Source organism: Sturnira hondurensis, unplaced genomic scaffold (assembly GCF_014824575.4).
Source record: "Sturnira hondurensis isolate 20B ecotype Veracruz unplaced genomic scaffold, ASM1482457v3 Scaffold0017436, whole genome shotgun sequence".
NCBI lineage: Eukaryota > Metazoa > Chordata > Mammalia > Chiroptera > Phyllostomidae > Sturnira > Sturnira hondurensis.
Window position 1 is genome coordinate 1,063,907 of NW_028090067.1, and position 143,664 is coordinate 1,207,570.

Consider the following 143,664-nt stretch of genomic DNA (forward strand, 5'->3'; position numbering starts at 1 on the left):
TCTCCTCACAATAAAAGGAATGGCAACTGTAATGACAGAGCACACAAATGCGTAAAGACTGGCTCAGACACCGCAGGTAGCGGCTGAAGAGCTCAGTCTGGAGAACGCTGCCTACCAGCTCCAACCCCGCACTGAGCACTCTGAAGAGGGGGACCAAAGTCTAGGTCACCACTTCTCACTGGTGAGGGTGGACAGTAAAATCTTACTGAGGTGCTTTCACTTGAACACCTTCCCCCTGGAAGAAGCTTTTCAAACTTGGGTGCAATTCTTATATTTTGTGTATTCATGGACAACGTGTGTGTGTGTGTGTGTGTGTGTGTGTGTGTGTGTGTGTGTGTGAGTGTGTGTAGAACAGCATAGAGGTATAAACAAGAACTTAACTTTTGACCTCTAGAGAAGGTGTGAACTAAAGAAGTTAGGTGTTAAGTGACTGTAGAGTTTGTAACATTTGGTTATATTGTAGAAGGGAAAAAATGAAAAACCTAAACCTAAATGCAAGATGAAGACAGAACCCAAACATGTAAAACTGGATACATTTATCTGTCCTTTTTCTTTTTTTTAGGTCAATATTTATACCTTAAACACACATACACACTTTTGCAGATAATATTTTTAAATTATAGTTAATGTATCTTAATTCACAGAATATATTCCTTAAACATCCAAAATTAATGTGATTTATGGAGTACACCTATATTTTCAACCCATAAAGAGGTAAACTACCAATATATCAAAGCTACTAAGTTGGCCGTATCATTTTGACTAGCTAACTTAATTTCAGGGACCATATCCTAAAGAAATGACCTCAAGGAAAATAATTTATATAAACATGCTTATAGCTGCATAAAAATTGAAAATAAAAATTTTGCCTTAGAATATAAAAATAGACAAGCAAAATAATACAGAATTTTAAAAAATAAACACCTAGAATAACATATCACTTGAAAACAAGAAGGAAACAATACTACGTGATTTTTAAAAAAGCAGAACATAATTACAGGGTGACCAAAATGCCTAGAAACATAGGATAAACATATTTTCAAACAATATATATGATATATTTCTAAATAATAGTATTAATATGCTTTTCTTCAATCTCCAGACCCTTTCCAGGTAAAGTAGTTAAAGCAATGAACATAGTTAAGAATTTTAAAATAGTACAATACAGAGCACCCATAAAGTCTAAATTCAGTTTAATCTGTTGCTTAAATATAGAGTTATTTCAGCTGAAAATGTGTCTGGAGGTTGAATAAAAACACACTAAGCATATTACTTGTTCATGTAACTAACATATTATTTTTAAATAAGTTTTTCCTGTTTCCAGACTTTTTAGATATCCTTTAGTAAGTAAACATGAATTACTTACTAGTAATTCATGGATTATTAGTAATAAATAATTTATTACTTACTAATAAAACATGGAATACTCATATCAAAATATACAGAAAATTATGCTCGGTGAAATAAGCCCATCAAAGAAAGACAAATAACATATGATTTCACTCCTATGTGGGATCTAATGAACAAACTGCACTAACATGGAAAATGGGCTCAAACTCATAGATGGAGAGCAGGATGACAGCTGGGGTTGGGGGGAGTTTAGGGGGTAGAAGGATGGAGCCAAAAAGGAAAAAGGACTCATGGACATGGACAGCAATGTGGTGATTGCTGGGGGGCAAGGGGTTTACAGGGACTAAATGGTAACAGAAAAAATACAATAAAAATATTTTTGAAATTGAAATGTGCAGATACATTAAGAGATTTCAAAAAATTGACAGGCTACCAATTATGAGTTTCGTATTGATAAGCACTTTCCCTATACAGGTGTGCATGTGCACAATACTGAAATAAGCCTTGTTCTATGAACCAGAGCACTTTAAAAGATCGCACAAAAAATTGCCATCAACAGACAAATGGGTAAACAAAATGTGATATATTCATATAATGAAATATTATTCAGCCCTACAAGGGAATGAAACCCTGGTAAATGCTACCACGTGAATGAACCTTGAAACAATCCATGTATAAAGGGTATAATAGCAAACTCAGAGAGACAAGAGGTAGAAAGGTGGACACCAGGGGCTGGGGAAGGAGAAAATATGAAGTTACTGTTTCACGGGGACCAAGTCTCTGTTGGGGACAACGAAAACAGTCTGGAGCTAAACTGCGGTGGCGGCTGCACGACAAAGGAGATGTACTTAAGGTCACTTAACTGTACACTTGAAAACGGCTAAAGGTTACATTTTATAGTATGCATTTTTGTAAGTTTAAAAAGAAAAGATAGAAAGAGATATCTTAACCTATCTACTGCACCTATGCTTGGTGTAAAACTCACGCTGGTTGCTTGATCTGTTTGTAAAGAGAGGATGACAGAGGACACCCACGCGACCAGACCAGGAAGACCTGGACAGTGGGACAGTTCCTTTATCATCCGCCCTGTGTTTCCAGTCACTTCTTTCAACCTCCCGACACACCATTTCAGGTTTCCTCATAAGGGACATATTCAATGAACAAGCCATGGTTTACTCGGTGATGCATATTTTACAATTTCATGTCTTAAGAAATAGAAGAGAAAAACAAAAGTTATTCTGGCTCTGGGGTTTATCTTGGGTGACAAGGAGCATTAAAGTAGAAAAGAAATAATATAATTAATTCCTACTGTGTTAAAGAAATTTCCATATAGATTTTTCTCACTTAATATTTATAACAATTCGCCCCGGCTGGTGTAGCTCAGTGGATTGAGCGCAGGCCTGTGAAGCAAAGGGTCACCGGTTCGATTCCCAGTCAGGGCACATGCCTGGGTTGTGGGCCAGGTTCCCAGTGGGAGACCCATGAGAGGCAACCACACATTAATGTTTCTCTCCCACTCTTTCTCCTTCCTGTCCCCTCTCTCTAAAAATAAATAAAAAAAATATTTTTAAAATGTATATTTATGGCCCTGGCTGGCGTAGCTCAGTGGATTGAGCGCGGGCCTGCGAACCAGACAATCGCGGTTCGATTCCCAGTCAGGGCACATGCCTGGGTTGCAGGCTGGTTCCTTGCAGGCTAAGTACCAGCAGGGGATGCACAAAAGGCAACCGTACATTGATGTTTCTCTCCCTCTCTCCTTCCCCTATAAATATAAATAATAAATAAAATCTTTAAAAAAAAAAAAAAAAAAAAAATGTATATTTATAACAATTCCTGAAAATTCTGTCTTCACTGGGTACATGAGGAAATGGAAAGTTAAAGAGGTTAAGAAAATTGCTTGAGTTCACATAGTAAGTAATGTAGTAAACACAGACTCATAACTGTCTGAAAGAAACTAAGCTCTTCCCATTACCTGATTCGACTTTAAAATATGGGGAAAGGTGATCAATTTGCCATAGTGTTTGTATTGCAATCTCCAAAGAAAGAAAACATGCATATGATTAGATGTAAACCCTAAATACAAGAAAAGCCAGGGAGAAGACAAAGACAGTCTCAAAGTCACAAATTCTAATGGGAAAGATAGTTGAAGTGACTAGGTTGTTAGAACAGTAAACTCTGATTATATCATCTCAGGTTACGGTGATGGAGGAGGATACCGTGAGGTGGCGAGCATCAGGACAAATTTTAAGAAACAAAAAAATTTCCACAAGGAACTCTCTACCAAATGTGTACTTTTTGAATAATTCTTCAACAACTCTAAGGAAAAAAATGCTACCAACCAAAATAAACTGAGCTTTGTGGGGGTAAAATGACAACAAAAATCAAGGATTTGAATAAATCTAAAACCTAAAGATAAATTCAAAAAGCAAGAAGAACAACAAAGGCCAGATACCATATGTGAACAGAAACCTGAGGACATACCACACCAATTCCAAATTCAGTTTCGTTTTATTTTCTTAAAAAATAAAATAAATCTTTATCTATGTTATTATATGTCTGATATATTTTTAAATAATAGCATTAATACGTTTTTCTTCAATCTCCAGGCCCTTTTCAGGTAAAGTAATTAAAGCAATGACTTTACTTTATTTTAAAGTAGAATGAACTTTATTTATTTTGATTTTTCCACTACCATTTACCCCCCTTTTTACTCTCTTTCACTTCCACCCAAATCTTCAAGCCCAAGAGAGAAGACAGAGATAAGTAAGTACTTGACCATTTTAAAAACATTTAAATCCCAGGGACCATATCATGTACATTTCAGGTTTCAAGTTCAAATATTTTTTAATGTATAGGAAAGAAAAGGCAACAGAAGGTAATTAATAAATTTTATCTCATTTTTCAGCATATACAAGATAGATTCTAGAAGCTGTCTAATACAATGTTTCTGGAAGGGACTTTAAAGAGTGGGCTAAAGTGGAGTTTAAAATCTGCCTCTGGAAGAGAAGAAAGAGAAGGAGGAGAAGAAAATGAAGAGGAGAAGGTAGAGGAGGGGGAGAAGGTGGAGAGGAACTGGCTTTGTCAGATTTGTGACCTTGGATTTGTACTCATCAGTGAAATGGAGGTGTTGAATTCTACTTTTCTGTGAAGATTAAGAATAATACACATAAAATACCTGGTGTATAGCAAGTGCTCAATACAAGTCAGTTTCTATTATTGTTTTTATACTCTTCTACAGCTGAGTATTAAAGTGGTGGGGTATATGTCCTATAGTGTCCAGCACATAGCAATGTAATTCCCTAGCAGTACTCTCCACCAGGGGAAGGCCAATTGGAAAAACTTCCATTTTAATACACCCATGTGCTCTTTTGGTTGCTGTTCAGACCTAAATATGGTACTAGGTAAATCTTGCCTTTGAAACAAAATAATAACACTAGTACAAGAGGCTTATCAAATCAAATATAAGTCAAGTTGGTTCTACAGAATCTGACAAAAGCTGAGGAAGAGACAAAGAATTAGGCCAGAGAACCAAAGGAATATCAGAAGCAAAACTTATCTGTGGTTGCTATTAAAACCCTTAGGGACACTCTACCTTCTGCAGTACCCATTTGAACCCAGGGGCCTTAGGAGAAAATAAGCCAGTTTTGGAAATGCAGCCAGTCTAACTCTGTTCCACTTACACAACAGCAGAGACAAGATCCAGGGAAAGCAAAGAAAGAAAAGAAATACGAAACTCCTCTAATAGCTACTCCATTCCACCGGGGGACCTTGGGGAAACCAAAATATCCGCAGCTCCCGGACACTGTCTGTGCCTCAGCCCTTTCCCTCTGCATCTCACTCTCACGTGGTATAATCTACAGCAGCTGCCGCACCACGATGTTCTGTGGCAGTGCCTCGCATTATGACTTGTATTCTGTTTACCAGCCCAGCAATGTTTCAAGCTCTTTGCTCACTTCTGCTATTGATTTCAGTCAGTTCAAGTCCTCAGAAGCAGCTTCATCAGACTGAGAATAAAAGTTACTGCAAAAAGTCCAGAAAGCAAGGTTACTGTTACCAGGTGCCACAAAATAAAATTTTATAGCCCAAATACATTCTGCCACCTAGTTTAGAAAAAGTATAAAAAAAGAATGTAAGTCACAGGGGTGGACTGCCTTGGAGTTAGATTCTATGTAAAATTTTGGAGAAATGAGCATTTGTTTGATAGAAAACAAGAGTGTACATGCTTTAATCTTTTTTTAATGGGGCATTATAAAATCTAGGAACTATATGTTCTCTCTTAGAGTAATTATCTCTCTAAATTTCCCCTAGGGAGGTTAATATAATTGAATTTTTAATAAGCTGTTTTCTGTATCTTGATTCTATCCCCCCCAAAATATAGAAAGCAATGGTAATACACAAAAATCATGTGTATGATTTTGCACTAAAAGCCATGCTAGGATTTCTTTTCTTTGTATATGTTATTTACATTAAGTTGGAATTTGATTGAGTTTTTTTTTTAATTTTATTTATTTATTTTTTAGAGGGGAAGGAGAGAGGGAGAGAAACATCAGTGTATGGTTGCCTTTTGTGCCTCCCATGCTGGTAGTTAGCCTGCAAGGCACCGGCCTGCAACCCAGGCATGTGCCCTGACTGGGAATCGAACCGCGATTGTCTGGTTCGCAGGCCCGCGCTCAATCCACTGAGCTATGCCAGCCAGGGCCGGAATTTGATTGAGTTTTTGTACCAGGTTTCCACAGGATGTCACTCCTTATATTATCTTGAGATGCTGTAGGATTAATAAAGAGCTCTCCTCCAGCACGCCAGGCAGAAAGAATCCGAGAGCCCTGGAAGAAGATCTCTCTCTCTCTCTCTCTCTCTCTCTCTCTCTCACACACACACACACACACGTTTCCTTCCTTCTTACCCAACTTTCTGTAACTGCTTTCTCTGTATATACCCTAACCCACCCCCAACTGTTTCCTAGCCTGGAACTCACTAGATTCCAATGAATAAAGGAAAAATATTAAAAGGAAGGCATTTAAGCCCTTGTCATAGTTTCTTAGTCCCCATGTTTCTCTTCTTCTCACCTCCAAGTCCCACAAGCTCTCACATAGGAACCTGCTGCCTCCTTGTTGTTGGACCCATATGTTTCTGGATCTGATGAGTCTTTTTAGACCTGTACTTCAGGTCTAATTTCTCTCTATAACATACCCAGCATTTTTCCACCTTCAACGTGCACATATGCCTGCCTATGCACACATCTAGGTTTCTATAACTGAGGGTTGTTGGGTCAGGCCAAAGAAAGGATAAGGAGTGAAGGAGGAGGGGGCAGGAGAAAGGGGGAAAGGAGGAGGGAAGAAGGGAAAGAAAGAGGAGAAAGAAAGATAATCCTTTTGTTCATCAAAAGAGGATACATAAGTTTAAACAGCCTTCACCAAGAAAACAACCTACATTCACTAAATGTTTGCATTTACCATTTCCTGGATGTCTGTAAACATAAGGAGTTGTGAGCCTTTGGCTAGGCAAAATTCCAGACTAGAATTCCAGTCCTTTCTCTCCATTGAGAAGTAATAACAATGGTCACCATACCCCATCCAGAAGTCTGGGCAGCAAGGACAGCTGGCACAAGTGGTGTGCTTGGAACCTAGAAAGGAAGAGGACCTGGTTCACAATCTTGATGCGCCAAGAGTGGTGCATAGCGTGGTGCATTCTTGGAAATGAAATGGGAGAGAAGATGGAATGTGACAGTCACAAGTGTCTTCCCTGCCCCACCACCTTCCAGATTAAGGTTTAGAGAGACGCACAAGAACGTGTTAGGTAGGACAGATAGTAAACCAAGGCAGGGAGGAGGAGGGAGACATGTCTCACCCACTAACTCAGCAGTCCTGAGCCTGATCCAATAATATTGCCAGGTGTTCCAACATCACAAGAAACACTATGTTAGTGGGAGGAAGGAAGCCCTTGAAATTCTATGTATCATTACCATTATCTGGGAAAGAAAGCCTTGAAATTGTGTATTCATTCCAAGGCCTGCCCACAGAGCTCAAAGAAGAAGCCCATAACACTACTTCGGTTAATTGCCTACCTCTGGCTACTATCTCCTTTACAAGGGAGTCCCTAAAGCTTACAGAAAGAGCCCATAAATAACTTTGGGTAACTGCCCCAACTTTAATTAACTGCCTCCAGTTACATACCTGTTTTACAAGATGAACAAATAGAGCCTGGAGCAAGATAAGGATTCGGGCTAACAGACCCCTACACATAGCTAAGTTTGGATAGTCAAGTCCCCCCGCAGGAAAGCTGGCGCCACTTTTACCCATCAATCAATATGTAACTTCGTCCCTCCGTCCCACCAACTATGTAAGTCCTCAGAACAAAGGACCTGCAGCTCTTGCCACCCTCACTCTGACTACCCTTGCCCTTGCCTAATGCCACCCTTACCTTGCCATGCCCTGAACCTGTCTTTCACCTTCACCTCAGCAAGGCCTAGTCTCTTCCAGGAGAACACATCACTGATAACCCTGCTTGCACACTAAAAGACTTGCTGATCTGCCCTGGCTGGTGTAGCTTCAGTGGATTGAGCATGGGCCTGTAAAGCAAAGGGTCGCCTGTTCAATTCCCAGTCAAGGCACATGCCTGGGTTGCAGGCCAGGTCCCCAGTAGGGGACACAGGAGAGGCAACCACACATTGATGTTTCTCTCCCACTCTTTCTCCTTCCCTTCCCCTCTCTCTAAAAAATAAATACATAAAATATTTTTTTAAAAAAAGACTTGCTGATCTGTAATTCTTTACTATGTCTGCAAGTTTCTGCAAGAATAAGCAAGTTTCTCCTGTAACAAATGCACGGTCTCAAGTTAAATGCCTCACTATGTCCAGCTCCACCACTACTATCATACATTCCTCTAAGCAAGGATGAGACTGCACTGAAAGGGCGGGGCAGGAAATGGGAACAATCTGGCCCAGGACTGGGAAGAGAGTAGCTACTTGTGCTAGAGCTATTTCTGCACAGGTGATAAACCCACCAGATAAGATTACTGCATCGCATGTGTGTCAGTGTACTATCTACATAGGCTCAGCGTATACACTATGTAACTGTATAACACACATTGTAACTGTATAACACCCTTAGAATCCTAATGAATAGTCTGTGAAACATGTCACTAACAATCATCCCCAGAGAACATAAATCTAAATTAACACTCTGGATTGTGAAACAATAAATGTAGGGCCCTCTGGATTATCATACTTAAGGGCCTACAAAAACTAAATCTAGAAAAGTTCATTTTATAAAATGTAAATGCTCTCTAGTTGGAAATATATATATGTTTAATTAAATTATGAGATATTTATAATGTGAAAAGTTAAACAATATTGACTATTATAATAAATATGACAGTAGGTAGGAAAATGTTTATGACAACATAGAATTATAAAGCAATATGTAAAGTTTTAAGCATACTTTGATTATAACTATAACCAGCCTTACTTAAAAAAAATAAAAAGAAGGGGGGGAGACTTTAGAGAACTTGATTGAAATTCTATGAAGAGAATAAACACTTACATGAAAACACGTAGTCAAACACTAGGAAGCTATACCCAGAAAATGTTGTTTACAAGAGGTGATCTATTTTGTTGAAATTATTTTTCATTATTCAAATTTTCTGCTATGTTATACGCTTTTATAACCCACAAGGGATACATGGATACAATGAAAGATTGACTTTGGATTAAATTAACACTTACTCCGGCACAGAGTCCAGATGCACAGCAGCACACTCATAAGAACAGCACTCAGAAGCCCCAAAGCTATGGTCATACGGCGGCGGCGGCGGCGGCGAGAGAAAGAGCACCTGGAAGAAGAAGCTTCGAGAACAGAATCCCAAGGAAAATCCTCAGTCATAACAAAAAATGAAGGAAAAGAAAAGTTCAGGGAAGGATATCTGGGGTCTTGAAGCAATTTGGCCCAGTAGGAACTGAGACTCATGCCCTAAAGATCTTGGATCTGTCAAGAACTTATTCTAAAGTCCAGAGTAACCATCTTTATCGAGTTACATGCTATATTTATCAAGTTAAGAACACTTTTTTTCTGTCTGACCAGTGTGGCTCAGTTGGTTGGGCGTTGTCCCGCAAAGCAAAAGGTTACCAGTTTGATTCCCTTGATTTCCTGTCAGGGGAGAGGCAACCAATGTTTCTCTCCTTCCTTCTTTCTCCCTCCCTTCTCCTCTCTACAAAAATAATTTTTTAATCTAAAAAAAAGTTTAGAAACTTTTGTTCAGGATTACTTTTTTTAAAAAAGTGAGTACCTTTTCCTTTTAAATTTTGGCTTACAGAGACTCCTGTTTCAATGGTGAGCATATAAATTGGTGCAAACCATTTGGTTGGACAATTTGGCAATGTCCACCAAAACTGCAAAGGCATTTATCCTTTACTTAACAATTTCTTGTTGAGAAATTTTTCATACAGATACTCACCAATGTGCAAAATGTTGTATTTGTGAGGTTATTCATGGCAACAATATTCATAGGAGAAAAAGATTGAATTCAATTTCAATGTCTATAAGACATCAAATACATTTTAATATATTCATAACATAAATATGCAGCTTCTAACAAAGGAATAAAGATATGTTTTTAATGGATTTGTGATGACTGTCAAGATATATAATTGAGCCCTGGCCTGTGTGACTAAGTTGGTTGGAGCGTTGTCTTGTACATCAGTAGGTTGTGCATTCAATTCCAAGTCAGGGCACATTACCTATCTTTTGGGTTCAACCAATTGATGTTTCTCTCTCACATCAATATATAAATTTATATTCTCTTACTTAATATGTGAATCAGTTTCTTTTCTGCCAAAGTCTTCTTATTAGTCAGTGGCAAAATTATTGATATACTTCTCATCTCACAGAAAACAGAACTATCTGGAATTTAAACAGCTGGTTTACTCAAAACTTTACTAAAGAGATAAGTACCCACCACACACACACACACACACACACACACACACACACACACAGTTCTTGCTTTAGTTCAAGAGCAATAAAGAATAACAGAACTGTCCTAGCTGGGGTTTCATATATGAGATCATAGAAGTGCACAGTTAGAAAAGAAAAAGAAAAAAGAAAACTTTACCTGAGATCTAAGATCTCATCCTTGACCATATACCAAATTTTCGCATTCCAATTCTGGACTTCAAACTGAAACTAACATATGCCCTCAAATTATCCTCAATTTTTCTGCATCCTCTACTCAAAAATTGTTCTACCTCCCATTCCTCCCTTAGCCTATGTTAACTACGCACAGTTTTCCAGACTAACTTGATTTACTTACCATTTTGCTGTGGTCTGTAGTCATTCTGGGCTTGGGGTGCAGCAGACAACTCTAGTGCAGAATAAAGAGCATTGTCAATCATCTCCATCTAGTACCTTTCACTTCAGCTGAGAAAGTCACATTAGAGGAGTATGAGGAGATGTGCGCCAATGAGGAAATGGCCCGATCTGTAAACTGCTAGCAGGAAACTTGCAGGGTTTTTTTACAAGGTATAGGTGACAAAAAAAGTAATTTTTCAGGAAATGACCAAATTCTGGGGCTGCCTATAGAAATGAATATTGTAAACTGTGATGATCTTGGGGCCTTGCCCTACTCTCTAGATGCTTATTAAATATAAAGGTTTAGAAAAAGAAGGCTTATAGTTGTCATTATGCGAGAGTTCATTCTTTTATTATTACTTATTCATTATTGTATTGCTTTCCATACAAACAACTGTAAACCTACTTTTTCTCCACCCTGTATATTAAATTGACTGCCCAAACTCATCTAATTCTATGGAGCAAGAACAAGTTGCTCTTCAGCCAGCAATTTCAACTATGGAAACTGAAATAAAAAGGAGAGTGGTTCCCAGCTATGAGTTTATCCCAGATTTTGTACTTGCTTTTTTCCCTTTTGAGAAAATACATGCATGCTAAATGGGACTGATTCATGGGGTCTTGGAGCATTTGGGTAGTTATGTGTGATGGAGAAGTGGACTATTGGCTAAGTGTGCCCGGAATTATGGAAAAAATGGACTATTGCCCAATTGTATTTTGTGAATATTCTGCTCCCCTATATTCCCCAAATCAGTCTCCCAAGTGTATGCTAATCTTTACCCTTCACGGTCTCAGAAATTCCATTAAATTTGTCTTTCATTCTCTTGTTTTTGTACGCAAAGACAACTATAAAAGGAAACATATTAAATAATACATACCAAAGTGGTTTATTTTAAATATATGAATGGTCAGTAAAAAGTTAACATAAGAAAAACAGAAAGGAAATTGAAACTCTAAGAACAGATAAGGTCACCAAGACAGAATATATTGACATAAATGTAGAAAAGAGGAGAAACAGTAAGAGCATATTAACAAAAACTACTATAGTTCTGTTTCCTGCCACAACAGAGTGCTACTAGACTTGACTTCCAACCAAAAAACTATACATGATAAAATACAGGAGGCAACTGTTTCCAGGTAAAGAACACAGGCAGGACTGTGGTCACTGATAGAAGAGAATTGTATGATCACCCTAGGACTCCACCAAGGCCACTTCCTGGCATAAGGCAGAAAATACATTCTAAACAGAGCAGCAGTCTCACCAAGCTGAGGAGATGGAGATTAAGCTTTGAGCTGCTTCTATGGCTGGAATTTGAAGGGCAGGGTAACGAATGAGAGAGACCTGCATAAAGAAAGATGTGCAGAAGACTGCCTGGGTGCTCAGTATAGGTTCTTGGCTAGGAGCTAGGCTGCACAGATTCTGCGAGTCCTAGCTGAGAGGGCCTCCTGAAGGGCTGGCACCTAAATAAGTGAGACCAGAGGTGGTGCAGTGATAACCAGAATGAACAAACAAAACAAAGCTTGACAACCCAAAAGATCCACCAGCAGTTTAACTATCTGTAAGAACAAGTTTTGAGAGCATTTGTGATCTTACTTCTTGGTATATGTCATCAGTTTGGTTCAAATAAACTCATACAAAATTTCTCAAAAAAAAACAAGTTTTGATGCTCTTAAAAGGAAGACAACAAAAACAAAATGTGAGCTACACATACAATGGGATATTTATTATTTGGCCTTAAAGAGGGAAAAGATCCTGTCATATCCTACAACATGGATTAACCCCGAAGGCATTATGATAAATGAAATAGGCCAATCACAAAAAGATAAATTATCTCTGATTCCACCTATATGAGGTATGGAAAGTAGTCAAATTCATAAAAACAGAAGATAGGATGGTGGTTGTCAGGGGCTGGAGAAAAAGAGAAATGGGGAGTTGTTTAAAGGTTATTGAGTTTCAGATTCGCAAGATGTGCAAACTTCTGGAGGTCTGTTGCACAACAGTGTGAATACACTTGTCTTAGTCTGCTTAGGCTGCCATAACAAAGCGCATTAGACTGAGTGGATTAAACAACATTAATCTATTCTCACAGTCTTGACCTGGAATCCTGAGATTAAAGTGACTGGTGAGAACTTCCTCCCGCAGCAGCTACCTCCTCACTATGGTCTCACTCAGTCTTTCTGCAGCACGTGTGCACATGAAGAGGGAGTGAGCTCTCTGGTATCTCTTACAAGACCACCAATCCTATCAGATCAGGAGCCACCATAACGAGCTCATTCAACTTTAATTATTTCCTTAAAGGCCCCATCTCTAAACACAGCCACACTGTAGGTTAAATGTACATGTAGGTTTTCGACATATTAATTTGGAGGTGGAAAGGGACACAAATTTTCAGTCCACAACACTTGAAGTGTTTAATATGGTTTTAAAAAAAAAGGAAGACAACACAGGAACAGGGCTCCTTGAGGAAATGACTAATTCTAGGGTCAGGGCAGGAAAAATACAAGATGAGCCTGGAGCATCTATTAGTCTTTTGAATACTAGAAAATAAGAAAGTATTCAAAACCATAAATAAGAAAGAGAAGGGCACCCCGGCTACTGTGGCTCAGTGAATTGAGTGCCAGGCTGCGAACCACAGGCTCACCAGCTTGATTCCCAGTCAGGGCACATGCCTGGGTTGTGGGCCAGGTTCCCAGTAGGGGGCACACAAGGGGAAACCACACGTAGATGTTCCTCTCTTTCTCCCTCTCTTCCCCTCTCTAAAAATAAATAAACAAAAAAATCTTTAAAAAAAAGATAAGGACATATCAGAAGGGCCCAGAAACCAAACCAAAAAGGTCCCAGTGGCCAAATATGAAATAATTAGAGCAAAAAACACAATGTTGTATTATAAACCAGGAATTTAAAAATCTGATTCCATACTGACTTGTACTTATTTTTGATACACAAAAATTGTACAGATAATCCCTAACCTACAATGGTTTGACTTTTTTTTCTACATTGCAAAAATAATATACATTCAGCAGAAACTTACCTCAAATTTTGATCTTTACCCTGGAAGGCAATGTGCACTATGATACTCTCCCGTCATGCTGGATGGTAGTAGCACTGAGCCTCAGACCCCAGCCAGGCATGCAATCAGGAGGGTAAGCAATCAATACTCTACAATGTATTCATTGTGTGAAATGATTTTATCCAACTGCAGGCTAATGTAAGTGTTCTCAGCACGTTTAAATTTGTATTGGGTTTATTTCACTTAGATCAGAGGTCCCACCCCCCAAGCCACCGACTGGTACTGTTCCTGACCCAGGATCTAAGCTCCCCTGAACTCTGTCTCCTGTCCCTCTCCCCCACCCCATCTTACAGGAAACCAGTCCCTGCTACCAAAAAGGATGGGGACCACTAACCTAGATAATGTCCCCCAGGTTTATATATATATTGTTCTAAATGGCAGGATTTCCTTTGGGGGGGGCGGAATAATTTTCTATTTTATATAGGCACATATTTTTCACATTTTATTTTTTTATTATTGTTCAGTGCAGTTGTCTCCATTTTCCCAACACATTCCCCCTGCCCCACCCATCCCCACCTTCCACTATCAATTCTACCCCCCTTTGGCTTTGTCCATGTGTCCTTTAAACATGTTCCTTGATGACCCTTCCCTTTTTTCCCCCCAATTATTCCCATCCCCACTTCCCTCTGGTTACTGTCAGATTGTTCTTTATTTCAGTGTCTCTGGTTATATTTTGCTTGCTTGTTTTGTTGATAGAGTTCCATTTATAGGTGAGAGCATATGGTATTTGTCTTTCATCACCTGGCTTATTTCACTTAGCATAATGCTCTCCAGTTCCATCCATACTGTCATGAGGGGTAGGAGTTTCTTTTTTCTTTCTGCTGTGTAGTATTCCATTGTGTAAGTGTACCACAGTTTATTGATCTACTCACTTACTAATGGGCACTTTGGTTGCTTCTAGCACTTAGTTTTTGTAAATTGTGCTATGAACATTGGGGTGCATAGGTTCTCTTGAATTGGTGTTTCAGGTTTCTTAAGGTATAATTCCAGCAGTGGAAATGCCAGGTCAAAAAGCAGTTCCATTTTTAGTTTTCTGAGGAAATTCCATACTGTTTTCTGCAGTGGCTGCAGCAGTCTGCATTCCCATCAACAGTGCACTAGGGTTCCCTTTTCTCCACAAATTTACCAGCACTTGTTCTTTGTTGATTTGTTTATGATGGCCATTCTGACAGGTGTGAAGTAGTATCTCACTGCTGTTTTAATTTGCATCTCTCTGATGGCTGGTGATACTGAGGATCCTTTCATAGTCCCTGAGCCCTCCTTACGTCCTTCTTGGAGAAGTATCTGTTCAGGTCTTTGCCCATTTTTTAATTGGATTGTCTGTCTTCCTGGAGTGGAGTCATGCGAGTTCTTGATAAATTTTGGAGATCTAACCCTTGTCCATGATATCATTGGAAAATATGTTTTCCCATATGGTTGGTTCCCTTTTTATTTTGCTAGTGTTTTCTTTAGCTTTGCAGAAGCTTTTTACTTTGATGAGGTCCCATTTGTTTATTTTCTCCTTTATGCCCCTTGCTCTAGGGGACATATTGGTGAAAATATTGCTATGTGTAATATCTGAGATTTCCCTGCCTATGTTCTCCTCTAGGACTTTCATGGTGTTGCAACTTATATCTAAGTCTTTTACACTGATAAAAAAATCATACATGTGTGACATTTCCTTTAATCATTTATCTTCTGATGGACACTGAGGTCGTTTCCATATTATGGTTACCACCAATAATGCCACAGTGAACATGGCAGTGCAGATATCTCTTTGAAATAGTAATTTTATTTCCTTTGAATATATGCCCAAAAGTGGAATTGCTATATGGTTATTCTATTTTCAATATTTTGAGGGCATCCATACTGTCCTCCATACAGGCTGTACCAATTTACAGTAGCACTTATTTTATTGACTGGTTTCTTTCGCTGTACAGAAATAATTAATTATAGTACCTCTTGTTTATTTTTGCTTTCATTGTCTGTGCTTTGGGTGGACATTCCAAAAATCATTGACAAGACTAATGTCAGGGAGCTTTCCCCTTATATTTTCTAATAGGGCTTTTATGTTTACAGGTCTTTTAAGTTTTTAATCCATTTTGAGTTGTTTCTGTATGTGGTATATTAAAAGGGACCCATTTTGTTCTTTTTCATATGGATATCTAGTTTTCCCAAAATCATTTACTTGAGATCATCTTTTCCCCATTGTATTATGTGTGATGCTTTTGTCAGAAATTAGTTTACTGTATATAGGTGGGGAATGGGATGATGCAGGCAAAATGAAACTGTTCTTCCTATCTTTTTATGGGGTTATTCTCAGGTTTTTTGCTCCACTGCATTGCTAATGCTTCTTAACCAGACTCCTGAGATCTCCTAGAATTGTTTTCACTAGTGGACAGTTGTCTATACATTGTTCTTTGTGGAAGGACAGACCTGGGGTCTCCTACTCTGCCATCATGAGAATGTTACTCCCCTGAATTCATGCTGACTGAAATAAATGATTGATCCCTGGCTGGTATAGCTCTGTGGATTGAGTGCGGGCTGTGATCCAGAGGGACATTGGTTCAATTTCCAGTCAGGACATATGCCTGGGTTGTGGGCCAGGTCCCCAGTAGGGGCCATGTGAGAGACAACCACACTGATGTTTCTCTTCTTCTCTTCCTCCCTCCCTTCCCCTCTCTCTAGAAATAAATAAATAAAATCTTTTTTAAAAAAAGAAAGAAATGATTGAATAAATAAGTGGGGGAGAAGTGATAAATCTTCCTTACAGAGATTTCAAATAATATATGCAGGTACTCACCCCATGTGATGAGCAATTTAATTCTCCTCCCCTTGAGTGTTGGTAAGACTTAGCAACTTACTATCAAATAATGTATAGACGGGGAAAGACAAACTTTGCAGCAGAGATACCTGGCCAACACAACCACAACCACCTAAACAGGGTTAACCATGTGAACCACCAGCGATATTTTGTTGATACCATCCACCTCCAATATCGTGCCATGAGAAAGGCAGCTAACCACTATGGTATGTTTTGCCAAACCCGATAACCTCAAACTAAATGTGAATAAAAATTAGGCCCTGGCTGGAGTAGCTCAGTGGAATGAGTGTGGGCTGCGAACTGAAGTGTTGCAGGTTCAATTTCCAGTCAGGGTACATGCCTGGGTTGTGGGCCAGGTCCCTAGTGGGGGCCACGTGAGAGGCAATCACACATTGATATTTCTCCCTCCCTTCCCCTCTCTCTAAAAATAAAATATTTTAAAAACATATAAATAAATAAATGTGAATAAAAATTAGATAATTTCAAATTGAGAGATATTCTACTAATATCTAGTTCTTCCAATATATCAAGGTCATGAAAAATAAGGATATATTGAGGAACTATAACAGACCAGAGAACACTAATATGAAGATTAAATGCAACACTGTATCCTGGATTAGACTTGGGAACAGAAAAAGAACATTAGTAAAAATCTGGTGAAATAAAAAAAAACCTGGAGTCAGTTGATAATAATGTAGTAGTGTTTATTTCTTAGTTTTGACAAATGTATCAGGACTATTTAAGACTTTAACATTAGGGTAAATGGGGTGAATGATATAAAGGAATGTTCTGTGATCTTTAAAACTTTTAAAATTATTCCCAAATAAAATTATATTTAAAAAAAACAACATAATGCAGACTCTCTATGATGTAACATATTAATGTCCATTACGAAATAAAAAGTTATTACAATGCAAAGAAACAAGAAAATGTGCGTCACGATCCAGGGAAGAATTAGCAAGTATAAAAGAAATTTAAGATGACATAGACATTGGAGTTAGCAAACAAGGACTTTATATATAATTATATGTAATAGTTATGTAGATATGTTCAAAGATATAGAGGAAAATGTGGACATAATGAATAAAAAGGTGAAGAATCTGTGCAGGGAAACAGAAACTATTTTAAAAACACAACTGAATATTCTAAAGCAAAAAAGAACAACATTCATAATTTTTTTAAATAACTGAATGGGAGCCCTGGCTGGGTAGTTCAGTTGTTTAGAGTGTTGTCCTTAAACACTAAGGTTGAAGGTTCAATTCCCAGTAAGGGCACATACAAGAATCAACCAATGAATGCATAAATAAGTAAAACAATAAAGTGATATTTCTTATCTCCTCTCCTCTCCTCTCTTCTCTTCTCTTCTCTCTTTCCCTATCTCCCCCTTCCTCTCTATCTCTAAAATCAATTAATAAATAACTGAATATAATTAACAGCAAACTGGAGGAGAAAAACTAAAAGGTCAATAAATGTGAAGATAGATTGCTAGAAAATATCTGATATGAAGAACATGAAAAAAAGAACAGAGCCTCAGTGATCTGTAAGACAACATCAAGCAGTATAACATAAGTGCTATTGAAATCCCAGAAATATAATGGAGCAGAAAAAGATTTGAAAAAGTAATGGTTGAATATTTCCCAAATTTAGTATAAAGCTTATACATATGAAAATAAATAAATGAAAGTACATCAAACTAAAAATCTTTTGCACAGCAAAGAAAACCACCAACAAAATAAAAAGACAACCTACCTAATGGGAGAAGGTATTTATAAATGATTTCTATGAAAAGGGGTCAATATCCAAAATATATAAGGAACTCCTAAAATTCAACATAAAAAAAAACCCTCAAATAATTCCATTTTTAAAAAGGAGAGAGGACCTGAACAGACATTTCTTTAAAAAAAATAGCCAATAGACACATCACTAATAATTAGGAAAATGCAAATCAAAATCACAGTGAAATATACCTCATACCTCTTTTTGATTATTATCATTTGGAACATATGATGTATATTGATAATAGCTGACTATTATCAAAAAGACAAGAACTCTGTTGGCAAGAATGTGGAGAAAAGAGAATCCTTAAGCACTGTGGGTGGGATTGTAAATTGGTGCAACCACTGTGGAAAACAGTATGGAGATTCCTCAAAAAATTAAAAAGTGAACTACCATATGACCCAGCATTCCCACTTCTGGGTATCAATCAGAAAAAAACTTCAACACTAATTTAAAAGATATATGCACCCCTGTGTTCACTGAAGGATTACTAACAAAAATCAACATTTGTAAATAGCCCAGGTGTCATTTGCAGCATCATGGATGGACCCAGAGAACACTGTGCTAAGTGAAAGTCAAAGACAAATACCATATTATTTCTCTTATATGAATCTTTTTTAAAAAGCAAACACACTTGTGCTACTATATATTTTCTTCTTCTGGCTACTTTTAAAATGTTCTTTTTCTTTTAATCATCACCTGAGGAAATGCTTACTGATTTCAGAGAGGGGAAGGAAGAGAAGGAATGAGAGTAAAAAAGAGAGAGAGAGAAACATTGACATGAGAGAGAAAAACATCAGTTGCCTCTCATCTGTGTCCTAACTGGGGATCATACCTGCAACTTAGGTATGAGCCCTGTCTAGGAATCAAACCCACAACCTGTTGGTTTACAGGATGATGCTGCAACCAAGTGAGCCATACTTACCAGGGCAAGATATTCTCTTTATCACTTCTTTTCAGTAGCTTAATGATCATGTATCTTGGTGTACTTTTCTTCATGTTTCTCCTGATTCATGTCTATTGAGCATCTTTGATGTGTGAATTTATATTTTCATCAAATCTAAAAAAATTTTGAACATATTTTGTCCACTTTCTGAAATCTTAATCATAAATATATTATATTGTTTGATATTGTACCCTATGTAACACGTTCTGGGGTTTCTTGGGGGCAAGAAGGGCATCTTTGTGTTTGTTTTGGATATTTTCTAATGATATGCCTTCAAGTAAATTGATCTTTCCTTTGGAAGTTTATCATCTACTATTGATTCCATCCAATGTATTTTCATTGCATCATTTCAGTTACTGTTATTTCTCATTCCAAGAGCATGATTTTGGTTATATTTAAAATAGCCTGCATTATTCTCCTCATCATGTTCAATTTCCTTCTATCTTTGGAACATATGATGTATATTGATAATAGCTGTTTTAACATCCTTCCTGTGAATTTTCTCATTTTTGTCATTTCTGGGTCATTTGTAAAACAAATTTTTCACAATGATTTTACTTATAAAAGCATTGAAACATATAAGTACTTGGGAGTAAATGTAAAAATGGCATGTAAGATCTCTTATTGAAAACTATAAAACAGACTTCCAGCCAAGATGGAGGCGTAGGTAGACACACTGTGCCTCCTCGCACAACCAAAATTAAGGACAACAAAAATTTAGAAACACAACACGATTGCAGTTTGATTCCCAGTCAGGGCACATGCCTGGGTTGTAGGCCAGTTCCCAGCAGGGGACCCAAGAGAGGCAAGCATACATTGATATTTCTCTCCTTCTTTCTTTCCCTTCTTCTCTAAAGATAAATAAATAAGTAATTTTTTTTTTAATTTAGAAACAAAAAACAACCAGATCTGACAGAAAATTGAACTGTACGGAAGTCCAACAACCATTCATCCAGACCGGTAAGAGGGGCAGAGTCGTGGCAGGAAAAAGTGGTAGTTGGCATCCCGGGTGCACAGGCAGCAGCTGGCAGACCCCAGGTGCACAGGTGGCAGCTGGGAGACCCCAGGCACAGGGTGGCAACAAACAGACCCAGTGAGGCATGCAAGGCAGCTGACTGACCACAGTCACACATTCATATTCAGATAAACCAAGCAAAAATGGACAGCGAAACAGACTGCGCAACCCAGGGCCCCAGCACTGGGAAATAAAGCCTAAAAGCACCTATTGAAAACATTTCTGGGGGTTGAGGTGCAGGGAGAGACTCCCAGCCTTACAGGAGAGTTCGTTGGAGAGACCCACAGGGTCCTAGAACATACACAAGTCCACCCACCCAAGAAGTAGCACTAGAAGGCCCAGTTTGCTTGTGGGAAGCGGCAAAGGGGACCGAAATACAAGAGCAGAGCAAGCACCATTGTTCCTTCTCTGACTCCACCCCCATATACAGTGTCACACCCCAGTGACTGGGTTGCCCCACCCAGATAAACACCTAAAGCTCTCATATGTTAACAGGCACTACCAAATCCCCACCCCCCAAAAAGTGGTTCAAACAAAAGAACAGATCAAAGCCCCAGAGCCAATACATCTAAGCAAGAGATAGCCAACCTATCAGATGCACAGTTCAAAGCACTAGTGATCAGAATGCTCAGAGAATTGGTTGATTTTGGTCACAAATTAGATGAAAAAATGAAGGCTACACTAAGTGAAATGAAGAAAAATGCACAGGGAACCAATAGTAATGGGAAGAACACTGGGACTCAAATCAATGGAGTGAATCAGAAGGAAGAAAGAAACAACCAAACAGAAAAGAATGAAGAAACAAGAATTCAAAAAAAATGAGGAGAGGCTTTGGAACCTCCAGGACATTTTTAAATGTTCCAACATCCAAATTATAGGGATACCAGAAGGGGAAGAGGAAGAGCAACAAGTGGAAAACTTATTTGAACAAATAATAAAGGAGAACTTCCCCAATCTGGCAAAGGAAATAGACTTCCAGGAAATCCAGGAAGCTCAGAGAGCCTCAAAGAAGTTGGACTCAAGGAGGAACATACCAAGGCACATCAGAATTACATTAGCCAAGATTAAAATGAAGGAGAGAGTTCTAGAAGCAGCGAGAGTTAAGGGGACAGTCACCTACAAAGGAGTTCCCATAAGACTGTCAGTTGATTTCTCAAGAGACCTTACAGTCAAGAAGGGGCTGAAAAGACGTATTCCAAGTCATGAAAGGCAAGAACCTACATCCAAGGTTGCTCTATGCAGCAAAGCTTTCATTTAGAATGGAAAGGCAGATAAAGTGCTTCTCAAATTAGGTCGAGTTCAAGGAGTTCATCATCACCAAGCCCTTATTATATGAAATGTTAAAGGGACTTATCCAAGAAAAAGATGATCAAAACTGTGAACAGTAAAATGACAACTCACAAATACCAACGACCAAACCTAAAAAACAAAAACAAACTAAGCAAACAACTAGAACAGGAACAGAACTAGAACCACAGAAATAGAGATCACATGGAGGGTTAGCAACAGGGGAGTGGGAGGAGGAGAGAGAGGAAAAGGTACAGAGAATAAGTAGCATAGATGGTAGGTAGAAAATAGACAGGGGGAGGGCAAAAATAGTATGGGAAATGTAGAAGCTAAAGAACTTATGACTTATGACGCATGGACATGAACTAAAGGTGGGGAATGTGGGTGGGAGAGGATGTGCAGGGTGGAGGGGAATGAAGGGGGGAAATGGGACAACTGTAATGGCATAATCAATAAAATATATTAAAAAAAGAAAACTATAAAACATGGCTGAAAAAAATTAGATAAGATCTAAATAGAGAGTTATATCTTGTCCATGGATTATAAACCTCAACATTGTTAAAACGTCAGCTTTCCTCAAATTTATGTTTACATTCACATTAATCTGGATTACAATTGCAGCAAGATTTTTGAACAGAAATTGACAGGCTTATTCTAAATATATGTGAACTGCAAAGGACTTAGAATAGCCAAAACAACCCTGAAGAAAACAAGAAAGACTTATATTGCCTTAATTGAAGATTTACTATAAAACTACAGGAATCAAAACAGTGTGTTATTGGTATCATAATTAACAAAGAGATCAATGAAACAGAATTAAGTCCAGAAATAGAGCCATATTTATGCAGTCAACTGATTTTCCACAAACCTGCAAACAATTGAAAAGAGAAGTCAACAACTGTTACTGAAAGACCATATTCATGTAGAAAAAAAAAACTGACATCAACCCCACCTTTCTTAATCATATACAAAAATTAACTCAATATTGATTATAGATAAAAGCACAAAAGCTAAAACTATAAAGCTTCTTATAAGATGGACACACAACCCAAATGCCCATCAAAAGAACATGTAAACAAGTTGTGAAAGTCATACAATATAATATTATTCAGCCGAAAAGAAACCTGCTGATATGCCACAGATAATCTCACATATATTATATCAAGTGAAAGAGACAAAACATAGTATATGCGTAAATTTTATATAAAATTCCAGAATAGGCAAAACTAATCTATGGTGAAACTTTCAGAGCCACAGTTACCTCTACGGCTAGGTGATGTGACTTGAAATAGGCATGAGGAAGTTTTCTTGGGTGATGAAAATCTACTAAATCTTGATTACAGTGTGGTCACAGTTATAACACATTTGTCAAGATTCACTGAACTGTATACTTAAGATTTGTACACTTTATGATTTATAAATTTTACTTCAACAACAAAAAAATGGAACTTTAAATACTGAACTTTAATTAAGTAGGCTTGCTTTTACACAATGGTATGACTTAGTTATAAAATTACTTCCTGTGTTTTCTTATGTGGGAACAAATGTGTGAGTAGATTGAGCATAATGGGAGCCTGGTTACTCACTCTGAGAAAAATTTATAGATTTCCTAAGTCTACTGATAAGGACTTAAGTGATGATACGCAATCAGCAATAAATACACTTTGTAATCAGATCTTGGTTTCCCAACACCATTCTCTACTAAAAGAACCTGTGCCCCTTCGAGAAATACTGATTCTAGGGTAAGAAAAGTACAAGATAAACAAGGAACACTTATGTGTCCAAAAGTAAAGAATTAGTCAAAAAATAATAGGGAAATATCCAAAGGAGCCACCATAACTGTCTTCACACTGGTAGTTCAACCCACACCCTCCAGTCGTTTTCCTGTTAACTCATTAGTAGACTGCATGTTCCTGTGACAGGAACCACACCCTCTTCAAAGGTCTGAATTGCTACCCTGTGGTTTGGAGAGTAGGCTTTCAAGTTACTTTCTTGTTATCACTTCTTCAGTCCTGGAGATCATCACTACATTCTGTAGTTGCTACTGCTGTATAACTTCCACATACCTTAGAGTTCTCTCTTACCCCTTTTAGTAGGAATCAAATGCTGAGGATGCCTCCTGTGGCATCCTCATTTGACTCCTTTTTACTAAAACATAATTCTTTCTATTAAGTTTTTTCTTAAAATCACTGGTGTGGTATCTGTTTTCTGATTGAATCCTGGCACAAAACACATCACTTGTTTCTTAAGCCCATCAAGATATACACACCTGCCCTGCCCAGGTAGCTCGGTTGGAGCATCGTCCCATGCACCAGAAAGTTGTGGGATTGATACCCTGTCAGGGCACATACCTAGGGCTGCAGGTTCAATCCCCAGTTGCAGGGCATAAGAGGGGAGACCAATCGGTGTTTTTCTCTCACATCAATGTTTCTCTTTCCCTCTCTCCCTTTCTCTCTTTTCCTCCCTCTCCCTGCTTCCTCTCTCTCAAATCAACAAAACATTCTTGGGTGAGGATTAAAATAAAAATAAAATAATGCGTACCTAAATGTGATCATGAAGAAACATCAGACAAACCCCAAATAAGAGACATCCCACAAAATAAGTGACCCGTTTTCAAAACTCCAAGGTCAAATAATATTTTCCTAAATGACAACTAATTGCAATGTGTAACTCTGACTTGGCCTCTGTGGTTGCGAGTGAGAAGTCATTGTAAAGCGCGTTTGCCCTGACCAGGGTGGCTCAGTTGGTTGGATGCCCAGCACAGCAAAAGGTCTCTCGGGTCCATTCTGGTCAGGGCACATGCTTGAGTGGCAGGTTCAGTCCTGGTCAAAGCGTCCAAGAAGCAACAGATCGATGTTTCTCCCCCTCTTTCTCCCCTCTCCCCCCATCCCTTCTCTCTAAATATAAATAAATATTTTTTTAATTGTGAATATGTATTGGGACAATTGAAGAAATTTTGAATATGGACTATGGTTTAGATAATGATATTGTATCAATGTTAAAGTTCTTAACTTTCATAATTATACTGTGGTAATGTAAGAGAATGTCCTTATTCTTAGGAAATATACACTGATATATTTAGCAGAAATATAGAACTTACTCTCAAATTGTTCAAAATAATTGTGTGTATGGGTGTGTGCAGGGAGGAGAGAAAGAGAGAGACTAATAAAGCGAATGGACAACATGTGAGCAACTGGTGGATCTAGATAAAGTGTATGTGAAAGTTCTCTGTTCTATGCTTGCACCTTTTCTAAATATGTTATATTATATTAAGATTGAAAATATCAAAAATGAAAATATATCCATTCCTTGAAATACACTAAAAATGATTTCATTTTATTTTAATGTGATCGCTTTAAAAGGAAGACAACAATAAAAGTTCAAAATTGAAATCTGATTCAAGAGCTCAAATTAAATATATGAATAACAGGACAGAGAAACTAATTTAAGAGAGGATCAAATTTTCCTTCTACCCTTCTAGCTTCTTTTACTGGTCTAATAATTAGGTTGGCCTAATGTTACAAAACAGAGATCCAAGCAGGGGGCAATATTTGACCCACCCAGGGATGTTAAAAACTGCTACAAAACAACAGGAGCCCCTCCCAAGGGTGGTATACTAATACCTACTGGGCTTGTCTGCCCGCCGCCAGTTGAAAAGACATCTCTCAAAGCCAGAGATTTGTGGAAAGGAAAGGAAAGGTTTATTTAAAGCTATACGGACTTAATGCCCCCATAAAAATATCAAAGTCCTTTAGGATAACCATAGATGCCCACAGTGCTTCCTTCTCCCCCTGCCCTAATTCGGGGTACTGTATCCCAGGATAAGAGGCACACATCTTTGTTTCATGCTGCTGGCACCATCAGCTGTGTCACCATCCAATTAATCCAAAGCCATGTGGCACCTTCTCATGGTCCGCTGGCAAAAAGTCTCACCCTTCTTCTAGGCAAAGTCTCTCCTGCTTCCCAGGCCACACAGCACCCCAAAGCTGTGTGGGCCTCTCCTACCAAAGCTTCAGGGGTCAGCACTCTGACCAAAAATGCATGGTTCTTTCCTGACCTGGCTGCAGAGAGGGTAGGGTTACCACTCTGGCAAAGCCGAGTGATACTCCTTCTCACATGGCTGTGGAGGTCCTCACTCTGCCAAAACCGTGTTGTTCTCCCCTTCACCTGGGCAAGAGGGATTCTGCACTCTGCCAAAACCACATGGCTCTCCCCTCAATGGCTGCCACATCTGTGTTTAAATCCCCACACCAGTCCTCCTTTGCAGCCCCATTTCCAACTCCTCCCACAATCAGTTACACCTACCAGGACTCCCATATCCTCCCAGCTGCCATAGTGAGTCTGGGCAGGTGTGGCCCCATGGTGTGGAGCCAATCAACTCCAAGCTCTCACGCAGGCGCTGTAACTCGGGGGACCAGCCCCCAGTTACATCCTGGGTGGAAGTCACTCCCTTCTCCCTGGCTCAAAGCATGGCCACAGCTATTTAACATATCTATGAAACCAGTTAAAGGTTATAGATATGTTAAATGACCATTCCAGAGGTTAGCTGCGAAACTGTTGCTATGCAAAACAGCTCTCAATGGTCCTCTCCATTTGTCCCTTCCCCCAACTGACACCTGTGGGGGGTCGGGTAAGAGGTGAGGACATCTTAGTATTTCCTGGACACCTTGAGTTCTGGACCCCATTCCAAATCCTTTTGTAGGGCCCCCCTCCTGACTGCACCCTGTTACACTAAGACGGATTAAAAGGAACAAATCATATAACACAAAACTCATACAAAATAAAGCTCCCAACAAAGCTCCAGCTCAGAGTCCACAAAACAACAACAAAAACAGATCCAGAACAATTACCAAAGAATTCATTGAAGAAAGAATTCAGAATACCCAGCTCAGTCAAGCATCTTCCCCTGCACCTTCCCCTCTCCCGCTTATACTACACAGAAGGCACCCTCAGCATTTAACTCTAGGACGAAACTCTTAGCATTGTTTTCTAAATGAAGTGAACGATTTATCTTGTGTGGAGGAGAAGGGTGTGGGCATAGGTGTGAGGTGTGGGGGGGGGGGTGCGGTATCCTTGTTAATGAGGCTAGAGAGAAGCAAAGCAGAAAAGCAAAAAAGAACTGCTCAACAAGAACCTTGAGGTTGGTTCTGACACAGAGAGCTCCCAGAACGGACACTGAAGCCTGAAAAGCAGGGAGTAAACTCAAGTTATTTGCAACTGGATGGAGAAGGGAGCTCTCCCTTGCTCCTGATACAGGGTGCAGCCAAGGGGGGCCCAGAAAAGATTTGGAATGGTGTCCAGAACTCAAAGTGTACAGGAATATTGGAGGAAATATTAAGATATCCTCACCGCCCCCCCCAAGGTGTCAGGTGGGGGAAGGGACGAATGGAGCAGGGCCATTGAGAGCTGTTTTGCATAGCAACAGTTTTGCAGCTAACCTCTGGAATGGTCATTTAACATATCTATAACCTTTAACTGGTTTCATAGATATGTTAAAGAGTTGTGGCCAAGTTTTGGGCCAGGGAGAAGGGAGTGGCGGCTACCCAGGCTGGAATTGGGAACTGGGGCTGCTTCTCTGAGGGAGGGCCTGCGAGAGAGGCATGTGGCTTTAGCAGAGTGAAGACCCCCCTCTTGGCCAGGTGAGGGGGAGAGCTACGCTGGTTTGGAAAGATGTAGACCCCTGTAGCCATTAGGAGGGAGAGCCCAGCGGTTTCAGCAGAGTGCAGACCCCCTCTTGGCCAGGTGAAAGGGAAGACCACGCAGCTTTGCCAGAATGGAGATCCCTGCGGCCAGGTGAAGAAGAAAGACGCGCCTTTGGTGGAGTGCGGCTTTGGTAGAAGAGGCCCATGCGGCTTTGGCGTGCTCCCTTTGGCTGAGTGGCCTGGAAACCAGGAGAGACTTTGACTAGGACTTGGTACAAAGAACTCTTGCCAGTGAAAGGTGCCACATGACTTTGGATTACTTGGAGATCCTGCCTGGACAGGCAGGCGACACAGCTCACGTGCCAGCGACCTGAAAAACGGACGTGTGCTCTTTTCCTGATTTACGGTACCCGGAGTTGGGACAGTGGGAGAAGGGAGCGCTGTGTGTGTGTGTGTGTGTGTGTGTGTGTGTGTGTGTGTAGGTGTATACCCTTAAAGACTTTAATATTTTAAGGAAGGCATTAGGCCTGAATAGCATTAAATAAACATTTTGTTTCCTTTCCACAAATCTCTGGCATTGAGAGATGTCTTTCCAATTGGCGGCGGACAGAAGAGCCCTATAGATATTAGTATACCGTCCTTGGGAGGGGCCCGTTTTCTGTAGCAGTTTTTGGCATCCCTGGGTGGGCCAAGTATTGCCCCCCCCCTCGGACCCTTGTTCGGTAACACTCCCACTCCCTCACAAGGCAGGTTATTCCACTCAATTGCATTTTTGGAAATTTCCCCACTTCTATTATGCACACTTTCCTCCCTCCGGCCCTGTGGTGTTTCAACCGGTGAATGAAAGGCAAGATCTCTAAAGTCAAAACTAAATTCAAGTTGATAAATTAAGATCCATCCTAGAATAAAAGCTCATTGCAAATGAGTTGTCTTTTTTTCTCTGCTGTATCCCCCAAACCTGTCACAGCATAATAGCACAGTAAATATCTGTTCAATGAATTCATAAAGACAAGTCAATAGAAATCATTTAAATGCCCAACACTAATGGAATTGCTTAAGTACAAATCCATACATATAAATATTACTCAGCCATTAAAAAGTATACTTGTAGGCCATTTCTTGGACTCTGGGCAGGACACAGCATCTGCAGGAGCCAGGCGGAGGGCCGGGGAAGAGCTGTCCAAAGAATTGCATTAGAATTCCTGTCCCTTGGATTGTAGGGTTTATGTAGGCAATCTTGGAAACAACAGCAACAAGACTGAATTGGAATGAGCTTTTGGAAATTATGGACCACTCCAAAGTGTGTGGGTTGCTAGAAACCCAGTTTTACTCTTGTTGAATTTGAAGATCCCCAAGATGCATCCGATGCTCTCCAAGGGCTAGAAGACTGAACACCATGTGGCTGTCAAGTAAGAATGGGCCTGTCGAATGGTGAAAAGAGAAGTCGAAATCACGGCCCACCTCTCTCTTGGAATCATCCCCCTCGAGGTGATTATCCGAGTTCTCTACCTTGTCACATATCTCTGGCATGGAGAACGTCTGCCCATAGTCACAGCAGGTCCCTTTCTAGAGATAGAAGAGAGAGGGCACTGTTTCAGAGAGAAATCCCAAGTGGTGCAATCTTTCTCTAGGTCTTGGAGCCGATCTAGGTCAACTGAAAGAAAACAGACCAGTTTGCAAGAGGAGTGGGGTGCAGGACATATCTTCCTTTGACAGGACTGTGTACAGAAAATCAGTTTTGTTTGAGACTTCATAAGCTTGGTGCACGTTTAAGATGTTTTAGCTGTTCACCTTTGTCTTGGAATAGTGACATAAAGATGTAATTCTCTACTGTTTGAAATAGATCACATGAGGCATACAATATCAAGAATCATTACTTTACAATGTTCCGGTAAGCAAAACTGGTTTTGCTTTGAACTTTAATAGACTGAGAATAAACCTCTTAATGCCTCCCAGCTAAAGTGTGATGTTTAGTTTTACGAAAACTAAAATGGCAAAAATTGAATTTAAGATTTTCCATAGCTGGGCTATGATATGCAGCTGTAAGTTGAACAAGCAGCCTTCAAAAGCTGCTGTGAACAAAAGCCAGCAGGTGAAAACTAGACCTGCACCATTAAACTAGATTAGAGGTTTAAAAGAATCCAACTTGTCTTAACACTGGGCAGAGGTTGTCCAGTTAGTGTAGCATCTAAGAAGTTTCAAGAAAGTTATTTTACTTTTGATTTAGGTCATAAATTTCTTGCATGATTGCTGTATATGAATACATAGCTCTTTGTAACATTATTCATTTGGAAATTTGAGACTCCAAGATCCAGGTGTCCTTCCAGTTTAAGGGAACATTGTAGAGCTGAACTTTGAGTTACTGGACAAAAGTTTTTTTTTAAGCTGTCACCTGTAATATGTTTTATGAGAAACCTTGGGATTATAGTTTTGGTTACAAATTGTTTTTTAAAAGTTTATTTGTAAAGTTAGTGATATGGAGAAATATTTGATATTAACTTTTTAAGAAAGGAATTAACACTCATGAAGGAAATATATAACCTCTTGGTTGGTTTATGGACTTTTACTTTGTTCTCTGTTTCTGGTTACAAATTACTATGAGAAACTCATCCTTTAATTTTTTTTTTTTTGAGGAAACATCCAAACCCACCTAGCCTGATTTGAATGTACGAATTAATAAATGCAGGATCGTACACAGCCAGTATAATGTAATGTGTATGCTAAAATTCTAGAGCCTAAATACTGACTCCATAACTTAATAGTTGTAGGACCCAGGGTAAGTTACTGACCCTCTATCAGCTTTAATTGACTCATTTCTAAAACTGTGGTAAGATACTTCACTAAGATTATTTTGAAGATTAAGTTAATTAACAACTTTTAAAGCTCTTACAATATTGGTGGTCACCACAGAGCTATGCAAGTCTTGGCTTTTTTTTTTTAATATTTTATTTATTTATCTTTAGAGAGGAACGGAAGGAAGGAGAAATATCAATGTATGGTTGCCTCTCATGAGTCTGCTGCTGGGAACTGGCCTGCAACCCAGGCATGTGCCCTGACTGGGAATCGAACCTCAATCGTGTAGTTCCCAGGCCCGCGCTCCATCCACTGAGCTGCACCAGCCAGGGCAAGTCTTGGCTTTTATTATTGGATTCAAAACACTCTACTAGCTCTGGTGAGAATGAAGAATCAAAATCCATAGCAATGTTGTGGAGAGAAGGGAACCCTAGTACACTGTTGGTGAGAATGCAGACTGGGGCAGCCATGGTGGAAAATAATATGGAAGCTCCTCTAAAAACTAAAAACGGAGCTGCCTTTTGAGCCAGCAATTCCACTGCTGGGGTTATACCCTAAGAACCCTGAAACACCAATTTAAAAGAACCTATGCACCCCAATGTTCATAGCAGCACAATTTACAATAGCCAAATGCTAGAAACAACCTAAGTACCCATCAATAAATGAGTGGATCATTTATTTAGTAAAACTATGGAACATTTACACAATGGAATACTATGCAGCAGAAAGAAAGGCGCTCCTACCCTTCAAGACAGCATGGATGGCTCTGGAGAGCATCATGCTAAGTGAAATAAGCCAGGCAGTGAAAGCCAAATACCATTATGATCTCACCTATAAGTGGAACCTAATCAGCAAAAACAAACAAGCAAGCAAAATACAACCAGAGACATTGAAATAAAGAACAAACTGACAGTAACCAGCAGGGCGGGAGAAGGGTAAGCGTCATCAAGAACCCCATATAAAGGACCCATGGACAAAGCCAAAGGTGGGTAGGGTTGAGGGTAGGAGGTGGGGGTGGGTGGAGCAGGGGAGAGTGGAGAAGGTGGAGGAAAGGAAACAAATGTACTTGAACAATTTTTTTAAGAAAAATCAAAATCCAGACCCTATCCTCCAAGAGAGAGGAGACACACTCAAAAACAACGTCTTAGTTAACCCAGGGTGAAATCAGCTTACAGCCAACTAAGTACAAGCCGCCAGCGGGCATTCGGGAATGAAGGATTCTGAACAGAGTAAATCCAGGAAATCACAGGAGCCATAGCACTTCAACTGAGCTCTAAAAATCAGTGGGACTTCAACAGGCAGCTAATAAGGGATACCGCAAAGGCACTAACACTGAAATTGCGTTGCTCCTTCTCCAGGACAATGGAAACGCGCAAAGGATGGACAAATCACAGCACATCCCAAGGTACTCAAATGTAGAAGGGAAAGAACAAAGGTGTCGTTAAGAAATCAGATGACCAGGATCCAGTCACTAGCCACTATCGTCTGGGCGCAAACGTCGGTCACAGGGAGACTCCAGGCTGGCACACGGCGAAACAGCGCCTCTCTCAGGTACTGAACTACCTCAGGCAGGAGAACCACCGCGAGCAGGAGACCGCGCATGAGAACTACAACTCCGCTGAGGCCTGGAGTACAGACCCCCAGCCCGTATTTCCGCTTCCGCCGCCTGCCCTCACTCGCCCTCTTCAATACTACCTACCGAAGAGCCGGCCGGGCGAGTGACCGCGCGTGACCTCGCGTGACGGGCGCCCCCTAGCCAGCAAGCCCGGAAGCAGGACTCTGGGACCCATTGGTAGAAAGGCTAGTCAAAAAGGTGGAACTAAACTTGAAAATCTCGATAGTGATTGGAGTTGATAGGACAAGGACGCCCACAATACTGCCCAATCAGCGTCCAGGATGACCCGGAAACCAGGAATGGAAAGCGGGTGAAATGGTTAGTGGTCACATGCCGCAGGATCTAGTGGGAGGAGCAGTTGTCCAGCGGCCGCCTGGCGCTTCCTGTTTCCGGTTGCCGGAGTGGAGCAGTGCAAGGCGAAGGAGGGAACGCTGGCTGTGACACGAGCTCTGGGACCGGGGTCTGCGGCTGGCCCCTCGCTGGCCCTGTCTCCCGGGCCCAGACAGGTACTCACCCGGGGAGTCTGAACTTTGGCTGCTTCCTTTGCCCACGACACGTGAGTATGAGGGGCTGGAGCACTCACACCTTGGCCACTGTGACAGGGGCCGGATCGTGAAGTCTCCCTTATCCAGGGTTCTAGCCAAAACCAAGCTAAGGAGCCCTAGAGCAGAATGGAGGCATAGGCGTAAGGGTAGGAGCTACAGAATCCGAAGGGAGTTGAGAAGAAAGGACCCCCGAGACCAGAGGGAACTTACATGTATTTGGAAGGCAGGGGAAGGAAGGTCCCTTGGTATAGAGTGCGTTTGATGTGTTACTGGATGCCTTAGAAGGAATTTTGGCCTGTATCGTGGAGGGAGGTAAAGTAGCATCATTTGGATAAGGTCTAAATAGTTGGAAAGTTAGATTAGAATTTCGAGAACCCCGGGAGAAGTTTGAGGGGGGGATGAGTGTGTGGCGTGGAGAAGAGCAGCCAGTAGAGGGATTCTTGTCTTCCTCTTTGTAGGGAGCTGCTGTCCTTGACAGGGACCTACTCCTCTGAAGCTTTTCGACACTGAGCCTTTTAGCTAACTAGGGATGCTATTCTAAAAGTGTAGGTTGCTGGAGGGAGGAAAGAAGGGCGGCTATAGCAGAAACGGTCAGAGGGGAAACAGTGGAATTTCCATTGAAAAATGGAAAGTGCTCATGGCTGCTCTTGAGGAGTGGGGAAGAGAGTGATAAAGAGACAGTGATATAAACTGCTTCCCACTTCCTGGAGTAATTATTGGGCATCCCCCCGAAGAAGAATTTTGTAGCATTATCAAATAGCTCTGTCATACAAAGAGAAAATCGAAAGGTATTTCTCAAAGTCTATAGCCCTCCCCTGTATTTCCAAAGTATCTAGACGAACTCTTGCACCTTGAGAATCTAACTGTAGCACTTTAAAAAGGGACTACCCAGCCCTTGGATTTCATACTCTTCCTAATACACTATTGCACCCTTGTATTTATGAGAAAATTTCGAGCAACTATCTTTATGCCATGAGTCATCCAAGTTACCCCAGTCCTTTAGTCCGTATTTAATAATTGTATAATGTAAGGCCAGGAACTTAACCTCTGTGAGCATGAGTTTCTTCATTTATAAAATGGGAGAAATTACATCTACTTTTCTGGGCTTTGACGGTTAAGGAACATATTCTAGATAAAGCACTCCAAGCAATGCCACGGAATCAGAAGTGCTCAGCATATAGTTAAACCTTAAGCAAGAAAGAGAGAAGAATATGAATTGGTTCTCATCCTCTGCTCTTTGAACCAGTAAGCTAAATAAAAGCTAGTGCAGTTCAACCAGTGCTGACTGTAAGGTGTTACCTTTCGGTTTTTTCCCCAGTTTTGGAGATTCTTTGTTTTAATTTGGCAAAAGAAGTCATCAACTGTTAACAGATAAGGGACTGACTTTGAGGCCAAAAATACACAAATTTGTGTTTGAATATCCCTGTAGAAAAACTGGTCCTGGGAAAAATATCTGGAAAGCCTAGAATGGTGAAATTTTAAATTAGGTTCTTAGAGAATGTAAGGAAAATGTCATGATAAATAGATCTAATAAAAGGAATCTCTTACTTCTCTTTAGTAACTCAGCTGGTCACATTGTGTGTTGAGCAATGAGTTAATTTAGGGAAGGTTGAAGTTGGAGGTCTGAGTTCTTTATTCCACCTCCTACTCAGTGAATTGTGTGAGGCATTGCTTCCCCTTCTTTGTCAAAAAGAAAGCAAAGCTTTGGCTGCCAACTCTGATCCCACAAAAACCCATGTGACAGGAAGTAGATATCATGCAGTTGTTGAGTACAGGCCATGAGCTCTGAAGCCAGGCTGACCTTGTTCACTCTAGTAGCTCTGTCTCAGTTTTCTCATCTATAAAATAGGGACAATGATTGTGACATTGTCCCTATTGTTGTTAATCCTACAACAACAATTGAGTTGTTGTAGGATTAACAGTGCTTCTAACAGTGCCTGAAAAGATAGGCACTCAAGAGTGTTTTCTTTTGGTGTTTTAAATGTGTTTATGGGGGCCTCAGACTTTCTGGCTGACTGTAAGTATTCTGTGGAAACAGCTTCTTAATATTACCATAGCGAATTAATGTTTGGAATACAGAAAGTCAGGGAGACAACTTTCCAAGCATTTGTGGTTCTAATGGAGTGTGGAAAACAGCAGGTCAGATTATAAGTGAGAAAAATTGGAAACAATTAAGTCTTTGTATCAGAAAAATTAGTGATACTGACATGAAATTAACAAGCAGCAGTGGCCTGGAGAGTCATTAATGATCCCAGGGTGAAGTCTTTGGGAAGGGCAACTCAGTGTGTCCCGTGTGTGAGGATGGATTAGAGAAAAGAAAATGAGTTTGGGAGCTAGGGCCCTGTGTTTTTGCTCCTGGAGCAACACAAGCTGCAGGTCAGTTGGATTTACTAGATTGTAAAGTGACTTGGTGACTAACCCCCAAGGGTTGTCAGCAGTTTGGGGTGTAGACAGACAACTGTACTCACTGGAAATCTGGAAACTCTTGAGACTTGTTGCTTGTGGAGCCGGTGGTGGGTTGTGGAGGACTTCTTCAAACTGCTGGTTTTGGCCTAGTGAATTTCCTTCTCCCTCTAACTTAAATGGGTGAGTGATTTTTCAGAGATGAGACGTGAAACAATGGCAAGCTTTAGGTACTGTGGCTGTGTTTGTCTCCCTCCATTGTTCTCCGGGTAAATACGAATGAAGACTGTAGGATGCTTCTGAATGTCGGATTAAGTCAGAGCCCAACGTATTCGTCTCTCTCTCTCTTTTTTTTATTGTACATCTTTCTTAATAACTTCCAGAGAGATCCCGTCAAGTATCAGATTTGAGCGTTGTTGCGGGGAGGGCCACCGGTTTAAGTGGTATTTATGAACTCCAGCCCCTGCACACACTTCTCAGTTGTTCATCTCCTGTGTTATGGCAAGTCCACGCAAAGCCCCCAGCCCTCTGGCCTCAGCTTCTTTTCTATAGGTACAAGATCTGCAAAGTAAGAAAAACAAGCACAAAGACTTGGTTGGTCCTTCCAGTAGCATGTGCATGTGTCAGAGATTAAACCATGCATGTCTAAGTACACACGGCTTTAACTAGTGAGATACCGCCATCTTTCTTCTCACCGAACAGTAAAGAGGCAAGGCTCTCTCCACTCAGGCTGTCATAATTAATTCTTCTTTATTCTTTCGCTTTTCTCACCCCCATGGTATGTTCTGAAGGACTCAACTAGGAATTAGACTGAAGGTTATATATATGTATGAGTTTCCTGACACAGGTGATTTGGGGACAGAGATATTAAAATGTACTGTTTACTGCATATGCTGAAGAATCTTATACTTTCTACATAATCAAAATACCATTTATTGGTAGTATCTATGTATCCCTACATCAGTTGGTCCTTCTGACAGTTTCTAGAGAGAAAAAAAATGTGTCTTTCTTCCAGTAGAGCTGTGGAGTTGGTAAACTGCTTTGGAAGTCGAGATAGTCTTTTTTTAAGCACACTTCACAGAAATCACCAACAGCCTATAGACACCAACTCTTCACCAAGGCCAGAGCCATCCTCTTGTCAAATACACATTGGGCCCCAAACTGAGGGGCCCAGGAGGGACAGCAGCTTCACAGTGGTGTTGGGCAATGGAGTCAGCTAGGAGGAGGCTTTCAAAATAAGTTTGAAAGAGAAAAAGAGAGACCTAAGAATCCAATTCAGAATATTAAGGGACAGGGAAAAAAGAACTTGGAGGAAAGCTAAAAGCTTGAAGTAGACAAATACAAGAAACAAAAACCAGCTTCATAATGAAGAAAACTGGTTAGTGTAAAATAAGAGGTGATTGCTGGATGATAAAAAGCTTGTTGTTGTTGTTGTTTTTAAGATTTTATTTATTTATTTTTAGAGAAGGAGGGGAGAGAGAGGGGAAAACATCAATGTGTGGTTGCCTCACATGTATCCCTTACTGGGGACCTGGCCCACAACCCAGGCATGGGCCCTGACTGGGAATCGAACCGGTGACTCTTTGCTTTGCAGGCTCGTGCTCAATCCATTGAACCACACCAGCCAGGGGTAAAAAGTTTGTTTTAAAAAACTTTTTTTTATTACACATTCACATTCTTTATCTCTTTCCCTTCTCTTCTGACCCTCCCTCCACCCCCAACACACACACTTCCTCCCAGAAGGATGGTCCCCTTCCACAGCTGCTGGAGGGCTGGGCTGCTGCTGCTGCTCCTGGCCATCACAGCGAGAGAATCCTGGCAGGCAGAAGAAAAAACCTGCGACCTGGTGGGAGAAAAGGGTAGAGAATCAGAGAGAGAGTTGGCTGTACTGAAGAGGCTGGCACCACTGTTTAACAAAAGGTAAAAATGTGGAGAACCTTAAAGGGCTAGAGAAGAAGAACTTTTTTTTCACTCAGCCTCTCCAGACAACCTCTGGCACTCCCCCCACCCCCACAAACCCCTGATTTCATGACATTCTTGGCCCCCAGTATCACCCAGACTTCCAGAACCACTGGTCTCCACAGACTCTGACCCCACCCAGTATCTCTGGTGCTCCACAGACTCCGGAACCCCTAGGACCCCTTGCCCTGGGAGCCTCATGGAGGGGGAGATGGTTGCGGGTGATGCTTACTAGAGAACAGCTTTTTTTAGGAAGATCTTTTACAACTGTTACTGATTTTATTTTGATACTACTATTGAATATGGAAGGGGTACATACGTAATAACCTCCTCCCTCTCTTTACCTGGAATAGCTGGTACTATCATGCTTTATGATGCAAAGCAAATTCTCAGCAAGTTTTTAGTGGCAATGTGTGGTTCTCTAATGCAGAAGAGGAACTGTTGCTAAGACTGGATCCAAGAGGCCAGCTTATAGGAATTTGAAAAGCATTAGATACTCTCATATAATAGGTCTTTAGAAGTTTCAGATTAGCGTATTTAGGCCTATACATGTCATCAGAAGTGTCAAGAATCTTCAGATACAGAAATAAGAAAGTGATCTTCAAGGAACAAGGGAGTATCTTGTGAACACAGACCCTTATTTACAGGGCAATAATAGCTAGCACTTGAGCATAGTCTAGAGCAGATATTTGAGGAGTATTAGCCGCAGGGTGGTGTATTTTAGTCAGTCATCATCAACAGTTAGGATGGTCTGTCGGGGTCACGGATATCTCATGATTCAGCAAATGATTATTCACTGTTACATTCAGCCGTGACACCATATTAGTAAATTGCGCCTTTCTTGGAGTCGGAGGTTGGGGGGTAAGAGGAAGAAAGGCTGCTCTTCCTAAGGCTGCTGGCCACTAACTCTCCTCCCCTCTCCTCCCTCCCCGACAGCTTCGAGAGCACGGTGGGCCAGGGCTCAGAAATGTACATGTACATATTCAGGGTGTGCCGGGAAGCTGGCAACCATTCCTCGGGGGCAGGCCTGGTGCAGATCAACAAGAGTAACGGGAAGGAGACAGTGGTGGGGAGAATCAATGAGACTCACATCTTCAACGGAAGTAAGACCCTCTCTGATGACTAATTCATTGATCCCAAGTCATTCCCTTGGACAGTCCTCTCTGCCTTTCCCAGTCTACTCAGGGTATCGTATGTGTAGTTCAGCACACGTGAGACTGTAAGCCACCGGATACTTAGTTCTACAGCTGCTCTGGGGCCAAGGCTCAGGACATGGGTGTTTTCCGGAGTTAGTGAAAAGCTCGTGCAGGAAAAGAAGAATGTAGCTGGAATTGTGTGGACTGGAGTCCTTGTAATACTTAAATCAGTTTTTCATGCTAGGCTTGAAAATATCAACCATGACTATTTCCCATCATATTCATCAAACTTTGCCAGTTACGTAATAAGAGATCAAGTTTTGCGAACCAGTCTACAAAAATTTCTCTACCAAATTGTGATAATGATGGTGATAATGTTTCTCAGAAGTCATAATGCTGGAAAAGACTACATGAGCACCTGTAATCCAATTCCTTCCCTTAGGCAGCTAAAAAAATTATACTCCCAGTGTTATTTGCTTCTATAAATAATATAATAAAAGTAACATAAAGAATTTGGGACTATGGGTCAAAAGACTGGATTTTTGATCCATGTTATATTCCCCTTGTCCTGTAGTTTTGAAAAGTCATTTCACCTTTTTACGTTGACATGTGTAAAATTGGAAGCAGAGTCCGTCCTTATTGCCCTCACATGTCTGTTGAGTAAAATATTTTGCAGAAGTTTGAACACACTAAATACTAATGAAAGAGAAATGCCTCCCAATCTTAAAAGTCATCCACTTTGAACTTATCTGTGGCTAATTTAAATCTAGGCTTTTCCCTGCTACCTAGTAACTAATTATATGGAACCTCCTCTTTTGATTTTAGCAGGTGTTGGGCGAATGTGAACCGTTCTGACAGTGTGGCCCATGATTGGTCGTTTGGCACTATCGGCTGCCTGCCTTTAATGTGGGAAATCAAGATTCTCATGAGTATTTGATCCTTAACAAGGGAACATAAAGCTGTGGTAAAAAAGTTTTAGGTTGGCATTTCCAGTATACAGAACTCATACTGATGAGGCTTATGTTAATTAAAACCAATTTGTCCGAACTTCCCAATTCCACTCCCCCCACTCCAAAACTCATTTTCCTTTCCTTCAGGTAATTGGATCATGCTGATCTATAAAGGGGGTGATGAGTATGACAACCACTGTGGCAGGGAGCAGCGACGTGCAGTGGTGATGATCTCCTGCAATAGACACACCATAGCGGTGAGGCGCCCGGGGGCCGAGAGTCTGAAGGGGAGTGGGATAAAGGGACTGGCCTGAGGCTAGAGAAACTTCCCGAGAGACACAGGAAACCTTGGGGGGGATTAGAGAGAAATAGAAGTGATTTTTTTTTTCCTGTGTAATAGACACCCATCTTCCAATGTACATAAACAAATAGGTTATTGAACCAGGAAAAAAACAAATGGTTTTGGGGTTTTGTGGAGAGGTTTTTTTAAGATGCAGTCCAAAGATGTTTTAAATATGTGTTCTGTCCTTTCATCATCAGGACAATTTTAACCCTGTGTCTGAGGAGCGAGGCAAAGTCCAGGACTGTTTCTACCTCTTCGAGATGGATAGTAGCCTGGCCTGTTCCCCAGAGGTCTCGCACCTCAGTGTGGGTTCTGTCTTACTTATCACGTGAGTCTTCTTTTTCCCTTATCATTCCAAGCCTTCCCTGGTTTTTTTTTAACTTGTAAAATTCTTGGATGTACGTGGGCATAAATTGTGTGTGTGGAATAATTGGAGGGAGAAGAACTTTGTGTGAAAAATCTTCATTAAACTCTTGACTATGTAAGTTTTGAAGAATGAGATTCGTTTTGTCCTCAGTAAATACATTTGAAGGCGCTTTTCACCCCTACTGGAGGGTTGGATAGTTCTTAATTCTGTCCTGTTAGAGCAGTGATTTTTAACTGGTGTGCTGTCACACAAGAATTTCTGAAACATGCAATACCTGACTGTATAGACAGAGGCACTGACCAACCTCTTTTCCCTTAGATTGTCAAATTTTAAAAAATGACAACAGCCAGTACAACAGTAGCCATCTGGTATGAATGAATCAAGTACCTGTTTTTTGTCAGATAGGCAGAAATATTTTTTGGTGTGCTGCAGAATTTTAGTAGTTAGTTTATTTATATATGCCATGATATGAAAATGGTTGAAAATCGATTCATTAGATTATTAGAACTTTTGGACAAACAGAACTGTGTCTAATGGTGACTGTTGGCAGAAGGCAGTCTTATTTCTTTTCTGAGCACTTTGCTTTTCGCAGACCGACAGTGCTCTCATTGGCTTTCTAAGGGAGTTACCTGCTCCCCCGTTTTGTTTAGTATCACTCCCCTTTTACCCCCAGCTTTACAGAACACACCTTACAAAACATCTGACAATGAGTGTAGAGACTGTCCTCGTTGTCTGAGTTTTACTCTTCCTGGTTTTGAAGTGTAGCTCTCTCTTCGGCAGGTCTGCGTCACTGATTGCTGTGTACATCATCGGGGGATTCCTGTACCAGCGACTGGTGGTGGGAGCCAAGGGGATAGAGCAGTTTCCCCACTTAGCCTTCTGGCAGGATGTCGGCAACCTGATAGCAGTAAGTGACAGGGCAGCTGGCCGGGCCTGTAGCCTGCATACAAGCTTGAGTGACCAACCACCCTGGTTTGCCCAGACTGAGGTTTCCTGAGAAACAGAAGGGCCAGCAAAAAGCAATACAGTTGGTTGCCCTCATGCTAGGTATGATAGCATCTTACCTGAGCATCTTGCTAAGACTTGGCTGGAAGAACACTGATGCTTAGATTTAGGAATCTAATACAGCTATTCAGAGGCCTATGTAGGAAGGTGAGACCTAATGATTAGACTTTTCCTCCTAAAGTCAATTTAGGCTGATCCTTGGAGCTTTAGGGGTTTTTCTTATTTCTGGAGAAACTAGTTCTTGCCACATTCTCAGACTGCATATATACTTTGCCATATTCTAAACTGGCTATTCCAAATTATCATTTCTTTCCTTTGTTTCTTTCCCTGCAGGATGGTTGTGACTTTGTGTGCCGTTCTAAACCCCGAAATGTGCCTGCTACATACCGTGGTGTGGGGGATGATCAGCTGGGGGAGGATTCAGAAGAAAGGGATGATCATTTACTACCAATGTGAATGCACTTTATATGCCCTGGCTTCTCCAGTCCCTAAACCAAAGCGTACTCAGCCAGATTTCTTAAGCAGCCTCTCTCCAGTCTCTCACCTCACCTTCAATGTTGCTCCTGCTCTCCAGTTTGCATTCTCTTCTCTCCAGTAAGAATGCCTCCCCATTGTTACCTATTTTGGTTTTTTTCTCTAGAGAGGTCAAGTTGTAGGTCAGAGAGAATATGATAAGGCCTGTGACAAAAGGCACCATCTCCATATAGGAAGGTACAAGTGGGCTAGTTTTGAGCAAACGCATATGGCAGCTAGCTGACCTTTTTAAACACACTTTCACCACTTTTTGAGACACTGGGATTCTTTAATTAAAAAAAAACATTATTTATGCAAGATTTGATTGCTTTCATGCTTACTCTGCCCTACAGTCATCTCCACAAGAAGCTGCATGTAACTTCTTGCTGCTTTGAACTACTTTGCAGTGATTACTTGGTTGCACACCAAGTACTGCTATTTGGTCTGAGCCTGGAAATGACATAGACCTGTTTCTTCCAGCTCTGGGGTTAGGACGGGGAAAAAATGTGACGTTTCCTAACTAGAGGATTGTCAGGTGCCATCGTGTCATTCGTTGGCATTGGGATACCTTTGCAGCTGGAATCGGGCCCTGGATTGTGGTCTTGAAGTTATCAGTCCATATGCAGACACAATGCCTCATCCAGTTCCGGGCTATCAGGAAGGGAAGCTGAAAGGGACCGCTGTTTACCTTGTCATGGGATCCCTCTGATGGCTTTTTTTCCTCCCACTTGTACATGTTGGCATAGCTTCTTTTACCAGTGTTTCTAAACGTGTCGTACTTTCTTCACAGACATGTTATTTTGACTTTTTCCCCCCAGTCCTCTGGAAAGGGAACGGAGGCAGAAGTGGGCCATCGAGGGCTCTGCCATCCTCCACTCTGGGTGTGGGATTCCCCTCCACCTGCCCCTGCTTCTGGCTTAGGGAACTACCTTCTTGCCCACGTTTCTGTGTAGAGGTTTTTAATGTTCTGATGCGTCCACCTTTCTTTGTAAGCCACGTGCCCAGAAATGTGGCCCGATCTTTAATAGTGAAGCTGTGCCGTTGAAGAGGAACATGGCTCCACTGAACACAAGAGGATGGAGTAGATGGGTCCTTTTATAGCCTTAGAGGAGAAAATGAAATTATTTCATCCTTGGACTTTTCAATATTATTGGAATGATTTTTTTTCTTTCTAAACAGGGAAAATAATGTTTCAAAAACATCCTTTTGTTACTTGTTTGCATCTCTTCCCCACTGGTGTTTTAAAAAAAAGGGAAAAAAAACTATATCATTTTTTGTACAAAAAACACTTGAAAGATTAAAAAAAGAAAAAACATGTTGGCCTAGTCATTTCTGTAAAAGGGTAGATACTGGCTTGGAGTAAGAAACAGACAGACCAATTTTTATCTTTTTACTGAGGAGAAAAAAATATTTAATATTTTTGTTGTATAAGGAATAGCACCTAAGGCAGGCATTTATACCCCTGACCTCAGCCCCAGGCACCCCCGTTTTACAATGCTGCACGACACAGCAGAGTTGGAATTGAAAGGGTAGCAGACAACAGACTGGAGGGGAACAGGGGGATGCAGAAAGAATGACAACAGTCACGTGTGTGCCAAACACTTTTAGTCCCTGTAGCAAACATGATGATGCCAACCAAGTCGCTACACCGGCTGGTGAGCCTGCCATGGGTGCAGGAGAAAATGTTCAATAGGAAGGGAGAGAGCGACAGTGAAGAAAACTGGCCGCGGCTACAGGCATACAATCCACAGGGTGCACTGGATTTTGCTACTGTGTCACACCCTAGAAGAACCTGACCTCTCTCACTGGGGAGGCACACGGACACACCACCCATTTCCTCGCCTTACCATCCTGTGTATCCCTCTGGGAGAACTGAGACTGTGGCTAGACATTCCGCTCCAGGACAAGGCTGAGCAGTGCTAGTTCTCTAGACAACTTCTTTTATAAAGATTGGTTTAGGGAAGGTGAAAATTTTAAAGTTGTTAAAAATAAAGTAGAACCCAGAGAAAAATGTCAAAGCTCCACCACGGAGCGCCAGCACCCAATTCCTGCGCTTTCTTTCCCTGTTTCAATAACCCCCTCCACAGATTTACATAACTTAACAGTTCAGTCCCTGTCAAGTCTGCTGGTACCGGGTTATAACCCGGGCAGTGGGGAGTGTCTGTCTGCCTTAGGCTGCTTTGTGCAAGATGGCCACCTTAGGTCTCCTTGAGGACGTTAATCTTGGCGCAGATCTTGAGGGCTGGGCCCAGCTTGATGTTCATGGCACTCATAAGATGTTCCTCTTTAAGCAATAAAAGGGCCTGTCCATCAATCTCCTGGGAACGAAACTCCTCTGCAATCTCTTGACAGCCTAAAAGGAAATGATGGGAATATGCATGAAAAAGTTCACAGCGGCACCAGAGGACAGCAGGGGAAACCCTAAAGAAAAAAGTGGAGACCCGGCAATGGATAATCCCAAAGTACATGTCCTAAATTCAGAAATGAAGGTTTGAGATGACAAGCTTTGGAAGCAGAAGGAAATCACAGAGCAACCAGCTACTTAAAAGAGCCAGGAGAATGAAAGAACTAAGTTGTTCACAGAAATAACCTCATTCAAACAGCTTGAGGAGGGGAAAGGGTAGGGGCAAAGATACGTGCATGTTTTCTTTCACATTGGTCAGAAAAGTTACGGCTTTGTGACACTTGTTTAAGAGCACGGAATTCAGACAAATAGCAAAAAGGGGTGACTTTCTTTCCTGGAGAAAACAATCCCTGTCCCTTTGTGAAGAATAGTTCATGAACATTCTTGCTTTGAAGAATGTGGGGCAACAATGTGCCCTTATTTTCTAATCCCCTCTCCATTGAAAAAAGTCTATCCACAGTGGCTATTACAGTCACACATAAAAATATACTTTATCCAAAAATTATTAAGAAATATAGCTGAACCATTAAGAGATGAAAATCAAAAACTGAAATGACTGGCAACAGAGGGTGGCAACCCAGAAGTAAATTAGTAAGTAATCCAGGCTGTGGGCAAGTAACAAAAAAATATCGAAGAGTATAGACTTTGAGCCTTGGCCAGGTAGCTCAGTTGACTAGAGCTCTGTCCCAATACACAGAGGTTGGGGGTTCAATCCCCAGTCAAGACACCATAAGAGTCAGCCAATGAATGCACAAATAAGTGAAACAAATCAATGTTTCTCTCCTTTCCTCTCTAAAACTCAGAGTCAACCAATGAATGTATAAGTGAAATGGATGTTTCTCTCCTCTCTAAAACTCAATGAAAAAATTTTATTTTTATAGAGTGCAGCCTTCAAGCCTCTATTGCTTAAAATTCAGTTATGTTCCCTGTTACCAAGGGCAGTGGAAAGACCTAAGGAAAACTGCACGTATGTGATCTGGGTTCTGCTGGTACCTTGTAGAGAAGCGATAAACTCATAAACTTCCTCTACACTCCAACGGCTAGGGTTACTAGACAGGAACACAGGGTTGATGCCATGTAATTCTGGTGTAGGGGGAGCTGTATTGGGGTTCCCCAAGTCTCGTTCTCCATGCCCAGCTCTCACTGACAAAGGCCCAGGAGATGTTGGAGAGAGTGCTTCATCATAACTGGAATTATCTGAACCACGGCTAGAGTCCTCTTGACCCTAGAAAGAAAACCAAAAAACAGGTCATGAGTAAGTTTCCTCTCCCCTCCCCAACCACCCTGGGCATGGAGCAAAAAGAATCTTAACACAAGTGAAATAATTTGTACTTCATTTGCAAATGTCCAAAGTCACCAGTCTACTCTCAAGTGCCTTTCAAGTATAAACTATCACTTTCTTGATTCTCCCCTTCTACCAATGATTGTTCTAGATTTTCACTACACAAATATAGTTCAAGGGTTAATAGACACATGAACCAGTAGTCCAGAGGAGAGGAGAAGAGATAAAACAAGTCAGGATCTTGGAATTTTGAGTAATGCAATCAACGCAAAACCAGAGCTCGGCTCTTATACAACTCCGGCCCATTTTAAAGGTGGCTCTGGGCCAGCAGCTCACCCGGTGGCGCTTGCCCTGGATCTTGGCCCGGGCGATGTCAGAGGAGCTACGGCGGGGTCCACGCCGACGGACACGAGCATAGTTGGCTTCTTGAAACTCTTTCATTTTTTTCCTCTTCAGCCGGAACTGGTGGCTACAGCTCACATTATACCTACAAGATCACGCACATGTAGGATATCAACCGTGTTACAGAACACTACCTTGCTACCTACACTAATGGTGCATTGGTATTTTAAGAGCAGATTTGGAAATTATGAAAGCAAAGAAGGAGACATTAAAAGCTGTGAGATGATCCTAGGGAAGGGATACAATATTCAACGAAAGAACCACTGCTGAAGGCGAGCAGGGGGGGGCCTCCAGTACCTTTTAGCACAAGTCATGGAGCAGAACCTCTTGGAGCCGCGAAACTGCTCTGCAGGGGCATACTTTCCACAGTACTCGCACTTCAGGAGATTCGCCTTCTTGTCTAACTCTGAAAAATAAGGCATCACTTGCAAGCTGCCATCAGCTTCTGCTGCCGCTCAAGCCATTAGTCCCAGAGCTGGACTCTTAATCACTCTGTTTGCCCGCAAAGACGTACACCATGAAGTGTACACCCTAAAATATAAAGTTCAAATTCCAAAATCATAAAGGTACGTCCATCAGTCTTCCTAACCTTAAGCCAGACTATTTCCATTCTGATGACTAATTTTATCCTAATTCATACTCTCAGATTTCATGTAAGACTGCATGTGTGAACAGGGGAGAGGAACTAATCACCAATGCTTGGAAAGATATCCCTCTTGCTCAGTTTCCAAAAGCAGAAGGGAAATGTAAATAAGAGTCTTTAATATAGATTATAAAATCTAGAAGAGAACTAGAAATTAAGATCATCTTTTGAAAATATATCCTTATAGTAAATAATTTAACAACTTACTTTGGCTTGATAAAATTCCCCCTAACCCTATGGAATTCCTTCTGTGTGATTCTTTATGTTCTAATGCAGAGGTGGCAAGCAGAGGCCTGAGGCCGGGCCCTCCACCTTGTTTTATCCAGCCGGGCACCTTGTTTCCACCTGGTGGCAGCACCAAGCTCTGTCCCTAGTTAAGGGGTGGTTACAGTTATACAGTCCTAAAATTACATTCGGCCCTTTGAAGGGAACGGTGAGGCTGATGTGGCCCCTGGTGAAAATGAGTTTGACACACCTGTTCTAATATATCTCATAGTTTCCATCTGGATGGACATTGTGTAATTCCTACTTTAAAGAGAATTACTATTTTATAGGAAGTCCTCAAACACAACAGTCACATAAGCCTCCTTCCCCAGATGAGTCTGTAAATAAATACTTACCGGCAGATGGACTGTCCCCTCCCAAGGGACCACCTGACTGATTCTCATTCAGTCCTGTCAGGAGGCCAGTCTGTAGTGACTTCTCAGACTCTTTCAGTAACTGAGAACAACCCACCTGTCCCAGAAAAAGTCTACAGTTAAGTTAGCCTGATTCCTTTCTGCATCTCCATAGCTTTCCCCAGCATTTCTCAGCAGCATGTCTTTGCCTGGATCTCTGAGTTCCTGGCCAAGTCTGGTTCACAGTCATTTTCTAGTCAGTCTCTAACTGGCTCTTTTCAGATGGGCGACTGGAGAGCAGGTTCCTACCCTGGCCCCCTGTTTTGTCCTTTGGCCTCCTAAGTTGAGGGAACACACTAGGAGTCAGGACAGCTATGTTCCAGTTTTGCAACTGGTGGTACCTAGAAAGTCCATTACGGTAAGTTCTCTGCCTCAATTTCCTTCATTATGAACCAACCTCGTTTGTGTAACTAAACACTGCACTTTTAAAGGTGACTTCCTTTTCCTTTTCCTTTTCCTCCGCTCTTCCCAACATTTTCATTTTCTGGTCCACATATTCTTTCCTTTTCTCTTCCCTTCCTTCTTTACCACTTACCAAATAAACGGCAGAATCGATCCACTCTCTGAAAATAAATAGTTCTGAGCCTTCTGGTTTTAGTAGCATTTGGAAATACAAGAGTCAGACCAAGCCCCCACCGGGAAGTTGCACCCGATGGCCCTGCCCTCACCGGGAAAGGTTCTGCTCCCTCCTGGATGACAAAGCCTTCAATGATGTGGGTGAGGATCTGGGGCTTCACAATGGCCTGGGGGGGTTTTGAGTCACCCATCTGTCTAGACACCATGGCTAGTGTAGGAGGTGGTACTGATGGGGCAGGAGCCAAGGACACTAGTTCACTGCTTGGGGTATTAACATTCACATTGGTCACTGATTCAACTTTCTCTGGAAAACAAACACAAATTAAAACACAGATGTAAGGTAACATAATTGACCCATCTAGTAACCAAGCCAGTCTGATCTTCCATAATACATGTTCATCTTTGCTCATTCACCTGGATTCTATTTTCCAATCTATTCATTTGTCCACCAAGTTCAGCCCCATATTCTGCTGAACCAGACTTATCTTTTAGCGCAGGCACTCCAACCACCAACCTCTGCGCACTCTGACAGCACTGCAAGGCTGGGCGCTCACCTCCGAGGCTGCTCTTCTCCTCCATGGCCTCTGGGTTCTCTGCTACCGGAGACGCCTTCGCAGGAAGCATTGAACCCAAAGTGGAGGCATCATCTCTTTCCTCCTCAGACTCAGCCTTGCGTTTGCTACCCAATGCTTGGGGTTTTCCCTATAAAGAAAACAACAGGAAAGAAATCAAGAGTTATGAATGAAGGATAATGAGGAACCACAAATATTCCTTTATGTTCAGAGAAAATTTTCTTAGTTCCAGCTTCCCCAATCTGTATACTTTCCATGGTACATTAAAATTCCTGGTCATTCCCAAGAAGTGTAACTTCCAATCAGGACAAAAGAAAATGCAACCAACATTTGTTAGTCCTGACCTAGACCTCAAGACCCTGGACTCATTATGGTCCGACTAAGAACTGTTGTTTTTCTAAAAATGGCTTAAGTGGTAAAGGCTACCCAGACTTCATTTAGTACAGATCCAAAGACCTAGAATGACTTTAGTAGCAAATTTAGGAGTATAACGTTCAGACATTACATGCACTAACATTGTTCTCTCTTTCAAAAAGAACAAATACCAGTATCTTTTCCTTCCATTAATCTCTCTCACACAAAAAGAACATATAAACAAACACCTCCTAAACTCTTCATTCCCCTACTAAATTCCATTTCTACTCAGCCCCAGGCCCTCTCAAGAGTGACAGCACCCTCAAAACCATTGGACCCCACTCACCGGCAGGTGCACAGACTGCATGTAGAAGGCAGCAGGGACCTGGGCTGCAACAGGTGAAGAGGTGGTACCCCCACCCTTTACCACATGTGCTGTCCCCTGAACAGGAGCAAGGCTCATCCCAGAGGCCAATGTGGGAGGACACTCCTGCAGTGCACCAGGAGCCTGGGATGAAGGTGGCGAGGAGGCCAAGTGGGCCTGACCAGGCTGCATTGTACCTGGTATCCCCCGGGAAGTAGGCACAGCAGCTGCCAGCTGGGCCAACCCTAGAGCCTGTGCCTGGGCTGAACCCGGCTGTCGGGTGCCCACAACTTGCACAGGGATATGGGGTGGTGGTTGCTGAGTAGCTGACATCTTAGCAGCCCCTAACTGAGGAGGCTTGATTGGTGCTACAGGTGGTTTGGATTGGAGAGAGATGGGTGGCTTGGGAGTTGGGTCAGGTGGGAGGGACAAAGGTGAAGACTGAAGCATGGGTTGAACAACCAGGGTTTGAGCTTGCTGCTGGGACTGGGAAGGTGGGACCTGCTGAGTAGGAGGAACCTGTGGGGGCTGAGGGGCAGAGAGAGCTGTGGCCTGCTGCTGTTGTTGCTGCTGCTGTTGCTGCTGCTGCTGCTGCTGGGCCAGCTGGAGGTGTGTGGCTGTGTGGAGGAGCTGAGACTGACGGTGCTGGAACTGCTGCTGGTGGTGGATGGCAATCTGCTGCTGGATTACCACCTGTTTCTGCTGGAGGTGGATCTGTTGCTGTTGCTGAATCAGGGAATGGGGCTGGATCTGTGTGTAGGTGGCTATAGGAACCAGCGCAGATGGAACAACAAGGAAGAAAAGCAAAAAATAATCATCATTATAAAACTGAAAGTAAAATTGTCTTTCCAAGTTGTACCCAGTTTTGGAGTCAGAGTGGATGGAAATCTAACCTACGAGGATCTGAGAGAGCCCCTCGCACATACCCTTGCCTCTAAGTCAGACATTACCAGACATTACCAACTGTCTCTAGCGTTAAAAATCTCAAGGAAAGAACTCCCTTGCTCAATTATTTAATAATCCCTGGTAATTTCTTATATGTATTTAACTTTTATTTTCTTTGCTATACTTCAATCCTGTTACTTTGAACATAGCAAAGTAAGCTGGTCTATCCTCTACATAATTGAACTCTGAGTTCCTCAAGGCCGAGTCCATGTTTTACTCATTTTACATCCCTAGAATCCAGCCCAGCACATCAGAAACACTTAACAGTCACTGGAAGAATAAATGTCTCCAGAGGTAAAATCCCAACATCTTCCCCCACGATTGTCACAGTTTTTAAGACTCATCAGTTTGGGTCCCCACCTATGAGAAGTCATAGGAGCCAGCAGCGGGAGGCTGCCTTTACCCAGTTCCCACCACTGGAAATGAGTTGACTGCCTCGCCCCACCCCCACGCCCCCAGCAGATGGTCAAGAAAACACATGTGGTATAAAAGCACTCTGGAAAAAGAAGGACTATAATATGTAAACACTAGATTATTAGCAATACAACTGATAATCAACTCTTACTTTCTGTGAGTAAAGTATCCAAATGGAACAACAACTAAAGTGCTAGAAACAAGAAAGGCAAAAATACACATGACCAAGTAAGGTGGACATATCTACCTGTATCTACCGTAGTCTGAAAGCAAGTAAACTATTTTGGTTATTTTATTATTTATTCTCTTTTTTTCCTTATCTTTGACACAGATGATGACAAGCTGCTCTATCAAACCACGGCTGCCTCTGCTGGTCCTAAGTATCTAAGGCACTTGCACGGTCCTGCTCTACACTGGGCCACCTAACCACCATTTAACCACCAGCAGATACCACTCATCCCTTAAGCTAGACTGTAAGCTCCATCAGGACAGGGAATTTGCTTTCCAAAGATGTACCCCTAGCACCTCCTAGCACAGAGGTGGCAACTGAACAAGAACTGGGTAAACGAGTGGGTAGAGTGACTACACTGAAGAACCTGGGGCCTAAGGCAGCTTATAAACTGACAGCTGCCTGGTGGACACAGACAAGAGCTAGCTCTCTCATCTGACCTCCTGTCTCCCTGGACTAACATGATCAGGGTGATGTGATAAAGAGAAGCAGGAAACAAGGCAAAGGAGTGTACTCTGAACATTTTAAACAGTCCTGAAAGAATGATGACACTGTGAGAAGCAGCCATTTACCTGAGCTAATAAGGGTCTGGCTGGGAGCAGGTGTGGCTGTCCGGGTCAAGTTCATGCCCACGCTCTGCTGACCAGTGCCCTCCGCTTCTGCCTTCTTGGCTGCTGCACTTTCTGCCTCGGTCTGGCTGCCCTGACTCACAGTCACTGTTTGGGCTGCAGGCAAAGGCTGCACCACTCCTGTTCCCTTCCTGGGACAGCTCCCACCACCACCTATTCCTGAGGAAGGCAACGGACCCAAGCCCCCAGGTGCCTGGCCACTTCCACCAGGGCCCATGGCCCCTGAGATGCTATTCCCACTGCCTCCACCAGCCTGACTAAGGTTGAGGGACTGGCCTGAGGCCCCAGAGGAAGCCTGAGCCACAGCTAGGGCCTGGCTAGAGGCCTGGGAGAGGCTAGAGACAGGGGATGCCCCAGGAGGAATGGCCTTCTGAGTAGAGCCTTGCATTTGAGGTCCTTGGGCTGAAGCCTGTTGGTTCCTCACTGCCAAGTTCTGCACCTGAAAGATAAGAAGAAAGAGATTGAGGAAAGGGGAACAGGAGATACTAGGGTCAAAGATTTCAGTGATAAATTCAGAACAGCAAAGATAGCTACAGATATTCTACAACCTATCTCAACTTGTACGCCCACCTTCACAATTACGTATGTTAAAGGCTTTCCAGTCACCAGGGAAGAACTCATATTAAATTTTATTTTCAGTCTCCTTCATTCAGTATCAAATACATCATCAAGTTTGGTCATTTATCCTTCAGAATGTCTCAGATTTCCCTTTCCTCTCCATTCTTTCATTCATTCATTCATCCAACATATACCGGATACCTACCCACTATGATTTAGGTATTACATTGGATACTAGATATGCAGGGATAAAAGAAAGTCCCTGCTCTCAATGAGTACTTTCCACTAAGGAAGAAAGACAAGAAAATCACCAGTAACCATATTATACTATGCACAGACATACCTAAAGTGCCATGGGAGCACAGAACAGGAAGAGTTACTCAGACTATAAAGATTAGGGAAGATTTCCTAAAACAGATGATGTTTGACCTGAGGCCCAATAGGTAATAGTGAAGGTGAGGGTTTGAAGACATAGGTAACAACATTTGCAGAACCATCGAGCCAAGAAAAAGGATAGCATTTTTGGAAATTATAACTATTTTATTACATTTGGAGTAAGCTAGAAGAAATTGCAAGAAATAAAATTAGGAAGGTAGGCTAAGGCTAGGGAAGTAGACAGGTACCAGATCATAAGGGCCTGAATGTGCTAAAATAAGGAGAGTCTGAATTTCAGTTTGGAAAGAGAAATTGTATCTATCGTCTGCATTATTATACTCCTAACACCTAGCACAGTGCCTGCCACAGTAATACATAAGTACTCCAAAACATGAATAGAGAAGGAATGCTGAGTACTTAATTGATTACAGGAAGCCACTGAAGAACATTAATCAGAATAAACATAATCCAATCTATAGTTGAAACCATGCTTTTAAACATTGCTGATGGAAATGTAAATCAGTACAACCACTTTGGAAAACAGTTCAGCATCATGTCCTAAACTGATCATTCTCACACCCTCTAGCCCAGGAATTCCACAAGAGAAACTTCTGTGTACAAATGGAGGCATGTATAAAATATTCATAGTAGCAATATTCATAGTAACAAAAGCCTCAGTACAACCCAAATGGCCATTATTAGAAGCCCTGGCTAGTGTGACTCAGTTGGCTAGAACATCATCCCATTACCAAAAGTCACCAGTTCAATTCCTGGTCAGGGCACATGCCTGGGGTGCAGGCGAGGTCCCCAGCTGGAGGCATGCAAGAGGAAACCAATAGATGTTTCTCTCCCTTTCTTTCCCTATCCCTTCCCCTCTCTCTAAAAATATATTCACACAATAGAGTATTACATAAAAATCAAAATTAACAAAGTACAATGACACATAACACTATGGATGGATCTTGGTAATAAGTTGTTAAGAAAGCATTCTCAAAGACTGCGCACAACAGACGTACCTTTTAATCATAAATACAGATAAAATGCATATTTCTCACATATTATTTATATATTATATAATGACACATAATGATACAGTATCTGAGATTTGCTTCTAAATAATCACAAGGGAAAGGCCTGGAAAGACTGGCCTTGTGTTCATCAATGTTGAAGCCAGATGGTAAGTACGCAGGCTTCATATATTTTTCTATTGTTCTATATGTTTTAGGTTTTCCATAATAAAAAGTACTTTATTATTTATAAATGCACTAAAACTATACAAAAAGGGAAACAAATGAAGGATAAGCCTAGGGACCAAAATGTTCTCACCATGGCAGAGGCTGGCAGTACATGGGACTAGGAAAGCTTATTATATTATTAAACTTACAAAGTGAAAGCAGGCCATGAACGAACCATTAATGAGAGGGTGTCATGCACCAAGGATTATGATTTATCAAAAATCTGTGTATTTTTACAATTAAAAATAATTTTAGTAATAAAAAACGAGAAAGAACTCATGGCCATAGACAACGGGGTGGTGATTGTGCGGGGAGAGAGGCAGTGGAGGTGGAAGAGGGTATGGGGGGGGGGGGTAAATGGTAATGAAAAAATACAATAAAAATAATGTAAAAATATTTTTAAAAGAAAAAATAAAAAACTTTAGGTGACTAAAAAAATGTTAGTAACAACACAGTTTCTAAAAAAACTTATTCTGATAGTAATGTGGAAGAGGATTAGCAGCAGATGTGGCTAAAATCGAGACCAGTTAGGAAACCAGTACATTAATTCACGTGAAACTCGAAAGAACCTGGATTCAGGTAATAACAGTAAAGAAGAAGAGGGGATAGCTTTTGAGAATGCTTTACATTAAGAACGATCAGGATTGGGTGCTGGGGCACTTAATATCTGACAATTACACAGCTTTTTTCTAGTCAGCTTCCTCTCCACAATGGCTACTTAAAACTGTCCTACTTCCCCTGTACCTCTTGAACCGCTTCCTCTTTCCCCTCAGTCTCCCCTGCAGAAACAATAAAACCATTATCCAAGCACGATCCATCCGAATCCTTCTGCCATCCTTCCACGGAATCTACATGCAGTTGTATAAGCACCCATCACTTCTCCCCTCTCTCCCTCTATCCTGCCTCTTCTTAATCCTTTTCTTTCTCTTCAACCTCTCCTCTGCTGGCTCCATTCTGTCACCACCCTGGAACCTCACTTCCCTTCCCCTGGCTTCATCCTGTTACTGCTACACTCTCAATAATTTTTACACCCCCTGCATCTATTCCCACTAGCCAGTCATTCCCTACCCCTGTGACTCCACTGAAATGGCTATCGGTATCAGTGACTCCCACCTTTTTGCCCTCTACTGCATTTGAAGATTCTTGCCATTTCTTGTCCCATTCTTATCTTCATGACACCACACAATCCACATTTTTCCTGGCTTTCTGGCACTCTTTCCTGCTCCCCTTTGTCAGCCCATCACCCTTTACTCAACCTTGAACTGCTCTATTTTCTAAGGGCTCATCGTAACCCTCAGGGCTCCACCTTAAAGGCGTTTTTCTCTTCTCAGCCTGTACCCTACCCCTATGAAATCTCAAACACTCCCTTGATTTCAATTATCATCTACGTGCCTGCTACTCTTGAATGGTCACCTCCAACTCAGAGCCCAGGAACCACATAAATAAAACTGCTGACCCAGCATCTCCTTCTGGATTGGATGGCTAACAAGCACACCTAAGCCAGCACAGGCAAAAGTGAACTTCACCCAAAATCCACTTCTCCAACATTCTTCATCTCATAAATGTCACTGCCAGCCATCTCACTGCTGGGCCACAAACATCTCACTCCTGGCATCTCCCTCAACTCCCTATCACTGCATCAGTTCTCCTTCGTCAATGACCTCCTAAGATTTTCTCAAATCTCATTTCTATTCATCTCCACTGCTACTGCCTAGTCCAAGCACCTTCTTTCCCCTAAACCGCTAGTTATGATGGCATTCTCCCATACTCACTCATACCATCTCCATTTATCATTTACAGAAAAGCCGTCTTTGAAATTAGAATTTTATTAAAAACCCTCAAATCTCTCATGTCATTTCCATGTCCCAAATCCTCCCATGGTTTCCCATTGCCTTTCACATAAAGCCCCAAACCGTAAACACAAGGCCTAAGGTCCTGCCAGAGAAGGTTCCTTCTCTCTCCAGCACCATCTCCACCCCCTTTGCCACACTCCACGAACACGGGTCTTCTTCTCTCAGTTCCTCAAATACGTAACAGTCCTTCCACTCAGATCTTTGGACACAAAGTTCTCCTGCACTCACCACTCCTTCCATGTCTTCACCTGACCAACTCCTACAGACCCAATTTAACTGTCACCTCTTCCGGGAGGCCATCTCGACTTCTACCCCCATCCCAAGGCTAAATTAAATTAATAAATTAACTCCCTTTCTATGTTTTCAGAGCCCTCTGTACTTTTCAGTGAAGAAACTATTACACCATTCAGGTGATTATTTGTTTAATGTCTGGTGGTTCAGTGATCTGTAATCTCTACCAGTCTAGGGATTACGACTCTTGGACACTCAAGGCTAAAGAATGTCTGATATATAATGATGACAGCTAACACTCATTATGTCCTGGCACTGTTCAAACACTTATACATATCAGTTCATTTAGTCCTCACAACACACCCTGAGTAGGTATTTTATAATAGATGTTTTATATATGAAGAAACTGTTCCCAAAAGATGTTAGGTCATTGGCCTAGGTCACACAGCGAGTTGTGGAGTTGGAATCAGAGACATCAGATTTACATTTTTAACCACTACTGTCCCCTCCACATGTTGACGCTCAATAAGTGATTAATACAGGAAACAAGTAGCTATGGAAGCAGTCTCAACCACTTTCTCTGATCCTACTGTGATTACCACCGTCTAAAACAGTCTTACATTATTACTAGGTGACCCCAAGCACTCCTTAGTAGGTTCCCTAATTCCTTTCTTCTCCAGGCACATGGTCCTAAATAATTCTGTCTAAAGAACTTGGCTTATCCTATTAATCTGCTGTTGAACGGCCAGCAATGACCCCTGATACCTATGGAGTTACTTGGCTTTCAGACTTCTCTCTAACAATGAGCTTCTCTACCATCAGGCCTATTGCCTCCTCTTTAATGACTCACCCCCAACTTCATATACGTGAATTATGCCTTCACACATACTTCTCTGTCTCCAATTTTCTTCTTACTCCAGATGAAATCATACCTATCTCCCAAGAGTTTACTCAAGTATCCCAACCATCACTGAGAAGTAATGTAGCCAACTCTTCTCTAAACTTGTGTCACTTAAAGTTAGTACAATTTACTTTTGTACTTCTTTGCTCTCTAAGCTCTTCATAAAGACTTGACTCATATTTATTTTCCTCCCCCAAAGTTTCTAGTATACATCTGAACACAAAATTCAATATTTACTTGCTAACTGATAAACTAAAAAAAAATAAGTATTATGAGCCCTGGCTGGCGTAGCTCGGTGGATTGAGCAAAGGCCTGCGAACCAGAGGATCGTGGTTCGATTCCCAGTCAGGGCACATGCCTGGGTTGCAGGCCAGTTCCCTACAGGCCAACTCCCAGCAGGGGACACACGAGAGGCAACCATACATTGATGTTTCTCTCCCTCTCCTTCCCCTCTAAAGATAAATAAATAAATTAAATCTTTAAAAAAAATAAGTATATGAGATCCCAGTTTATTTCCCATTTATAAGATAAAATATTCAAGGTCTGTCTGAAAAAAGTCCAGCCATTGTTAATATACTGAGAATGGTTTGCGCGATATCGATGTAACCTGGCAGCCACGTGGACTGAAATACATATGCATGAACAATGACGACTTCACTGTACTAGTCAGGGGGCACAGTAGACAACAGTGAGTGAGCACGTGTATTGTGTGGTCATTGCATTAAAAATGACTGAGCAAGTAGAGCAATGAATTTGCATCAAATTTTGCATTGGGCTTGAACATTCCTCTGCAGAAACTATCCGGATGATTCTGAAGGCCACAGCTATGGGCAACTGGTGATTGGCAGCTTCATCATGACAATGCGCCTACACATGCATCATCTCGTGCAGTTTTTTGGCAAGACATCAAATTATGCAGGTGACTTGGCCCCCTACAGCCCAGATTTGGCACCCTGCAACTTCTGGCTTTTCCCAAAACTAAAATCACTTTTGAAAGGGAAGAGATTTCAGATTGTCTGATGAGATTCAGGAAAATACAACAAGGCAGATGATAGTGATTGGTAAAACTGTGTGAGGTCCCAAGGTGCCTACCTTGAAGGGGTCTGAGGCACCACTGTCCGTATACAATGTCTCTGGTATCTTGTATCTTTTTCAATAAATGTTACTATTTTTCATATTACATGGCTGGATACCTTCTGAACAGACCTTGCATATACACAAACCTAACACTTTATATACAATTCTATTTCGGGGGGTAAGAAGCAATGGTGAGAAAGATTTCACCAGGACTACACTGCAAGAAGAAACAAACTAATGAAAGCTGAGAGCTACAGAAGCTCATAAAGAGAAAGAATCATACACTCTTCCCACAACTCATCCAGGTCAGCTTAACATCTCTGTAACAGTACAATTTACTCAACCATCCCTCATCTTCCAGAGACAGTACTGCAAGGAGAGAGAATTAAAGACTTCCTGAATAAACTGAGCCACAGAGGGCTAAAAAAACGGTAAGGAAATCTGCCCTGTATTAAGAATAAGTCTCCCAGATCCAGAGGGCTATTTTCAATCAAATCCACTTCCCTTCCTAACTCAAATAACTCAAAAGTTGTAAGGGATCCAAGTCCTACAGAAATTAAAAGCAAAAAAAAAAAGAATTCTGAATTCTGAAAAGCAGTAATGAGGTAGAAGGGTGGGCCCTAGTCTGGTCATTCCCTTCATGCTCCCCAGTGCCCGTGCACAGGTCAATGGTTGCCACTGACCTGGTCTGCATCGGTATGAACTCCCGGAGACTGCGCAGATGGCACCTCCTGCTGGACTGCAGCCACTGCCCCGTTAGGCATCAGGATAAGTTGGGAGGCTAGAGGCACATTCCGGCCCAGGGTCCGGTTTACCTGCAATAGGTTTCCCAGCTGTGGCTGGCCAGGAGAGGAGGAAGAGCAGAAGAAAGAGAGCAAGAAGAAAAGAAGACAGAAGAAATGGAAAGGAAGGACCACAAGACAAAATAAACAGAAGATACGAAACAGCAAAGCCCTGCCCCTTTCCACACCAACCCAGTAGACCCTTATTCTCCACGTGATGATTCATCCAGAAGAAAACCTAGAATGTGTATACAACTACAGATTGATGACAAAGAGTCAAACATGAAAGAAGTCGAGACAATGAGCATTTTAGAACAAGTGTTTATGTACAGTAAGTAGACAGGCTAAGAGAAGTTAGAATTTATGTACCTGAGCCACAGGAATAAAGATTAGAGCATCTGATGCTGATTTAGTCAAATGTTAAGGTGAACATCTTCTAAGTCAGGATCTCAATGTAACCTGCAGGCTACCTGTGAGTACTGAGCATTACTTCTAGAGGTAAGCAAGGCATGAGTAGATAAGCTTGTCTTCCAACAGCTGGGCAACTATGATCAAATAAAATAGCCTTCACTCAAGTCCTAGCCAGGGACAGAACAATTATGCCCCTGGGACAATGGCAGCTGTGTCTGTGGCTTACCCGTAGATACATCTGAGCCTGGGACTGGTTGAGGGGTGGGGAGGTGGTGTTCCCCAGTAGCACAGATTGGGTCAAAGTGGTAGCACTGGGAGAGCTCACACTCTGGGATCGGCTGATGAGCTGGGCGGCCGACGTGGTGGCCAGATTGATCTGTGTGTACAGAAAAGAGCCAGGACTAAGGATTTAGGAGAAGTAGGAGGAAAGGTAAATGACTGACAAATTCAGAGTGACATGGTCAAGAACAGAATATCTCACTTTCATAGAGTCAGGGGGAAATGAATAATACCTTCCTATCCACAACTGTCATCCTGGACACTTTGGGGTATTACCAAAGTAAATGAACCACTGCCTAGCTACTAGCATTAACAGTTGAGAAGGCAAAGGAAGCAAATGGAACAGATTTTACATCTCACTGAAGGGTCTGAGATTAGTCCCTTCTCTGTATCATGTCCTCTTCTTCCCCAGGATTTCCTTTCTCCTTTCTTAGACCTCCTCAATAAGACTCCTATATAGACCCAAGTTGGTGATTTTTCAATTTACACATTCTCTCTACGAGGGCAGTAAATACCCCTGATGGCTCAATAAACACTCCCAGATCAGCTGCACAAAGTTTAACCCAGAGACAAAGGCGCAGAGAGAAGCCTCTCGTGAGGAGAAGCAGCACTCACTGAGGCCTGCGTGGTGGCAGTCTGCTGCTGTGCAGTGCTGGTGTTTGGGGAGCTGGCCTGCCGACTGGCAGCAATGGTGGCCTGTTAGAGGAAAGGAAATAAGGAAGAGCAGAGACAACGAAAGGAAAGGCTGTGAAATCTTCCAGTAATAAATTGGAGGCACAGCACATAATAGAGATTTCAGGTAAGAACTGAGAGACTCTATTATGGAGCAAGGACAAGTGTATTCACTGTGCCAATAACCCTCCCATTACCACATGTGCTAACCCAACAACTCCCACAAAACCCTCAGGGGCAGCCAGGCAACCTGTCCTCCTCCCACTTTGCCTTAGGTGGAAGGACCTTTGGTCAGGTTACATCATGAGTCACTGACAAGTCTAACCCAGAGCTGTCCAATACAAATGTAATATGAGCCATATGTAATCTCCCAGTATGCACACTTTTTTAAAAGGGAAAAGAAACTGAAGTACACTTTTTAAATTGAATTTATTGGGGTGACATTAATACAATTATATAGGTTTCAGGTGTACAGTTCTATAATACATCATCCATATATTGTATTGTGTGTTCACTACCCCAAGTCAAGTCTCCTTCCATCACCAATTACTCCCCCATACCCTCTTCCACTTTATTTAAGCCACTATGCCTCATTTCAACACATAACCAATGTAAACTACTGACATATTTTTTTTTCTTACTAAGTGTTTGAAATCCAAAATCTTACTGCACATCTCAATTTGGACTGGCCGCATCTTAAGCACTCAACAGCTATATGTGGCCAGTGGCTACCATACTGCACAGTGCCAGTCTAGACACAGCCATTCTACTTCTAATAGGGAGTTCTCCCACAGTTCTTACTACAACCCTGGAGGCTGAGATCCACTCATCCTCCCACAGGAGGACAGTGAGCAGAGGAGACTATGTTTTCCAGCCTGGCTTAGTGGAGGATGTGGGATGCCCCTACCCACCTGTAGCACCTTTCCCCTCCCCCTCCCGGGCCAGCTGGCTGCTGACCTCTCACCTGCTGGACAGCAGCCAGACTATGCAGCTGGGCATTGCTGAGCTGCTGCTGGAGCATGAACTGGTGGAAATACTGAGCTGCATTGGGCTGACGCTGCAGTGCCTGCAGAGCCTAGGAAGAGAAAGAGAGGATCAGCCCAGAATGAATGAATCCCTCCCAACTCCTAGTCTATACAAATCACTGTGATCCTGTGAAAGGGACTCGTGGTAAGGAGAGAAACAAAGGAAGATGGGAGTCTGGCTAAATCATCGACTTCTGATTTGTCCAGTTCATAGTCCTCAAAAAGTAGAGATGCAATTAATTCTGCTATACTCTACTCTATTCTTGTATATAAAGAAAAGTAAAGCAGTGAAACTCACATGAATGCTTATTTCCCCAAATGGAATCTGGAAATACATGGTACAGCAAGGAAAAGAATTGGGACTAGACAGGATAAAAATCAATGAAATGTTAATTAATGAAAAGAAAAGAAAAGGCAAGACAAGACCATATTCTAGGGATACAACAGAAGTAAGAGAGACTTAAGGGGTTAAAAACAATGAAGAAATAAGAATAAGTAGTGGCTCATGAAAAAGAGTCTATCAGGTAAAATTTTCAAACGGCATTTTCAAACAGTCAGGGGTGTCCAACCCACAGCCCATGTGCCACATGCAACCCAGGATGGCTACAGATGTGGCCCAGTACAAAATCATAAATTTACTTAAAACATTATGAGATTTTTTGTGTGTGAGTACATGTCACCGTGTATTTAATGTGTGGCCCAAGACAACTTTCAGTGTGGCCCAGAGACACCAAAAGGTTGGACACCTCTGATACAGTATAATGCTAATGGATGTTTATAAAAATGATGCTGACGACTCAGTTTCAGTGTTAGCTAATATTCTTTAGTAATTAGAACTATTTCTATGATGTCCATAGTTATTCTAGTAATCAGAATATTTTAAGTCCCAGATTTTTAAAAACATGCAATTTACTATTTGTCTAAAAATGAAACTTTAGTCTAAAGAGTTTTACACTTCCATTACTCAGAGTGATCTATACAAAAGACCTCACAATCCATGAAGAGAAAATGGTTAGAATCTAGCTACATGAACTAAATGGTATAAAAAATCATCTTAAAGACTGAATCTCATTATGTTTTCTTGCTCAAACTGTAAATTCCTAAGATTCTCAGAGCTAGAAGGGACCATAGTCACCGCCTAAGCCAAAGGAACTAAGGGCCATTATCTCCTGGCACCCTTGCATACACCCAGCCGGCACTCACAGATCACAGCCCCTCAGAGCCAAGCCTCACCTGCACTGCTTGCCGTTCGTACAGCGACATTTGAGCTATCTGGGGCCGAGAGCTGCCCCCAGAGCTGGAACTCCCATTGGTGGAGTTGGAGTTCTGCTCACTCTCAGTCTCCATGATAGTGGTCCAGGGTCCCCAAGGCTGGTGCTCAGACTCAAGACCTAGATGGAAGGAGTAAAGAATTAAAATTTACACCTGATCTCAAACTATTATTTTATATTATTCAAATCAGATCTAAGAATGTTCCTCTTCTTCCACAGTCCATGATTTCTAGGTTTTATAACTACCAAATTTGCAATATATTCTTCCCACACCATCTTTTGAAGCTATGCAGTATCTCCAAAGAAACAACTATTACAAATTTCATCATAGCTGTCATTAAATATAAAATAGCCAGAATGCTAAGAGCTAAAACAGTTCATAATACTAAGACCATACTACATTCCCATGACACTGTGGAACAATTTAAGATCTTCCCATTTAAAATGTATGGTTATCTCATTTTTATCTGCATCTACAACATCCTCATCAGCATCATCTTAACAACGGTCACCATTTACTGAGGAGCCACTGGGTGCCTCCTCTCACTGGGCTAGGCTCTTCACCTCCATTCTCTCTCCCAGTGCTTTTAGGTAAATGATAATATTGCCACTTTACAACTGTGGGAATGAGGTTCTCTGAGATTAAAGAAGTTGTCCTAGTAAATTTCAAGTCTTTACACTAGCACATGCTTCTTCAAACCAGAAAATGAATCTGTCACTCAGTTTGAGTATTCATTGTCCTCATTTTATGGAGGAGGGACCTAAGACAGAGATGTTAAGTGCATCATGGAAACTCACAAAACTAGGAGGCAGAAGAGCCAGGCTACAGCCCATACAGCCCAAATAGCTGCCTGGTTCCCGCTCAGACTACTAATAATAACACCTCTGGTACATCTCTTTCCCTTCATCACAAATGAATACATCATTTTAACAAATGATTCCCAGGTATTAAACATTACATATAGAGCAATGAAAATCTTCAAGAAAGTAAGAGTCAACCTTCTGGTCCACTAAAGTGGTCACAATCTACCCTCTGGGGTCTACACTAACATTCGTAGGTAAGAACCAAGCAAAGAAACAGAAGACAAGGAAGGCAACATGTACCTCCAAAGCAGCACTAAATTATAATAAGGTTTTTTTTGTTCATTCTTATTTCTTCTCTTTTGTTAAACCTAGACACTATATTCTGTACTTCTGAGGCACAGGGCCACTAGAAATATTAGGTCAGGGAAGCACTATTTGGTTTAGGAATGTAAGCATCAAACCAGAATTTCTGCTAAGAGATGTCAACAGTTTTATTATGATGGATTTATCTTAATGATTGCACCCAAAACAAGCAAACAAAGTAAATAAAATCGAACTGCCTGGCCAACTACACAGAATTAGGGAGATTCATTATTATTCCATTCCCAGTATCACCTGATCACATCATTCTCCCAAGAACTGCCTATGTCTGTAGTTTCGTTTAGGAATAGCAAATGTCACTGAAAACATGAATATAACCCGAGAAGTATATAGGAGAAATGTTATCAGCTTCAACTCTAATCTATCTTCTCCCCACATCTTTTGCCAAAATATCAAAGCACTAAATAGATACAGACCCATGAATCCTCATTATCAGCATGTGAAGAAAAAAAGTGGGTAAGGGTTAGAGGAAGCACGCACAGTTGTACAGATCAACAGACTTAGGTCACCAGATTCAGAGACAGGAGATCCCATACTATTAGAGGGGAGATTAACTCCTACAGGTGAAAATGCTAATAAACCATACCACCCCTCATCTTCCCCCAAAACAAAAGCTTTACTAATCATTTTTTTCAGACTGTGAAATAGATATAGAGATGGAAATGGACCAGCTTAAAGTCTTTAATAAAATAAACGAAAACTGTTATCAAAATCAGGATTCCTGGATCCCAGGCACATTAGTCTACTCATTTGTGATCAACATTGGAATTGTAAAATGAAGTACAGAAAATGAAGACAACAAAAAGTTGGGGAGGCACAGCGAATCTGAGTTTTCAGACTTAACGGGGGAAAAAGAGAGTGAAGCTGATCCATTGAGGTTCCCAGAATAGCTAGACCACGGTGATCCTGAAACGCAGTATTTGGATGTGTATGGGTTGGGTGCGTCGGAGCACAGACCGCCCTGGGAGGGAGCTAGAAAAGGGTGTTGCAGTGGACCTGGTACGGGGCAGAATAGCCAAGAGTTGGAGGAAATCAACTTCACTAAGCATAAAACTGTCTCGTAGAGAGGATGGGAAAACTGTGCCAAAGACATGGAAGTAATCTGGAGAATAAGGACAGCAGACGCCCAAGGGTCCCTGTTGTATATAGAACCTTGATGAAAACGAGGTTCCAAAGAGGAGTCAAATACACCGGGGGAAGGGGACAAATAGAGTGGTACCAGAAGTGAACTGACCCAAGTGAGCAGCGAAATGTGCTTACTGATAGCGGGAACACAGGCAGGAGGGAGACAGACAGAAGTCAAGAAATTGGAGGCTGAGGAACCCAGCGGACCATAAAAAGCAGGGAGATAACTAGACAGCAAGCATGCTTGGATGGGAGGACCAAAGTCAGAGAAGGAAAAATGAATGAGAAAAGGAGCAGTCAGAAGCGAGGAGGGTGACGGACAGACAGCATTAAGCACAGCGAATTGAATAGCAGGAAGACCAGGACGAGCAGAGCCGAAAGACCGCAGAGCTGAGCGCAGGAGGTAGGCAGGGAAAGAAACTAGGGGAGGTACCTGGGGCGTTACACAGACCGAGGTGGCTGGAGAAACCTCCCCGCGCAGCCAAGCCCCCAGAGGTCCTGCCCCTCCCCAGCCCGCGGTCGCCGGGTTACCTTCGCGCCTGTCTCCGCACCCAAGTGCTCCCGGGGGGCGTCCACCTCATGTGCCAGGGACCCCAGTCGCCGGGCTGGGCGGGGGGCTCGCTCGGCCTCCGCGGCGGGCTCCCCTCGCCTCCTCCCCTTCCTGGAGGGGCGGGGGCGCCGAGAGCGGGGTGGGAGGTGCCCGGCGCGGCCGCGGCTCCCCGCCCCTCCCGCCGCTCCGGGTACGGACCCGGCCGCGGCTCTGCCAGGCCTCGGGGCTCGCTCCGGGCCTGTCACTTCCTGCCGGGCCGAGAGGGTGGGGGCTGCAGGCCGGGGGCTGCGGGCCGGGCTGGAGGAGGGGGCTGGCGGGGAGGTGCTTCCGGGGCAGCCGGACCCCTCCCCCGGCCCACCCCCTCCCCCTCGGCGCCCTCCTACCCCTCCCTCCGCGCGTCCCTCGCTTCCTGCCGGCGCCCGTTGCCATGACGACGCCGCTCCCGGGCCTCAGTGCTCCCGGCCCCGGGGTTTTTTGTGGGGTTTTTTTCCCCCCCCCTCTCTCTCTCTCGCTCTCTCTTTCTCCTCTTTTTTTCCTTCTTTCTCTCCGAGTCCTGCTCGCCGGTTGGAGGGACGAAACTGAGCCAGTGGTGGCCTCTAGTGGGGAACTCACCTCTCACCGAGGAGTGGGAGATGGGAGAAGGGAGGGAAGTGACGTGAAAGGGGGAAAAATAAAGGTATTTTTCTGGAGCTTCTAGGAATAAGGGATAAAAAGAAAGGATCAAAAAGACCAACTGACAGAGAAGGAGGAAGAGCGAAGCAGCGATCCCCAGAGAAACGATAGACTAGCAAAGGAGATAATGCCGCGAAGAGAAGAGGAAAACAGATTAAGAAAAAGGGGAGAGAATGTTGATTGTTTCATCTCTCGCCTCAACTCCCAAGAAGGCGGGAAAGAATGCTCACAGAAACAGTGAACCCATCAGAAGTTGACATTTACTTAAAAGCAGCAGCCTAACATAACTTGCTCTGAAAAATACGTTTAACTCTGTAATTTCAGGGATTTTGTGTGCTTGTATGTTCTTAGGCTTTAAATGTGTGTGTAAAAGAACGACAAAAACAAGGGAGAAGACGGGTATAAAGAGTGAACAATGGGGCTGTATTTGGGAACACTAAACATTCGATAAGGTAGTGGCCTTTGTCACATACCAGTTTTAAATTCTCTTGAACTTTTAACATTTAGCAAATATTGATAGAGCACCTTCTATGTGCCACTCGCTGTTTGGGAAGCTTGGATTACATTAGTGCACAGAACAAAGATAACCGCCCTCATTAACCCTTACAGAAGGAGCGAGGGAACACCTTGTGGATTCATAACTAGGGTTGATGCTTTTCTCTGCTGTTACAGTCCAGTAACTATTTTTACCTCATGTCTTCCCCTAACCTCTGGCTATACAGTTATTTTCTTTGACAACCCACTCTTCATTCTATCCTTTAAAAGCCACTGCACGATTTGTTTTTACAAAAGACACAGAAGTGTTCTCTTTGTTCTTTGTTTATAAGTTAGATCAGTTTAGATTTGCATTGAGAGAGGAGTGTTTGGACTCTTAATTAGCGGTAGCCAGATTTGTGTCAGAGAAGAATCTCTGCCAGGCTTCCAGGAACCAGTCAGACAAGTATGCGAAGGAAGAAACTGGAGGGCAGTCAAAGGACTGTAAAAGCACAGACAGGAGGTGTGGGGAGGTGAAAGGCTATGTTGCCAGGATGGATGACAGGCTTTGGCTGAGGATGAATTAAAAGAATTCTGGCAGAGAACTAGTGGTAAAACACACACACAAAAACCTAAGTAAAGCATTAGTCATTTAATTCAAACCTAGATTTTTGGCATGTCAAAGTTGAAAGCTTTTTTGTAGAGGCTTAGAATGGATGTAGTGAGCCTAAGCTGAATATCCTAGCATCCATGGAAAAGGTATACCTAAGATAATTTTCAAATTAGAAAACATTCATGTCAAAAAAAATTACTCATGTGCTTCCATAGGTTCTGTGGAAGAAGTATCACTATTAAGTGTCCACAAAAGGCCTGTAATATATCCCAAGGATAAGAAGTCCAGGTGCCAAGGGTATTTTTTTTTTCCAACAGCCTATGGAACTTGCATAACCTAATGGGTACCTGGTCATTTCAGCCTCATTAGATGTAGAGCAGAACCACTACCAATTTATTTAGTTAAATCCCACATCTAAAGGTTTTTCTTTGTATTTCTTGGGTCATCGGCCCCTACATCTACTAAAAGTTACACATTTAGATGATGTTAGGGGATAAGATAGTAATGAGGTATAATTTTGTTGACTAATATTAATCTAGCCTAGAAATACTCAGTCACAGAGCATGCCTTAATGATTAGGGGGCAGAAGTTTAACTTTCTTATGTAGAAGTTTTACCCCATATTTCACAGTAATTCTTTTCAAGTTCATTATTCTCCAAGACATGGGAGTCTTTCTGGGACATAGGTCTAAGGAATTTCCCAAAGAAAATTTCAGGATAAAAAGTATCCTGAAATGTATCAACAGTAAAATGAAGTATTAGAAAAACTCCGTAAGAAAATCATTGTGGACTGAATCAGCTTGGGAACAGGTACAAAATCACTTATCTCAGTCTAAACGGAGCAAAACAACTTGTGATTTTTAAAAAATGAACAACTGATTCTTTTACTGCGCTAAACTTTCTCATTTTCATTTAATGATTCCGCTGGAATTACCCTTTCTTTTTCAAACCAAATAATTCTTGTGAATGGAGGCTAAATAATTTCTTTACTCTGCATAACACTGAAAGTCATTAGCCTAAATAGGTGAAAAGGAAATGCATTCTATCTGGTGAGTGGAAATCAACCCCTCCCCCTGCAAAGCTATCTAAAAAGGGGAAGATCAGGATTTGTAAGGAAATGAATTGTTCGGAAGCAACTAAAGCAAATAGAGGAGAAAGAAGGTTCATGTAATTTTGTACAACTGAGCATTGAATGAGCATCGTTCTAAGTTTCTCTTCTAAGCCCAGCATTGTGCAATGAATTGTGAAGGAAGAGGTAGTCTTTAACCCTTTATGTGATAGTATCATGGGAATGTGTCTGTTTACAAGTAACTAGGTAAGTAAGCACGTGTGATCACATTTTTATGCAAATGTAGGTAGGATGAAGTCGGGGAGAAAAAAGAAAATCCTTTATTCTAACCACCAGCAATTTGGGGTGTGAACCACTGTATACATTCCACCCTTACCCCACCACAATTTTGTGTGCCACTAAGATCTGGTGGGGAGAAAATGAAATGAAGATAAAGGCGATTTATAACCTCTTAGGCATTTAAAGCAAAAAAATTTAAAATTATCCAACCCCTTCCATGTTGAGTGGAGAAAACTGAAGGCTACAAGATGAGTGTAGAAGAGGGACATTTTATAATCCTTGGCAAATAGGTGTCGAAAAATACTTGTTAAGTAAATTCATTTCTTAGATGCTCTCCCTCCTCTCAACTAAAAATAAAAAAAATTAAAACATATAAAAATACCTCTCGCTCCTCACCACAAATACCCATCGTGGAGTTCAGGATGCACCCAGAATGTGGCTCCTCAGCCTATTGATTATCCTAAACCGAAGAAGTTTGAGAAAAGGGCAAAAACAGGAAAGTCACTCTGACTTCATCCTTCCCTCTTTCTTTCCTAAAACAGGTCAAAACACCTTCTGGAAGAGAGGAGGACCCTTCTCCCCGAAGACAGAGGAACACCAAGAAGAACCCTAACAGGCCTTGCTAACTTTTCTGCAGTTAACTGCACTTAACCATACTCTCTAACCCACGATAATCTCCGCAACTATCCAGTCTTTATCACACCCAGCATGAAGGTGAACTAGTCTAACTTTATTTGACTCTTCATTTCCTTACGAAGGTTCTCATGTCACCTACGACTTAAATACATGTTGAAATAAATTCATAGGCCCAAGATGGAGCCACTCCTGCCTAGGATTCCCCCTTAGCAACTGAAACCTAGCTAACTTTCATGTTGCTGTAAATGCTCCACTTGACCAGAAACACAGTGTATCCAGTCAGCCAATCCCAAAACGCCAGATGGGCTCTGGGCTGTTTATTTACTTCTTTCTTCATTATTCTTTATCCTGTAAAGCTTCCTGCCTTGCACCATATTTTTCAGTCCTTCGAATGGAGACTGTCCGCTTCATGAAGTATTAAATGAAGTTTGTATGTATCACCTAAATTGTCTTCTTTAGCCATTTTCTAAAGAATCTGGTTGAGCGCAGGCTTCGAACCAGTGTGACTGGTTCGATTCCCAGTTAGGGCACATGCCTGGGTTGCAGGCCAAGTCCCCACTTGGGGGCACACAAGAGGCAACCACACATTGCTGTTTCTCTACTTCCTTTCCTCTCTCTCTCTAAATATAAATTTAAATAAAATCTTTTTTAAAAGAATTTGAATGTTTTTCTCCTGTAAATCTGTCTTTGTCAGTTTAATTTTCAGACTCAGCCAGGGAATCTAAGAAAGTTGAGGAAAGCTTTTTCCAACCCTCCACCCATCCTATTTCCTTTCTTTAGAACAGAAGTTTAAAATTACTATGTTGATTGGTTCAGCTCAATATTCCATGCATCATCACTTCCTCCAGAAGCAACATAAACTCCCATGTCCTTGAGTAGCATAAGTAACCAAGGCATCACCAATTTAAGCAGTTACCATTGATTAAGGGCAAATCATGCCTCTCAGCTTTGGTATTCTTTCCGTAAAATGGGAATAACACCTAGTATTTGTTGAAAATAAATGAAATGTTTATACAGTATTTCATACAGTATCTGACACACAGTTCAACCTATTATTAGTTTCCTTTAGTAACTCAGTATATTTTTGTCATCACCAAATGTATCTAAACCACTCTTTATTTTTTATTCAGCCTATATCATAACTTTTTTTAACTCACAATGTAGTTAATATGTTTGTGACTTAATGAATTTGCCACAGAGGAGGAAAAACTTCTGTTCTCTTAGATTCAATAAATGGGAGCCCATTAATTAAGCAAACAAAAGTCAAACAGGAGAAAGGCACACATTTTTGTTAATATGCGTGGGAGTTCACCAAAAAGAGATAAACTCAGGAGGTTGGAGGCTGTCAGCGACATAAACTGCTAAACTGCTGGGAGAGTGCTCGCTCCACTCCCCGGATGGGGGTTGGGGAGTGGGGGGAGCTGGAGGGGACCTTCCACATAGGGAAATTTATTAGGCAGAGAAATCTCTCTACATCTGTTAATTCTCAGCCGCCTTTAGCTCAAAATAATACTTATGCCAAAGTGGTGTATTTGGAGGCAATATATTCTGATCCCCTTATTTCTATCATTTTATATGAAAAAAAGTATTTCATTTCCTGTGTGCAAATTGTACCTCTATGAGACTTCCAGTGGTCTTTTTTTGGGGGGTGTGTGTCTATTTTCCCAGGATGTAGGTACAAATTTATATTGAGGCAAAGCACTAGATTTATACTCTCTGGGGTTATATGTCCTAGGCTAAGAGAGCTAAACCCCTGAGAAGAAATCTAAAGGGAGAAAATATGAATATACTTAGATCCTCTCTCTGTTTGTTTCACAGACATTATTACATTCAAACTTCTCAATAACCTTCCCTGCCAACTATTATTAATCTTCAATTTATAGATGAGGAAATCAAAGCTCAGAAAGGTTAGGTAAATTGTTCCAAGTTCCAAGGAAGTGGTAAGCAATAGTCAGAATTTAAGTTCAGGTCTGTCCGACCCCAGCGTTTGTAACTACATCACATCTCTCACAGTATGAAAGTAGAGTTGTGTAGATCTATTTTAAATGCTTTGCACATGCATAAATGTTTGCACAAATATGGTTAGCGTTTGCCATTGTAAATACATGCGAAGGAAGGCCCACTCTGCCTTTGTTAACAAGGGAAATAGTTCTAATTATCAGTCCACAAAGACACTGGGGAGATGTTTCTACAAAAAATAGAGTATGTGTGTATATGTGTGATATATTATTTTCCTAAATTCTATGTGTTCTCCTTTGTCTCTTTATAAACTATGGTAAGCAAATAACAGCCTCAAAGATGCCATCATCCATGAAACCTGTGAATGTGTTATGTTAAGGCAAAGGGGAATTAAAGTTACAGATGGAATTAAGGTTTCAAACAGCTGACCTGAATATGGGGAGATTATCCTAGATTATCTGGCTGAGTCCAATGTAATCACAAGAGTCTGTAAAAGTGTAGGTGAGGGAGGAGACGCAGGCTGAGTAATGTGCTGTGAGAAGGATTCCCACTTCCGTTGCTGGCTTTGAGGATGTAGGGGGCCAGGCTGTGAGTCCAGCAATGTAGGAAGCAGATAGAAGCTGAGGTGCATGATTTGCCCTTAATCTCCCCTAGAGCCTCCAAAAAGAGACCACAGCCCTGATGACACCTTGACTTTCACCCAGTGAGATACCTGTCAGACTTTTGATCTACAGAAAAGTAAGATAATAAAATTGCGGTGTTTTATACTAAATTGTTACAGCAGCAATAGAAAACTAACACATAATCTAATCGATATGTCAAAAAGCAAAAAGCAGCAGCTAATCTTAGATCATTGGTGCTGCCTGAAGTCTAGCCAATTGCCAGGTTCCTTACTCCTTTGTTTGTTAATAGCAGGAGAACTTATTGTATCACTTGCTCAGACTAATCAATGAGTAGATGCTCCGGATCATGGATCATTTTGAGTGGCAGCTTTTCAGTTCTGTGGAAAACAATATTGAAGCATAATTTTCAAAAAGGTAGAATGATAACCCTCATGCAAATATAAAATGAACACATGTCAAAGAGTTTATATATAACTCATTGATTCATGAAAGAACCAGTGAGATATTAAAATTAGTTCAAAGTACATTTGAGAAACTGGGTGTTTACAGGCAATTTAATAAAGGAATGGTAGAGAAGATTGCTGGTTTGGATCCAAAATTGGTTCATGAACCATACCCTCAAGAATTATCTTTTCCTCCACTGGACAGGAACTATTTGCATGTGTGAATTAATCTCTGCTTCTTCAGAGCTTCAAAGCAATCCAGTCAATAGGAAGTAAGGAAAAGGCTCAAACCCAATTCTAAACTGAAAGAATACTTTGTAACCTCTAGATTCCACTTCTAACTTTTAGATATTTTTTTTAATTTGACAACTCTGAATCTGAGTAAACAAACTGTTAATAGCTGTGAGCGTCAGAGAGAATAAATCTCCCCTCAGAGCACTGTGTCTAAGCGTTCCTTCCCATGTTCTAGCCACCTAGATAGCAAACCTGCTCTCTAGGCAAATAAAAAAAAAAAGGAAAAATTCTTGACTCTTCTCTTTAGTTCATACCCCACATCTAATTTATCCATTTATTCAGATGGTTTTGTTTGTAGTAATAAATTTATGCTGAGCCTTTTGTTTTTCTTGGACCAACATGATATGTTTACAAGATGCTGGTTAGGATGAGAAGAAGAGTATTTGACTATGAATGAGTTTTCTGCACATAAACCCACACCTAAACCAAAACCACTAAATAAAAAAGTAAGTCCCCGTGGATTCTGACATCGAGAGTATAAGTGGGAAGTCTGGGAGGATTGCCCCGGGATCTACCTAGGTGTGCCCAGCTTAATTCTGCTTTATAATTCAACTATTTTCCCAATACATTCAAATCTGACATGGAGACGAAGACAAATTCATGTTTTTGAAGCCACGAACTGTAATAGCATACGAATGGTCAACGTGCCTCTCATTTTTGTCTTCAGAAAACCTTCTAAGAATGGCTGAAGTGGAGAAGGAAATACACCGATTCTGGGCAGGCAATGGCTTCTGGACCTAATGGCTCGACGGTGCTGCTGAAGGTGATTATTTTACTGTTTCACTGGTGCTGAAAATAAGGTGTGGTTCTCATTAAAACCCTAAAGTAGATAACTTTTGCTTGAAGGGCCAGTCAGCAAATGATGAGGAAACTTACTGGAAACCAAAAGTCTGGGATGATATGTTTTAATTTTTTTTTACAATAACTTGAAAGCCAGATAATGTGTTTGATGCTCTTACAGATCAAAAGTGGGAAAAGAATATCAGTAACCAATATAGGTATTGGTTTCTGCATTTAAATGAATTTCCCAAGGTACTACAAGAGATGACCAAAGCAAAGTACTAATCAGTTTTTAATCAGGAATGGAAGGGGAATGAAAGAGTCTAAAAATTTGGAGACTCGGGAGAGGCAACTGCATGGGAAATCTTTTGAGAAATAAAGATCAATCAGACCTTGGTTTTGTGGCAAAGATCGAATTAAGGTATGATAGTCATATTAGTTGTTAAATCCTCAGATGGATTAATGTATTGCCCAGCAAATCCTTTCAGTCAGAAAAACACCTAGCTGAGGGTTTAGCACTTTATTGAAGTTTAATGGGCTTAAAGTACTCACAGCTGAGAAAGAGGTCAGTCTGGACTCAAAGATCTATAGGTGCACCTATTGACACGTGGGGCTGACAAGAATAAAAAAGATAAGAAGGCAACTACATTTTGAAATCAAGAACATGGATTAAGAAAATTGGCACTGAAAAAGGACTCCTGGATTCTTAATCTTCTGCAGAAAGTGAGCAAGTTGTATAACCGGCTCAGTAATCCAATGTCCTCTTCAGATGTGGCCAAGGAGGAGGATGGCAAAGAAAGAGCTCCCAGGGGGTGTAGCCATAACCACAGAGAGCAAGAACTGGCGAGTCCTTCCCAGGGAACAAAACTACGTAAGGAACCAGGGACCTACGTAAGGAAATGCTGCATCCTCTGAATGTTTGTCTAGAATTTGCCCAGAGTAACAATTTTTCTGGTTAAACAATTAAATAAATGCATACATATATACATACATACATAGGCACCTAGGATATCTTATTCTTCATTCTAAGTCATCTCTATCTCCCACACGTCACAGAAGGCTAATTGTTGGGGACACCTCCCATCACATCAGATTTTCTGTGAGTGTGTGACCTGGTCAGTCTCTGTAGCTCTCCGATGTCCCATGCTGCTTGTCTTGAATATCATAAAGAATTCCTTACTTCGGGTCTCAGTTTCCTCATTTTTCGGTTGAAGAGCTCTTTCTAGGTGATTTTTTAAAGATACTTGTAATTTTTTAAATATACTTTTATTTTATTTTTATTGTAATTCTATTCTCTGCCAATAGTGGGCAGTTCTCACACTTTATCCAGGGTTCAGACAATGAAAGGCTTGCACTGATGAGGGGCATTAGGCACAGAATAGATTCCTCTGCATTCAGGACGATGGCTTTGACCTGGGAAGTTGTATGTGTACATTCCTACTCAAAATATTTAGAAACACGCCCGCAAGATGCATAGAACAAATACCTGACACAGAAAACAGGAAAACAGAAAAGCAACCTCAGTTTCCAAAGCATGCACAAGCTCTTTGCTCTGTCTGAAACATGCTTCCCATACCTCACCCCATACCTATATCCTTCCTGCTTATCCGTCAGCCTGCAGAGCAAGCCTCACTTCTAGGAATGCTGACATCAACCCTAAGGTTAGGTTAGGTTCCCATAACTCCTGTCCTTTGCTCCATTCATTCCACTCATAACTATGTATTCAGTGTTTATCTTACTCACTAAGCTCTAAGCCCTACAAGGGCAGAGAGTGTAGTTATCACGTTCATCTGTGCCTAGCACAGAACCTGACACTCAGCAGGTACCCAACAAGTGTGTTTCATGAAGGCCTCTCCAGTTGCCTTCATATTTCAGTGCTGTGGATAATTATTTCTCTCCCTTGCCACAGTGCCCTGTAACTGTGTTTTGTAATGGGAGAGAAGAAACCGGGAATTAGAGAAAGTGTGCCCCACTGGTTTTGCCAAAACTGTAATCTATTAGATAAATTGCTGACGGGGAGGGGGAAAATGCTAGTAGAACACTTCAAAGAATAATTCTATTCAATGCAAAAGATTAAAATATGCATACTCTGAATAAGGATATCACATATAACTACAGAGCCAATGCTATTGGATAGCTATTATTTAAAGAATATCTCAAACCCAGATTCTGGATTTCTACAACTGTTGGAAGGCAAAAGGTTCTCAAATTTACACCTGCGTAATTAAATATGCACAGAGTATTTCTAAAGACATACAAGAAACTGAGAACCATCTACACCCACACGGTCTACATTAAGTCGCCGGGACCATTCCACCGTCTTCATCATGACCGTGATATTCCAGGAAACCCTTGCACAGGAAATAAAAGTTGCAAATAATTATGTTGTTCACTTCAGAAATGTCCAGGAAAACCATTTCAGATTGTTCCACTTTTCAACAGATAGTTATCAAATGATTATTCTCTTAGACTTTTTGAACCCTGACCTTGCTGTGTCCACAATCTTAACATGATTCTCATCCAATCTTAACGCCCTATGCTGAAAGACCCCCTTGCCTTAAACCAGACCCCCAAACCCCATAAATATCTTGATTGCACCCTTCCCTCCCAGACATTACTAAGGCTCCTTCAAGGCAGTGGCCTCCCTCACCACGGTTTGAATAAACCCAGCCCTCCCCCAGTGGGTGCTGGGGCAGTATTTTCAGGGTGCCAGCATTCAACAAAACTGATAGTGGTTACGTCTGAGGAGGGAACTGAAAGAAAAGATGTGGACACTGTTATTTCATACCATTCAATTCTTATATTGGTATGTCTTACCTATTCCAAAATAAATGATAAAGTAAAACAAACTAAATTTAAACACGTAAAAGAATGCAGAACGCATCATTGTGCACTCTCTTCTCTGACCAGAAGGTGTCATTCCTTGCTCGTGGCTGGGAAAGAAATGACAAGAGGGACTTCAGTGGCAGGGCCGAGGACCTAACTGAGACTGGAAATGTTAGCTCTTGGAAAGAAATGCCTGGGGTCTCTCCTCACAATAATAGCTAATATTCATTGAATACTTTCTAAATGCCAAAAAATATTTTAAAACATCTTTCTTTAGGTAAAAGTAGTATATGACTAACTACATATATTTAAAGTGTGAACATGATGAATTTTGACATATATGTGCAACTACAAAATCATTACTACACTCAAGATAATAAGTGTCATCCCCCAAAGTGCCTCCTATTAATTGGTAATCCATCCCTCCCCCCTTCTAGGCAAGCTTGTAAGCCCTTTTCACAGATAGTATTATTTCATCCCCACCTTGCTCTTGAAGTACTATTACTCCCACTTTACAAAGGAAGAAACTGAGGTGTAGGCAGGTTTAGTAACTTGCCCTAAATCAGTTGTGGAGCTGTTACATCAACACAGGCAGAGGTGACACCAGAGACACACTAAATCATCCATTTCCACAGATATGTGGAGTACACATACCTCTGGGGGGTGTGAAGACTTTCTGAAGGTACAAGGGCTTCACTTCTTTGATCTCCAACTTCCTCACATCATCTCCATCTCAACAATTCACCAAGGGGGGGGGGGGGGGTTGGGTCGCAGCTTCGTGATCATTCCTCGTTTCCCTTCCTCTTTCCCCTTGACAAGAGGTGTAACTTTAATTCATTCCACAGAGCGTTGTTCTTGTTCTGGGGTTTTAAAAAAATTGAAATACTGTCACTTTGTGTCGGTAAGTTAATTTAATACAAAATTCTTTTTCAGTCAAGATTTACAATACTTTCAACAAAATGGAAGAAAGACTAATCAAGCTGAGTACTGATAATACATCACTAAGAATAATCTTTGATAAAAGGTTATTTTGTGGTTTTTGGCATATGGCTTGAAAGAGATCAGAAAATTTAGTGAAATTGCTAAAGCTAAATGCCTTCTGTTCCTTCTTACTTATTTACATGAGTGAGATTTCTCAAAGAATGCATCTATAAAAATTAAAAACAGGAATAAAAGTAGTCCTGATTCTGATCTCATTCTAGAAATAAGTAATAAAATCATCTATAGATACATGCACAAATTGAAAAAAATAACAATATTCATCTCCTTAGGAATGGTGTTTCTGAGTTTATTTTACATTTTATGTTCAACATTTATTTACCAAAATATATGGTTATTTAACTTTATTCTTAAAATTTGTTCTGTTTGGGTTTATTTCATTTATTTTGTATATTGTGTTTATTAATAATTTTACTGTTAACTCAATCCACAAGAATTCTTTTTTTTAAGTGTTTTATTTATTTATTCTTAGAGAGAGGTGTTAGGGAGGGAGAAAAAGGAGAGAAACATCAATGTGAAAGAGAAGCATTGATAGGTTGCCTCTTGCATGCCCCCAACTGGGGGCCCGGCCCACAACCCAGGCATGTGCCCTGACTGGGAATCGAACTGGACACCCTTTGGTTCACAGGCTGGTGCTCAATCTGCTGAGCCACACCAGCCAGGACCACAAGAATTCGTGAATGTCTTTAAGTCTTACAAAATAAAAACACTTTGCTATTTCAAGTTACATATGTATTTTTGTTGTAGAAAGTTTGATAGAGTAATCAATAAAACTTTTAAGCATAAAATATATTTGAAAAAAATTCTATGATGAACGTAGAGGGAAATATGCATCAACGGGGGAGCAGGAACAATGTAAAAATTCTGACGAACTCAGCGTAATTTTTTCATGGATAGTGGGTATCAAGTTGTATGGACTATACATTATGTTGTATAATGCTTCTCAAGTAATAAACTTTATTCTTGCCAATATTATAATACCCAGAAATCATTATCTTTCAACTATTTCAGTGTAAGATTAAAACTCTAGATGTTGACTGAAAATACTCTAGGAAATACATGCTTTTAAATTATTCTTTTAGGACATATGCAATTAAAAATGTCTACATTTTTGCCTCATATTTGCTTTATGAAAAACAAACACAAAGAACAAGAGACAAACAATGCAAAAGACGTAGCCGAAATGCTAAGGGGGCTGCCGAGCCTAAAGGAATACTGACAGCATTGAAGAGTAAGGGTGTCTTTCAGGAGGTGGCACCAGATTTGGGCCTGGGAAAAAGAAGGCAATAGATAAAATTTTAAATGCAGTGGGGGAAAGTAGGGTCAACTGTACTGTTACATAACCTTGATCTTCTTAGTTTATTCAACAAGTATTTATTAAACAACCCTTTTGATAACGTGAGTGTTGGGAATATAATAAAGACCTGGTCAGAATCTCTGTTTCCTAGGTGTTTACAGTCTCAATGCATGTTGGTTTTCTATTGCTATCATGAATTTCGCAGCTGAAAACCATACCCATTTATTTTCCTGCAGTCCTGTAAATCAAAAGTCTTGGTTGGGCTCAGTTAGTTCCAGTTCTCCAGGTCACACTAGACTGACGTCATAGTATTGTCCAGCTTGAGCTCCTCTTTGGAGGTGGTGGTGACAATCTGCTTCCAAACTCATTCAGGTTGTTGGCAGAATTAAGTGCCTTGTCGCTACAGCTGAGGTTCCTTTTTCCTTGCTGCCTGCCTTCCTTATCATTTTCCCCCTTCCTCTTCAAAGCCTGCAACAGCTGTTGAGGACGTTCTGCTTATATTTTGAATCTGACTTTCTCTTCTGCCATGTTACTTCTACCTCCTGATGGAGAAAGTTCACTATTTGTAAGGGCTCATGTAATTATATTTGGACCACCCATGTAATCCAGGATAACCTCCCTATTTTAAGGTACATAACCTTAATCATATCTGCAAAGTTCCTTTTGCCAAATGAGGTATCATATTCATAGATTCTCAGGTTTAGGACATGACATCTTTGGGGGCCTTTCTACCCACCACAAGTTGAGAGCAGATGAGTACAGGAACATTTGTAAAACAGTATAATGAGCCCTCTTATATGGATAAATACAGCATTCTATGGGGCACACAGTAGATCTAGCCTTGAAAGAGAATTGGAAAAAAAACTCTTTGTATTCACTATTGCTACATAACAAAGTGCCCCAAAACATAGTGACTAAAACAATATATGCATATTATTTCCTAAGTTTCTGTGGATCAGAAGTTTAGGAGCAGTTAAGCTTGTGATTCTAGCTTTCTCATGAGGTGACAGTCAGAATGTCAGCTGGGACAGTCATCTGAAGGCTCGACTGGATTGAAATATCCTCTTTCAAGCTCACTCACAGGACCGTGGCAAGACTCTGTTCCTTACTGGCTGTTGGCTGGAGGTGTCAGTTTTTCACCATGGGGGCCTCTCTAGGCTGTTTGAGTGTCCTTACCACTTTGGCAGAAAACCATAATATCTACTCTTTCCTGATCTCATCCCCACTCCTGCCTTCTTCTATTCATTAGAAGTGAGTCACTAAGAACTCGGGCACTGACGAGGAAGGGAATTAGGAGTCCCTGCACAACCAGTCCCTGAAGCATTAACCCCTGGGGATAACCCCTAGGCCTCAACTGTGTTTCAGCTTCAGACCCAGAAAGAACAGCAAAACCAGGCAAGTGACACCATGGCTGACATCAGGACCCCAGGTCATTAACTAACGACCCCTGCCCTGGCTCTGACCAATCAGTGGAAACCATGATCCTGAAAGGACACACTCGGAAAGCTGATGAATATTCTATTGGGATCCTCCCCTGAGACTCCAGATAAATGCCCTCAAGAAGAGGCCCCAGTGCGGCTCTCTGTGGGGCACACCTGCACCTTTCCCCCCTCCTTCCCTCAGGCGCAGTTTCCCTGCCTCTCTCTTTCTCCTGAGCTCCAAGGACCCTTCTTTTGCCTCTGTAACTTGTTCCCCGAGCCCAATTCTTCTATAGTTCGCTTCTACCTCTGTGACTTTCTAAATAAACTTTCTCATAGTTTGTGTCTTGGCTCCATTCTTTCTTAGCCAAAACTCAAGTACCGAGGTTGCTGAACCAAGGTCAGTCTGACCCCACCAGCCTGACACCTCTGCCGTTTCACCACCGCTAACACATGAGATACCATTTTTTTGCCCATCAGGAAAACTAGAATCAAAAAGCCAGATAACAAGTAGCGATGGGGATGGACAGTGGTCAGAACGCTCACACACTACATTACTGGTGGGAATGTAAAATGGTACAGCTGCTTTGGGAAACAGTGTAGCAAATCCTTAAAAGGTTTAACCTTTCTCAGCATTTATCCAAAATGTCCAAGGACAGATCGTCCAGGCCAAATCAGTCATGTCATCACGCACCCAGGCTCCTTCTCCCTCTCGGCTCTGTCATTTTCAGCACGCGATTTCTATCTGCATGGTTGCAAAAGGGCTGCTCTTTCCCAGGAGTCTAGCTCTTGTTCCAGACAGGAAGACACAAGAGTCCAAAGCTTTCCCTCAAGGGTGGGAGGTAGGGATGGCCAGGGTGGAGGGGGAAATCGGGACAACTGTACTTAAACAACAATAAAAGAAATAGAACAGATGTGGGAAGAAAAGTAATAAAAAAATAAACTATAAAAAAAGGAAAGCTTTCCCTGTGTGAGGCTTTGCCATTTTATTCAGAAGCAATTTATTTCCAGAGACTTCCAATTTCTTTTGTTGGCTAGAATTCCACCACATGGTCACCCCTAACTGCAAGCGATTCTGAGAAGCTGAGTATCTTAGTTGGGCATATTGCTGCTTCAAATAAAGTTGTGCTTTTTGTTAGTGAGGAAGAAGGGAATGGGTAATGAAGAAGTATGAGGTGTATATATCGTAGCATACAAGCACTTAAGGATCTAACACTCTGGTGGGGGTGGTGGGAGGGTTAACAGAAAAGGTAACCCCAGCGTGGTAAGTCCTCAGTGTGAAATACAGAGTGGTGTAGGAGCAGAGGGGAGTTCTTGGGGAAGACGCACTCACTAGAGCAGAAAACATACCTTGAAGGCCATACCCCACAGGACTAGTGGAAGTCCTCCAGGCAGAGAAAAGATGGAAAGGCTTTCCACGCAGTGTGTGTGACAAAAGCATATAGCAAAACTACCAGAGAGCATAGTAGAAATAGGGAACTAAGTGTAGCTTGGTACTGCCAGAGAGGACAGTGTGAGGCTAGACAACCCCACACAGAGCTGGAGGGGAAGACACAAGAGGTACTCTGCATCTCCCTTTCTGCCTGGAAGAGGGGCATGCAGTTCCCTTGGTGCATGTGTCTTCCCCTCCTGTCCCATATCAGGAGAACACCGCTCATCGCAGGAGACAGAAAGCCAGCACTCACTTGCATCTGCAGGAGCAAACCTTACTGAAAGAACCCTTACCTTCCACTCCTTTATCCCACATATTTGCCATCTGATAATTTATTGCCCCTGGAAGACAACCCCCTTTGCTCTGTTTTGGCACTTCGCAGTGTATCGCCCTCTGTTAAAATAGTCATACAAGCCTCAGGGCCTGTTTTCACTTTTTTCTTTTGTTCTTAAGTATAGTTTATTGATTATACTATTACAGTGGTCCTAATTTTCCCCCCTTTATCCCCCTCTGCCCTGCACCTCCCTACCCTCCAGCATTCCCCGCCCCCTTAGTTCAGGTCCATGGGTTGCACATATAAGTTCTTTGGCTTCCCCATTTCCTATACTATTCTTAACTGCCCCTGTCTACTATTTTGTATTTTGTGCCTACTATTTATGCTTCTTATAATCTGGACCTTTTCACCTCATTTTCACTTTTTTCATGTTAAGCTACCATATTCATGTAAAATAATCCTTTTTTTCCAGTAAATCTCTTTAGTTTTTTATTTGGTCTTTGCCAATTTAACTCACGGGCCTCAGCCACTGAATGTAAGAGGGTAGAAGAGAAAAAGGGTTTTCGCTCCCTACATAATCCACAGCCTAGAATCCTGGCAGTTTTCCCAGACTCTTCCCTGATTGGCCCGTCTTACATGCAATGAGTCGCTGACAGTGCTGAGCTTTACCTGAGACTGGGCTCAACCCCGAGAAACTTTTCCTGATCACTCATTCACCTCAGTCTGGGGAGGTGCCTGACCAATGGACTTCCATAGATTTTTGTACTTTTTTCTATTATTATATTTTGGCACACTGCATTTTAACAGTTAATTTGTTTATTTTCTCCCTCCACTAGTCTGTGAGCTCCTGGAGGATAAAACTTCATTTATTTATTTTTGCATTCTCAGGCCTGGTAGAGCACCTGACATGTAATAAAAACATAGATGGAGAATTCACTGTATATTCTGTAACATCAAGGGTCACTTAATCCTTACAATCACCCTACTTCCAAAGTACGCACAAATGTTTACATTTTAGTAATTTGAACAACATACATTTCCTCATTAACATCCTCCTGTTCAGTGTACTTAAGTCATAAAAATGTTATTTTTTGCCTACCAGAATCTCCAAAGATACAAGAATAGTTTCTGTAATGATTTAAAATGTTTTCTGCCCAGATATAATTTCTTGTGTCTTGAGGATCACCATTCTACCTCCAGGGCAAAAAGCGTGTGGGGACAGGGACGCCATGGCACCGCTCGGGTAGAAGCTACAAAGCCAAATGTAATAGAGGGGCCTTGCGTGAGTGGGAGGAGGGTCCACGACCGCCCTCTTTTCTCCGAAGTTCTCTCTGCTGCTCTCTTCCTGCGCGACCCGAGGGGTAAAGCAGGCGTCAAGGTTGCCTCCTTTGAGTGCGCTCCCCAGCCTCTCTCACCTTGGGAACTCCTAGGAGGACCAGGGCAGAGTCTTGGGGGAGGAGACAGGGCAGGAAGAGTTCATGTGGCGTTGGGCTCAGGGAACTATCTCTGCATCGTGGACTTACTTTTCCCTAATTCTGTCGTTCAGAGTCTAGCATCATGAGGAGCAGTAGCAGAGTGCGGACATTGAGGGTAAAGTGTGTAATTATTTAGAGATCTCTGCTTTGAGTATCACTCATCTTTTCCTCCTGTCCCCTTGCCTCCAAACCTGTTTCCAAAACAAAACCACTGAACTGAGGAAGAGCTTGCATGATGAGGGGTTCCCCATGTGCATAAGTACCGGGGGTTCCTGCAGGAGAAAAGCAGAGAGAAGCCTGGCAGCCCCTTTGCTTGTTATCAGTCACTGTTTGCTCTACCATCCCTCAGTTAGGACTCTATTCTGACCCCTCCCTGAATCCTTAACACGATCCTTTGAGAAGTCTGAATCAAAAGGTTTAAGGAAGAAGCCAGAATATGAGAAACTTTGTTGCTCACAGAAACATTCACAGAGGCAACTACACCAATTTTCTTTTCAAGAAAAAAAAATTTATTGTTTTTAGTCTATTTTCAAAGCCCTAACTACATAGTATCTTCCCCTGCATTTAACTTCCAGGAAGACATCCTTATCTTCCCTGTGTCATCCCCTACCACCATCTCCCCTCTGCAGAGTCTCCTGAAGGGCTAACCCACATCTCCTCCGCGAGTGATCTTTCCCATGGCATTCCTCCTGTGGGTGACAATCCCTAGCCTTCTCCCCGACCCTTTATTTTGGCATCTAAGTATCTGTGAGGTAGTCGGAGGTAGCTGAGCTTCAGGCCTGCTCATCTGTTAGCCACTCACTAGGCGGTTTAGAGAAATCAAGTCATTTGATTGAATGAGGTCTGCTTTGAGAGGCAGAAGAATGCTGTCCAGGAGAATAATGTAGTCGAGGATTAATGTAGCCTCTTTCCAACATCTGTCCTTGGGCAGGGGCAGCGTGAAACAAAAACAGAAATGGAAGAGTACACCATGATACTCAGGAAGTCTTCGCGATTACGGAGGAGCTTTTTCCTACCTAAAAAAAAAAACAACAACTCACAAATGCATGATGGGATTATTAATGATTCTATCTCAAGGGAGTAGAATCAAGTAATCTTCACTTTTGTCTTAGTGTTTTTGTATAACAAAAATACATAATGTAAAAACAATTAAGAAATTATTCATTTCCTAATTATTTAATTCGTTAATTTTCTATCAGGAAATAAGACCATGTTGTTTTTAAAAATCACATAGAACCCTTCATACACAAATGACACTTTTTCTGATGTGAACTATGAGAATTAGTAGTCTCTCTTCAAGAGTTTAGGATAAAAAAGAAAAGCCCACTTTCTATCAGAAATAAGCTTCCAAAAGGCAACAACTCAGAAGAAGGTCCCCTTAACTTCTGAATACTACCACCCTACCCCCCAAAGCCCACCCTTCTCTCTTCTGGCCTTACCTCACTCACGGAGACCAGAAAACTGAATCGTTGCCTGTTCCTCTGTGAAATGAAATGACGTTCTATTACATTGTAGGCTTCACACATTCGAGAGAAAATGCTTCATAAAAGCTACTGTTAAACCTTTTTCAAAGGATCCCTACAGGTTACATTCAGAATTTCAGGCAGGTTCCAAACACTGATATTTACACTCTTGTGGTAAACTATTAATCACAGGGAGAGTATTAGTAGCCCTTGAAAAACGATGGCTCATGTTTTTCTTTTGGTCTGTGGACCACAGCCTATAAAATATCTCTAATGCAGAAGACTTTTTAAAATAGCATGTAACTGAATTAAAGTATTTTAAGAGACTGGATAATGTAATTATATGCTACTTGCCCTAGGAAGCAATATTTGTAAAATTAGGAAAGATATTTTAAAGAATAGGGCAGAACCATGTTGGGGGACGCAGGTCAAGCTCAGCCCTTAGCAGTAATCATAGACTTTGATGGTTGCTGGTTTCAGGTTTGTGACTAATACGCTTTGGCTGACGGTGAATGTGTAAGTCTGAGTCTTCTTGTTGAGCTATGGGGAAGACGCACAACATCACATCAACACTGAAGGGAAAACAACACTCTATGTAATGCGGAGGCTAAAAGCCTCTTGTCTTCACACAGATTTTCTGAAACCCTTCTATCCATCCCTTCTGCCCTATGCCAGGCTTAAAGGTATTGACTTGGGCTGACTTTCTGGCTCTTTCTTCTCAGCATCTTACAGCTTCTTGGCCCATCTGTAAAATGCTTCCCTACATCCATGGTCTACTTTAACCCATGGCTTCTCCACGAAATACACTGAAATGGACAAAGAAAGACGTAGGCTCCAATAGAGCTATTGGAGAGCTATTGCTCCAATAGCTCTATGCTCCCTCCTGGACTTGAACAGGACATTCTAGCACACCATACTCAAAAAAAGGTATACATGAAAGCATCATAAACCTTACAAAAATGTTTAACATCATGATTTCAGGGTTGTTCAAAGGAAACTATATGGACTCACTCAAAATACAACCCCCTGGCTCCCTGGGAGATAAGAAAACCACAGTTCAATGCATGAGGTGGTGTGAGGGAAAGGGCTGAAAACAGACATTAGCAAAAATAGTCAGTTTTCACTGGAGATGCTCTTGTCTGTCAATTATCCGGTAAGGTTTCTTCTGTTCCCTGTGTTGACTAAAGTAAGATAAAACAGGCATTTGTAACTATTTTCAGATTACCAGTCCTAAAGAACTTGTTTTGTTGATGTGAAAGGTTATGTGGAATGTCAAATATTAACATTATATACTTTTACAAGACTTTAGTTATTTGGGGGGGAGATAGGAGAGGGAGGGAGAAAGAGAGGGGGAGAAACATTGACAACCAATGTGTGAAAGAAGCATCAACTGGCTGCCTCTGGTTCACCCCCAAAATGGGGACCTGGCCTGCAACCCAGGCACATGTCCTCACAGGGAATCAAACCAGCGACCTGATGGTTCACAGGCTGGTGCTCAATCCACTGGGCTACACCAGCCAGGGCATTCTGAATATTTCTACATGTCTTAGATCATTTAATTTTTTTCAATAGCTGAGGTAAATGACTATCTTCACCACTACCCACACTCATTTTACAGTGGAGTAAACAGACATTCAACAACTTGCAGGCAAGGCGAGAACCAGGATTTCAACCCAGGCAGTCTGGCGTCAAAGCCTCTGCTATTAACACCTACCCTACACTCGAGAGCTGTCACGCTGCAGGTGGCCGCTGGGCACCTGAAATGTGGCCAATCAGAACTGAGAGGTGCCGGAAGAGTAAAACACAAACTGGATTTCAAAGATGTAGTAAGAAAAAATAAAGAAGGAAGATACTTCATTAACACTAGCTATATTAATTATATGGTGACATAAAAATATTTGGGATCTATAAGGTTAAATAAAATATATTTACACTAAAAGTAATTTTGTGTCTCTTTACTTTTTAAAATGTGCCATTAGAAAGTTTTAAATGGCGTGGATGGCTCACATTTTGTATCTGTGAGGCAGTGCCGCCCTGAAGGACACGAGGCTATTTTATGGTACACCCGTATGGAGGCAGAATCCATTCTGTGGTTGTGAACTCACTCTCTCAGGATGCTCATCCCCGTGCATGGCACTCTAGTTTATACAGATTAGAAGGGAATTTGCAGAATGTAAACACTCAAGATCTTTGGTCCGGTTCTTGACTACCTACCTCTTCCAAGTAAATGTTAAGTATGTCAGCTCCAGTCTCAACCTTCTTCACCAGTGGTTGCCGGAGAAGCTGAATAAGAAAGAAGGAAAAAAAGGAGACTGAGTCCAGAGCCTTCCCTGTGCCCTAGGGGCATCTCCCACAGCTCTGTCATGATGAAGGAAACAGCGTATACTGTGGAAAGGTAAGAAAAGGAACAAAGACTATCCCAGGTTCCATTTCATATGTCTGGTGCGCCTTTGTTCTTCATTTAGATAACGCAATTATGAGTTGTATGTATACTATGATGTCGCCTTACTAGCTTTTTCACGATAACATTAGGTCCCCTGGGAGCTATTAAATGAAGAAAACAGAAGTGACTTACTAACTGATTGGTGCCCTCCATGGGGCTGAACCCAGAAAGCATCTTCACTTCCACAATGGCCGTGTTGGAAGAGCTGCGACTCCCCCCACGTAACTGAGGGCAGAATGGAGCAAGCCATTGCTCCGATTCTGATTCTGAGGGCAGAAGCGGGAGCCTACGATTTTCGCTCTCAGCCTACTCGCTCCCAGCACACACACAAACACACATACACACAAATCCCAACTCAGCTTCTGTGATCCAGGTGCCCCCACCGCAGCCTCTACTTTCCTTGCCTGGTGTGGATAGTGAGAGTCCAGGATGGAGACGAAGTTGGTTGGGCACGTCTAGCTTTTCCCATTTCCACACGAAGACTAAAGGTCTCCACATTTTTAGGAGGGAGAATATTGTATCTCAGCACAGTCTGGTAAAAATAAAATAAATTTGAGTTGAGGAGAACTTTAGAAATTGTAGGATTGAAACCACTTTTGTTATAAATGAGGGATGTAGAGAGAAGGTTCTACTTGAAGTGAAGATGCCCTCAGACTCTCCTTTGCAACACACACTCATTCTCTTGGATCCCTCCTTACCTGCACATAGACCCGGACCTGGCCCGTGGCCTCCACAGTGTACACTCCAGGGACATTGGACAGAGTCTCTTGCTGAAATACCAACTGGTTGGCAGCCTGAACATTGAAAAAGAGTGCTATAAATTCTCAGCAGATTTTACAGCCATGTTGACTTCCTCAGATGGCACGTAGGCAGTGGTGGCATATTTGGCAGGAGCTTGGAGAGCAACTACAGTATCCTGAGGAGCACGATCAAGCATATGCTTACCATTTTGTGAGCCACTGGAATTAACCTCAAACAACACTATAACCTACAAATCTGGTGGCGGTTTGCTAGCTTAGGTGATAAATCTTTTAAATATCTAAGAACCACATTCACGAGCACTGGGGAAGCTGACATAGAAATCATAGTGTCTCACTTGTATAGAAAAATCTCCATCAAGTTATTAGTGAACGTCCATTGGTCAGTAGGCTAATCTCATATATTCATATCTGGCAATCAAACCTAGCTTCAAAATGGGCTGTTGTTGGAAGCAAGTGGATATCTGTTCAGTATATATTTTACAGTTTCCTTATTTGAGGAGGAAACAGCAGCACCTGGATAGTCCTAGAAATTGCACAGTTTTCAAATTATTTAACTGTAATAATCTTTTGTGGTACAGTTGGAAAGGATGTTAGGAAATCTTGAGGAAATCCTTCCTTGCCAGCCAAGGTTTCTTAGCCTTTATGCCACATGATGACCTTTTTTTCATCTGGGAGTAGGACAGGTACCCTGTCAATAAAACCATGTAGCATCACGTACTTCAAACCTTTTCATGCTGAAAACATTTGATCTATATTTATATAAATTGCAACTAGGGGAAAGAAAAAAAGAATGAGGTGTTCAGCAAAACTGACATATCTCACTCTGTGCTGAGAATTTCTACAGGCTCAACACTTGGTAAAATATCTATTACCGAATAAAGGAATCCACCTCCTGCTACCCCAAATGAAAAAGAAACAGTCATATTTAGACATTACACCATCACGTAAAAATAAGACGACACGTCACCATGCTGGGGAAGCTGTGAACAAGTTATACCTGTGCAGCTTGACAACTTTTTTGTCTCCCCTCTGTGAAGGGTAGAGCCATGGAGGTTTCACTGCTTGGACATGTGAAGCAATTCAAGGAATGGGACACAACATCAGCTCAAAAAACTAGTGTGGGTGATATGTAACTTCTTAGAATAGCCAAGGATTTTATTGAGAAACAAACCTGACATATTTCTGTCACTGAGAGTTCTCAACACTTGATCCACTGCTTTTTAAAATTATGTATTATAGCCCTGGCTGGTGTGGCTCGGTGGATTGAGTGCGGGTTGTGGGCCAGAGGGTCGCCGGTTCGATTCCCAGCTGGGGCACATGCCTGGGTTGTGGGCCAGGTCTCCATTGGGGGCCATGTGGGAGGCAGCCACACACTGATGTTTCTCTTTCTCTTTCTCCCTCCCTCCCCATCTCTCTAAAAATAAATAAAATCTTAAAAAAGTATATATTATAATTATTTAGGGCTCAACAAGAAGGAAATCTTTCCTGATATTTGGTCAAGAATTTCCCTGAAATAAGGAAGCAGAGTCCCATATAATTTTTTAATGTTCCAATTGTTATTACCATACTCCAGCTTAGTGCACTTAACATCTTTACCAGACACTCTGCCTATTAAAATCTGCTCATTCTCCCAGGCCTAAATTACATGTTATACCCTCAATAAAATTAGCCCTCATTTCAACAAGAATATAACCTCTGTATGATTTCCTGTTTACTTCTATATCCTTGGCAACTTGGAAATGGTAGGTTTTAACATTTGCAGAACAAATGAATTAATGATGACTTTCTTTGGTATCATCTGATCATTTTTATGTCATTATTTACATTTGTCATACCATTTCCCCCCCTAGTGCCACCCCACTAATTCAATTTCTCCTTCACCCTAACCTAAATAAATGAAATAATCCCCTGATCTCTTCAAATCCAGGATTTCCAGCCTCTAAATCATCCTATTCACCAGTGACAGATTGATCTTTCTCAAACAAATGAATAGCTCCTCAGTATTAGGCACAAACTTGAGTCTGATATGCAAGGCCCTTCGTCATAGGAACCTATCCTGCCTTTCCAACCTAAGTTCCACCATGCTTCAAGTAAACCAGTTTTCTATACTTTTGCACATGGGTGTCTACTCACACCATTTCCACTTTTTTTCTATAATTGTCTACCAAAATTTTACATATTCTTTAGATCTACCTCAAGTGCCGTTCCCCTGTGAAGACTTATATCCCTCAAGCAGATGTGAGCCCCCTCTCGTTTTTGTTTCTTTTTAATTTTCCTCTCTCTTTTCTGTATTCAATATTTTGTGCCTTTTGTATCTTTCTTATATAACCAGACCCTGCTTTGCAATATATAGAACTTTTCCTAGCTTTCCTTTTAGATTGTAAACTTTTTAGACTATATCTCACTAGCTTTTCAATACCTGAAATAGTAGAAGAAGGTATACTCATAAAAATCTTCCTTTTATGCTTAACTCCCATAATTAGCTTTCTAATTTGCTAATGTATAAATCTGGCAATAATTGTTTATGTCCTCTTTACATATAAAACATGACTCTCATGATGTTTCATACCCTGCAAAGAAAGAGCATTAAATGAACATAGTGCTACTTATGTGCTCATATGACCCAGTTTATGACTGCTTCTTTATATTTTTCACATGCTTTTCCTCCCTCTCTATAGAATTACAAGTACCCAGACCTAGAAGGCAAGTGCAATGTTTTTTTCTCCATCTCCACATGATAAATGGCATTAGGAGAGCAGACTCTTTACCTGAGTGGACGAGAAGCCCCCATACGCATTGCGTTGCTTGGCCAACCAAGTCACTATACCAGTGGCCTTGGCTAACTCCTTTTGAGTCAGACTAGCTTTGCTAAGCCAGGCCAATAGTACATGTGCCGTGAGTTCCACATCTACAGCCTCAAGCTTAGACCAAGGGCTGTCATCCGATGACCAAGCAGGTTTCTGGCTCCAGNCTCCTTTTTGTTTCTTTCTTTTTAATTTTCCTCTCTCTTTTCTGTATTCAATATTTTGTGCCTTTTGTATCTTTCTTACATAACCAGACCCTGCTTTGTAATATATAGAACTTTTCCTAGCTTTCCTTTTAGATTATAAACTTTTTAGACTATATCTCACTAGCTTTTCAATACCTGAAATAGTAGAAGAAGGTATACCCATAAAAATCTTCCTTTTATGCTTAACTCCCATATTAGCTTTCTAATTTGCTAATGTATAAATCTGGCAATAATTGTTTATGTCCTCTTTACATATAAGACATGACTCTCATGATGTTTCATACCCTGCAAAGAAAGAGCATTAAATGAACATAGTGCTACTTATGTGCTCATATGACCCAGTTTATGACTGCTTCTTTATATTTTTCACATGCTTTTCCTCCCTCTCTATAGAATTACAAGTACCCAGACCTAGAAGGCAAGTGCAATGTTTTTTTCTCCATCTCCACATGATAAATGGCATTAGGAGAGCAGACTCTTTACCTGAGTGGACGAGAAGCCCCCATACGCATTGCGTTGCTTGGCCAACCAAGTCACTATACCAGTGGCCTTGGCTAACTCCTTTTGAGTCAGACTAGCTTTGCTAAGCCAGGCCAATAGTACATGTGCCGTGAGTTCCACATCTACAGCCTCAAGCTTAGACCAAGGGCTGTCATCCGATGACCAAGCAGGTTTCTGGCTCCAGTGAATGGACTCTCCTATGGAGAAGGAAGCATAAATAGGAAGGTCTTGAAAGAAAATGGTTTTCCCAAATTCACTTTGTAAATGTGTGTGTGTATTTACTCACACATAACTCCCCAAAATGAAGCTGGGGACATCAATACATGCCTCCAGAAATTATAGGAAAACAGCCCTCATTAATCTATATATTCTAATGCTAATGGAGATAGGTAGGTAGAAACTTCTTAAAAGAATCTTATATGTTAGGGGCATGTTTTTGACTAACAAAATTTTATTAATTTTTAGTATTTATTTTACTTAAAGGTTTAACATTTTAAGAAGAATAAATATGGCAGAGTATGCCTAAGAATTCTGAGAAACCATAGAAGAAATGTCAATGAGGGTGAGCAAATAAGAGTATGAGGCCCTGGCTGGTGTAGCTCAGTGGATTGAGTGCAGGCCTGCAAACCCAACAAATAGAGTATGAGACCAAATCAAAGCTCTATGGCCCTGGCCGCGTAGCTCAGCTGGTTAGAGCATCATCCTGCTACTCCAGGGTTGCAGGTTTGATCCCCAGTCAGGGCACATACAAGAACAAACCAATGGATGCATAAATAAGTGAAACAACAAACTGATGTTGGGGTTTTTTTCCCTCTCTCTAAAATACATTTAAAAATTTTTTTAAAAAACCCTCAGTCACAGTCAAGGGTCAGAAGACAAAGAAGAACAAATAAAAGTGAGAAGAGTGAAAGCTAGAAATCTAATCCAATATGTTTATCGATAATAAATACATAACCCACAGGAGGCAATCGAATTGGAAGAACATAGCAGGAAGCACATGAACCTGCCATGCAAGGTAACGGAGAAGGGATAACCGCATTAAACCACACACCCAGGAACAGGGGTCACTGGCTGAAACACCCACGTCGTGACCCAAAACCACCTGGAGTCCACGTGAGAGGGCAACTTGGCAATGGCGTTTGTACACAAGAGAGCTGCAATTAAATTTTTTCCCAGAAGTATAACTTTAAGTACACAGCTAGATAAATAAGATGCATTAATATTTTATTCATAAGATCTGTTAGAATAGCAAATATCATCCTACATACATCCAAAGTTTTAAAGGGACCTTGAGAAATCTCTAAGTTTTAGTCTTACCCCATCAACTTCAGTGATCTTACACCAAAAAATTATTAAATATCTGCAGAAGGGCGATTTTACAATCCCGGGAAGTTCTCTGACTAGCTTCTCCCATCCATTTTCCCTTCACATTAGAAGTGTAACAACACCTTTGAGGACTTACATGGGCTTCCCCACAAAACTCTCAACGATCATTTTATGACAATAACTTTTACTAAAATGAATCCTAGAATTGAATATATGTGGGACTATGGAGACTAGGAAAAATTACAGATAATTCACAGCATATTTTCACAGTTTCCAAAAACTCATAACATGACCACATGCCTGAGATGATAGCCTGCCGACCTAACTGTTCCAGAAGAGTGTTTCTGATGTCCACCTCCCCAGCCAGAGAGAACGTATAAGCTGGTAGGGCCTGTGTGTGGAGGTTGGTGGTGGAGAGAGCAGAACTCTTGAGACACTGCAGACCCCGGCTCACCATTGGGTCCTGAAAAATGAAAGGGAAGAAGTGAATTTACAAGGCCTTTCTTATAGAATGGGAAGTGATAAGGAAATCATCGTATCTCCTTTGAGTTCAGAAGGCTGACTAGGGACAAAACTAGGTAAATTTCTCTAGAAATAGGCGAGATTAGATGACCGTAGAGAAGAGGAGCCAGAGAAACTCAGATCTATGGTCTTTTTCATCTCCAGCAAGGCAGCCGTGATGTAGGCGGTCAAGGAATCTCATCGTCAACACCACTGTGGAGGGAAACAGGGAGGCCGTGAGTCAGGGAAGCAGCCAGCCCAGGCGAGAATTGTGTGCAAATGACAAAGTAGTCTCCCTCCCCGCAATGGATGGATTATTTAACACAAACACACACGCACACACACGCACACTCCTTTCCACAGGCTGACAGCTGCTCCAAGCCTCCAGGACACACAAGGAGGGGGAACTGGCTGGATTTCAACAGCACAACCTTAAACAGCAGCCTGAGAGACTTAACGTCATCAGCTCCCCAGGAAAAGGGGTTAGAAACCATGAGAGGTTAAAAAGGAAGGTGTTGGGGTCGGGGATAAAAAGACTCTTATTCTCAGATTCTTACAAAATCTGAGCCTCCTCAAATGGATGTCCTCTCATGCAGCACAAAGCCCACCTCTTCCCCTGGAGAGATTAAGTGACATCTTCCCTGTTTAATGGCTTTCACAGAAAGATTTAGCAAGTTTTAAAAAATATTTCATCTAAATTATTATCCTTACTGTGTAAATAAAAGGAAAAAAACACATAAAAGGGTTAAGTAGCTTGTTGAAGATTGCACTGCTGATCATCAGGACTGGGATTTGAACCCAAGGAGTTGAACTCTGGAGCTCCTATCAGACCACTAAGATTGACTGCACGTGTGATAGTCGATAGACTAGCCAGCTATAATCAGAAAGGGGAGGGGGGAATCCTCTGGGGCCTTGTTCCGATCAGGTCCTGGCTTGTACTACTCCCGGGTGTATTTGACACAGTTTAAGAGAAGAAAGCTGCTTGGTAGGGATAGGGGCACTCACCAGATTCTGCATAAAGAGTGAGAACAAATCTTACACTGAGTTTTCTTTTCTTCAATGCTCTAGACTTTTATTCCAGGCCCTACAATACCTACAGTACCACTCTAATTGTTTTCTCTAGGGAAGTTCATACAAGTCTTCCTTTCACTGGTGTGTTCTGAACTGAACGAGTTACCCTGCAGCATCAGCACCTCCCGCTGTGTTTGGGAGGGGACAGGCGAGGCTGTGAGTGGGCAAGTGCTGTGTCTCTGGAGTCCAGTTGCTGTAGTTCAATTAGTCCTACTGCTCCTTAGCATTCACCTGGAGCAAGTTACTTAATTTCTGAACCTTAGTTTCTTCATCTGTAAAATGTGATTAAGAGTGGTATATCACCCTGGCTGGTGTAGCTCAGTGGACTGAGCATGGGCCTGTGAACCAAAGCATCGCGGTTTGATTCCCAGTCAGGGCACATGCCTGGATTGCAGGCCAGTTCCCAGCAGGGTATGCATGAGAGGCAAACATACATTGATATTTCTCTCCCCCTCTCTCTCCCTTCCCTTCTAAAGATAAATAAAATCTAAAAAAAAAAAAAAGAGTGCTAGATCAGTACCTAGCTCAATGATTTGTTGTAAATATTAAATGATATCAAATAAACAAAGTACTTAGGACACTGTCCAGCAGAGAGTAAAACCCTTTTACAAAAGACACTGGGCTGCCTGTGAGTCCCCGCCAAGGCAAATGGCTTTGCTTCAGACTTAGAGATAGTAAAGGGCTCAGAAATATTCTAGTCGGGCAGTTATCAAGCATTAGCACGTATCGAAACAGTCGTGGGGATGTAAAGTAAAGCTTAGGGAATATAGTCAATAATACTGTGATAACTGTACATGGTATCAGGTGGGTACAAGACAAATTAAGGGGATCGGATATATAAACATCTAAACACTATAGTATATACCTGATATTAATATAATATTGAATATCAACTGTAAAAAAATAAACAATTTTAGGATGAAAATATAAATAATCACACCTAAAAAAGAAAACTGTAGCAAGTATCAGAATCACGAGGGCTTATTAAAACACAAATTTTGGCCCATAGCCCCAGAGTTTCTCCGAGTAGGTCTGGGGTAGGGGCTAGAATTTGTATTTCAAGCAAGTTCTTAGATGATGCTGATGCTAAGGGTCTGGGATCACACTTTGAGAGCCAAGTTCTAGAACACGTTCTCATTTTACAGGCATGGAAACTGAGGCTCAGAATGGTTACATATATTGCCCAAGTCACCAGAGACTATGCCAAGTGAACAACAGCTTGTCTGACTCTGCTCCATCAGAGGTCCAATTCCTCCCAGACACTGCGGTGGGCAGCCGGCCCCCAGGCAGATCCACACCTTCATAACCATTTGAATGAGCTTCCCCACATTAGCATAGCAGCCACTGGGGACCTGGTTTCCCACCATCCACTTGAGCGCATCCTGGATGTTCTTATCATCAGTGAGAATGAATTCCTGAGCTTGGCCAAAGCATTTGGTGACAAAGGCTGTCAGCCTATATGGGTAAAGGGGGAAACATTGCGGGAAGGGGGATTTGTAGATGAGGGTGCAATAGTTCTATAGTTTATTCTGGTGTATGGTTTCAGAAGGGAAGTTGAGGAAATACAATGCCCTTGAAGGCCTGGAAAAGGGAGGCATTTACAGGCATTAATAGGGACAAGAACTGGGGAGGCACAAGGTCAGAGAGAAAACCATTCATGCGGCTGAAGTAAGCAGAATGGAAGAGGTGGAGGAGAGAGTGCAAGAAGGAATGGGCTTAAAGGGACGGGCAGAGGAATAGTTCCCCTCAAGGATTATGCTCCAGGGTACAGAATGCATTGAGCGTTGGGCAATATTACCATGTGTTTCCATTTCCATCCTGCTCCCCAAAGGCACTGTCTGAGCCATTGCTGTTTGTACATTAGCTCCTTCTGGTACCCTGGGAAGCCAGATGTGGTTTCAGATCCCAGTGACAACTTCAAAAAACACCCCCATGCTTTCAAGGATGAGGGACATTTCAGGGACTGAACCTCCCAGTATCTTATCGAGCTATCATAGGCCCCAGAGAAGGTGTCCAAGAAGGAAGATTGAACAAATCCACCTTGCTCCAGTAAACCAACTTCTTGGGATCTGATTTCCTTGGTCAGCAGTGCTGACTTCTCCAGATACTGCAAGACATAGATGATGGGAGCAAAGAGCACCATGTTCTGCTCCCCACAGCCACTCGGCATCTGCACCAAATTGTTTAGGTTCTGCAGGGCTGTGCCCATAATGTCTCCTGGGATCCAAAAAAAAGGGAGAAAGAAGGTGGTGGCAGAAGGAATGCTTAGGAGTTGTTATCATTTGCTTAACATGTATGAGCTATCACTCAGTGGGTATCCACTCTGCGGCCTGAGAGACCACAGTAAGTCAAACACAGTCTCCACCTCTAAGAAGAGCTCATAGTCAGAGGGGCAGACTATTACAATGCATTATAATTCATTATAAACAAAATAATATAGTACTACCACACTGGGAGTGTACAAGAGGCTGCAGTATACAGAAAGACACCTAGGCCACCTGACAGAATTTAGGGCTTTCAAAAACCGTGTCACCGGAGATGATGAGTGATGTAACAAAACCTGCAATACTCAGACTCAATCTCTAAGTTCCTCCACTGCATATAAGTGCACCACCCTCCGAGTCACCAAGTCCTTCCCAAGCGCACACAATCTGGTACCATTTTTCAAGTTATATTTACTGACACCTCCATATAGTTCATAAGCCAGAAAACCTGAACTAAGTGACTCATGAATACCTGTATTTCATCCATGGAGTTCTATTCAAATGTATAAAATATGTACTGAGCATCAATCACATTTCAGGAACTTTGGTGGGAATAGAAATAAAAAAAAATACATGACCCTTGTCCTCAAGGAGCTCACAATGCACTGTAGGTGACAGTGAGCTGGAGTACAGTTATCATATTGTAAGTGCCATCCCAGAGGTGTGAATCAAATACAGTCAAAATGGACAAATTTTAACCTGGAAGAGATTTGGGAGGGGAGTAAGAGTGAAGAAAGAACCTAACATGTTTAGGGCTCCTACTATAAGCTAGATATTGTGCTGGGGGCTTCATACCATCCTTTACACCAATCCTGAGAGGTAGGCTATTATCACAAAGGGAAAAGCAGGATCAGGCTTGTTCATTAACTTATTCAAGGTCACAGGGCTGGTAAATGGTACAACTGGGATTCTAATTCAGGTTAATGTGATTTTCAAGCTCATGCTTTTCCATTCACTCCCTCTCCTTGCCCAAAGGAATGAAGCGTCCTGCCTATGTAAATATGGCCAAATCTTCCCCAAACCATACTCAAATAGATAAATTCCTCATTTTTTAAATGATTGCTATAAACGTTTTGTCTCCCCTCCACCCAACCAATAGACAACGTAAACCTAAAAACATATGAAGCTTCAGCAACCTTCAGTGACCTTCAGCTTCCTCCCACTCAGACTCCTTTCTGTTTTCAACTAGAGTCAAAGTCTGTCTAATCCCAGCTGTACTGTTATGTACTGGCTGCACTGCCCACAATATAAAATAGGCTCTTTTCCCTTTATCACTTCTAATCCACCACACCTTCCTTCAGATAGGTTCATGTGCCCACCCCACTCCACACCTTGGCCACCTCTGACTCCATTTTGCCTTTTTGAGCCAAGATTCTTTAACTGCTTACTGAGAACAGTAACATAAGACTTGATTGAATTGGGAACAACATCTGCAGGGAGTTCCAGGGAAATGGATTATGTGGCTACTTTTCCTGTGATAGGCAGTGAAAAAAGTGAAACAATAGAAGGTTGAAGGTGGAAATAGTGAGGTTCAGGTTCAAGTTCAAACCATAGGAAAACTTTTCATAACCCAGGGTTTTCTGGACCCAGTGCTGTGGGATGGAGGCAGATTTTTTTAACCTATTCATTGTAATCTTTGCTGAAAACATATTCCAAAGAGAGCCATGATTGTGTTGTACATTTTCTCTTTATCCTGCCTCCCAACTAATTGGCATCGCACCCGGGATGCCCCCATACCTTCTTGTCCTGTATATTCCTTCTTTTGCCGAAGAATATCTCCCGTTGCCTAAGGGAATTCTCACCACCAACCTCTCTCTGAGTTCTCCTACCTTTGGGGCACAGCAATGAGCTGTGGGTCTTCCCCACAAGGATGCCCTCAGGCTGACATAAAAAGAGACAATGATGGGTAAAGACAATGAAGATGAATCTCAGGGCAGGCGGCACTGAAGGCATAGGCAGGGGAAGGAAAGTGGGGAGAAGAAGCCCCCCCTCCCCCGGCTTCTCTCAGAGCTAGAGAGAACAGAGCATCTCTTTGAGGTTCAGGAAGATTCCATTCCAACCCAAGGATGAGCCTCACACTAAAATTCTTTCTGGGCAAGGGCAAGAACTACGGACAAGTTTGGGAAACTTCCAAGAAGCAGGATGACAGCAGGGTTTATAGTGGGACAAAAAAGCAGCTGCTGATGACTTTAGGGATTTTAATAAGACAGATCGACATTCATTGAATGTCTATGAAGCACCAGACACCAATAAAGTATATTAGGCATTTTCATAGACCATTGTTATGGGTTAAGTAAATCATTCAAGTTAGAAAAGGGCTGGGGAAGAAGAAGAGTGAGCTACCAAATGGGAGATGGAATAAAGCTGCTATGAGAGGCTAACTTGTACGTTGGACACACACGGAACATCCTTGTCTGTGCCTCTGAAGCTGGGCCTGCAAAAAACTCACCTTGACCAAAACTGGTTTGATGAGTGTGTCACTCTGGCCCTTTTCTGGAACAAATACTTTATGGCCCCTACAGAGTTCATTGCTGTCCAGAATCTTAGTAGTGATAGTAAAGCTTACATGACCTAAGAAGAAAGAAGAATAAAGGAAGGTGTTTCCAGAGGTACCAATGAGGTCTCTTTCCCTCTGGGCCAGTGCGTCTTAAATTTTTTTTAATTTTTTAAACTTTTGTTTTTTATTTTTATTGACTTAAGAGAGAGAAATATTGACTTGTTGTTCTACTTATTGATGCATTCATTGGTTGATTCTTGTATGTACTCTAACCAGTGATCGAACCCAGAACCTTGGCATATGGGGACAATGCTCTAACCAACTACGCTACCTGGCCAGGGCCAGTGCTTCTAAAATTTAATGGCAAAACATCACCTGAGGATCTTTTAGTAATACAAACTTTGGTAGGGACCTGTATTCTACATTTCCAACAAGCTTCCAGGTGATGCGAATGATACTGGTCCAGTGTGGAGGAGCAGAGACTGTGGAATGAGCTTAGACATGGATCCTCTCCTAGTCAAGATCCTCAGATGAGAACACAACTTGACTGGCAGTTCATGAGAGACCTGGAGCCAAAGGCACCCAGCTAAGCTGCACCCAGATCACTGCCCACAGAAACTGTGTGATAAAGTTTGTTCTTTTAAGCCACTATATTGTAGGGTGATTTGTTAAGCAGCAGTAGATAACTCTTACATTGAAAGACTGTAGTTTGAGTTGCAAGGATTTAATCCATGAGCAAATGATATCTCCTAGAGTTAGCATGGTGGTGAAATGACTTAATACATGTAGAGCAGTTCAAACAGTGCCTGGCCCAGATGGGTAACATGACCACATAGCCCTTCTCCTGGCATAGATATTAAAAAGCTCACCCTTTCACACTCAAAGTAGTACAGTGTGGATAATTGTTTAGGTTATCTATCAGAGAGTATTTGCTTATTTATTTGTAACAGATTTAGGAAGGAGAAAAATAGAGGCTAATAAAAAGAAAAGGAAAGAGGAAACAAAGCAAATGCAGTGGAGAAAAGGACGGAGTTCTGAAACTCAGAGCTTTCGCTCTGCGCCTTCCTTCTCTCACTCAGTTTGATAGCTGTGATATTCCAGGGATAGGTTTTTGCTTCATCAGCACAGACAGCTGGAGGCCTGAGAATCTGTCCATGACTGCACCTGGTATTCCTCTGAGGTAGCCAGATTCGTCTGAACATGAAGAGAATGTTTAAGCAATAAAGGATATAAGTAAAGGAGACAAAACTCACAGGCTTAGAAAACCATGGGGGCCAAGACACCAACATTGCATCTTTTTCCCAGGGAAAGAGGTATGCTTCCAACAGAGGGAAAACTTATGCGGGGGCTGTGGTTTTGAGGATGGCCCCTGTCTCCTGTACCGTCCCCTATTCTTACCCTGATGCAATCCTTTAGATAATTGAAGATAGTGGCAGTAAGACGAAAGGATTCCCTATGAACTACTGAGTAAGGGAGAGTCGAATCCACAAAAAAATGGCTTGAGTGCAATTAGTTCAATGGCGGGTGAAAGACCCAAAGCATCTGGACTAAGAGCTGCAGGAAGTCACGGCCTTCCACTTGGCGATGGTGTCAGGAATGGTGACGTGCACAGCCTCCTTCTCTGAGTTGCTTCAAGAACGCAGGAACCCAGGTAAGGCAGACAGCAAATGAAAGAGAATCCTTGAAAACTAACCTACAAAGTCACCTGCAGAAGTAAATTTTTGTTGCTGCTGTGCCTGCATGGAAAAGCAGAGGCAACTGAGTCAGAGGACCATGTGAATCCTGAGTGTGAATCTCCAGGTGAGTGAAGATGTACAAATATAGGACAAGGGAGGTGCCAGAGTATGTTGGAGGGGGTAAGTGTGGGTGGGCACATGTGTGCAAATGTATCTGAAAGAGAGACCAGCACCCTCTGAGTCGATGAAGATACACATTCTTATGGCTTGTCAAAATGAGCAGGTAAGCAGTGAGCAAGACCTAAACTAATGTCCATGTGTCCCTTTAAGGTTTTGTGGATCTGAGATGAGAATGCACTGTCTGTTCTATGTAAATGTGAAGGTGTGTGAATGTGTTTTGAGTGATTGTATATGGTTGTACAAGAATTCGGGAAAGAGACATGTTCCCTTATCCCCATTAAACTTTCTTGGCTTGAGACTTAGATTCACTTAGAAATTGTCTGATTCTGAGTTTTCTGCAGACTCCACACAGTGCGATCTTGCTGTACCATCAACGTGTCACTTACCCAACAGGAAGCAGATCCCAGAGCCAAGTCTCCAGGGAGTACTGGCGGACGTGAGAATCCTCTGACAACATTGAGAAAGGTGAGGACCCAAAACCCAGTGCAGGAACAGGACCACTGCCTAAGGAGGTTACGAATAAGGAAATGTCAGAAAACAGAAGACTTCTGTTGTGAAATAAACTAAGGTGAAGGGACTACTAGTCACAAGGCCAGTGACCGACGACAGTATTTGGCCAGGGAATGAATAGATAAGGCCTTCAGACTTCAAAGCCCCACCCCCCACCCCCCCACCCCAGGCAGAGAGATCCTTGGGAAACTGCCTGCACCTATGACCCACACCCTGTTGTCATTCTGAGGCTAGAGGCTCAGGACAAGAACCTAAGGCAAAGAGGGAGCTTGCAGAGTTCCATGACTCTAAATAGCTCAGTGACTCCACAAGCTGCAGAGGTAGCTGACCTTCGACCTTTGTGGTGTTTTCTATTAGAGACTGATGACTACAATCTGCTGGCTTCTTGATTTTGGCATTGGACAGTATTTTCAGTCCCATGTTTTAATAGGTGCGAAAGAGCAGAGAATAAAATGTTAAGTCCCTTCCCTTACAATAATGGCTACTGCCTAGGAATTGCACTCTCAAAGGTTTCAACCAAGACATTCTTCTCTTATTAATGTTGACACTGGTGATTATTACCCAATACTCAGCCACCAAGATTGGTTCACTCCTGTTCCAGCCAGTGTGGAAAGCTTTCAATTAAACCTATTTCACTGTTAAATATATTTCATGCTCCTTTCAAATATCAGTCAAAAATATTATTATTTGATTTAGACTCTGAACTTTCAGAGACCAAGGACCTTGTTAGCTCAATCAATCCAACAAAAATACAGTGAGCATGATGAGGAATCAGGCATTAGAGAGAATACAAAGATAAACAAGACAAAGTCCCTGTCAGAGGCCTCCTGGTCAGACTTGGGCCACAGCATCCCAAGCATCTCAGCATTCCTCCGTTCATAAAATAGGTGCAATATATTTTTATAATAATGAAAAGAGACAGCTGGTCTACCTTTCCTCATTCTCCTTCTTGACTAATCCCATGGAAATCAATATCTGGGGACCCCCGAGAGAGGAAGACTAGGTGTTCAGCCTCTCACAGTGGTTCTCTTCCAACGCAATTGGGCAACTTCTTTCAGCACAGGAACTAAGAGAGGCTACCTCACATATCAGGAGTTTCAGGATTTTATCTGTCAGTGGCCGCAGGACTCTCTCTGTTTTTCTAGATACGGACTTTGCTTTCCTCCTCCCACTACCATTATTTCTATAAGAACAAAATGGGTAAGAACATCTGCCTGGAAGAAACTGAAAAGGTCCCTGCCTTTAGAGAACCAAGGCCCCCACATAACTGAACACTTGCTCCAATGCTCTCCAGTCACTCGAAGAATGAAGAGTCGAAGAAGGTTCCTAGGATCAGACACTGGACACTCATCATATTCAGTGACCTGATGGGGTAGTAGCCATACCAGAATGGGAACATCCCATAGACCTGAGATAAAAGAGGAAAATAAAGTATTGACACAGTGACATCAGATGCAAAACTTCTCTCAGACTGTGGTGCCATAGCTCACTGCTCTCACATTATTTCTCTTCCTTACTCCACAATTCTTTCTATAGTCACTTTATCATAACCCCTTCCTTTCTCTTTTCCTTTTAAAATTTTAACCTCTATCTTACCTTTTTTTATGATTTGTCACCCTTATTTCTTATTTCACCTTTTTTCCTTATCTCTATGTCCCTATTAACCATGCCCTTCTCCTACTGTCATTTCCACCTTTATTTTCACACCTGCTTTTCTACCACCTTATGGTGGTGCACTACTTCCCTAAGACTTTCTTTCCCACTCCCTGAAATCTATCCCTTATTCTAATACAGCAGAATTGTCTTCTCTGTCAACTCCCTCTTCCCACCCGATTAGCGGACTACCCACAGAGTGGTTGCTCAGTTCTGTCTCTGGCCTCAGTGGTGAGACACTCTCATCCACGCCCCAAACTGCACGCAGGGACCCAGGAGCTGCCTGCAGATGTCGGTCCACATTTGCTCCTGGAAGCTGCTGGGAAGGTGAAAAGCCAAGGGAAACCTGGAGAACAAAAAATATAACTTGGGAATCATGTCAACTTATGACATCAGTCATATATAACTTGGGATCATCAGTCAATATGCTCCAACAATGGTAACTCAGCCTACTCTTTTACTTTTACACTGACTTTCCTTTGTACAGTCTAGCCCTTAAAAACCAGTGTCTTTTTAAGGACTGAGAAAAGACATAGAGTTGAGAAAAGTGAGCAGCACAGTAGAATGATATAGAATGTTTAAACAATGAAGAGTAGAAAAGATGAAAGCATATGGAATATCTATATTTGGAATAGCTGTATATGGGATTTCCCAGCATGAGTTTTTATTTTTTAAAGATTTTATTTAGCCCTGGCTGGTGTGGCTCAGTGGATTGAGTGCTGGCTTATGAACCAGAGGGTCACCAGTTTGATTTCCAGTCAGGGCACATGCCTGGGTTGCAGGCCAGGTGCCCGGTAGGGGGCACACAAGAGGCAACTACACATTGATGATTCTCTCCCTCTCTTTCTCTCTCCCTTCCTCTTCCTCTAAAAATAAATAAACAAAATATTTTTTAAATATTTTATTTTTTTTTGAGAAAGGAGAAGGGAGGGAGAAAGAGAGGGAAGAAAAAATCAATTGGTTGCCTCTCGTAAGCACCCCGACCAGGGATTGAACCTGCAACCCAGGCATGTGGCCTGACTGGAAAACACTGGTCAGGGCTCCAGCATGGTTTTTTTAAAAAAAGCAGGGGAGAGATAGAGTTCAATCACGCATACTAGAGGCACTATAAATACAATATCACACCCAACCTCAATGATATCTTATTTCCTTGCTTCTGCCGTATCTTCAACTCCAGCATACATAAAACCTTTCTCTATTCCCAGACCTTTTATTCACCCTCCTCAACTTCCACTTTACCTGATTGACAAAGCACATCTCTACCGAGAACTGAATTTTGTCAGCTATCACAGCTCCATTGGGAAAAATGGCGTAGATCACGAGGGAAGGATCAGGGGCTAGTCTGAAGTTGAATGTCAGTGAGAGAGAGAAGGAGCCTTTCAGTCCCAAAAAAGAAGCGAGGATATACAGGGATGAGTGCACTCACGTACCCATGCCATCCAACCATATGTTTGCACTTCTCTCTGGGCCAACAGCATGCCTCATGGTGCAAGTAACTTCTTGTTTTCCTTTTCTTCTATGGTGATTGTTACTATTCTGTTCTCATCACTTCTATGTAAAAGAAGAGTTTCTTGGAAGTTTAAAATACTCTTTTCTCTTCCGGAGAAGCATAAACACTCACCTTTCTTTTTAGAGTTCAGGTGTTTCTGTCCCTCCATCTCCAAACTTCATTTCCCTATTAAACAAATATCAACAGCATAGATGTTATGGAGATTAACCTTGAGCCTACTTCTGGAGTATCCCTGAATCTCTCTATAGGGGGTCTCCTTTCATAGTTCCCGAGCCTGACTCAATACTTCACAGAGCATCCTTCAGCCTGTCAAATGCTGGACACTGCTAACAGTCCCGATGACTCCTCCTCCAGTGCAAGGGCTGCCTGAGAACCAGGGGGGCGCTAATGGAAGGAGACAAAGATCATTGCCTTGAAGCCAAATAGACAGCCTTCACAGTAGACAGTTGTCTGTAATTTCTTAAAGATCTCCAGGTTTTATTTTCTTATAGTCTTTGTAACATAAATTTAGCTAAAATCCATCCTCACAAACTTTTAAAAGGATTATCACTCAATTCAAAATTCCATGGAAATGAGTGCAGCACAAACTGCTTTGAGTAACTGACATTTGACTCTCTGGAAGAGAAACTTTTTCTAACTCACCCTGTTCACACTCACCTGAAACTGAATTCAGTGACATTGTTCCCAAGAAGCCTGTCACCTCTGGTGCCAGTCAAGGGCTCTGTGACTGGTTCCTCAGACTATGGTCTGACACTCAGCCCTTCCACACTGAGCAACCCTCACCCCACTTTTCTCCTGGGTTTCCCCACACTTCTGTCCTGACCACAGTACCTGCATCATCATTTTGGCTTGCTATTCCCCACCTGCCCCTCCTTACTTTGTTTTGTCAGCATGATTGTTTTAGCTGGATGAAAGTACAGGAATGATAGAAGACACAGGGATGACTCAGCGGGGAGAAAGTCTCTCAGAGACTTTGAGAGAGTGATAAGGGTGTGAGGAGACTCTGGCCCACCAAACCCGAGCGTTCCTGGAGTCTAATCCTCATTACCTTCAAGGTGACTGATAAAGCTGCTTATCTTTGTACTTGCCTTTCAGGTTACAGGTTGTGATTTTATTTCCCCAACAAGGCTGCTGTCCATGTTAATTTTAACCCTATGCCATCTATTTTAAAATATTGACTAACATAACTCAGAATAAAATTTGAATCCTATCCTCTTTTCACCTTCCCTCCGACCCACCCGCCCAGCTCCCTTTCAGTCCCGGCCAGCAGCATGTTCTTGTTAATTCCTCATCTTCTTTCCCCATACAATTCCCCTGGGGTCTTGCTCCAAATCTCTTTACTCCTCATTTTCCCCATTCCTTCACACCTATTGTACATTGATCATATGTTATATATATTGAATTAAAATAAAATATAGTTTAAAAATTAGTTTCAACTGTTCCTTTACCCTTTTTTATGTGGCTTCTAAATCTTTGAAGTTATCTACATGGCTTGCAGTATCTGTGTCGGGAGAGCCTGTCCACCCTCTCCAGTTCACTCTCCGCACCCTCTTTCACCCGATGCGTTTTCACCAACCCTCGTTCCCCAGTCTGACATAGTAGGAGGAGGTGATTTCCCAGTCGGGGTTTGTGTAGGCTGGATCAGTGTAATACTCCACCAGCACTTCCTGGGGCTGCCCACACTGCAAGATGCCACTTAACCGGTGGATTCTGAGAAAGCTTCGAGTCATGTTGTAGAAGGGCTGCAGGTACAGGTAGGCATTTTGGTAGTATTGAGGCACCTGTTCTGGATTACATACCAGATCTTCCATTCGGGATCTTCCCTGAGAAAGACAGGGGGGAAAGCTCTTTTAGCATGTACCCCAACCATATTAACCACATGGACCTAAATGATTTTCAAATAGACCTCTCTCCAATCTTCACTCCCTAAGAATGGCATGCAGATATTTTCCTAGTTCAGCCAAGGGAATTTGAGAAATCCGCAATAGTTACGTGCGTGCAGCAGCATTTTAGCATGAAGGGGGGGAAACAAGGGCTGAATTTTAGTTGTCAAGTAAGGGAAAACTGTTCATGATATACTTTAAAAAGATTATTTATTTATTTACTTACTTACTTATTTTAGAGAGAGGGGAAGGAAGGAAGAAAGAGAGGGAGACAAATATTGATCTGAAAGAGAAACATCAGTTGGTTGCCTCTCGTACACACCTGAACCAGGGACTGAACCTGAAACCCAGGCATGTGTCCTGACTGGGAATCGAGCCGGCAACCTGTCACTTTGCAGGACACTGCCCAACTGACTGAGCCACACCGGCCAGGACACTGATGATACGTTTTCACAGACTGATGCCTCAGTCTGATGCCTCAGGGTTAGATAAGCATGACCAAGGTTATAGAGCAATTAAAGGATATATCTCCGGGACAAGAAAACTAGGTACAAAGGATAAGAGGATTGAAAATAATTATTTCTAAGTAGAGTGATCAGGCGATGCCTAAAGAAATAATTATCCACAAGGCAAATAGCATGTGTTTGCTTAAGTAGTATAGCTGAATGATCCCATTAATGGCTCTACCTCTCCCTTTTCATCTCTCCTTGCATCAGCATCCTTTAGCACGTAACCTTTCAGTCTGCCTGTGGGCTTGCCATATGACTTGTTGGAAATAGTATGTTAGCACATGCAAGAGAAGGAGAGGCTTGGGAAAGCATGCCCACTTTTGCTTTGCAAGTCATCGTTGCCATGAGAACACACTTGAATGGCTTGCTGGAACATGAGGCAGGTGGAGTGCCAGCCTACAGCCTGCCAATCCACACGCATGAAAGGAAGTCCACCAAGATAAGCCAAGCTGCCTGTCTGACTTAAGCACCCCAGATGCACCAAGAATACATGTTTTTGGTTGTATAATACTAAATTTTTGTAGTTGTCTGTTAAGTACCCTTGTGTGACAGTTGATAACTGATACAAGTAGCCTACCTTATAAGTATCCAAAGTCTAAGGTTTTCTTCTTTGCCATTTTTATGAATGACGGGGGGAGGAGTAAGAGGACAATAGGAAGAAGACAACTCTAGACCAAGATGGAATAAGTTATAAGATGAATTAGTATAAAGAGCAATTTTGATCTGAAGGGTCATTTACTTTATTGATTTTAAAAGTAAAAAAGATCTAAGAAAAAGATTTTGCCAACTGGGCTGCAGATGGTAAATGAGGAAGATGGAATTACAAATGGAGGTGGGAGGGAGAGAAAAGAAACAGAAACATTTTGAAATTTTCCTCCAAAGCCATCTCTGCTGGTCCTCCCCAGTGCTTACCTCCAGAGAAATGTGTGTCCCAATCCAATTAACCGTGTCCAGCTTGAAGAAAGCGAGGCCATCATTGTCAGTAATTAGGGTATCGTCGACGGTTGCATTTATGCCAAAAATCATCAGAAACACTCTATGATTCTTGAGGAGGGAGCCATCATGGCCCCTAACTCTTATCTGAGGGGTGAAGGTCATCACAGTTAGACTTGGAGTAGGTTTGAATATGAGATAAAGTGATGTGATAACAGAAACTCTAAGAATACATTTCAGGAAAGAGTCCAGAAAGAGGCAAATGCATTCAAGCATTGGAAACTAGGATCTCTGAGGACCCGAAAAGCAAATGGCAGTAGCTCAGCCTGGAGTAGTGCAGTAGCCATGTAGCTCGGGAAGCTTCAGGGCCTTTCATTTGCACAGGCTCTCTAAGGCTCTGTACAGTATTTTCCTTTCATTTTCTTAAAGATGATCCTCTTCCACTCCCAAATTGTATAATCATTAGGCTCTAAGAAAATCTGGATCTACTCTCAGTCCAGAGAAAAGATGACTAAGGCATAAATGGATCTAAATATGTACATTATGGTGTTGACCAGATGTCTGAGAAGTAAAGAAAGATAAGCTGGAGGGGGAGGTAGATATTAAGTATTAGAAAGAAGATATTTACAAAGGAAATTTTAAGCTCTCTAAAAAATGCATAAGGATCTATAAATGCCTCTCTGTCCAGGAAAGTTTAATGAGAACCTTGCCTAGATGCAGGAGAGCAGACTGAATGATTTCTCCAAATACCTTGCAGCTCTAAAATCCAAAGATCTGAACATTAGAATGTGAGCCTTTGGCACTAGGAAAGGCACCAGAGTAACATTAATATCCAAGGTACAGCTCATGTGGGATTAGGGGCAGCACAACATAGGGAGTTAAGCGTGTACATTCTAGGTGCAGGCTGCCCAGTTTTTGTCATAGTTTCTACTTACTAACTACAGAACCCTGGGCAAAATCACTTAACCCTTCTTGCCTCTGTCTCCTCATCTGTAAAACGGGGCCAATAACAGTGTCTACTTCACAGGATTATTGCAAAGATTAAATAAGTGAATATCCATAGATTACTTAGAACAATGCTGTTAGTTTTATTTTTATATGTCAACAGAAAGGAGGCAACAGTTAATTTTTTTTTGTCTCCGCAGAGTAACATACCTTCCTGGTGAAGGGGAAATTGGGGTAATAATAATCACTGGTGTCTTCAAAGGTCATTGATCCTATTTGTGAAGAAATGTAGATAGATATCCTGAATGCTATTGGCCTCCATGCCTGCAGAGGGAAACCAGATGTACATTCATCTAAATGCCTGAAATCCTCATCTTTATGTTTAACATAAAACCTCTGAAAGGACGGAGCCTCTGGAAGTATGAAGCTGAATATATTTCTAGCCAAAGATCCAAACCAACTCCTCCTCCCCCAAAGTTTGGGAGAAATAGGCGTGGCTAGCACACGGGAATCTGGCATTTCCCTTTGTGAACTAGGAAGTTGCTCCCAAACTCCAACAAAGGTAAGTCTGGAATCCTCTGAGTCGGTGTTTCCCAACAACAGCCCCTTTCCTTTCCTTTGTCTTTATGAACCAAGCACTTGCCGGTCCCTTCCTCCACCACAATAGCCACCATATTGGTGCTGTGGCTGTACAGATAACCAGTGAGGTTGAAGGTGGACATGTTCACAGAAGCTGAGAAGCATCCGGCTTTGTCAGTCTAGTGAGGGGGGGGGAGGATGAATAATGTAATCACTACTTCCATTTCCTAATGTGCAGCAGAAAGAAGCAATTTCTCATCTTCACACCTTATATCTTCTCCATCTTTAAGACAGAAAAACTCTTATGACGTATAGAGTACACACCTGTATGTATATAATCATGAACAAACTTGAAGCTCCAAAATAGGAAAAGAACCAACTGTAGAACAGGAGAATTCTATCTCCCAAGGGTTGAAGTTCATTTCTTGATTAGGAGGTAGATTCTAAAAGACTTTGTCTGTTTAGGATAAAGAAGACTGCTTTGTTCTTTGGAACAGGGATAATAAACATGTGAAACATTTTCTACTCTGGGCCTTTTACCACTTTTTTATGTTTGTGCTCACTTACTCCGTAGGACATGTGGGTAAGGTTCCTTACTCACCTGTCCAGAGAGGTTGCTGCGTTTGTCAGGTAGCTGTTCTCGTTCTGCCTCTCCCAAATGGTAAGTATATGCCTTTTGACACACTGATACCTATACAGCCCCTACCATGGGTTTTCCATAGGTGTACCTGACCCAGAAAGGCATGAGGAGTCGGAGTTGGGAAATTCCACTTGAGGTCCTACCCTTATGTCCCCAAACACAGCTTTTCCTTCTTTCCCCCACTCCACCTTTGGCAAGTACTCTGGCAATCCTACTCTTCTCCAGCTCTCACTCACTTCCCTGCTAACTCAAAGCCTTAGAGTATCGCCATTACACAATAAGGACCTTCCAAAGGATGGAATAGTGTCTTTTTTCTTACTCCTATTTCTCCATGAGATTCAATGTTCCATTCAGCACAAAGTAGACTGAAAATCAATCACACTGACTGAGTGAGCAGTGGGAAGTAACAGCAGAAACACAAATAGGAAGTGTGTTCTTGGAGAAGTCACGACTCTGGACTACATGAAATACGCCAAGTTTTAACCACCACCTCCATCTCTCCATAAGACTCCCTCAACATCCTTCTCAAAATAGCTTTAACCTCCACGAGCTCCAGAGCTTATTCTTACCTACACAAATTTTTACTCCAAAAGATTCCTCTGCTGTTGATAATGGCTTGGGTTCCACCACTTTGAACTTAGGCAACACTGGAGAGAGTACCAAAAAAAATGGAAAAGGAATAGGAGAACTTGACCAGATAAGTAGTGAAGAGTGGGGATAAAAATGGTAACCATTTAATTAGTTAATCAATTAATTAAGAGGGGCTTTATTAAGATAAAGTGCTACTGAAGTTATCAGCTGGTTTAGCACTGATTCAAAAATGAATAAATACCCCTCCTGATAGTAGATTTTACTTTACCTTTGCTGATTTTGTGACCAGACTATATCCAACACTTTGACTTCATAATTCTCCCACCTACCATATTCTTCCACACTGAAGGTGCCAAAGGTCTTGCCCTCAGCCACAGCCACTGTGTAGGTGCCCAGCATTGCCTCTGGTGCCAGCTGGAAGGATGGCTCCACGATACCTTGCTTGGGTACCACTTCCAGCCACTGTGCAATCTTATTCCTATTTGGGTCCTATATCCATTAAAAAAGAAACCTCATGATGTGCCTGCCTGTCTGATCCGCACTTTGCACTACAAAGAGCACATAAAGAATTCTCCCTATGGTCTGCGCCAAGGAAGAACAGTGCCCTAGGTTATTTATAATTTTCTTCATTGCTGACGAGATCAATTTACTTAGAGGGTCAGCTCCCATTTGGAAAGAAAAGGGCACTTGTGGTTTTTCAAGGGATCAGACTGAGTCCTGGGGTGTTACGACCAGGTGGTATTTAGAATGTCATTTACAAAGAATGTTTTCTCTATTTTTGGTCCCTATTAAGGAACAACCCTGAAGGGATTGATTGTAAGATTCCCGAGAGATAGGTAATTAACAGAAAAATGGAGGGGATGCTGTGGGGAGTCCAGGCCCTTTGTTTCTTAACAGTCTCACAAGCATTCGTGTCATGTTCGACTGCCGAGGGTCTAGGACAAGAGCTTATTACTGAGAACTCACAGAAGAACATAACCAGGTGAACTGGCATGGCACAGAGAAGTTTCAGGAATCAGAGTGGGAGGGTTAGTTGCCGCTGAGGTCGGTGACTTTCCTTACAGGGCCGAGAGGACGGGGCACGCGGAGGAAAGAGAATAGGCACGACGTAGGTGGGATTGTGGGCACTCAGTGCTGGGCAGAGTCTCAGGCTCTGGGCCAAAATCTCAAGCGTTCTTTCTGTTTTCCTAGTTTAGCACCAAACCTTCATTCCTCTTTCTCCACAACTGATGAAAGAAAGAAAGAAAGAGAGAAAGAGAGAAAGAAAGAAAGAGAGAAAGAGAGAAAGAGAGAAAGAAAGAAAGAAAGAAAGAAAGAAAGAAAGAGAAAGAGAGAGGGGGGAGAGGGAGGGAGAGAAGGAGGGAGAGAGGGAGGGAGGGAGGGAGGGAGGAAAGAAAGAACTTCTACTTACCTGCAGTTCCACCGTGGAATACTAAAAAGGAAAACCAGATAATGTACCATTAACACTGGGTAAGCAGTAAGAATACAGGCTTGTTGAAAGCAAGAAGTTCACAAAGGCCTCTTTCTTTCTCCTTGCCCACTTCTTCCTTTCAAATGGCTCTTTTGTGCTCTGATAAGGGTCACAAGGGGGCAAAGGCTTATTGGCTGGGGAAGGAGAGAGAAGAGCTTTCCTCAAAGGGGTTGCCAGTCTCCAAAATATTGGAAGAAACAGAGCTTCAGACACTTCAGCATCCCTTGGTGCTCTGTGATAGCTCTTCCGGGAAGTGTGAGAGTCGGGGGGTGTCCACACTGTTTAAACATCTTCTCAAAGCCAGTTATTTCCCAGACCCTCCTCTGCTATTTGAATGCCATGGTGGGAACTTTATTTTTAAGCACTGCAAAACAGTGTCTAAAAAATTTTGTTTAAAAGAGTTCCAGCCTGTCTGGTATGGCTCAGTGGATTGAGTGCCAGCCCGCAATCCAAAAGATTGCTGGTCTGGTTCCCAGTCAGGGCATGTGCCTGGGTCGCTGGCCAGCTCCCCAGCTGTGGGCATGTGAGAGGCAACCAATTGATCTATCTCCTGCACATCAATACTTCTCTCTTTCTTCTTCTCCCTCCTTCCCCCTCTCTCCAAAAACAAATAGATAAAATCTTTGAAATAAATAAATAAGAGTTCTAACAAAAGGATCATGTATAGTTTTCTTAAGAAAATGGATGCTAAAACTGTTAAGTTGGTGGGGAACCCATCATTGTGACAGGTATGAGTATCACTCAAAATAACTTGCCAGTTTCAGAGAAAAAGATAACTTTGCATCAGAGAAGCTAAGCCACCTTAACCAGTGATCAACGTCATCATCCCTAATAGTGGGAAACCAGACATTCTGTGCTTCTTTCCTGAAGGTGAGGTTCACAGTGTGACCTGCTAAGTATTTTTGCCAAAAACGTTTAGCTTAAATCTAGTTAAGACCTTTCACCTACTTCGAGAAGATAGAGGAACAAATTAGATTACGCAATAAGGAGATAATCAGACAAATTAAGATTGTCAAATATTCTGTAAGAAAAGTAGGCTTCCTTATTAGTAGTCCTCATCCTCTTTGGCACCAGAGATTGGTTTTGTGGGAGACAGTTTTTCTTGGACAGGGGTGGGAGGGATGGTTTCAGGATGATTCAAGTGCATTACATTCAAGCTCACCTCCTGCTGTGTGGCCCAGTTCCTTAAACCATTAGTGGACTGGGGGCCCCTGCTTAAAGTCAGTGTCATATTTCAGAATGAGGACATTTTAAAAGCCATCTAGCCTGATCGCTCAGGAAAAAAAGTCAACATAATAAAAATATAAAGGGAAGTGGGGAGAAGGTACAGAGAATAAGTAGCATAGACGATAGGTAGAAAATAGACAGGGGGGAGGGCAGGAATACTATGGGAAATACAGAATCTAAAGAACTTGTGACTCATGGACATGAACAAAAGAGGGGGAATGGTGGGGGAGGGGTGTGCAGGGGGGAGGGGAGTGAAGGGAGGGAATGGGACAACTGTAATGGCATAATCAATAAAATATACTAAATATATATATATATAGGGGATTCTTTTATATTAAGAAAAATTTAAACATTATTAATTATAATGCATAGATTTTTTTTGTCTCCTAGCTTGAAAAATTTGGAAAAAACTGATTTAGGACTGCATAGTAAATGATATTAAATAATTATTATTAATTTTCTTAGGTGTCGTAATAGTATTAGGAGTATTTAAGACATTCTTCTTAGAAAATATATGCTAAAGTGTTTAGAAGTAACATGTTATGATGTCTGCAACTTACTTTTAAATTAGCAAAAAGTGATGGATTAAAACAAATGTAGCAAAACAATAACAAATGTTGAATCTTGGTGTTACCCTTGAAAATTCTAATAATTAAAAGTTAAAAACAAAAATGACTGCTCAAGATAATTTTCCTGTGAGAAAATTACTTCTTACTGTGTTGTCTCTGTTTATATAAAATATTTTGGTTTTTTATTCTAATTGTTAAAATTTTACAAAACCATGGCCATGGAGATAGATAATTACACTGTCTTGGATGTGAATATAATTTAAAGTCTGATTAGACCCCGGCTGGTGTAGCTCAGTGGATTGAGCACGGGCCTGCAAACCAGAGGATCGAGGTTCGATTCCCAGTCAGGGCACGTGCCTGGGTTGTAGTCCAGTTCCCTGCAGGCCAACTCCCAGCAGGGGACGCACAAAAAGGCAACCATACATTGATGTTTCTCTCCCTCCCTCCTTCCCCTTTAAAGATAAATAAATAAAAATTTAAAAAAAAATAAAGTCTGTGCATTAGAGGCTGTGCATTTATTGGATTCAGTGCTTTCCAGCCAGCATTACATATTCCTCCAAGGGCAACCGCCTGAGGTTGAAAGGTGGAATTTAGATATGGGGCCTTACAGAGGGTACAGTTTGGGTCTCATGTGGAAGGGAGATGGCGTGGAATCTAGTGGGTACTTGTCTTTGATTCTTGGGCCACGAACCCTACGATGCTGACCAGTGAAGAAGCAGAGAATCGCTGAATGCAAACATCAGCCATGATACCAAGGATCATGGCAATTCTTCAGGAAAGCCAACAAGGGAGAGATGAAGATTGTAGGAATGGAAACATTTTCTGTTTTCCCTTCTAGGTTCTTTGGCTAGTCTACTAAGTAAAATGGCCTAAGACAAGGTTGACAGAAAAAAAATTAAGTATGTACATAGGAGCACCATAAAAACAACGAGACTCAGACGGAGTGGGGCAATTGAGGCTTACATACCCTCTGGAGCTGAGGAATGGCACAGGGCTCTGCGGCTCCAGAGGGGAGGAGGCCAGTTCACAGAAAGGCAAGAAGAGCACATGTTCGGTGATCAGATGTTTGCCCTGCTAGGCAAGTAAGCCTTTCAGATTAAGAAAAGAAAATCATCTCTGATAATAGCTCTTTGGGGCACAAGCGTCTATCTAAATTTCTTTAGCCAGTCAAGGGAGTAGTAAAAGTTTTTCTTGAGTCTGCAGAGCCTTAACCGCCTTCAGCTCAAAATAATCCACAAGGCAACACAGCACATTTCAGGGTGGGCTATTCCCCAAGGAAGGACAGGACTTTCGCAAACCAGGGCTATAGAGATGATAAGAAGGCAAATATTGCCCTGGCTGGTGAGGCTCAGTGGATTGAACACTGGCTTGCGAACCAAGGGGTCGCCGGTCTGATTCTCAGTCAGGGCACATGTCTGGGTTGCAGGCTGGGTCCCCAGTAGGGGACCCTTGAGGGGCAACCACACATTAATGCTTCTCTCTCTTTCTCCTTCCCTTCCCCTCTATCTAAAGTAAGTAAATAAAATCTTTAAAAAATAAATAAATAAAAGAAGGCAAATATCACTGAGGTTATTATGCAATCCTATAAATTCCAGAAAAAGAACACTTTATCAGATAACAAAGTATTTTTCTCACATAGGGAGCTAAGAAGCAGGGATGACACCAGTCACCCAGAAGTAGGCTCTGGAAGGAAACAAATGTTCAACTAGGAAGATAGTATTTCCAACTGGAAGCTGCCTGAAGTGTCTGAATGAAAGGGTGTAGCAACCAGACTAGACAGGGCCAGTTAATCTCGAGTATACTTTAGTTGCTTGATGATAAAACGTCGTGCTCTGCATACCCATAATTTTTGTCTCTCCATTTCTTAGTAAAACTCCTTTTGTTCATTTCAGTGTTCCAAGTGTTCAGTGTTTCAAACTGGAACTTGGGGTGCAGGGCTGGCTGCGGAAATGGAGTGGAGAGGAAGGAACAATTTTACATCAGAAACAGAGCATAACAATGGAAATCAGAACACAGGTGAGTAATACAGTTCGAATGAGCAGAGCAAAGACAAGCTAATGGATCATTCATGAGATCAACCTCAAAGGCGCTGCAGAGTCTGAGATGACTTTGGCTGTGGCCACACTTCCACCTTAGCATTTCCTCTTTTTAGCTCTGGGATCAACAGTCATTTAAACAATTATTATAATGCATATTATACCAAATATACTGCATATTATACCAAACTTTTGACGAAGAAAGGATGCAGATGACAGGAAGGAGAAACTAAACAGAATTCCACATTGGGAAAGAAAGCACTGATCAATAAGCCCATAGCCTCGCTGTATGTGGGGAAAGGAAACAGAAGCTCTGAGAACATGGAGACAGAGGTGAAAACAATGCTTTCCCCATAACGATCTTTAAAAGATTCTCTTGAATGTATGGGCTGCGACTGAAGGAGAAAGAAGGCAGCAGGGGTGTGTGAGAGCTAAGTATTTCATAGCATGCAGAAAAGACATGAGCCCTGAATGGAGATCAGCCCTCTCTCTCATAAGGCTTATGATTCTAGGGCTCGAGGAGTTCAAGGGAAAAAATTTTTGTAAGATTTTATTTATTTATCTTTAGAGAGGAAGGGAAGGAGAGCAGGAGAAAAATATCAATGTATGGTTGCCTCTCGTGAGTCCCCTGCTGGGAACTGGCCTGCAACCCAGGCATGTGCCCTGACTGGGAATCAAACCGCGACTGTGCGGTTTGCAGGCCGGTGCTCAATCCACTGAGCTATGCCAGCCAGCGCAGGAAAACTTAAGTATTCATCAAATGTTACCACATTTTTACTTCTGGTACTTTTAAAATGTTGCCTTAAGAGAATTGTCTATTTTATAAATTACCTTGCCTCGTAGTAAAAAAAAAAAAAAAAAAGATGAGGAGAGTGAATGTTCTTATCCCTTCCTTTGGTTAAACTCACTCATGAACTGCTTCTTAATGTTTGAACTGCAAAGCGCCTTTGCATCGTTCCAGAAAGTCTCGAAATTTGCAGAAACTCTTTTACAACAACAGAAAAGGTGACCATCTCTCAAGAACACTAACCTCGCTGTCACTTTCAGCTGTTGGACCTGAGAACCAGACCTATCTGCTTGTTTACAGGCAGACAGGGGCTACGAGGACTTAGACTTGTATGTCAATTCCCCACCTGCGTTCTGCACCTCCGAGGGCCTCACCTCCTCACACCCTTGGAAAGAAGCTCTCCTTTCCCCTAATCTCTCTGAGTCCTCCTTATTCCTTTCTCTTTCCGTCTTCCCAACTAAATTCTCACCTTGTCATTCATTGGAACAAAGTTGCCCTTCAGGGTGACAATTCAGAAGCGCACTAGAAGGAAACGGGCTTCGTTAGCAAAAGGGATATTTCCCTCCTCAGAGCCTTTCTTTCTTCCACCCTTCTACTGCCTCGCACACACTTCTGCGTCAGCAAAACCCCAGCAGGTTCTACTTAAATAATAATAATAATAACACCTAGTCACAGAGAAAGATAGGGCCCTCAAGCAATTTGTATTCAGGACTGCCGCCTCTGAAACCTCAGAATGAGCTACCCCTCTAAGTAAGAAGAAACAAATGACAGGGCTCGGGCCAAATGTGTATTTGCATATTTCATCTACAAGCAGCTTGCTGGAGGGCCAAGCAACCCAGTGACACTCGCCAAACTTCATTCCGGAAGAAACGTGTACTTCTGTGTTAGAAATACACACACAGTAGCAACTCCACCTACTACTCTTTGGCTCGTGAAACACAGCATCCACTCAACACGTCTCCCCCCACTCCCAGCCTTTCCCCTCTTCTTCGTTCATTATTCCATACACTGACCACCAATCACAAAGCCCCTGCTTATGAATACCTGTCACTCTTTCACCCCGCCTTTTGTCTAGTCCGGTAAGTGTGCCTCTTACCTCGCTGCCCTGGGTTGTAGATAGGTTTGTCAGTCTGTACAAAGATGCCATTCCTCTGCCTCTGAATGAGAACCGATTTTTTTCCTCAAAGCCGACGTTGTTTCCAGTTCCCGACACCCGAACTGTAGCCACTTCTTCTGTGCCACCTGCAGGAGGTGGTACCTGGCCGAGAGAGGGTGCTTTGGGGAGGAGCAGGAGACTGGGGAACAGGGTCTACTGGTCTCAGCTCCAGAGTGGGAGGGTGAAAGGAAAGAACTGAGTAAAGCAAGTTGCCAGGAAGGTGGCAAACAATAATCAGAGGTTAAGGTCAAGAACTTAAAAAAAAAAAAACACAAAAAACTTAAGGTTAGGGAAATTATGGATGAGTTATGGCCAGGAACTGAACTGAGACTTGGGGGAGATAAGTCTAAGTAAGTAAGTAAAATGGAAAAGACAAAAGTAAGATGACAGAAAGCATAATTAAAATGAGATTATAGTGAGTATCTAGGGAGGGGACTAGAAAAGTAAGGAATTAGAGTTGAGGCTAAGTCTGTGCTTACCAAAAAAGACATACAATGTAAGTGCCTCTTCCTCAACCCATGGTGTTCCAGCAACTTCTGGGTCTTGCCCTTGGTGTCCAGAGTAACAGTGAACTCTACATCATAGTACTCAGGGCTCAGATCCAAGCAAACCTTCTGAGTCAAGGGAAAATTCAGCTGGGCTGGTAATGACACCAAATAGTTCCTAGTAATGGAGGAAAAGGACTTCAGGGTAGTCACAATTCATTCATTCCATGGAGAATTAAGCACTCTCATGAACAGTCCGCACCCCTGCCTTTATGAACGTTATTTTCCATGAAGAAGAACACAAGTAACAAACAACTCAGTGCACACACAGCCTTAAACCTCCCACGATCGGAAAGCCATCAGTGAGAACCTATGTCTTGGGCACTAAGGAGGAGATTAGTCCTGTTACAGAGAACGGAGCACAGGGAGTCTGCTGTATTTTAATACTATGTTTTTTAAAAGCTTCCTCTTGGGCCTCAACTTTTCTTTCTTGGGTAAAGGAGAAACGCAACCAAAGACGGCAAAAGATGAGAAAGAAGTGAAAATAAACCAAAGGTTATCTCATCTCCCCGAGATTTATATTTGAGAAAAGTAGACAGATATCAAACACGGAAGGAGTTTTTCCGCAATAGCTGGGGTTAGAGCCAATATTCCCAGAAGGAGCCCAGCCCACATCTTTGTGGGTAACGTAGACTCCTAAGAATCAGGAGATCGGCTCCTTGCTGAAGCATATGCATTACTCCTGAGACAGGGCGTGGAGCTACCACTGGAGCTCCCGCCAGTCACCTACTGGGGGCCTCAGGCTAAGGTGGAAGATTAGGGTACAGCTACCATTCACTTTCTTAAATTAACTTCTCCCTGAAACATTCATACTGGCTCAGCCAGCCCATAATACCAGTTTCAAGGAAAAGCCAGGACTCAGTATTCAGTGGTGACATTCACAGAACAAATTTTGGGACTCCACCCTTTTTTCTGGTTTCATTCCAAATTCTCTTACCCATTTGATCATTTATTTCACCTCTTTTTATCATTCTATTAAGACATATTTGGGATCACAGGTATGGGAGCAGTATTGATAGAAAAACAGAATACTTCTATCTAACTGGGAATTTTTTTTAATTAACACAGTCACAGCACTGAGTGACTGTGGAGGTAGGGACATGTCACTCCTTGAGAAACAAAATGGACAACCTCTCTAAAGGTAATTTCCTGATGCACGTCAAAAGCTTTTCAGATTAAACTATCTGTTGACTCAGCAACTCCTATGGAAATGTTTCTTAATGGGGAAAGAGAACGTGCACATATGCAAAAAAAGGTATCCACACTGAGTTTTTTTTTTATAGCTTTTTTTATTGTTGTGCAAGTACAGTTTTCTGCCTTGCCCCACCCCCCACCCCTTCCCACCACACTGAGTTTCTTTACAGTGCTGGTTATAGTGTCAAGACTTGAAAGCCACCTAGAATATAAATTAGTGAGAATACTTTCTTGACCAATGACCAACCCAAATAAAACCAGCATAAGCCAAAAAGCAGTTTTGGTAATTGGGGTGGACAAGATATGAAGAAACAAATAAAGGAAACTGAGAAATTTCACAGACTTTATGGCCTGAAATCAGAGGCTTGATGCTGCCAAGAAGAAGCTAGGAAGACTCCCAGTGTCTAAGAGTTTTCCTCTAATAAAACTCCTTGCGGCATGGGGAAAAGGAAACACACAGTTAAAGGGCTGAGCAATTTATAGCCAGATAATAAAACCACAAGATTTTATCTTCCCTAACCACAAACATTTAGGAGCCAGTGGTTCATACATTCCAGACCTTGCCAGGGGAAGACCCGCCTCACCTGGGTAGGTCTGCCTAGGGCCAGCCTGTAGTGTGTGGGTTCTTGACTTCACGCAGAAGCGATTTCACAATACAAGTCCAGGAAATTCTGAGCATACATTTCTTAAAGCTGAGGAACAATGAAACAAAGAAGAGATTAGGATAGAACAAGCAACAGGAAAGAGACTGGGCTCAGAGAGAGGGAGAGGCAGGGCTACTTTGGCTCTATAGAAATATTATGAGAAAGTAGTGAGACAAGGTGGGACTGCTGTCAGCTCATGGGAAAGTCAGAGAGAAGGGGGTCTTGGAGACAAGTTCTGGGGCTTAGCCCAGGACAAGCTGCCACAGCCCAATGCTGCCCTAGTTGCAAGTGTTGTAACAGGGTGCAGCCAAGGCGGGGCCCTCGAATGGGGATTTGTAATAGGGTCCAGAACTCAGGGTGTCCAGGAAATATTAGAGAAAAAAAAATATATATATATATGATGTCCTCACCCCAAGCAGTCTGAGCTGGGGGATGGGACACATGGAGCAGGAAAATTGAGAGCTGTTTTGCATAGCAACAACTTTGCAGCTAACCTCTGAAGTGGTCATTTAACATATCTATAGCCTTTAACTGGTTTCATAGATACATTAAATAGCTGTGGCCATGCTTTGAGCCAGGGAGATGGGAGTGCCTCTCAACTCAGGATGTAACTGGGAGGCAGCTCCCCCTAGTCACAGTGCTTGAGTGAAAGCTTGGAGATGATTGGCTCCACGCCATGGGGCCATGCCTGCCCAGACTTACTATGGCAGCCCAGTAAAGCTGGACGAATACGGGAATGCTGGCAGGTGTAACTGATTGTGGGAAGAATCAGAAATGGGGCTGCAAAGGAAGATTGGCACAAGGATTTAAACCCAGGTGCATCAGCCATACCAGGTCAGGACCACATGGCTTTGGAGGAGTTGGGACCATGAGGCTGTGGTGAAGTAGAGACCACTGTGGCTTGGGTGAGAGTTAGGACCACGAAGCTCTGGGGTGCTCCCTTTTGCCACATGGCTTGGGCAGCAGGAGAGACTTTGCCTGGAAGAAAAGGAGTGAAAGGACTCTTGCTGGGGGGCCATGAGAATGTGCCACATGGCTTTGGATTAACTGGAGGTCACTGTGGCAACACTGCGGATGGTGCCAGAACCGAGGGGCTGCCTGAATCACAGACTTCTACTTCTTTTCCTGAGATATGGTACCTCGGACTGGGCAAAGGGGAGAAGGAAGGACTGTGCGTTTGTGGGTATTCTAAAGAACTTTAGTATTTTAATGAAGACATTAAGTCATTACTCTAAGTCTATATAACTTTTAAATAAATAATTCCTTTCCTTTTCACCAATCTCTCACACTGAGAAACGTCTTTCCCCTGGCAATGGGCAAAGTGAACCTAGTATGAACAAGGGACCCCCAGAGAAAAAGGGGGGGTCCTTTCAGTAATAGTATATCATTCACCCTCGACCCCCGTCCCTGGTCTGTACTGTAACAGTGTCATGTGGTCCCTTAGGAATGAGGAGATTTGTGCTTGCGGGGGAAAAAGAGGAGGAAGGGAAAGGTGTGGGAGTGCTCACCGGAGGGGAGGCATGTACTGGGGCTTTAGTTATTCACCTGGTTTGGCTGATTTTCTGGGCCTGGAGCTGAAATACAACTGAGGCCTAGTTGTTATCTCTAGGAATAAAAGGTCAAGGGGTCTAACTCATATGCTCAGCAGTATGCCAGGGGAGGAAAGGTCACCCTGTGGGGAACCCCAGTGCCGGTTTTGCCCCTAGCTAGGCACCCGGGGTTTCCTGCCCTGGTGACCTTCTGTGCCTGGCTATAAATTGCTCGGATGATTTGCTCAGCTGTCTGTCTCTGTCCCCATTCCATTTGCCAGTGAACCCTCCTAGCTTCTTACTACCCTGCTTCCCTACTGCACACAGGAGTTCCTTCAAGTTGTAGGGAAGATGGCAGCTGTGAGTCCTCAATCCATATTCTTCCAGCTTTATAATTCCAGTAGACAAAATTTTTTATCTATGCTACAGACATTTCTGAAGAAAGATTTTGTTCCTCCTCTCACATGCTCACCTCTGAATCAATCAGTGGACTCAGAATACTATGAGCGGGAGGCCCTGTGTTGTCCTCATCAGAGGCCAGGGTGATAGGGTCCTGTGATGAGCAACTCCAGAGAGCCACGTGAAGCTGGGTGGTTCTCCAGAGAAAGGAACCCACTACTACAGGAAGTGATTGGCATAAAGATGATGGAACATTAAGTCTCTCTCAATGTCCAATAACTTGAATTTTGTTGAACAATTTGCCACATTAATATAAAGCCATAACATGCAGCTATTAAAAATAATGTCTTCATGACAAGGTGGATAGTTTGCAATCCTAAGTGGCTGGTGGGGGAGGGGAGGGGGAATATGACACAAAATATGTATGAAGTCCACTTCCACTTAGCGTGTTGGAAACTTGAAAGAGCACTGTTAACCCCCTGACAATGAGGAAAAGCCAGACAAACAGCAAAAATCACAACTCACTTTGAACCAAAATGTTGAATCTAAGAGCTTAGCTGACACTGTAGGTCAACCAAGTAGCCTGCAATCCAAGAAGGCACAGTTCCTCCAGAGCAGAGACCAGAGGTGTGGACTGCTCGGTCATCTATGTCAGAGCCTGGGAGGTCTTTGGGTCATTGCAGAAGCAAGTAAGAAGAACACAGCTACAATTTCAATGAATTACTAAAGGCCTAGTGTGGGTCAGAGAAACTGCAAAGAATCTTCCCTTGCCACAGAAGCAAGGGAAGCTGGTACTTACTGACAAGCTCTTTTCCATAACCTTTACCAGATACACACAAGAAAGACTGGGTGTGGGATGAGTCTAAAAAAAGGCTTCCTCAGTAGTATAGGCATAGAGAACTGTGTTATCTGTCACTCTAGGAAAAGCCATAAGAATAAGGAAGTCTTATTTGTGGCAACATGGGTGGAACTTGAAGGCATTATGCTGAATGAAATAAGTCTGACAGAGAAAGACAAATACTGTATTATCTCATATGTACAACCTTTAAAAACAAGATCAGACTTGAGATTGTCAGAGGTGATGGGTAAGAGAAAGAAGTAGAGAAAAATCGTCAACAAACTTCCTATTATAAAATAAACAGGTACTAGGGATATAACGTATAACATGATGACTATAGTTAATATTGACATATGATGTGTAGAAAAGTTATTAAGGGAGTAAATTCTAAGAGTTCTCACCACAAGGAGAAAGCATTTTTCAAAAAATTTCTTCTTTCCTGACTGAGGTCACACATTCGTGCACAGCTAAACCAAGGGAAGGAGTGAACAGTGAGACAGACCGTTCAGGCTAGGGCCTCAGTGATGGGAATTAGAGCCTGAAAGCACCAACTGGAAAGACTTTCTCAGGGTCGAGGGGCCAGGAGAGGCTCCCAGGCTCCCAGAGAGTTTATTGGAGAGACCCACAGGGTCTTGGAGAGTACATGGGCTCACACACCAGGGAACCAGCACCAGAGGGACCCAATTTGCCTGTGGGAAGCCACAGAGGGGACAGAAATCTGAGAGAGAGTGGAGCGGAGCAAAGCGCCATTTTTTTCCCTCTCTGACCCCGCCACCACATACAGCATCACAACCCAGTGACTGGGTCGCCCGGCCCTGGTGAACACCTAATGTTCTAACATCTGAATTATACGGGCACCAAAGGGGGAAGAGGAACAGCCACGAGTGGAAAACTTATTTGAACAAATAATAAAGGAGAACTTCCCCAGTCTGGCAAAGGAAATAGACTTCCAGGAAATCCAGGAAGCTCAGAGAGTCCCAAACAAGTTTGACCCAAGAAGAAACACACCAAGGCACATCATAATTACATTGTCCAAGATGAAAATGAAGGGGAGAATCCTACAAAGGGGACAGTCACCTACAAAGGAGTGCCCATCAGACTGTCAGCTGATTTCTCAAAAGAGACCTTCCAGGCAAGAAGGGGCTGGAAAGAAGTATTCCAAGTCATGAAATCCAAAGACCTACATCCAAGATTGCTCTATCCATCAAAGCTTTCATTTAGAATGGAAGGGCAGATAAAGTGCTTCTTAGACAAGGTCAAATTCAAGGAGTTCATCATCACCAAGCTCTTATTATATGAAATGTTAAAGGGACTTATCTAAGAAAAAGAAGATAAAAAATATGAACAATGAAAGGACAGCAAACTCACAGTTATTAACAACCACGCCTAAAACAAAAGCAAACTAAGAGGACAGCTAGATTGGGAGCAGAAACATAGAAATGGAGATCACATGGAGGGTTAGCAATGGGGGAGTGGGAGGAAGAGAAGGGGGGAGAAAGTACAGAGAATAAGTAGCATAGACGGTAGGTAGAAAATAGACAGGGGGGAGGGCAGGAATACTATGGGAAATACAGAATCTAAAGAACTTGTGATACATGGACATGAACGAAGGGGGGGAATGGTGGGGGAGGGAGTGTGCAGGGTGGAGGGGAGTGAAGGGGGGAATGGGACAACTGTAATGGCATAAGCAATAAAATATATTTTAAAAATTTTTTCTTCTTTCTCTTCTTTTAATTGTACCTTTATGAGATGATGGGTGTCAGTTAAACCTATTTTGGTAATCATTTCACAATATATGTAAATCAAATCATCATGCTGTACGCCTCATACTTACACAGTCATGTATGCCAATTATTTCTTAATAAAACTGAAAAAAAATAGAACAGAGTATTAAAGACCTGCAGAAGAATATCAAATGGTTTAACAGATATGTTACTGGAATCCTAGAAGGAAAAGAGAACTAACAGAATAAGTGTTTGAAGACACAACATGAGAAGCTTCCAAAAATAATGAGAGACATCAAAAACATATCCAAGAATCATAGAGAATTCCAAATAAGATAAAAAGCAAAATCACATCATATTCAAACTGCTGAAAATCAGAGACGAAGAGGAAGTCTTAAAGGTGGCCAGAAAAAAAGACACATTATATAAATATACAGAGAACATAGATAAGAATTATAGCAGACTTCTCCAATGTTAGGCATAAAACCAGGGATTAACATTTTTTAAATAGTAAAAGAAAATCTAGCATTCTGTACCCAACAAAAACGTCTTTTAATAATGAAGGGGGAAAGACCTTTTCAGCCACACAAAAGCTGAGAAAGTTTATTACCAGCAGATCTGCCCTTCCAACAATATTAAAGGGAGTTCTTGAGGCAGAAGACAGAAGACCCGGTTTGGCAAGCACAGCCTGCAGGTCAGACCCATCTTGCCGTAGGTTTTGTATGAAGAGATTCGAGGGAGCACAGTGGCACTTGCTGACTTGTGTGCTACCATGCTATACACTTCAGGAATCATAAAGGGAGAGCGCTGGAAATGCCGTCAAATAAAATAAATATAGAAGACATTTAAATCAGTTTTAATCACTTTAAAAGATAAATCACTACTTAAAGCAAAACATGGTTCATTCTGAGTTATAATGTAGGGATGAGGCATTTTTTACATGTCAAGACAAAGGGAATTAAAAATAAAAAAAAGCCTGTGGGACATTAGCCTAATTCCTTTGGGACATTTTCCTTCTCTCTTATTTTGAATTTTCTGACTCTAAATTTTTCCTCCCTCTTTCCTTTTGAACTTATTCAGGGCTCACCACTACACATGACTACTGCTCTCAGCTTTTCTAAAATCCCAGTAGAGATACCTCCAGCCATGAATCTTCTTTTACCCTGACCCACTGATGCCATCAGACAAGATTTGTTAATTTTTGGATTCTATGGAACATTTTCCAATCCTGTAGCTTGAGGAGAAAAGCTAGAAAGGAGCCCTGGCTGGTGTGACTCAGTGAACTGAGAGCCAGCCTTTGGACCAAAAGGTCACCAGCTCGATTCCCAGTCAGGGCACAGGCCTGGGTTGTGGGCCAGGGCCCCAGTTGGGGGCATGTGAGAGGCAACTGATTAATGTATTTTTTACACATTGGTGTTTCTCTCCAATTCTTTCTATCTCCCTCCTCCTCTCTCTAAAAGTAAATTTAAAAGAAATTTTTTTAAGTTTTTAAAAAAAGAATGGTGACAGGTATGGTTCCAGCTATGGAGGCTACTTGTACATCCAGTAATATATTGGTCATACAATGAAACAATAGTAATGCCTGAGTTAGGGAGGGGAGTTAATTTACACTAAATGTATTTAGCTTGGATTTCTAGAAAGTCAGTTTTGCTGCTAAGAGAGATTTAAAACAGCTATTTATTACCCTGACAACCAGAAGACACCATTCTTACAGAAGAAAGATAACAGTGCAAAGAATCTGTACAGTGAATGCCATTTATTTGCTGTGTGACCATTGACAAGTTATTAACCTCTCTGTGCTTCAGTGAATTTTACATTATGTACTTTTTACCACAATTAAAAATTAAAATAATACGAACAATAAAGAAAGATCTTGAGGGTGGTAAAAATAGTATAAAGTAAATTAGTTCTAAATTAAATTAGTTCTTAAGAAAAGCTTGCAACTTCCATTACAAAGAAAAAGATTTCTGGACAGATGTTTCTTCTGTTAGGGCGCACTGAGGGCTCCACGTGATCCGCAGAAGGCACAGAGAGGCACAGCAAAGAAGACAGGAAAAACCTTGAAAGACGTCTTCTTCATGCCTGTGCTTTTGTCCGTGCCATCCTTTCCCTTTGCCTGGGTTGCCTTTCCTCCTTTTCTACCTGGAGAATTTCTCCTTGTCCTTCCAGATTCAGCCAGCATCTCCATGAAGGCATTTCCAGCCTACCTCATATTATCCACTGCTCCAGATAAAACTAATTCCTCTTTCTTCTGTGCCCAAACTTCGGGGCTAATGAATGCGGCCCCAGCATTGGCCTTCTTGCCTTGTCGCTCTTTACTTGCATTCCTCGTTTCCTCACCTACACTGTAAAACCCTTTAGAGTGACCAACAAAGCTTATCCATCTGCCCCTAGCCCACGTATTCAGTATGAATGCACAAATGAGGAGCTGAGGGCAAAGATGATCCCACATCCCATCCACCTCTTCATTCCTACAAATTAATGACCCCTAGCCCTGATCTCCTAAACTCTTTCAATACTTCTCTGTTTGAGACTCTTGTTCAGTATGATTTCATAATTAGTGGCACCATTAATTATTCTTTCCTACAGCTAACTCCACATACTGTTGGAAGACAAATCCATCATTTGTCTCAATTGACTTATTAAGAAAGAAGATATGACAAAACACTTGTGGAAGCACATTTTGCTGAGCCCTGTCTCAGAGTTTCTGATGCCTTCGTCTGTGGTGGGGCCTGCGAATACATTTTGAACAAGTTCTCTGGTGATGTTGGTGCTGCTAGTCCAGGGACCACACTTTGAGAACTGCTGCTGTGTTTCTGAGAGCAGGTGACGAGGAAGCCTTCCTGGAGGTTAGGGCGAGGCTGGTAAGAAAGGCTGGTAAGGCTGGTCAGCCTCTCTTCTACATCTCCCTTACCAGTGCCCAACAGAAAAAGGCCATGAAACTCTCTTCCTTTCTCTCTCCATCCTCTATCTTTTGCCATCTGTTCCTCCTAGGACTTCTTTGAGCTTATTGTTAGCAATTTTAATTTGGTATTCTGCTACCAGGGGTAAAATGAAAATACTAACCATATGGGGTAGAAGAAATAAGATGCCAACAATAATGAGCTCTCTGTGGAATGAATCCAGATGAACTCTCCCTTGATGGGAAAGGAGAGTTGCTCAGAAAACATGAGAGGCTGCCTCTGTGTTTTATCATCCATAATTTTCTTTAAAATATATCTATAGAAGCAGTGATGCATAAGTAAAAGAGAGAATGTTAAATTTAATCTCCAGCCTGCAGTAGTTAGTTAGCAAAGGCCCAGAATAAAAGATACACATCTACATTCATTTGGAAACCTCTCCAGTGTGTATAGACCATATAAGTTCTGAGGGCAGGGATTGTTTTGCTAATTATTTTATCTCCACATTTAATAACTTAACACTTAGAAAACTTTCAGTCAGTCAGTACTAGTGAGTAATGGTGAGATCATGATCTCTTCCATAAATATCACCTTGGAGCCTTATTTGGAATACCCTAGAAAACCCATTTCTACAGTTTAAAATGATCCCTCCATGCCTCCCTCATTCCCGCAACAAACCCACGAGAGGCACCCACCCGAAGTCATGGTTGGGCATGGGACGGGTTGTGGTGGCCTCTGCGGGCTCGGACAGAGGCAGGCACAAGCGAAAACCAGTACATCTGATTGAGATTTTAGTCTACCTCAGATTCTTAAGTAAATCATTTTATTACAAACACATTCATAGTCTACTGAAGGTATATGTGAAAATGAATACCAATCTAGAGAAACATAAAACCCAGAATGTTGAGATACCCTGAATGATATTTCTTTTTTCATTATTAATAACTACTTATCTTTAAATCCATGCTTCTACACTATACTGACTCTTTCCTTTTCTGTCTACCCTTCTCTAAGGCATCCACATAGTATAGGTGTCGGGTAGCTTTTAACTGCCGAAAGGGCCCAGATGCCTAGAAAGTTCAAACAGCAAACTATCTGAAAAAAAATCCTGCCCTGGCTGGTGTGGCTCAATGGATTGAGCATGGGCCTGCGAACCACATGATCACGGTTCGATTCCCGGTCGGGGCACATGCCTGGGTTGCAGGCCAGTTCCCAGCAGGGGACTCACGAGAGGCAACCATACATTGATATTTCTCTCCCTCTCTCCTTCCCTTCCCCTCTAAAGATAAATAAATAAAATCTTTAAAAAAAATAAAAATAAAAATAAATCCTATTTACAATAACATAAAAACTAATAAAATACTTAAGAATTAATTTAACTAAGAAGGTGAAAGATCTGTCACTGAAACCTATAAGACACCAGTGAAAAAAACTGAAAAGGTATAAATGAATGCAAAGCTATCTCATGTTCATGGATCAGAAGAATTAATATTGTCAAAATGCCCATACTCTCAAAAGCGATAAATAGATGCAATGCAATCCTTACCAAAAATCCAATGCCATTTTTCATAGAAATAGAAAAAAAAATCCTAAAATTCATGTGGAACTACAAAAGACCCTGAATAGCCAAAGTAATCTGGACATGAAGAACAAAGTTGGGGTCATAACACCTCATGATTTCAAGCTATAAAGCTATAGTGATCAAAACAGTATGGTTCTGACATAAAAACAGAGGCCATATGTGACACCCAAATCACAAGCAACAGAAGCAATGTTCTCACCACCCACACAAAAAATGATAACTATGTAAAGTGATGGATGTGTTCCTTAACATTGTTGTAGTAATCATTTTCATAATACATACATATTTCAATTCATTGTATCTCGGTAAAGCTGGGGGTAAGGAAAACTTCAAATATGCTTCATTAGTTAATATTTATAGTAGTATAGTCCAAAACGTTCCTATCAGTTACATTTCCTGATCTAACTAATAGCTATTCTGCACTGAAATCAGAAAACCTCTTTCTGTTTACTCTCAATATGAATCAAACCACTTTTGAAAATAAACATGAATACTCCCTGAGCTCCTTATGAGTGCGGTTTCCCCATAATAGTGGCATGCAATAGAAACAGGATGGAAGCTTGATTTTGGTAAGTCTTGTCTCTACTTTGCCCCATCACTCTGTTTCTGTTTTCTGATAAGGGGAATCACCCAACTCCAATAATACCAACTCCTCTGTAGGAGGCTACCTGCTCTTCCATTGGCAGTTGCTTTGTCAGTCAAATTGGACCACCAATGATTTTTATCTCTTCTGATCCATTTAAAACCTGTTTAATGTAGTACCAGCCTAGTCATTTGCCTGGAATTTAGTGGGGAGAAGTGTCCAGGATTTAATAACCTCCTAAATTTAGGTTGCATGCAACCTATCCCTGGAATGTCATACAGATAAAATAACCATGTTAATGGTGTTTCTGTAAAGAGTTAGCTCACTTAGTTTTGTTCTGGATATCAGAATCCTTGCTTGAGGGCTTTATCCTAAATAGGCATCATAATTTCTAACCTGGAAGGGTTCTTGCATGTGGACTTAATTGTAAACCATGAAAGTATTGCTGAAGGAAGAATTATATCAATTATATATTATTTATATATTATTATATTATAATAGCTTATTATTTTATGCTACATGTAATCTCAGGCATAAGTATGTATATAATGTATAATAGTTATTCAGGAGTCCTCATATAAATTTCCAGTTTATCCACACCAAAAAATTAGTGATGATAAGCACTCATCAGTAAAATTTTAAAAAAAATTGACAAAAGAAATATGGCCCAAATGAAAGAACAAATCAAAACTGCAGAAAGAGAAGTAGGTGATGAGGAGATAGCCAACCTATTAGATGCAGAGTTTGAAACACTGGTAATCAAGATGCTCACAGAAATGATTGAGTACAGCCACAAAATAAAGGAAGAAGTGAAGACTATACAAAGTGAAAAAATATATATACAGGGAACGACAGTGAAAGTAAGGAAACCAGGACTCAAATCAATTATTTGGAACAAAAGGAAGAAATTAACATTCGACTAGAACAAAATGAAGAAACAAGAATTTTAAAAAATGAGGAGAGGCTTAAGACCCTCTGGGACAGCTTTAAACTTCCAACATCTGAATTATAGGGGTGCCAGAAGGGACAGGGGAAGAACAAGAAACTGAAAATTTATTTGAAAAAATAATGAAAGAAAACTTGCCCAATCTGGTGAAGGAAATAGACAAACAAATCCAGGAAGTTCAGAGTCCCAAAAAAGTTGGACCTGAAGAGGAACACACCAAGACATGTCATAATTAAATTGCTAAAAAATAAAGATAAGAAGTGACTCTTAAACGCAGCAAGAGGCCCTGGCTGGTGTAGCTCAGTGGATTGAGCATGGGCCTGTGAAGCAAAGAGTCGCTGGTTTCATTCCTAGTCAGGGCTCATGCCTCCATTGCAGCCCAGGTCCCCAGTGGGGGGCACATGAGGGATAACCACAGACTGATGTTTTTCTCCCGATCTTTCTCCTTCCCTTCCCCTCTCTCTAAAAATAAATAAATAAAATATTTTTAAAGCAGCAAGAGAGGTACTTACAAAGGAGTTCCCTTAATGCTATCAGCTGATTTCTCAAAAGAAACCTTATAGGCAAAAAGAACCTGGAAAGAAGTATTCAAAGTCACGAAAGGCAAGAACCTACTTCCAAGATTATTCTATTCAGCAAAGCTATCATTTAGAATAGGAGGGCAGACAAAGTGCTTCCCAGATAAGGTCAAGTTAAAGGAGTTCATCATCACCAAGCCCTTTTATATGAAACATTAAAGGGAATTATCTAAGAAAAAGAGGATGATCAAAACTATGAACAGTAAAATGACAACAAACTCACAACTATCAACAATTGATTCTAAAAAAATCAAAAACAAACTGAACAAACACTGGAAAAGGAACAGAATCACAGAAATGGAGATCATATAGAGCGTTATCAGCAGAGAAGAAGTGAAAGAAGAATGGGGGAAAAGATACAAAAAATAAGAAGCATAATGGTAAGTACAAAGTAGACAGGGGGAGGTTAAGAATAGTACGAGAAGACTTCTGGCCAAGATGGAGGTGTAAGTGGACACACTGTGTCTCCTTGCATAACCAAAATTAAAGACAACAAAAATTTAAAAACAAAAAACCAAAAGACAGAAAATTAAACTACGGAAATCCGACAACCATTTATCCAGACCAGTAAGAAAGGCAAAGTTGGTGGCCAGTGGAAAGGAGTCAAGGCAGGAAAAAACAGCACTTGGTAGACCCTGGGCATGGTGTGGCAACAAGCAGACCCAGTGAGACACGCACGGCAGCCAGCTGACCACGGACACACATTCCTGTACAGATAAACTAGACAAAAATGAGCAGTGAGACAGACCTTGCAACCCAGGACCCCAGCGCCAGGAAATAAAGTCTAAAAGCACCGATTGAAAACACTTGTGGGGGTTGAGGTGCTGGGAGAGACTCCCAGCCTCACAGGAGAGTTCGTTGGAGAAACCCACAGGGTCCTAGAATGTACACAAGTCCAAAAACTAGTGCCAGAAGGGCCCAGTTTGCTTGTGGGAAGCAGCAAAGGGGACTGAAATCTGAGAGAGTTGAGCAAGCGCCATTGTTCCATCTCTGACCCCGCCTCCACATACAGCGTGACAACCCAATAACTGGGTTGCCGTGCCCTGGTGAACACATAAGGCTTCACCCCTCATACATAACAGGCTCCACAAGACCAAAAAAAAGCCCAAATGGAAAAACAGATCAAAGCTCCAGAGCAAATATAACTAAGCGATGAACAGATAGCCAACCTATCAGATGCACAGTTCAAAGCACTGGTGATCAGGATGCTCACAGAATTGGTTGATTTTAGTCACATATTAGATGAAAAATGAATGCTACACTAAGTGAAATGAAGGAAAATGCACAGGGAACCAATAGTGATGGGAAGAAAACTGGGACTCAAATCAATGGAGTGGACCAGAAGGAAGAAAGAAACAGTCAAACAGAAAAGAATGAAGAATGAGGAAATATTTTCAACATAGAAGAAAAAAGAATTCAACATAGAAGAAATAAGAATTCAAAACAATGAGGAGAGGCTTAGGAACTTCCATGACATCTTTAAATGTTCCAACATCCTAATTATAGGGGTACCAGAAGGGTAAGAGGAAAAGAAACAAGTGGAAAACTTATTTGAACAAATAATAAAGGAGAACTTCCCCAGTCTGGCAAAGGAAATAGAATTCCAGGAATTCCAGAAAGCTCAGAGAGTCCCAAAGAAGTTGGACCCAAGGAGGAACACACCAAGGCACATCAGAATTACATTAGCCAAGATTAAAATGAAGGAGAGAATTCTAGAAGCAGCAAGAGATAAGGGGACAGTCACCTACAAAGGAGTGCCCATCAGACTGTCAGTGGATTTCTCAAAAGAGACCTTACAGGCAAGAAGGGGCTGGAAAGAAGTATTCCAAGTCATGAAATGCAAAGACCTACATCCAAGATTGCTCTATCCATCAAAGCTTTCATTTAGAATGGAAGGGCAGATAAAGTGCTTCTCAGGTAAGGTCAAGGTCAAGGAGTTCATCATCACCAAGCCCTTACTATATGAAATGTTAAAGAGACTTATCTAAGAAAAAGAAGATAAAAAATATGAACAGTGAATGGACAGCAGACTCACAGTTATTAATAACCACACCTAAAACAAAAACAAAGCAGACACCTAAAACAGGCACAGAGCCACAGAAATGGAGATCACATGGAAGGTTAGCAACAGGGAAGTGGGGGGGGGGGAAGGTACAGAGAATAAGTAGCATAGACAGCAGGGAGAAAATAGATAGGGGGAGGGCAAGAGTAGTGTGGGAAATGTAGAAACTAAAGAACTTATGACACATGGACGTGAACTAAAGGGGGGAATGTAGGGGGAGGGGGGTGCAGGGTGAAGGGGAATGAAGGGGGAGAAATGGGAGAACAAATAACATAATCAATAAAATATATTTTTAAGAGAATAGCATGGGAAATGGAGAAGCCAAAAAAACTTATATGTACAACCCTTGGGCATGAACTAAGGGCGGGGGGTAGGGGGTGGATGCTAGAGGGAATGGGGGTACCAGGTGAAGGGGGATTAAGGGGAGAAAATAAGAATGGGGTAAATAATAGCATAATCAATAATATATGTTTTAAACAATTTTTAAAATATTTATTCTGGTATGTTTGGAGTTCTTTTTTTTTTTTTATAATTCCAGTTTTCCTGATCCTTTTTAATATTATTTTATATTTTGTCCACACCATTCTACTCAAGGATGTTATTTTCTCATTTCTAGATTATTTCTACTTTTTTCACATACAGTCTTTGGTCTTTCATCCACTAACATTTTCTTTGAATACTTTGCTCTCCTGAAAGATACTTCACTTGGTAAGTTCCTAGGATATATCTTGGTACCATCCCCTAGGGAATGGTATTCTCAGCAAGCCAGCTTCTTGCTCTCCTCATACCAGAGGCCAGAAGAGAGGGGCCTGTTTCTGTCCCACTCCAGAACTACTGAATTGAGGCTCCAGTTCTGAATTGAGAGCAGGGGGCTAATCAAACCAAGTTACAATATTGGGGGAAAGAGAAGGGAGGAACCAGCTGTAGCTAGGGCCACTCCCTGCTTGCCTCTGTGTTTCCTCCATCCTTCTCTACTCATTCTAGGCTTCCTTTTTCCCTTTTCAAATTCATTTGAGTGAAATGTACAATGTGTCAAAGTTCAAATATGAATGCATTAGGAAAATAAGGTTGCCACCCAACCACGCCCAAACCTAGACAGTAAATGAATCATTTCGTTTCCTAAAGCGCGCGCACGCGCGCGCACACACACACACACAATCCCTAAAAGTTCACATTTAAAAACATAGGGAGAATCATAGAGATCACATGTTCAGATTACACTTAGAGAAGGACTTTTTTCAATATATTGGTCACTGTTGTGGGCTGAATTGTGCCCCCTCAAAATCCATATGTTGAAGACCCAACTTCCCATATCTCAGAATGTGGCAGTATTTGGAGATAGGGCCAGGCTACCCTACCATTTGGGGCTTGCCAGCTTCCACAAACATGTGAGCCAATTATAAGTCTCCTTATACATCTCTATCTCTGTATAATATTCATTGATTTTGCATGTAACACCTTCGGGATGATGGACACAATAGGAAATAGGGAATATATCCGAAGACCTTTTGTTGGACTTCAAGGGAAATATTTCATAACATCAAATGTTCACATATGCCAAGTCCAATGACAAACAGCAAATACTAAAGACATGCCACGAGCGGCACATGATTTTGTACCTAATGTGTGCTACTGATGAGAAGCATTACTCGTTTAGAAGATAGATCTGTGGGCTGGGTTAGACCTATACAGAAAATTCAGTAGAGGACTGCACATAACTGAAGAGCTTCAGCAAAACTTTATCTAGGTTTTCATTATATTTTTATTTTTACTTTTTAACTTTAAATTCTTTCAAATTAAAAAAAAAAAGTCTTCTTTAAGATAAGACCTTCCCTCTCAGTCCCAATCCTGTCATTTCCTCTGAGACACACTTGCTTGTCCATATCCAACCACCCTTTTCTGAATTCGATGGTGCTCTTGTGAGGTGAGTGAAAAACTGGCGAAATAAGTGGAAGTGCTTCCTATGAAGTGTGAACTTCCTTCTGGAGAAGATTATAAGGGGTCGACGGGAGAGAGCAATTAAAGGTTTCCTAGAAATTCGGCAATGCTCGACACATAGTAAGCATTCAGCACATTTTCACTAACTGACTGCTGAAGAGAGTAAGTAGGGTAAACACTCTTCACAGCGATGCTAGATAATCTTATATTATACCATAAACCACTATTTTAGTGCTGTGGTTGTGGAACATGTGAGCCCAGGGAAGAACATGCTGTATCCTCAGCCCACTTAAAACAGTGTCTGATTGTGGCAGGCATTTAATAAATAGGAATAAGTGAAAAATGAGAGCAAAAGACCTCGTTGGGGTGACTTCTGCAATATATATATATATATATATACACACATATAACACACACACACATCATATAGTAAAGACCTCTAAAAGTTTACCTCTCCATAAAAGCAACAAAAATGCCTAACCAAAAAAAAATGGTCAGAATCAAAATTAACCATAGGCTTGTAGAAATCCAGTTGACAAACAGCTGGATCCTGGTGAGAGCAGTGAGCTTTGTGGGTTTTCATTTACCTCAGTCCCACCCCCACTCCCAGTTCCACTGTAGCCTTGAGAAATAACAGCCTACTCTCCTGATCCTGGAGGAAGCCGAAAGGATCTCAGTGCCAAAGGCATCTCATTATTTGACCTGACTGCTATGTTTTAAATATCACAGCTGTCTGCGATGATGACACAAACAACAGACCAGTGGAAAAACTTAAAGGGAAAAGCTGCAGAGTAAGATATCCATAGAAACTTTGAAAAACTCTGACATTGAAAACTTTTATGGAATTAGTAAAAAAAAAAGTCACTAAACAAGTACAAAATACAAAAAGCAGCAAAATAATAAACTCTGGGAAAGCAGGAGAATCTGATTTTCAGAAATGTCACCTGATGTGGGATATTTAGTTTTCAACAAAAGTTACGAGAAACAATCAAATATGACTTGTACACATGAAAAAAAAAATCAATAGTAGTCCTTGAAAAAGCCCAGATGCTATACTTACTAGATAATGACTTTAAATCAATTATTTTAAATATGTTCAAAGAGCTTCAGGAAACCATGTCTAAAGAACAAAAGAAAGCATGAGACTAATACCTCACCTAGTAGGGCACATCAATAAAAAACTTTTTTTTCAGAACATTTTTAAAGAACCCAAATAGATTCTGGACTTCAAAGTAAAATAACTGAAATGAAAAATTCACTAGAGTTTCCTACTTTTTGTCCAGTGTACCAGTGGTACACTTGACTGGTGGGAACACAAACTGTTCTGGTCCTTTTGTGATCCCTAGGGACTTCCCACCAATAATTTTTGGTGTTTTTGCCCCCTCTGCCCTTGAGGGGAAAGTACATGCATATTCTGATCAGTACATGCATATTCTGATGAGTACTCACCCAAAAATTCAGGAAGAGCTTCTACAGATCTCTGTACTGTCTCTGGGCAGCTCTTCCCTCTCTGGTACTCTGCTCTGGGAATTCTAGCTATGCTGGCCCTCTAATTCTCAGTCGCATCTCCTAACTCAGTGAGACCGGTAGGCTCCAGTTCGATTCCCTTCCTCTGCACCCTGACCTGAAAACTCCCCAGATAGTAAGCTGGGGCAATCACAGGGTTCACCAGAGTTGTTGCCCACCTCTAAGAAAACAGTCCCTTGTGCTACTTGATGTCTAATGTCAGAAAACCATTGTTCTCTGTGTTGTGTCCTGCTTCTTATCGCTTCAGATGGCAGGGTGAATTCAGTCTGTTTCTTCATCTTAGCCAGAAGCAAAAGTCCTCCTGCCAGTATTATTACGGTACTCTCCCTGTATCTCCCTCTTTCTGTGACTATCCAGAGCATATATCAACAATGTAGCTAAAATGATCCTTTTAAAATGTGAGCTTGATCATATTACTTTTATGATCAAAACTGTCCAATGCTTCTCAATTTCTTCCAAGATAAAACAATGTGTCTACAGTTATTTTTAGGCTCTGCTAAGCTGACCCTTCATTACCTCTCTCTTCTACTATTGCTCTCTCTCTGTTCCATGTACACTGGCCTCATCACTGATCCTCAAACATTGTAGGCACATTTTCAGCTTAATAACATTTATAATTCACTGTTTCCCCTGCTGTACTACAAAGTAAATGATGGTGAGGATTAGTTTTTTATTTGCTGATTTAGCAGCACCTAAAATGTGCATGGCACATAGTAGACCCTTGAAATGCCCTTAAGTGAAAGTTTGAGTTTAATCGTAGAGCATTTAGGATATTGGGAAAGTTACCAAAACAGGCAGTCAGCCATAGGAGACAAAACAAAAATCCAATGACCAAAAATGGAGTATAATATCAGAACCTTGCCAGTAACAAACATCATTTGATGCCAAGTATTATTGTTGGACAAGAGATATTTAAGATGTTTTACCAAAGACCAGAATTTGACCTCGCGATTGGGCTGTGGGGATAAAGTGACGCAAACTGTGGGAAGCAGGACAAGATATTAAGCTCAGTCTGAAATGCCTCAAAAACATTATTTCAAAGGACAAAAATGTCTAATAGCAGAACTTTAGGAGTTTGGATGTGCTCTTGGAAAATATTACTCCTATTAGAATTCATTGACTTGCAATATAATACCATCACTCTTTTTAAAAGTGAATTTTTCAAGATTTTTAGTGCTGATGAAAGATGTGAAATACTCCACTCTTCTCCTCCCCACGTGGCACTGTTTCTTCAAGGCCAACAGTACCTTATAAACTAATGGTTGAACTATTACAGACATTTGTTCATTTTAAAAAATTACAGTAAAACATAAAATTTTCCTCTTTAAGTGTACAGTTCAGTGACATTAAGGACATTTACATGGCTGGGTAACCATCACCACCAACCATCTCAACGCCATCACTTCTTTTTTATTTTAAGATTTTATTTATTTATTTTTAGAGAGGGGAAGGAAGGGAGAGAGAGAGGGACAGAAACATCAATGTGAGGGAGAAACATCCATCGGTTGCCTCTTGCACACACCCCAGCCAGGCACCGAGCCCACAACCCAGGCATATGTCCCAAACAAGAATTGAACCCCTGACACCGAACCAACTGAGCCACATTCGTAAGGACACTTACTAATCATTTTTAATTTTTTAAAAATGTAGCAACAATTTTTTTCTAAAGGCACTTTTGTTTACCTAACTATATAATTGGTGGACTAAAAAGAGACTTCTTCCTTTGATATTGAAGAGATTAGTTATCCAGTCTAAGCAAATGCAGAAGAAAACACAAATGAACCCCAAGGCCTTCAACCACAGACTGTGTTCTTTGAAGCAGAAAAGCTTCAGAGCTCATTAAGAACAACAACATGTCCTTGACTCAACCCGCTTCAATTATGTCAGTTTGCTTTTTTGAAAATATATGCCTTTACTAGGAAGACTACCTGGCAGTTCCTCCATTCTTTTCCTCTGTAATAGCTGCCAATACCAATTCTCCTGGCACTGATAGGGGAGCAGCACTCTGAACCGGGCCAGTGCATTTTGAACCTGGCAGCTGTTTGTGGGCTGAGAGCAGCATGCAGTACCTATAAAAGGTCTACAATATGTTCTTGCTTTCAGAGGAGTATTGAAGTTATCTTGGTGTTCTCATTTAGACCAGAAAGTTATATAGAAAGTACAGGATATTTATTGCCACTGATCTGTTCAGTGGCCAAAGATTGGCAAGTTCAGTTTCTCACAATCCATGTCCCAGCTGCATTTAGAAACTCGCTTCTTTCTTGATTTTGACTCCGCTCCCATAGATTCTTTCTCTCTTTTTTTTCCCCAGGTGAAAGTGAGAGTAAGTTTATTGAAGTAAAGCTTGGGATAGTAAGGCAAAGGGCGGGCCCCTCAAGGGAGGATCAGGGGATAAGCCCAGGTGAGCTGCCACTGCCCACTGCTGCCCTGGGTGCAGATCTCATTGGGACACTTAGAGTTTAGCATAGAAGCCAAGTAAAGCACGTGGGAAAAGGGGACACAGGCGTGCTCAAAGAGCGAGGGCGAGATTCTCTCTTACTCCTCCTCGTCCCTCCCTCATCTTTTCTGACCTGATCCTTAACTGTCACCACTTTGGAAAGCTTATCTTCCCATTCAGGTTCAACTACGTCTTACATGTACAATGGAAGGTTAATACAGGTTAAAGCTAGTGGGAACATCAGAATGAACCCCGCCTAATTTCTTCTTTTTCCAGATGAGGAACTGAAGCCCCAGGCAATTAACTGATTTACCATATTTTGCCGTGTATAATCTGCACCTGTGTTTTTGGCCCAAACTTTCAGGGAAAAAAATCTTTCATTTTAATTCTTTAATCCAATTATTTATTTATTTATATTTAGATACTTGGTTTTTGTATTATGAAGAAATTTTAGCATTTATTTTTGAATACACAGATATCATTATTGCTTTATGGAGTTACACTTCTAACACACAAGCGTAAGTAAAAGAATTAAAAACATTTATATAGATAAGGTAGTTAGTGCTCCCCATGTATAATGCACACCCTTATTTTCCCCTCAAAAACTTGGGCAAAAACTGTGCACTATACATGGTCAAATACAGTATTTAGGATTGTGCAATTAGTTATTGGCTGAGCCAGCCAAAATACTAATTCCTGTCTCTCAGTCCTGTGCTCTTTCCACTACACAATGCTACTACCCTAAATTCAATATACTGGATCCCTCAGGCAAGGCAGCGCCGTCCTACCACATACAGAGTGTATGTACTATAAATATTTTTATAGTATACAATATAGTACTTCTGTAAAAGTATAAAGTACATGTGACTATATGTGTAAAATGCATATATTTACCATATAATTACTAAATATATTTCATAATAAATATACACTTAATGCACATACATATTTTTGCTGTAAGAATTGTATTACGTTTCTATTGCTGTATAACAAAACCGCAAGTCAGGTGGTTTGAAACAACAGGTAGATACTTATTATCTCATAGTTTTCATGTGTCAGTAGTCCAGGCTGCAATTTCATCCGAGGCTCAGGTTCCTCAACTGTTGGCAGAATTCAGTTCCTTGTGATTGTAGGACCGAAGGCTTGGACTTTCCTTGCTCTGTGTCAGGTGGCCGTCTCTGCTCTTCTCCTCCCCATGTGGCACTGTTTCTTCAAGGCCGACAGCGTCTCTGCAGCTCCAGATCTCTACATTCTCCCGTCTCTATCCTCTGTCCTCGCTAACCTCTGAATCTTCTTCTAACGAGTTCATATGATTAAGTAGAGCCCACCACAGATAACTCCCGTTTGATGAACTTAAAGTCAACTGATTAGGGGCCTTAATCACAACAGCAAAATCTTTTCACCTTTGTCATCCTACATAACCTAATCCTATTATATTCATAGGTCTCATTCAAGGAGAGGGAACTATACAGGAAATGCAGGCCAGGGAAAGAGAACCTCGGTGGGTGATTTAGGATTCTGCCTACTACAGCACTTAATAGAAGGTATTTCATTCTCACTTCCCAGGTATCCAGAGCTATTCCAATGGATTTCTTTACCAGCTTGAAATCCCCTCTCTGAGAGCAGTGACTATCAACAAAATGCTAGTTTTTATTTTGGCTTTGCTACTATGTGACCTTTGGAAGGTCACTTAATTCCTCCAAACCTATGTCTTAATCTTTCAAATATTTTTATCTTGAGTAAAACAAGAAACTGTTTCTGCATTGATATTCCTCAGTCATTTCATTTCCTTCAGTTGTTCTTCTATAACTTTTTAAGAAAACCGCCCACCCCCACATCTTCTTGTGGGGAATTCTATTTATATTAAGAAACGACCTAGCCCTGGCCGGCATAGCTCAGTGGATTGAGCTCGGGCCTTCGAACCAAACGATCGCAGTTCCATTCCCAGTCAGGGCACATGCCTAGTTGCAAGCCAGTTCCCAGCAAGGGATGCATGAGGGGCAACTAAACACTGATGTTTCTCTCACTCTCTCCTTCCCTTCCCTTCTCCTCTAAAGAGAAAGAAAATCTTTTTAAAAAAAATATTTTATTTATTTATCTTTAGAGGGGAAGGGAAGGAGAGAGGGAGAGAAGTATCAATGTATGGTTGCCTCTGCCGAGGACACACAATGTATCGTGTGTCCCCTGCCGGGAACTGGCCTGCAACCCAGGCATGTGCCCTGACTGAGAATCGAACCGCGATCCTCTGTTTCACAGGCCCGTGCTCAATCCACTGAGCTACACCAGCCAGGGCAAGAGAAATAAAATCTTAAAAAAAAAATTTTTTTTAAATGACCTATCTTCCTGGCACTTACTAGTCATCCTGATGGGTATGAGGTGATATTTCATTGTAGTTTTGATTTGCATTTCCCTAATCATTAGTTACAGTGAGCATTTCCCCATGTGCTTATTGGCCATTTCTACATCTTTTTGGGACAAATATCTATCCAAGTTCTTTGCCCTTTTAATTGGGTTTTCTATTGTTGAATTTTAGCAGTTCTCAATATATTCTGGATATTAATACCTTATCAGATACTTGACTCGAAAATGTTCTTCCACTCTCAGGGTTTCCTTTTTACTGTTAATATTATGCAAATTAGTTTTTAATTGTCCACTTCTTTTTAATACTAGTGGAAGACAAAGAATGTCACTTATAACTAGTTCTTTTATGATCCTTCAGTGCAGAGGGGAGAAATACTAGGAGAGCCATTTAATTAATATCAGTTATGTTCCAAATGCTATTAACAACATTCTTAAATTAAAACACTAAAAACCTGTCTTGATCATCTTTTGCAGATCTAAAAAAAAGGTTCATAGAGAGGCTAACTTGTCCACAACCTCAGAGCTAGTATGTTTCAAAACTAAAATTCAGACTGTCCTGTGTTCACTATATATGCATATGATTCTTGTCAAATGATTAGGCTAGGGTTATTAGAGACTACTCGGCAAATGGTCTTACTAGCTGACTTCATTGCAAGCTCCCTGAACTTGGGGACTCTTGTTTAGCTCTGCTCTGGGAATACTGCATTTATATCATTTATATTATGAAAAGTCAGGTCTGTTGAACCTAGACTAGTCCCCATATATAATACATTAGGCTTTTTGGCAGAGACACCTTACATCAAGCAGTCTAGAATTATGCTAATTTGCTTATACATAAATTAAATTTATAAAATGTTTATTACCTGTGCCAACAATGCATATTAAATGTTTCTGATTGGCTAATGTTGGCTTGTGTTTTCACTCAAATGGATTTTCCTGTAGACTTAGAGATGGAGTGGAGTATATACCAAAATTAAATTAAAGACCATGAAAACTGTCTTGGAAATATTGAACTGGTTGGCAGCCTTTCCTTTCTTTGTTTTCATTATGATCCCATACCCTACTTACACCAACTACGGGTATTGAATATATTCCCTGAGTGTGTGTTTAAATACTCAAGTTGATTTTATTAAACTGGTACAAATGCCTTTACTTCTTGGCACTTTATAGTCCCTAGATATTAATTAGTCTTGGCAATTCTTTAATTTTACCATAATCCTTATTATAATCCAGCTTATCCTCCATTAGATACAGTGCCAATCAAGTCATCCTGAGACTTCTGGCTTGTGAAAGGAAGCCATTATTACTATTATTATTTTTAATCAACTCTTTTCCATTATTCTCATCCTTTGATAATGAATCACATAACCATATTTTGAGATTCACTTTAGATATAACTATAGAAAGCTTCTCCAGTTTTCCAAGGTACTATTTTTTTAACCATTAGTACAGATTTCTCCCCCAAAGGCTTGGCTCTCCAGCAATGATCAATTTGTGTTAAATAGTTTTCAACTGGTTATCCTAAGAAAATCTGTCAAACAAAATTTATAGTATTGTCTTCAGTTTTATTTCTTGCATTAGAATTCTTTGGTTGCCCTAAAAGAAACAAATTTCAGCAGAGGGAAAGCTTACTGAAAGAATACTGCAATATTTCGTATAACTAAGCCAAGATAATAAATTATGGTAGAAGCAAGTAATAGAATTTTATGTAGCAGTTTAAAAACTGAAGTAGGAGTATACCTACTTGTACAGCAAGCCACTGAAGATATATTGAGAAGTTATGGGACACTGTTTATATCATGATCCCATTGAGTTATGGAAAAAAAGACATGCTTGTAATAAATGAATTTAGAAATTCTGAAAGGGTATCCAAGAAAATGTTGACAGTGATTCCTTCTAGGGATTAAGTGTAGGAGGAGGGGTAGGGATGCCAGGGGATTTTACTTTCCAGTTTATTTTCTCCTTCAGAACTATTTGTTCCCCATGAGCACTGTGACAGCCACAGACGTTTGCCAATCAGACCTCTCCTTAAACTATCTGTGAAAAATGTAGTTGGCTGGCCAGCCGCCATTCTTTTGGATCCACTTCAGTATTCACACCAAGGCCACTCTCTTCCTGGTTTACTTTTAGCCAATGACTGCACACAGCAGGGGTACTAGGTCTCAGATACATAAAACACAGTAATTGATTTGGTAATTTTTTTCCCTATTTCAATCAGTACAGAGGACCAGAAACAGTTCACATACACATAAGATAGACAATATTCATTTTGTAAGGGATATGTTAACCCTTCCACTTATGACAATATAATCTAAATTACAGGAAATCTGAACATCCCATCAAACATCATATAATGTACTACACCTTCATGTGCTGCATAACAATTGTTCAGTCAATGATGGACTTCACATGAAAAATTCCTATCACCTAGTGACATTTAACCATCTTAACATTGTAGAATAGAAAGTCCATGGCTAATGTTGCCATAACAGGCCACGCCAAGTGATTGGCCTGGAACAAAATTAAAAGTGATTTAAGGACCACAAAGTAGAAAATTAGTAATGGTTGCTGCTTGCCAGTCACGCATGTCCTACTCCATCATGACTAAGATCTTGAAAAATAAGCACAAAATGATGGAAGCTGTTAAAGGATCGGCTTCAGATCCTTGAAGGCATCGAGACTAACAAGAACTTGACAAGGGTCAGACACAGAAAAACCTACGATTACCTGGATTGGAGAACAAGCACAAGAACGCCCTCCTCAGCATCATGACAATCAAAGCCAAAGCAAAAGGTTTGCTCGCGATGTTGACAGAAAAGTTTAGACCCAACTACAACGTTGAATTCAGTGCTAGCTCTGGGTAGTTTAAAAACCATTCAAAAATCATTATTCATTACATAATGTGACAGTGAGTGCTGAGGTGAAGGTAGCTGAAGACTTTTTGGAAACTCTAAACTCATTGTGTAAGATTACTTGCCAGAGCAAATATTCAATGTGGATGAAACCTCCTTATTCTCAAAACAGAAGCCTGAAAGAACTCTTATCCAAAATCCACAAGAAGCCCAAGTCAATGACAGATTTCAAGGTACTTAAGGTCAAGATAATGGAGGCAATGTTGTAGACTACAAATTGAAACCCTTTGTGAGCTGTTAAACCCTTTGTGAGAACCCCAGGGCCTTCAAGCATATTCATAAGCACACACTGCCAGTGTACTACAAGAGCAGTTAAGTCCTAGATGGTCCAGTTCCTCTTCCAAGATGCCCTCTTGAATTGCTATGTCAGTAAAATGGGGAAGTACTATTTGGAGAAAAACATCTTTCAAGATTTTGACTATTGAGAATGCTCCCAGGAATCTTTTTATTGGTGATCTTCATCCCAACATCAAAGTTGTTTCTTCCTCCAACCACCACCTTGTTGATCCAACAAATAGATCGAGAAGAGACGCTTTCAAGGCCAACTACAAGGGGCACCTTATTCCACACTGTTGCTGTAACCGAGGAAGACCCTGAATCTGATGCAATTCTGGAAGGATTCCATCTATGACTGCATCAAGAACCTTGCATGGGCGTGAGGTGATGTGAGCAAGATGTGTATAAATGACATCTGGAAGACAACACCTAAAAGATTTACCCATGACTTCAGAAGATTGGTCAAGGATGAGGAGTTCTGCAGAAATCAACAGGCTGTGGCTGAGATGGCACACTTTGTAAGGATGACATTGAGGACCTTCTAGAGATGTTTC

At 41.5% G+C, this 143,664-nt stretch overlaps 4 protein-coding genes across 11 annotated transcripts in view; 1 reads left to right on the forward strand and 3 right to left on the reverse strand.

Moving 5' to 3' along the window:
- The window catches only part of KLRG1 (killer cell lectin like receptor G1), a 16,395-nt gene extending 5,582 nt beyond the window's left edge, over nucleotides 1-10,813 (reverse strand). The window contains exons 1-3 of the mRNA XM_037068344.1: nucleotides 10,657-10,813; nucleotides 9,074-9,193; nucleotides 6,804-6,973 (exon numbers count right to left, since the gene is read on the reverse strand). Of these exons, the coding sequence (XP_036924239.1) occupies nucleotides 6,804-6,973; nucleotides 9,074-9,193; nucleotides 10,657-10,744 (378 nt within the window). The 5' untranslated portion in view covers nucleotides 10,745-10,813. The remainder of the gene's footprint in view (nucleotides 1-6,803; nucleotides 6,974-9,073; nucleotides 9,194-10,656) is intronic.
- A 21,181-nt stretch (nucleotides 10,814-31,994) lies between these two features.
- On the forward strand, nucleotides 31,995-42,093 carry M6PR (mannose-6-phosphate receptor, cation dependent). 2 transcript variants are annotated; one of them, XM_037068503.1, is made up of 7 exons: nucleotides 31,995-32,195; nucleotides 36,328-36,507; nucleotides 37,483-37,649; nucleotides 38,780-38,889; nucleotides 39,173-39,303; nucleotides 40,123-40,249; nucleotides 40,681-42,093. In XM_037068503.1, exons 2-7 carry the CDS (start codon nucleotides 36,332-36,334, stop codon nucleotides 40,801-40,803), a joined length of 834 nt encoding a protein of 277 aa, XP_036924398.1. In that variant the 5' UTR covers nucleotides 31,995-32,195; nucleotides 36,328-36,331; the 3' UTR covers nucleotides 40,804-42,093. The 2 variants fall into 2 exon arrangements, with proteins under 2 accessions (XP_036924398.1, XP_036924397.1); XM_037068502.1 differs by having other exon boundaries at nucleotides 36,331-36,507.
- A 154-nt stretch (nucleotides 42,094-42,247) lies between these two features.
- On the reverse strand, nucleotides 42,248-63,950 carry PHC1 (polyhomeotic homolog 1). Of its 7 annotated transcripts, none has more exons than XM_037068495.1 (16): nucleotides 63,863-63,907; nucleotides 62,623-62,631; nucleotides 60,984-61,141; nucleotides 59,690-59,800; nucleotides 58,669-58,749; nucleotides 58,001-58,150; nucleotides 57,265-57,396; nucleotides 50,295-50,790; nucleotides 48,117-48,898; nucleotides 47,399-47,546; nucleotides 46,937-47,148; nucleotides 46,212-46,326; nucleotides 45,246-45,354; nucleotides 44,883-45,033; nucleotides 44,258-44,489; nucleotides 42,248-43,213 (listed from the first exon to the last, which is right to left on the reverse strand). In XM_037068495.1, the coding sequence occupies exons 2-16, from the start codon at nucleotides 62,624-62,626 to the stop codon at nucleotides 43,059-43,061; spliced, it is 3,036 nt and encodes a 1,011-aa protein (XP_036924390.1). In that variant the 5' UTR covers nucleotides 62,627-62,631; nucleotides 63,863-63,907; the 3' UTR covers nucleotides 42,248-43,058. The 7 variants fall into 7 exon arrangements, with proteins under 7 accessions (XP_036924390.1, XP_036924389.1, XP_036924391.1 ...); XM_037068494.1 differs by having other exon boundaries at nucleotides 57,265-57,420; XM_037068496.1 differs by lacking the exon at nucleotides 62,623-62,631 and having other exon boundaries at nucleotides 57,265-57,420; nucleotides 63,863-63,950.
- An 18,933-nt stretch (nucleotides 63,951-82,883) lies between these two features.
- On the reverse strand, nucleotides 82,884-117,295 carry A2ML1 (alpha-2-macroglobulin like 1). The gene is given in 43 exon segments (XM_037068238.1): nucleotides 82,884-82,933; nucleotides 83,353-83,446; nucleotides 85,121-85,189; nucleotides 85,482-85,560; nucleotides 85,745-85,881; nucleotides 86,048-86,155; nucleotides 86,158-86,265; nucleotides 89,604-89,818; nucleotides 91,248-91,410; nucleotides 91,590-91,645; nucleotides 91,648-91,661; nucleotides 93,816-93,974; nucleotides 94,318-94,371; nucleotides 94,373-94,397; nucleotides 94,560-94,736; nucleotides 96,172-96,255; nucleotides 96,613-96,664; nucleotides 97,233-97,354; nucleotides 98,356-98,408; nucleotides 98,410-98,480; nucleotides 98,679-98,774; nucleotides 98,776-98,814; nucleotides 98,816-98,909; nucleotides 99,523-99,661; nucleotides 100,003-100,068; nucleotides 100,860-101,015; nucleotides 101,018-101,054; nucleotides 101,496-101,645; nucleotides 102,539-102,686; nucleotides 102,923-102,982; nucleotides 104,406-104,632; nucleotides 106,114-106,281; nucleotides 107,290-107,395; nucleotides 107,719-107,837; nucleotides 108,260-108,386; nucleotides 108,840-108,945; nucleotides 109,219-109,378; nucleotides 110,301-110,321; nucleotides 115,449-115,501; nucleotides 116,076-116,159; nucleotides 116,162-116,237; nucleotides 116,615-116,798; nucleotides 117,231-117,295. Coding segments are annotated over 43 exon segments (4,371 nt in total).
- Between the last annotated feature and the right edge of the window lie 26,369 nt (nucleotides 117,296-143,664).

What these genes read in the sequence shown, in the direction of transcription:
- M6PR (XM_037068503.1), top strand. Translation starts at nt 36,332, where the DNA reads ATGGTCCCCTTCCACAGCTGCTGGAGGGCTGGGCTGCTGCTGCTGCTC. An exon ending in GCACCACTGTTTAACAAAAG is followed by an intron (nt 36,508 to 37,482) that starts GTAAAAATGTGG and finishes CCTCCCCGACAG; the next exon opens with CTTCGAGAGCACGGTGGGCC. An exon ending in GGTTCTGTCTTACTTATCAC is followed by an intron (nt 39,304 to 40,122) that starts GTGAGTCTTCTT and finishes TCTCTTCGGCAG; the next exon opens with GTCTGCGTCACTGATTGCTG.
- PHC1 (XM_037068494.1), bottom strand. An exon ending in CCAGACCCTTATTAGCTCAG is followed by an intron (nt 48,899 to 50,294) that starts GTAAATGGCTGC and finishes TGGTTCCTATAG; the next exon opens with CCACCTACACACAGATCCAG. An exon ending in AGGGGACAGTCCATCTGCCG is followed by an intron (nt 45,355 to 46,211) that starts GTAAGTATTTAT and finishes CTTATTTTTCAG; the next exon opens with AGTTAGACAAGAAGGCGAAT.